Here is a 117,502-nt window from a genome sequence, read left to right as displayed (position 1 = left end):
GTATTACATGTACTAAGCTTTTTGATAATAAATCGGTAGGTCACTTTAGGGATAAAAAGCAAATGATCGTACACGATTTTATAAGCCTCCAATCTGGGTTTTTTTAATGGCTTTGATTTGATAATTAGCTTTCAGTTTTTGCTCAAATAATTGTGGAATTCTCTCGTCTAGAACTGCAATCGTTCAAAAGGGAGTAACTATACTCACATTGGACATTTTAATTTGGATACCCCGGCGCCCTAGATATGGGGTGCGCCTCTGTTCCTTTGACCCAACACGGAGCTGATCTTTGCACCTTTGTGTCATGTCGTCACATGTCCACGTTGTCATGAATGAAGAGTTATTTATATATACCCAATACGATCATGACCAATGTTTTTTCTAACGAACAACACGTATACCAGCTACTTTCTCTGGACTTACGTTGTAATTAAGGGTTTAGAACTTAGAAACACCAAGATTTTTATTTCAAATCCCCAGACAGTCAACTAAGTTTAGCTAGATGCACTATGTTAGGAGCCCATAACATTTGAGAAATTTAATCTCCCCTGGATTGATGTCATCCTGCGAATGTTTGATACATTTTCGCTCCCAATATCTACAACTCATGTCTGTGGGTTTATTTCTCAGTACATTCTGCAACCCGAGTCGCCCTCGTTCCCAGAAGGCCGTGGCAAGTAGTGCATTGAATTTACCGGCCAGACGGATAGCATTATCGCAAACCACTTTCATCTCGGCAACAAATTCTTTGCATGAAAAGGACAACTTCGGAATGTATTTCCATGTTTAGGTTCCTTCATCCACGGTTTCGTACTGTCAGTAAAATGGAGGCTCTAAACTGCAATCGCAGGTGTGTTTTTGTTATTAACTAATAAATGGTCATTAAAAATTAAAGAACTGTGGTAATTATTATATATGGCATTAGCTAAAAACAGATTGGTTGAAATAACCAATCATTGGTTGAAACAGCCACATATTGGTTAATATGTGTCCAACCAATCGGATATGTTGGACACATGTTAACCAATATTGGTTATTTTAACCAATCTGTTTTTAGAATAGTTAATCGACCGACCAAATATTTCTTATGAAAGTCAAACTTATTGAATAACAAGTGCGAGTGCGCAATAAGCTCTGGCGCAAAATGCGACGCCGATGGCACATATGGACCACCATACTTTTGGTAAATTTTGGGGACACTTCCTCCTTCTTTGCAAACTTTTCAAAAACATCTTTCCGAATTGTTACAAACATTTTTTGTTAAAGTATTAAATTTGTTTGTTTGTTTGTTTTTTGTTTTTTTTAGTTTTCATTTGGTAGTTCTATTTTATGTAAAACTTAAGGGGCTTATTTTGGTCAATTTTCGGGGACAGACATAACGCAAAATAAAACGCGCATATAGGCGCATCGATCGAAACAAAGCCCGTGTTCCGAAAACTTTCGTCAAGAGTGCATTTAGTGACGATGGCGTGGCATTTAGTCAATTAGTCAATTGTTTTTGGTCAAATATTTGTGGTTAATTTTTGGGGACAGACAGACCGACCGACCAACCGACCGACCACCAAGTGAGATGTACGTAGAAGTTCCTGCCAGAGCTTAATAATAAAAACAACAGTGGGCAATTATTAGTATATCAAAATTAAAGGGTAGTTCTTCAAGTTATAAACGCTAAGGGCTGCCACGGTATAGAACAAAATGACAGTTCAAGGCGACATGGCCATGCATGGGTCACTCGGTTGCAAAAAAAAGAAGTTAAAATCATAAATCACATGTATCAGGGTTTCGGGTACCAGTCAAGTTATAGGTATATATACATGTTTATCATCGGTATCAGTGCATAATTATAAATACCCACAAGAGGGTGCAACCAAATAAATAGGCCAAACATTCGTCAGCCGAGTCATGAATAATTGTAATGTTAGACATTCAAATTTTTCTATATTACTCAGTTCTGAGAGCCATAGAATTGGAGGATTGAAGACATACTGCACTGCATACTTGGGTCTTCCAATTCCGAGCATTTCGGATGCAATTGGGTCCGAAAGTGGCGCTATTTAGCCATGTTGTGGAGCCACTGGAGGGATCCTTTTTCAAAATGGCTACTTTTCCAGTTTGGGAAATATCATTCGTATTATAGGGGTGGTCTTCTTCGAGTGAGAATTTCTCCAAAAAGGCATGGTCAACCCACCACAAATCGAAAGGAAAATGAAAGACGACATGTTGATCATCATTTTTCTGTGCAGCCTGAACACCTGTGAGAGTTCTGATTATTTTTAAAAGAATTTTGAAGTATGGGGATTTATCACTTGTGTCTATGGGAATGTATTTACTTGTTGCATCTTTTACCCATATAACGCTTTGACTGGATCCCTTTAGCACAGTTTGTGCGATGGATGAGTCTACTGGAATTTTGACTGGCTGTCGGGCAACAGCCGTAGGCGGTAGGGCTATAGTGCAGCTATAGTCTGGTACTCAAACACTCAAAGTTGATGGATTACCGCTGCTAAATATAACTGAATTAAATGGGCTCTATAAACAGGGATGACCAAAATCCCTAAGATTCCAAAATGAGGCCACTGCATTCATACAAACTAAAATAACTAGATTCTTTATAAAAAAAAAACACCCAAGTATATAGGGCGGGGCTAATAAGTGTAAATGTCAATTATGTTCCCGTAAAACTTTGCTGGTGATTTCATTGGATTGGTGATGATGTTGCCCCATTTTGATTGCTCTAAATTTAACTGTTCTTCGTCGATTTTATCACCACCTTTTTAATATTGCGCTTTTGAATGGCTTTGTATTGAAGGCTTTTTAATAATTTATTCATTAAATAATTAGAGAAATACATAGGTTCAAGCTAATGAGACAAACATTAATATGATGTTCCCGTATTATGACTCGATAACAGTTTTACGTTTTAAACTTAACTTTTCATTCCGATCAGTTTGATTATTCTGAAACAAGTTTCAAAGGATATTGAGAATGAGGAACTAGCATACTTAACATGCAATACACGACTACTAGCTCAAAATATTTTTAAAATTGAAATGGCAATCTTCCGATTGCATTTTCAGCATTCACATTCACAGCAGCTGCGACCAGACAAAAATTAAATCCAAACTTCATCAGGTCATCAAAAAAAAAACGGTCAGGGAAAAGTAACAGAATAAGAGGATGGGAGTGCGAAGACGCGACAGCTGACTCGAGCGTATGTGACCCGTCCGTGTAACCGATATGGGTAGCGGGAGAGTCCCGCCCAGCGTGGGCGCATTTTGAACTCTGGTCGGCCAGGAAGACGAGACGCTCTCGCTAATTGATGAAGAAAAATGTATTCACGAGTTTCTTCTCACTGTACACTGACTGAAGCAACAGGATTTGCTTCACGACGTCTTAATTAAAAGACAGCAAGGTCGTGTATGTTTCAATGAAGGTTGAAGAACTATAGTGAACTTAAGCTGGTGAGAGTTTGCGGTAACACCATAAGCAGAATCTCCTTTGAGATGTGTGGTTCTGAAAAGAACCGGTTAGTTGTGTTTTCAGAACCACACATCTTCTCAAACGAAATTCTGCACTAGTTTACACTACCGTCATGCAAAGTTTCAAATCTTACTAGCGAACTTAGTTTTCGATCTTTCAACAAGTTGGTAAGCCTAATAAAGGTAGTCCCAGAGTGCACAAACTTTTATTCAATCGATTCGGAATTGCTATTTTAGTGGAGTCTTTTCGTGTATCTGGTCAGCACAATTCGCCGGCTTTAGCCCATTAATTGCAGGGTAATCCTATACAATAGCACTGCCAGGCTCACATTTGAGTCACGGTGGGTGAGTCAGTCAGTCAGTGAGTCAGGTAAAAAAGAGGACACTATAAGCTGGCCCCGGGGACCAGCAAACACGAACAGCCTTATAGTGTTGTAGGACTCCGTGAAGTTTTGGGTAGTCACAAAGAAAGGGCTGTATCCTTTGCATACATGGATGAATATCAGTGAAATTTGTACTGAATGTGGTCAATACCCAGATCGAATGTTGGCCGAAGAGAAAAAAACCGCTAACCTTTCCCGTTTTTGTGGGAGACAAACACTTATCCAAAGGGACATATATTTTTACTCACCCTGTACAACGTACAGATACCTCGGAGCCAAATATTCTGGCTCCGTTAATTGAAATTGACAGCTCCTGGACGGATGCGGAGGAGGGTCATCAGTTTTATTAAGAATATTTAGGGTTTAAATTTATGAAGTTAGAATTAAGGGTCATCATACCACCGTTCCTTTGGTCTCATGTTCTTTTTCTGACAAAGGACAATTTAGTCTCGTTCTGCATTAATTTCTCACTTATAAGGCAATCTTTGCACTTGATATATTTTGTCAAATTGTATCACCAAAGCCTCGCTTACCCCCCCCAAAAAAAAAAAACAATACGGCAAAATTACCGAATTGAAGTTACGCATCACAAATGTATGAAAAAAGGTGTTCCTTGAATATGATAATCATCGTAAATTGCTGACATAATTTTTTAAAATGCTATGCGCCGGCAGATAACGCCAACATGCCCTACAGTCTTGTTTCATTATAGGCGTCGTGGCTGGAGAAAATCAAATTCCACAGTAGGTCGGGTCGGACCGCAACTAGCGCGAAGGGCTGGGGAGCAACATACCACAAGATGTCCCGGGTTGACACGCCCGGCCCGGCAGACAGACTACGCTGATGATGAGCTCGTCTCGGCCCAAGACTAATGATGAGCTTGCACGATGAGTGTGCTGGGCGAAAGTGTGTGAATATATGGAGGAATGTAAATTCCTCTACTGTGTATATTATGTACCATTAGAAAAAGGGATAATAAGGAATGATGCGTACAGGATAAGTCAGAAAAAAAATTATATCACCATTTTTGTGTGGTTATTTCACCAGACCCACATATCTACATCTCAGAACTTTTTTTGGGTGTGAGATGCACATAGCCCATATAATAGTTTTATTTTCCAAATCGAACACTTGTCCCTGTACGGTTCTTTAAGTGTGTAGGTTGTCCCTGTACGGTTCCTTAAGTGTGTAGGTTGTCCGATGAAAGACGAGGAAGATGCACATACATGGACAAGATTCACTTTCAGTTGCTATCTCGCCGAATCGTTGCAAATATCATCACTATTTCCTTAATCAACGGGCTTGTAGAATCTACTGTTAACCGATCGGTTAACTAATAATTTTGTGAAGTTATGAAATGATCGTGGACCTAACTCAAAAAGAGAAAGAATCAGACATTGAATTAAATAAAGCAGGACATTTCTAATTGAATGAGCTGATCACAGCAGAATATTGTATACATTTCACAACATAGGCCTACAGTTTTCAAATAATCACAAAGACACAAATATAACAGATGAAGCTTGTTCATAAAGCTTTTAATTTCATTAAATACGTGGATGGAATCATAATTATTAAATATCACATGCAATAATTAAAATCAAGTGATGAATACTGCAAAAAGAAAAATCCAAAAAATCAAAAGCCGCTTAAAAATGAAAGGCACAGAGATCAAATAAACGTATTTCTCGGATGAACGTCAGTGCTACAAGATGTATGTTTGGAAACATTCTGTACCAGTTATTTATGAAATTAAATATTAGATGGAAAATGTCAGAAATGTGCTGACACAGAGACACTACACGGCTGTTGTGCATGTCTATAAAAAATGATAACAAAATACCAATAACAAAACATGGACTGTTCAGAAACTGCTTAAAGCTTATCCCTTTTGACGACATCTAATTGACAACAGTTAGTGACTTTTTCCTCACAGACTAAAAAAAGCCAACTTAACTTCAAACCAATAAAAATATCAAAATGACTTCATAAAAAAATGCTGAAGGAAACAAGTTAACTCGGTATCTGCAGTGAAACAAAGCACACACGCTATTCACTTGTCATTACACTGTTTATAGTATATACATTAATAAAACAATGAAACAGTTTTACTGTACAGAAAGTTTGGCAACACTAATTACAAAATGCTTCAAAATATACATCTTTAGTTTTGTTATCAAAATGTGTATTCGATTGGAAGTCATTTCAACGATCTGGTTTGGCGTAAAGCACGGAATCGGCAATCAAAATTGAGGTAAAAAAATCAAGTTGATTTTCAAGCTTACTGTGTGTTGAAATATATGTACACAAAGCCACAGTAAAAAGTTCCTTTCGATGGAAATTTCAGCAAGATAAAACTCAAATACTGAAAGCATGGGGATGCTGGTGGAATTACACAATTTTTCAGGTAACTGTCGTTTTCCCCCCACTTCATTAAATTAAATGTTCACTGTATTAAATCTACATGTAAGCTGTGAATCCTTTTCAAATAAACGTACATCAAGTTTTGTTTTGAATACCAAGAATTCAAAACAAAATCACAGTAAATTACTGTTCCGACTGCTTAACAAATATGAAAGTGAAAGGTTTGCGGAAACACCATGTGTGGATAATTTCTCAACTAAGAGAATGGTTTATACCTCTGGTTCTTTTCAGAACCATTCTCTTGGTTGAGAAATTATTCGCACATGGTATTTCCGCAAACCTTTCATTCATTAGAATCTGCACCATGCAAAGCCTTAAATCTTACTTAAATATGAAAGTTACATATGGCACTGCTATAATGCAAACTGTGGAGGCACTGCTTATTCCATAAGGACGGATCATTTGACAGTTAAAGGAAGATGTAAATATTGAAGAGTGATAAATGGACGGAGGTTGCAAATGTATAAATAACTGTTGAACCCCAACTGAACAGGCACATTGAATTCAATTGCGGACGGATAGTCAGATGTTTCCGAATATTGCAAAATACTCAGGATGGAAGCTGATGTAAAGGAGTTTTAACTTAAACGATGGCGGGAATAAACCTTACAAAAATCCTATGGAAATTGGACAAGTGCATGTGATAAAACACATACAATACATGTCATAAAATATAATTTCATTCAGGAATGCTTGCCGTCGAGCATCATGGGGACTTCAAGAGAAACATTCATAAGATAAACATTCATGGTCAATCGAACCATGGAGCTATGATCGAACAAAATGAATGTGTAGGAAAATGGACGATTAAAACCATGCCTTGGAATAATAAGAATTTTGTACAAAAATCAAGAACGATTTTAGTAAACACTAAATGAAAGCTGTACAATCGTATTTTTCCTATCAGAAGTATTTGCTTTAGATTCATAGTAAGTTTGATTACAAAACATCTTAAGGTTAGAGTCCAATTTCAGACTGCAGCAAAAAAAAATTACAACTCAAAATGACAAGTGGGTAATAATGAGTATAATGAGTATAATGAGTATAACAGTGCACTAATACTCTACAACATCTTTCATTCAAACCGTGCTCTTTTTGTCGATGGAGCATTCATGGTACAAGGCTTGGAATACAGACTGCCATGTTATTTTGTTTCAACTAATCATGTCAAATATTCTACTTAACTAGAACTTAACTCAACTTTGATCGTGACTTCATTCACTACATTAAACTGCACACATTAAACTGCACACAATTAGCACACTGATGTAGCTGGTTACTGAAAACAACTGACCGTTGACAGTTAAAGTTAGAGTACATCATTTGCAGCTATCCAAAAAGTAACTGACAAATTTATTGTTGAAAATTATACTTGGTTTAAAGATGGTAATGGTACCACACTCCCTGTGAAATTATTTTTTTCTGGCATGCTGTCATTTTGAAGTAAACAATAAAAGAAGGCCTTTTCCAATGATGTGTCTAAAGACGCATTTTTGGAAATTTCCGTTAGTAGTTCGAAGCCGTGAATGAGTGCGCGCGCAAGCGTTGACAGGAGGCACATGCACACGCGGTTGCTATTATTCGTCGGATCAGTGCGCGACATCGCGTAGCTGCAATAGACTGAATGAGAACGTGTCTCGGATGCTGATTTCAGGCGCAATTCAAAACATGACTCGCCAACTTTCGAATTGAAATCAAGATCCTAGAATATTGCTTTTACGGAATATACAGCATTCGCTGATATAAAACTTCATCAGGTTAGTTGTTAAGCACCCTTCTTTAGAATTTGAGCACTTTTGTTGCTTCAAAAAAACAAAATGCACAAATGACAAATGATGTACTCTACCTTTAACATAGCATGTGTACTAGAGGTACTTTGGAGTTAATGTAAATTCATTACCACCTGAAAAAATATATCACTGATATGAATAATTTGTGACAGTATCCAAAGACGAAACAGATACAGTGCACGCTTAAAATGAAAGAGTTGTGCACACGTTGCTAGGTATGTACATTGTAGTAGGATTGATCAGTGTTGTAGTCGCATCCATCACAAGTCCTTGCACAAGTCCAGTTACAATTTCTTTCACAAGTCTAGTGACAAGTCCATTCATGGGGGAGTCAGGTTGGCGTAGCGGTACTTTCCTCGCCTTCCACCGCTGTGACCCGGGTTCGAATCCCGCCTGGGCCAATGTGGATTGGATTTTCAGTCCCAACCTGATTCCGTGGGTTTTCCTCAGAATACTCTTCAGGGCTTTTCCTCCTACCTCTAAAACTGTAATTTCTTCACATTGTCTTCTCTTTACTGGGACCCATGGGGAGATCAGTGGATTCCACTGAATGGGCTACCCAGTTAAAATAAGAAATAAATAAGTCTAGTCACAAGTAACAGGATGAACGATGACAAAGGAAAGCCTTTGTTACAGTTCATTTGAATAGCTAGTGACTTGACTTGAGACTGGAAAAAAAAGACTTGTGATGGACTTGTGAAGGACTTGTGATGGACTTGCAGGGACTTGTGATGGACTCAACTACAACACTGGGATAGAGGTATCTTCGAGACACTTAGACATACAAATTCATTAAATAAAAATCTGAAAAAAACAAAAACAACGACTCCAATGTAGGTTTGACTGGTGTCATGCAAAAAGCCCTTAATAACTTAATCATTACTATTTCTTTTTAAATGCTGGAATACTGGAAACTGATACCCTTCAGGCATGGTAATGTACAGAAAAACAAACTGTGTATACATTCCATAGACACATACACACCTATATATAAAATCTGGATGCTCATTTTCAGTCAAGGTGAGTGGGATGTGTGTGGAATGTTTTGCAAACTGAATACACAGGTGTAATTTTCCTACAAAGATGGCCGTCTATGAGAGGGGTCTAGTGGCGCAATGTCACTTCTGGCTACCATGAATTCAAAAGCAAACCAGATTTGACACGGACTGATCCACTTCCACCCATGTATTGATATCCTCTGTAGTTCTGTAGGGCTGTTCCATTATTCGAATATTCGATCATCAACCGAATATTTATATAGCTTTTTGCCGGTTTGAATATTCAAGCAAAAAAAGAAAAAACAAACTACGCACATACACACAGGACGGTGATGTTATTGTAATCGTAGAGTTGCAGTGCTTCATTGTCAGATGCCACTTTTTGTCGACTGTAACTTTTTGGTCAAAAGCGGTTCATTTTTCCTATCCTTATAAAATTGCTAAACACTCCTGCGGCCCATATCGATCGCCGCGCGCAAATTTTAACCAGTGGGCTTTGCATGCAACTTTTGACCAGCACGACACATGTAGCTGGCATGTGTAAAACCTGATCAGAGGTTTCGTATGTTTGAATATTCTTTCAACCGCAGTTTCGAATAATCCAACCCTAAATTATTCGAAAAAGGACAGCCCTACAGTTCTGCAGTGTCGCTGTTACCATCAAATCAACAAACCCCATATTACAATGGATTTACACTACCAAAATCTAGAGGCAAGGGCAATCACATTCCAAGTTCAGCAGAGTGTGCTGTGACAGCTGAACAATAACACTCAATCAGTAAGACACACGACCATGTTAAGGCAGGGGCTGAAAATCTTAAGAAAATCAAAACTGATAAACAGCACTCAAGTGTGCAGTGTCTGTACTTAATTGCCAGACTCACTCCTTAACCAGATAGGAGAGGTCAAAGGACACCAGTCACCTTTGGCAGAATACCAGTCATCTTCTACCACGGACCGTTCCATTCTCATGGGTCAGTGATGCAGGCAAGGAGTGAAACGCAAGGGCTGCTTGAGGTAGCGTTACCTCCACACAGCTACTCCTGTCCAGTCTCGTCTCACCAAAGAGGGCCTCCTGCTAATGGTTGTCCTGCCGGTGATGCGCCCACGGTGCAGTGCGAGTGCTGTCTACTGCTAGTCTTATAGGTCATGGAACTCATCGTTGTCAGCTGAGCACTACCGCGTGGTTCTCGCGCATTTCAAGTTGCTGGAGAAAAATGAAGAAACATTTGAGTTAAGAAAAAAGGGGAATGCTGTGTCCAAAGAAGTACAATGTACACTGTATATATCATTATTTGGAATTAAGGATCTGACATTTAGACATTTATGCAAAGAATATCACAAATCCATTTAACAAATTTACTGTAAAATAGTAGCCAAAATTATTGCAAATTAAATGTATTCTGTGATCTTCATTTTTTTTCATAATTTTTTTTTTCAACATCGAGGAATCTTTCTTTTTATATAAGGTCTCATCCAGTTTTACTGAAACTTCTTTAAACTTGCGAATTTTATAATTTGTTTCACACCCAAAGAAAGGGATTTGTCCTACCTTTAATCTCAGTGTGTTGGACGTACCCCTTAGTCTTTGTGATTTTGTTGACCTGCAATGTTCAACAAAACAATGAAACATTAACATTATTGTAAAAACTAGAAAACAAATTTGTAGTCATTGCAACAAGCCACTCAATACATGACACACCCAAAAAGGTAAAAGTTGCAAATTCAGTATATGCAGTAGATGCGTTTATCTTAGCATCACAAATTGACAATTTTTAGGTTTTGTCTGACATAAGGCTTTTAACCCCAAGATAACTTTCCATTTACTGCTTACTTTTGCAAGCAAATAATTTATTTATCTTAACATGGACACATTTATGTGCGGACAGTAAGCATGTTTAGCCACATTTTCAATCTAATGTCAAGTTTGCTTACATTGAATGTACATAGCAATTGAAAACTGCAGCTGGATGGAAACGCACACTTCTAGTGACTACTTTAGCATTACTCTCCCTTGAATAACTTTTTAACAAGAATTCTGAATATTTTGAATTTTAACATACAATACAATGAATGGATTTATATTTTCCGCAATTTTTTTTTTTTGGTACAGACAATGCTTTCATGGAAGCTTTTTTAGCATTTGCCGCTATATGCAAGCATTGATGAAATCAAATGAGACAGAAACTTCCACCAGGCGTGTACAGGCCATTCACAGCACACACACCCCTAAACATGACGTACTGAATATTGCATTTATGTCTGGTTATCTCAATGCACAGTCTTCTACAGACCATCAGCTTGGCATATTTCATTTCTACATTCCTGAAATGTGTTCCCTCAAATTGAGTAAACAATCACATGGCCAGATGTTCATATTTGTTTTGTTTTTTTAAAGGTGGAATAAGAGAAGCTTCGTAATTCATTCAAGAATTTGGCAAATATGATGACCTGACCTGTAAAGTATTTGAACGGCCACAATGTTTTCAATTCTGAATTTTTTCATATAATTTTGCTGCCAACAAATAAATACAGTTATTACTGTCAAAAGGTTCCTCTGATTCAAATCATGCCAGTTTTTTTCCAGTATTATATACAATAACATTATACTAAAAATAAAGAAGTTAGGTTGATTCCAAAGGTGAAAAGGGCATTGGTACATCCCGTCTATTCTGAAAATATGTTGGTGTCTTCTCTGAAACTATAAACGAATATAAAAATATGCAGGCTGTTTGCAAATAGGCAGATTTAAAGACGAGCTTTTTTTTACGACAAGCTTTCTCAGAAAAAAAAAATATCCATGCAGCTCTAGCAACACGACTGATACCTACACACAAATATCTGCTACACTCAAAAATGTGTCATAAAAAAGCAACAGATGACAAGACATTTGATCTTAGCCAGTTTATGGCCGGCCGACTGCGCGGCACAAGCAGCAATAACAGCCATGCAACGTAAAGCCACACACGCACACAGTGTACCATGCTGGTCAGACCTACACTTTAGGCTGGGCCGTGCCACCCCCGGTATGGGCACGCATAAGGAGGTATAGTTGGGCCTGTGGGACAGTTTCAGGGCCACGATGGGCAGGCCCGGGGGGTTGCGCTTACAACTGCGAGTCCATGGGTGAGGTGTTAAAATGAGGAAAAAGGGTTAGTACAAAAAGGTTAACCATGTGAGATTATGAATGTACATGACGATGTGAGCTCTGTCGGAATTGTTAGCAATCAGTTTGTTAATTACAGCCGAGTATAACAACCCATAGAAACATGACAAGTATGGGGCCAAACGAAAATATGAATAAATATATTTTTGTCTTTATGGAATTGATGCGACAGTTCTGTTGTCTTTTTGGATATTTCATGAACATTGTTTTGTGAACCAGTATTTTATTTGATTTTTTTTTAATATATGTATGAGAAATGGTCATCTTAGAATATTATTAAAACAATACCAATAAGGTAAATAAAAAAAATGTCTTACTCTTTAAATTCAAGATCAGCTGAGACTGAGCTGACTTCCATATCTAAACATATCTGACTACGGATGAGTTTTCTTTTTTGGCTTGATATCAAAGGCTTCATATACCTTACATTTGACAACTAGATAATATGACATAGTGCAGTTAACTGCAAGCCCAATATATCTGCACAATATGAACTTGTGCATGTCCTCTATAATATATGTAGTTTAATCGTGAGTAATGTTAACATGAAAAACGTATGCTCATTTGTGTTCATGAATCAACGCAGACATGTGTGTTTGTTAGATTGACATATCTAATCATGATCAGAAAAATTTCAAGCCTGTGGAAAAATGCAGGAGACGGAATAGGAAGATCAAACATGTACCATAGTAGGGCCTATGTTAATAAATATAGGTGATAATTGTTGTCCGATTTTAATGAAAATGGATGAGTTTATTCAACGTCAGTATATGGGGTTAAAGTGTTCTCTTTTGTTGAAAGGACTCAATATTTACTATGATACAGGAAAACAGAGGCCTTGACAGGCAGCGGTGGTGGTGAAAACGCCCTCTTGTGACAGGCTAGATTACCGTTTGGCACTTCCAACTTTAGTTACATGAATACCAATGTGTTAGTATCAGGGAAATTAGTGGATTATTGTTCCTTGTTGGAAATGAAGGAGTTTTAACATAATGACACCTAAGGCAATGACACCAAAGGTGATTGGAACCCAGAGTGAATAGGACCCAAGATGAATAGCACCCAAGGTGAAAGGCACCCGAGGTGAACCGAACCTGAGGTATATGGCACTTGAGGTGAATGGAGCCTAGGTGTAGGCCCAGAAGTGTATGGCACCAGAAGTGTATGGCACCAGAGGTGCATGGTACCTGAGGTGAATGAAACCCGAGGTGAATGGTACCTAAGGTGAGTGGAGCCCAAGATGTATGGCACCCCAAGTTGAATGGCACTATAAGCTTCCCCAAGGTTAAAAAAGTCGTGTCCCAAATCACTACATTCAGCTACTGTTAAATGAACCCGAAGAACATAACATTTTCCCCTTAACCCATTGGTCACTGTAGCGCCCGAAACCACTCTGTCTACTACTCCCTGTAGCGCCCCAAACCGCCCAAGCACTCTTTGGTTTTATGGATTTTTCTTTGAATAAACACAATGTACTACAATGTAGCAATGGGTTAAATTAGTGTTAGTGGACAAAAATCTGTCCTAAAATCAAATGAACAAAAAAATGAGGGGGGGGGGATATCTCTTCCTCACAAAATTATGAATTTCCCTTTTCATTAATAGTCACAACATTTTTCATGTCTTAGAATACATGTGACTTTTAAGAAGTAAGTGCATGAAGCACAGTTCATACCTCAAATAACCGTCGTTCACGTTGGCACTCCCTAACCGCTCGACTCTCCCAACAGAGTGCTTGCTGCCAGCCGATCCCACCTCGGGCCTGTGCAGGACGGGCGCCGGCCCTGAGACCACAGAGAGGTTGAGCGTGGCGGGCCCGCCAGAGGTCGGGCTCTGGGTGACGCGGATCAGGTTGGGGAAGTTGTGATTGCTGCTGGCCCCGCCGATGTAGATGTTGGGGGGCGTGGCGCACATGGTGACGGTGGTCAGGTTGGTGGTGCTGTTGACGGCGCCGATGCGCTTTGTTGGATTTGTGGCTGATAAGAGGGAAAATTGTCAACTGTAAATATATATCGCTTGTTTTCCTATTTGGGAAAAAAACAAATGTGCTTTAGGCCAAAAAAAAAAAGTCTCCGGTTTCTGGTATGGAGCTTGCACAAAAAGTGGTGCGGCGACGCGGCTTTTTTTTTTTTTTTACCCGATTTTTTTGCTTCAAATGTCGGCTGATGACTGCAAATGGTGCCCGACTAAAGTTAGTGCAAATATATGGGAGTCCAGAGAAGCCACATAAAGCTTATTCTTGACCATAACCCAATCTAAAAACACGTTAAAATTGTGCAGCAGCAGAATTCCAGTCAAACCAGTGAGTTTGGCGGTTTTGAGACATCATCTTTCATTGAAAAAAAAACTTTTTCATTTTGCCGACGCGCATGGCTACGGCGACGCGCGCGCATACCAGAAACCGGAGACTTTTTTTTTTTGGCCTTATGGAAGACTACATAGTATAGTTCTACTATACCAAGTACATGTATATATGCTCACTTCTACAACCATGCCTGATTAACATCTTCATTCAACAAAATAAGGAACTGTATGCAAACAGTGGACAGTCACTTCAGAAAAGTAACTTGAGATTTTTCTAGATACTAACATGGTCCTTTTCCAAGCATAAAATTCTATCTTGTTGAGTACAGAATTAAGTGCCCTTATTGGATGAATTAAATAGTGCTCTGAGGAGCTGATGTGGTGTATCAAAGCTGACTCTAAGGAATTTATAATATGAAGAGCCGACATATGGACCAATTATGTCTTCTTATTAAAGGACATAATAATGTGATCATATCTGAGTGTGGATACTTACAGTAATCCCTCCTTTGATGGGTATTGGCACTCAGTATCCTCCTGTCCTGAGAGTGGTGCTGATGAGACACACCCCCACTCACACAGTCCACACACCTCCAATCATTCTGACCCTGTGTAATCAACCTGCTGCCCCCGGCAGGTGCGCCCCTAGTCTCTGGGTCCAACAGGTGGGCCAGATGTTTCCACTCCACCTCGGGGACCACGGTGTTGGCGAGCCTGGCCTCGCGGCCGGTCGGGTAGCCCTTCCTGGGGACAAAGCGGTGCCTCTGTTGGAGGGTGGTGGGATTGGGGTTCTGGGCGACGGCGTAAGCGGACGGCTGATGTGGGTTGTGGGTGGGCTGGCCGCGGCTGTTTTTGGCCAGCATGGACTGCCACTGGCCACTGGTGACGTGGCCGGGCGGGTGGGGCTGGATGCGCATGGCTGTTGATGAAGGCACTGATATCTATGGGGGAATATTTTACGGTTAGGAAAGATTGTGTTACCTCCGAGTGTCAAGGAATTTGTAACAGAAGTATTCAGTTATCAAACTGACGAAGTTTATTATCACAGTTACTGCTCACTAAGTTAGAAATAGTTAACCATTATCTCAGTGATAGTTTTGTTACAAAAAAATGTGCTGCATGTTTAATGAGAAAATGAACGTCATGAACATGACATATAGAAATTAGTTAACCTTTCTCCCAGAGATGATTGAGTTGTACATGAAGGTGCTGCATGATCAGAAGAAATTATTTTTTACATCTGGTAGTATTTGATGTCTTATGGTTTATTACTGGGGAAAAAAAATATGGGCTTGCTAAAGGGTGGCTACCATGTAACTATAATCCAACAATGAATGGAATTATGTAAACTTTTTTAACCACAACGAGCAAAGCTGATTTCATACACAAATGCACAAATAAAATCTTTCACCCAAATGCAACAATAACAACAGCATGCAGTCAACCAATTACATGCACTCACTTTGATATACAAACATCTTCATGAAAATGACTACGCCATATTGGACATTTTTCTTAATTTTTAGTGACAGGAATTTTTTGAAGACCAATCGTTTTAATTTCCAGACTTTCCACCATTATGCTTTTCTTAAACTAGAGATTTTCATATAGATTTTTATAATTTCCCTTAATTTTTGTGCGAGTTCTTTTCTGAACATTTTAAGCACTTCCAAAAGTTTCCATTTTTTTGTGTGGAGTCTTCATAAACATTTAACAAGACTTTGTAGGCTTTTATTCACCTGATGGGTGTAAGATGAGGGCGGGTTATGGACGGCATATGGAAGGTTATTGGGACGTAGAGCGTTGACGTCCGGTGGCATGGTGATTGCCATGTGATCGCTGAAGGTCAGCCGGCTACTCTTGCCGGACAGGTCTTGGAGCTCATGCTGAAGGGAGGGAGGCGAGACAGATGATGAGGCTAGATGATGAGGTTGCGGGTGAGGGTGAGGGTGGGGGTGGTGATGAGGGTGGGCACATGGGGGCAGTTTTGTAGTTGAGTTCATCACAAGTCCATCACTAGCCCATCGCAAGCCCATCGCAAGCCCATTACAAGCCCATCACAAGTCCCTTAGTCTCATGTCAAGTCATACGTTTACCCAAATGGACTGTGACAAAGGCATTCTATTGTTATTGTTCATCTGCTGTTAATTGTGAGTGGATTTGTGAATGGACTTGTGTTTTAGTTTTGACCGGACTTGTGTTTTAGTTTGGACCGGACCTGCGATGGACCTGTGATGGACTTGGCTACAAAACAGGTTGAGGGATGGATTTAAGGGTTGGGTGCACGAAGCCGGGTAGGATGTGCTCGCCACAATTAAACCACAGCAAGCAGCAACACAGCAAAAGCTAAATATTACTGCAACAGCTCAGGCTAAAACTGATATTCGGAAAGGAAGCAAGTTCGTCCATTTCACTCTGAATTGTGCTGAATTCTAGCAAAGATGGAAGGCAAGGAAGAATGGGTGGGGGTGTACTGGACTCTCAAAATGCTGCTCAGTGTGATATTTTAATCAGTATGTGGCACATCAAAAGCACATGTGATTGTTTTTCCGTGCTTTGTTGACTCACACCTGCGACAATCACCATTTAGACAAATCCAAAAGCTATCTTACAACTAAATTTGCTGAATATGCATACAAAGTTAAGAACACTCGGAATCATCTTTAGGACACAAGTGGGCTTTGCTGATATTTTTATAGCAGATGAAGGTGTTGAATATACTGCAGGCCATTATGGATAACATTGGTTGCAATTGGTTTTTCTTTTGGGGGGGGGGATGAAAGTTCTTAAACAGAACATAAGCGATTTGTTTGATAAGACCTAGATACCTCACTTATTGACTGTAGAGTCTCCACACTATCTTGCTTTTTCAATCTACTCCCAACGACCTCCTCCTCTGTTCGTTCGAGGAACACCTGGGATCCCGAGGGTGGGCGGGGCATCAACCCCTGAGGGGGGTGGGCTACAATCTCCCTAGTCTTCTTATTCTGCCTAACGTGCAGGAAGCGTCTGCTCCTGCCTATACTGTGCACAGTCAGTGGTTCCTGGCAGCCGGCCGGCCAGCATATGACCTTATACTTGGACCTGGCTCGATTGCCCGGCGAGTCCTGGACAACGATTTGGGAGGAACCGGCCGAGTTGTTTTGAGACCGGCTAGCCTGAGCGGCTATGGCTGAGGGATCCTTGACAAATACGTCATTGATCTGAGCCTCATTGCTATCCAAGTTGATGCTGTAGGTATACACCTCGGACCACTGGGCGCTGGGCCGGCCCAGCTTTCTGGACTCGGCGTTGGGAAGGGTAGGGAGGTGTTTAGGGTTGGTGGCCTGGGATCGGAGGGCGGGAGGGGTTTCAAGGTGAAGGAAAGCATTCATCTGATGGGCTACTCTACTAGTGCAAAGACGGCGGGTGCAGACGTGAGAGGGTTTACTGTGGTCTACGAGTGCCTTGCAAGTGCAAAGAGGAAAGAAAAGAGGGCTAGGTGAAACGCATTAGTTCTAGTTAGTAGCTAGACAGAGAGAAAGAAATGCGAGGATAATCACACATCACACATGAATGCTAAATGTTGTCAAACTATCAACACACCATGTATCCCAAATGGACAAGCTGTAATCTATGCAATGACTAAGGTACTGCTAACTAGTAAATCTATTTTTAATCTTAAAGCAAACAACTTAGCAGCATAAAAATCCTACGTTGTTTCTTTAATTTTCATTACAGTAGAATTTCAGGATTTAACCTCAACTTCATTTTTGGAAGGCCACCTTTCTGACTCCTCCGAAATCCTCAACTGGCAGGAAATGGATGCCATATTCTTTGTACTAAAAATGTTTCAAGGGGAATCAAGCCCCATCTAGAGAAACAGTGGCTCGGCTCTACCTTTCTTAAAGCCCGAGTCCATCATTTGCAGCTATCCAAAAAAGTAACTGGCGTAATTATTGTTGAAAAACATACTGGTTGAAAGATAGTAAGGGGACTAAACTCCCTGTGAAATTATCCTTTCTGGCAAGCTCTCATTTGAAGAAATCAACGAAAGAAGGCATTTCCAACGGTGCTTCTTAAGAATCACCGTAGGAAAATTTAAATTAGTTGTTCGTTTTGTTATTTGGCGCAGCGCGCACAAGCATTGGAACGACGCACAGGCGCACGCGGTTGCTATAATTCGTCGGATCAGTGCGCGACATCGCGTAAAGCTGCAATTCAAAACAATTCGAAACATGATTTAGCAACTTTTGATTTTAAATTGAGATCCTAGAATGCTGTTTTTCTCGGAATATGAAGCTGAAGCTGAGCTGAAACTTCATCAAGTAAGTTGTTCAGTATCCTTCATTAGATTTTGAACACTTTTGTTGCTTCAAACGAAAAAAATGAACTAATTACAAATGATGGACTATAGCTTTAATCCTGCAAATCCTTCAAAACCTCCTTGTGGAGTTTGAAGGATCTGAGAGGTTGAGGGTTAAAAAATTATGCCAACAGCTGTCAAAGAAGTTTATATTTCTTGTCACGAAGATTGAAGGGTTTGAAGTTCTTTTGGCATGTTTACATCAAGTAAAAATTTCCTTGTCGATAAAAAGAATACTAAAATACACATTCCTTCCTCTTAAAGTAATCCACATTTTTGACCAAAAAAACCCTTCTGTTATTTTTGGGAATTGCAACCCTCTGAAAAAAACGTTTGTTTTGGATGAATTTTACGTACTTGACAGATCTTCCCTGCAAGTTAACGGTTCCTGGTCTCTACATTTTTCATACTGATAGGTGGCGGGAAAGAGTCTACCCTGTGCAAAATGAACTTTTGCCGGGCCGCAAATAATGCAAAATCTGTGCAGTAATTGTGGGCTGATGTTTTACGCTTGATATTTCATGTTTTCGGCATGAACCTCAAAAATAGCAGGAACAGTGCATCTTAAAGTAAAGAGATCCGTGCAATGATTGTGTTTAGCTGCTTAGGATATTGTCCGTGGCATGCACATGCACACTCAAACGGAAACATAACGCAGACAGACTTACATTAGCTTGTCTCTCAGCATTCTTCATGACCCCAACCGTGCCCGGTGTGCAGTGCAGTAACCTGTAGACGTGTTCGACGACTCCCAACCCCCGGACCAGGTTATCCCGCTGGAGCAGCGAGCTGACTCGCTCCAGTTCCTCCTCCTCAAGGATGTCTGCCGGCTCTTTGGTGTTGATAAACTCTTGGTCTTGCTTGACCTGAATTTAAAACCAAAGGATATGTCGACTATTGCAGTTGGAAATGATTACTGTAAAACGGACTTCTACTTCTCATTGACTTTATGATCTGGGCCAAATTTCATGACACTGCTTAGCACATGATTTCCTGCTAACTGAGCCTCAGTCTACTTCATGGAGACCGTAAGCAGTAAGCACAGCAAAAGCACACTTAACCCAGAGGAAAAAGTTGCTTAAATCAGTCACATAGCAATAGAAATCTCCAAGCGCTTGCAAACGTTAGCACATCTGAGCCATGAAATAGTGCTTAAGGTTAACACAATTTTCTGCTATAGTAAGCACAACTTTTCTGCTAAACTGTTAGGCAGCACCATGAAATTGGGCCCTGGGGTGTATAGACCATCATCATGTTGCAGCCATCTTGATTTTCCCCATTCAAATCAATGTAATCAAAGCAAGGCTGGAAAGAAAAATAATCTAGTTCCTTTTTGCACAAAAAACATCATTCAGTACTGTTATTGGATACAGGGAACATGACTGAAATGGTGGCAGCATTATAAAGGTCTATTTCATAGAAGTGCTTAGTGCAGAAATTTGCTAAGCACATAATATTTTTGCTCAACAATAGGGGTCAATTTCATGATGCTGATTTAACAGTTAGCAGAGAAGTTGCGCTAACTATAGCAGAAAATAGAGCTAACCTTTTCATGGCGTGGATGTGTTAAAACGGTTGCACGCACAGAAGTTACGTCACTAATCTAACTTTTCCCTCTGAGGTAAGCGTGCCTTTTGAGCATCACCTCAGTTCTACTTTGCCAGTTTATTACTACTTACAGTCTCCATGAAGTAGAGGGAGGTTCTGTTAGCAGAAATTGGGCCCAGGTTACCAGCCAAAACGTCATGGGATTCGTATTGTACGCGATTGGTTCCCAGCTACTTTTTGGTAAGCACATAAATCGACTAAGCAATACATTTTTGAAAGATTCTGACCTCTGTTTGTGAGTTGGACTGGTTGAGTCGTTTCCCATAGGCTACCCTGGGTATGTTGACTCTGCTTCGCCGTTTGATCTTCTCCCGGCCGGGGCTTTCTGGTCTCATCCCTTCAGGGTCTCTTCTCTCTGATGGTTTCTTCTTCAGCATCATTTCAAGTTTCTCCTGTTTGAGTCGCAGCTCTTCCCTTTGTTGTCTTTACAAAAAAACAACAAATGCAAATAATGTTTAAAAAACTCGTTGGAGGCAGGTGAGGGTAAATGTGCAATGATGATCTACCATTCAGGCATGCAACTTGGAAGTAACAAAAAAAAGAGGAATCTCCAAGCTTTACAAGACTTTGTACTGTGAAAAACGAGGAAATCAGCTGATCCAAGGAAAAGTTGCACGCCTGAACATTACCATGTCCAAAAATATTAATTTTTCTTCAGGAATTTCATTTGAAATTGGAGGAAATATGACAGAGGAAGACACTTTAAATGGTGGATTTATAAGATTTAGTGAGGACAGTAAAGGGCAAGCCAAAAGAAATAAGAATGACCACTAATATTACGCGTGCTTGGCTCATTTATTGTAAAGACAAGAGAAAAAAATCCATGTTTGTCCTGTTTTACTATAATTCACTTACAACTGGATACTGGTTGATTAAAAGGGAAGAAAATAAGTTTGTAGCAAATTTTTTGTCCAAATTTCAAAAGTGAAAACCTTTTAAATAATACTAATAATGAACATTTATAAGGCGGCGGTATCCTCCAAGCAAGACGCTCATGGCGCACAATACAAAAATTACAAAACAATTAAAAGAAAATATCACGATAACAAATTGGCAAGTATTCAACTTGTTTACTTGAATCTGGATGAATAAAAATGGGGGGGGGGGAATTGGGGAAAAAATCTAAGGCTACGTCTGAATTAGGCCAGGTCCAAATCACTTGGCTTCAGCTTGAAATTACACAAGAGTCTACGGTAGCGGCTGCAGCCACTTCCCATAGACACGTGTGTAATTTAAAGCCATAGCCATATAATTCGGACACGGCTTTACTTGGCCAAGGCTTGCAATTCCCCATAAAGCCACATCCTACAGACAATTATGATATTGCCAGCCACAGCTGAGCAATCATGACGCGGTCTTACCTAGCACATTCTCCCCTGGCTTTGGAGGCAGCCGTTTCCTGGAACAGTGAGCCGCTATGCTGGAAGTATTTGTCGTATTTTTCACTCCCTTCCTTCGGGTAGATCCTAGTGAAGCCGCCGAGGTGCTCGTCTTCATATTTGATCAGAGCGTCCTGAATGGTTGCCAGGGACTCCAGGGACTCCTCTTTCCTGATGAAACAAAAGAAGATCAAAGTATAAGTACAACTGATTTCTTTGAATTGTTGGCATTGTTTTGAATGCCTCACTACCTCACTGTTGTCAAGGTCTTGCTGCCCCCTTCTTATAACTTATCACCGTTCAAGCAAAATATCAACAGATTCCTTCTCCCTCTTGAACTTGCTTTTTTAATTCTTGTTTGCGGTCAGCACCTTCATTGGCTCTTTGCCTTGAATTTGGCATAAAAAGTTTCATGTGCTTGGGAAAAACAGGTACGATTTCACTTTCCAGTAAAATAAACAAGGCATGCTATTTCATCAGGAGATCTGCGAAACGTCATTTTTTAACCCCTTAAGGACGGGGTGTAATGGGGACATTCCTCCACACATAGAGCAAGTGGCCCGCATGACTGCACAGCCTTTGTGTGGTAGCGGGACTGCACAAAAGCAGCAGCTGTGGAACTACCCACTAGCCGTGTGCCGCGGCATACCACAGCTGGCAACTGCATTCCAATGAAAATTAGCGGCCGCGGCCATGACCGCTTCCCGTACGCATGGGGTTAAGAGCGTAAAATTAATTCAGATAAACATTGGTACTGCAATTAGCCTTTGTAAAGCTTGGTGTGAAAAGCATGTATACTACTAAAATATCTTGAAATTTAGCCTGGAAGTCAAATGGGAGGGGTGAATATTGGGCACAAATTGTGGTTTGGGTGCCCTTTAAAATGGCACACTTGAAGATCTCAATAAAATACAAAATTAACCTGTAAAAATTGTTGACGTTACCATTATCTCCATTACTGAATTAACAGTTGCCAACAGTTTTCATACATTTGGCAGATTAAAAAAAATAAGATCTCCAAACTTTGTTGCGGGCTGGTAAACTTTGTTCTGTTGAATCCAGCAGAATTTGTCATTCTGTGAAACTTGGAAATTAAACCATTACACTTATGGGCAACAAACCAAAACTCTGTACATTACGGGACACACTATGTTAGGTGCTATCATCAATACATCCGACTCACTTTGGTTCTTTCTTGCCCCTTTGCATCAGTCGGTCCTTGACTCTCCTCCGCTCCTCCTCAAGACATTTCTTGCGATCAAACGGCGTCAGGTTGATGATGTTCATGGTGTCAAAGAGAAGTCCCTCCTTCACTTCCTTGTCCAGTTTGTGGTCAGTGTGGAAACTGGGAGACAGGTTGACCTAGAAGAGAATCAGAAGTTGAATCTGCTAAACAAGATGTGAAGGTAAGGTTTTTAAATCCAATTGAGGCGCATGTGAATTGACTATGAGTAAGGAAATGGCTTTGTATTGTATGACATTATAAAGTACCACGTGACCATCCGGTTTCCCCGTGATCGGCCACCATTGCAGTAGGCAAGCAGTTGGTTAGCAACTACGTCACACGTAGTAAACTAGACAGAAGGCCTTATTTTCACATAAAATATCTGCGAATCCTACAACAAATTGCATAATGGTCACTATCTGTGCCTTGTACGGTTGTCACAATCACCAGGTGTTGGCTAATGCGCGGCGCTTTACCATTTTTGCCTACTACAATGGCGACACTGATCTCTGGCAACCGGATGAAGGCCGGGTCATATGAGTCTGTTGCCTCAATCAAACAGAATTGAAATAACAGTCCGTGATGTTCAAGTCCGGTATATATCAGCTCACCATCTCCATTGGGAGCTCCTTTGAGTCAGTATATCGGCTCACCATATGCCACGAGGTACCCAGCTAAATCTTTCCCTGCTTTCCTTTCTGTATGTTCTAGTAACACTTATTTATATATGCACAGTAAATGAACATGAAATCAAGTAACTGGTCTTTACAGCAAAGACTGTTTCTGTATAATTTTCTTTCTTACAAAGTCCTGCCTGATTCTTTTTCTAGCTGTCCTCTGAACGTTAACACTATCGATACTGATTGTGGGGCGGGAACCAGCCTATCACGCAAGAACTGAATTACTGTCTGTCAGCCAATAATTCAATAACTAAACATTAGCCAATTTTTCGGTCGATGTCTCACTCAAAGTGATTAACTTTTGTATTGCCAGAAAAATAGCAAAATAAAACAGGAATCTATTTTCGGGATGAAAGTAAAAAAAAAGCACAGGAAACACAACATTAAACCACCGACCTCCAGTATCCAAGCCTTGAGTTTCTTGTCCAGCATGACGTCAAAGCCCAGCACCTCAAAGCAGCTGCTGCCTTTCTGGTTGGTGATGTTGGAGAAGCAGGAGCGGTAGTTGTGCTTGAGGATCGGGTGGGCCGAGATGAGCGTCTTGATGATCACGTCGTACATCTCCTCCCAGATGGCTTCCGAATCGTAGCCGTTCTCATCAAACCACCTCCGCAAGGTGCTCAAACGTCTAGTTGAAATTAAAAACAAAATATATGGAAATGTCGCCTATGTGTTATTGGTTGTGGTAGATAGCTAAAGGCACTTGGGATCATTTGTAGTTATCCCAAAAGTAATTAAAGATCAAACTGTTGCTAAACACCCCATGAAGTTATTCCGTCTGCCTTGTTGTTATTGACCTATTGCCATTTGCAAGTTAGCCACGCCCCTTAGACAACACAATGGAGTTTTTTTCACTAAGTTTTGTTTGTTTCAGATTTTGCGCGTTTCACATCCATTTGTATATCATGTAATTGGACAATATTTCACAAACTGCGTTGACGCGATTCTAACGCGATTGTACTGCTATAGGTCAATTAAGAAGAAATCAAGAGATGTAGGTGATTTCTAACAATCAGTCAATTGACTGAACGTTGGAAAAAACTTGTGGTTTGTTATCTGTACATATTTTCACCTTTTTCTCAAAAAGTGCAATATCCACCGAGCTGAAACTTCAACAGGCTAGGTTTTGAGCATTCTTCTTTGGATTTTGAGTGGTGTAATTATTGGAAACAAACAAAATGCCTGAAAAGCAAATGATCCTTTGTGCCTTTAATTGTTAGAAACAGTACTAGGTACAAAAAGTCATAAGGCTATGGCTTTTCAGAGATATATCAGTTCAATTTTGGTCAGATTGAGTTAGCCCTTGCGAATCTACCATTATTTTAGAAAACTCATTGAGGCCAACTGGTGTGCCTCACGAGGAAGAACTGGTCTGGTTAACCTTGCACCAAAACAGGGCGTTTTTATCTGAATGCTGGGAGAACAACTGAATAACTGGAAATTTTATTCTTAAAATGAAATATTGGTTTGATTAAGGAGCATCTTAAAAACTTTCAAGATTTCATAGATACCATCTGTTTCAACTCAAAACAAATGCTCTTCTCACCTTCTCAATGGAAGCTGTCTGGGAATGTCTGGAGTTCCTGTAATACAAGCAGTGATTTGTGTGTGTGCACTCACAACAGTACGGCCCGTCAGCATGCTGGGGAACATGGCAAGTTCAATCAGGAATGCACACAGTTGCCAAAAGAGTCTATTGAGGACTGCGGGGCTGACTGAATGAATAGTAATGATAATACTTGATGTAATGGCGGACTGAACACATTCTTACCTTTTACTGCCTTTCTCCTCATCTCTGATGAAGTCAGAACTGTGTTTGTTGATGGCGTAATTTGTTAAATGCATATAGACATCATCCTGTAATGAGTAGCAATTAAAAATTGCAAAAATAATACCCAATACACTCTATTAATATTTTGCAAACGGTTTCCAGGTAATTTTGAAGTTAGAAACACAACACCTACCACAAACTTCAAATTTTTTTTTTTCTTTTTTCTTATCTCTCACTGAGAAGATATAGAAGATTTAGTGCATCATGTTACTTCGTGCATCATGTTTATGCATACAGCTTTTTAGGTATTATTTCCAATGAATCACGCCCACTTGTGTGCTTTTTGGGAATAACCCAGATTATCATTCCCTTTCCTATTTTACTGTTGTGCCTGTAAATCCTCTTAACTGTAACACTGTGCATTAACCCGAATAGTACATAAGCAATGGTAGCTTGGCCGTTCACTACTGAATCCCATACATTTCAAAACTAGGAATTGGATTTCAGTGGATTAAGGTTGTACCTATTTTGCTACTTACCAAATTGTTGTTAGTTGGCTCTGTGTATTTGACGGTAGCAAACCTAGCCAGTCCATCCTTGTAAACATACACCCTGAGTGGATCGCATGATGTTACTACCACGTAGACACGGAGATCTACCTTAAAGCCATCAATCAAGAATGGCTGTCAACAAAAAAAAAAAAAAAAAACAGTCAGATCAATTCTAATACTTGCTTATTCTCAAATGATAAAAAAAGCAATTATACTTTGGGATGAATGGATTATTTTGCATCCTTCTAAAACCCTAAACATGATATGGTCACAGCTGTTGCATGCATGTCAGAATTAAGACTTCCTGATTGCAAATATGTAGTATGTAGCATGAAGAGTCCCGAGAAGGGAAAGAAACTTATTACTGCCAAGTTTTTCAAATATCTCCAACTGACACTATTGGCTGCGCGTACATTGCAATGGCCAGCAGTTTTACGTGTGCCCGTGCAGGCAGCTGAATCCATTTTCATAGACATGTGCTATTGCAAGCCGTACATGTTGCTAAGAAATTTGGACAAGGACCAAACTTGAGATAACTGGGAAGATCGTAAAGGGTAAGGACTTGCAAATAATTCAACAAAGAATCTGCGTACTACAGAGTAATGTAACAAACTCAACAGTCAACTTTGTTTTTAATGCAAAATTCATCACCCTGGGGGATGTGTCTGGAAGGGGCAATGCTGTTTACGGCTGCAGCTTTCTCTCTTGCACATCAATGGTAAAAAGCTAAGCCACAGCCACAAAATACCCAATTTGGTTGATCTGATCCCACATTACGGAAGACAGAAATGAAGACCTACCTTTGCTAGATACTGTTGACAGACCATATGCTCCCCTGGCTTGATGTCTTTGGGGTTCCTAGTGATGGCAATCCCCTTGCCCTGGCATCCACTCTCCGGCTTGGTGATGTACGTCTTGTTCTTCTTGGTGCGACAGAAGGCTTGGAAGTCACCATAACTGGAAAAAAGAAAAGAAAAATAAATCACCTATTCAGACAGGATCCTAATGAGAAACTGCATTCAACACTGCTTGAATGATAATGAATTATATTTGATTATTTCATATTCTAAGAAGACATTATTGATATATTTAAAGTGAAATTTAAATGCTTTTGTGTAACGCTTTGAGCTCTAGATGCAATCATTTTTGACTGTCCATTTTTAAAAGTGCCCATCCTTAATCACATTTTAACTGCCCATTATACAGGTGGATGAAGTGCTAGACAAAACACTGCAAGACAGAAAATAGACAAACTAAAAAACCAAAAAACCACAAAAAAAACACCACCTGTCCTAAAATTTCTTATGGAACACAGAAATTACCACTTAAATGCAAGGTCAGAGGAAATGGAAAGTTAACTTTAAAAGCGTTTACTGACTGAAAATAACCAGCTACATACTCTGCGGGAAGCACCCAGGTGCGAGGAAAGATGGCATACTCCTTGGGGAACAACTTGAGCATTCTGGTCAGGTTGCGACCCAGCAAATCCTTCCGACAAATCTCACCCATGCCGGGAAAGTGGTTCACTTTCTGTAAACATTGAAACACAATATTGACAATCTTAGTTTACTAAAAAAAACAAAGAAGAGTTTTCTTTGCCCTGCAAATTCACCCGTAACTTTACCTACCCAACAGGAAGTGAATCATAATACAGTGCTCCCTTAATCATGTCAATTTACACAAACATATATTTGGCAGATTAATTTTGTGAAATATTTTTGTTGCACACCGAGTCTTTCCTTAAACAATTGCTTTGCTCAATAATACAGTACGCTATTACATGAGGCTACCAAAACTTTTTTCCCTACCCAAATGTTTATTTCCCCCAAAAAGTTGGTGCATTACCTGTGAATGTAGGATTTTGAGACATTTTTGTTCAACTTGCTTGCAATCAACTGAAGTTGCCACCTAAAATTATGAGTCTTTATAAAATGTATTCAGTCCCCCATCCAACACTTGGATCCTACCTAAGCAGCATCTCAATTGTTATTATCTCTGGACTGTGACAGAGAAACTTTTTCGAAAGGGTTCATTCTGTCTGATAAAAACTCTGCATTATTACAGGGAATCTTATAGGGGAAACTTCATCAACCAATTGTACTGGGCAGGACTTTTCACACAACATAGTCCCCAGTATTACGGATTACGATGCTGTTAGCCTATTGCGGTTGTTTCCCCAGAATTTTTCCAATATTTCAGATGCCTCAATTATGACTTTTGAAGTCATCAGTCTTACCTGAAATCTCTTCATCTCCATGACCCTCTCCAGAGACACCGAGCAGTCGGTCCATAACAGGGTCCAGTCTTCATCGTCTGTCACTTCCTTCATGCCAAACTTCTTGGACATGCGCTTCACTGTTGACATCAAACAAACTCAACTAATAACTACTAAGGTTTACAAACTGTTCTTGTAAATAAAAACTACAGAGTCATACAATCCTTATCTGCAAATAGAGTTTCATAGATGAAATTTTCAATGCTAGAAATGTTTGTGCTGTATGTTTTATCGGTATATTTTGTCGTTTATTTATTAAAGACTACCGGTACAAACAATAAATGAATTTCTGCACCTACCTGAATCATATTTGCAACCACTCAAATTGATACCAATAAACCTGTACGTAGGGGGAAATTGAGGGGGAAAAGAGGTACATGTTATTTTGCAAGTCTGAAAATAAAGTCTGCAAGTCGGGGGAATAAAGACAGTTTGAAGAAACTCTCACAAAAACCAGTTTCTGATAAAACTCTTGGATTACTTTCAATGGTTCAAACCCTTGCCAGCTCCCACGAAGGAGAGGTTTATGGCCGAATCATACACGAGGACAATTAATATTTTCAATAGAGTAGAGCAGGAGTCAGGGGGTCTATGAATCAAATAAAATTTCAGGCAAAACCATACATACATGTATTTAGTGTCATACATGATACAGTTAAGACCATTTTGTGATGTAACTTTGATTCTGATCACAGTTTTTATTAAAAACTTTTAACAAAATACATTCACAAAACGTTTCGTGCATATCTTATGTCGGGACCCTTTATATGGGCCCACCTGCCTTGGTGGGCACATGTGCTTGATCTACCCTCTAATACTCATTGTGTGTTTAATTATAATTCACAGTTTTGAATTAGAATATTTCATTCTGCATGCCGCGCCTCCAGAGTGATTTACTATCTTGAGGTTGTAACACGTAAATTGTCCAGATTGCAATTAAATTGTTATACTTCAAATTTGTATTATCTTTTGGTATCACCATACCCTCATTTCAGGTAGGCCTTTCGTGTTTATATCTGACTTACTTTTTCTTCTTCTTTTTCTTCTTCCTCCCAGTAGATGACTGGACCCTCTCCTTGACTTCTTTCTCTTCTACCTTCTCCTCTGGCACATCTTCGGCCCCACTGTCTCCATCCTCACCCTCTGCCTCCTCGTCTTCTTCATCCCCATCTTCTTCTATATCCTCATCGTTATCAGGTTCCTCATCCAGATAGCGGGGCTCGTCCTCCAACAGCTCGTCATAGTCCTCAATGCCTTTGTTGTAACGGTTGGGCGGGGGTGTTTGAGAGGAAGCCGGCACTGCTCCTGGGATGGTGGTCTGGCCGTCCGTGCTGTCAGCATGTTTCTCCACCATAGTTGCTGGGGACGGTTCGGTGCAATTAGCGTCCACTAGAACTTGGAAATGTTGTGATTAAGGACTTTCCATGCTTGCTGTAGCCTGGAAAGATACAAAGAAAAATGAAAATATCAGAAAAAGCTGTTCTCAATATTCGGCCTGTCCATTTGTGACATCATTTTGCCTCACATTCTAACCCTTTCGAATACTTAATACAAGGTAAGTCACTTTTAAGTCATTAGATTAGTCATTAAACTACAACCTGTCACAGAAAAATTCACAAAATGTTGTTTCACTTTGTGTTTGGCTTGATGTCCAAAGATTCCTTTAAATGTTGCAGAATGTTGTTTCTTGAAAATGAAGAGTCTTCAGGACAATAATTTCTTGCCAAATTTAATAAGAATTCAACATGAAGGCCAACTTTCTTTTTGTACAGTCTTTGTATCCATAGGCCTACATGATAAAACAGGGGTGTGAGTGACCTCTGACAAAAATAGCTGAAAATAGCTGAAAACAGCTGAAAAAGGTGTAAAAAAAGCTGAACTTTGGAAATCTCCTATACTTTTGTACACAGCAAGTGAGAGAAAAAAGCTGAAATCCAAAACAAAAAAAGCTGAAATCAGCTTTAAAGCTGAGATTTCACACCCCTGATAAAAACTACATACAAAAGTTATACATGTAACTAGATCTTTTGTATTCAAATTGTAGTAGTTATAATTCACGATTAATGATAATCACAGAACTATTGTGTTTCTGGTTCCAAACCCATTTATAGCAGTTTCGAAAGTTAACAATCTATTTCATCAACTGAGCCCAACACTAACATCAATTGACAGCTATTTCTCTCAAGGCAGATACCCTGTACAGATGTGCAAGTGTATACGTATGCCTGCATACCTCTTGTAAACTACAGTATCCAACTGAATGTGTGAACTATTGACATTAGTAACTTGATCATTTCTAGCCAGTTTTGATTTCAAGATCACGGGGTCAGCACGCCATATTGAGTGTCTTGCCCTATGCTTCTATTAACAAGAAATGCTATTGTTCCCTATGATTCCCCAAGAAATTCTCCGCAGAAATGGCAAATGCACATCATGCATATATGAACATTTGGAGTGCGTTGTAGAAAAATCACTCTTTACTCCATGCTGTGTTCAGTTTCATTCTGTCACAATGCCAAATTGTACTGTATTGTTATCAATATCATGATGAATATACTGCAACTACATGTATATATTACTTTGTGCAGTATGAAGCTAAATGATGTGTATTGGCAACATAGAGAGGTGGTGTTTAACACAAAAGATACAACTGTGATTCAAAAACTGAATTAAAGGCAGTACGAGGCATTTGGTTTTGCTGTAATTTTCAGAAATGGCTGGATTTGGGTGTAAGTAGGTTTATAGCAAATACTGTTACACTGACACCGCCAAACACTAAAATTTTCACCTCACCTTGGCCAGATTTCCTGCCCCTTCCCAAAAGGAGAATAAAACTCACTGAGACAAGTCTACTGAATGGCGAGGGGGGGGGGGGCATCACCAAAAGGGGCACTTGCTCAGTAAAAGGCATGCTGCAGCAGCAAAATCTTTTTTGGGTTTTTTGGCACATCCGTGCTGAAATGCCCCCCCCCCCCCCAGCCCTACTTATCATTACTGATCATCATTTTTGCAATGACTGACCTTCATTGAGATGATATATGAAGAAAAAAGAGGCGTCAGGTTGCAACACTTTTTCCGAGAAATTTTCTACGCTGCGATAAAAGAATTGCCGCGATAATACTAAGGGAGTCTGACTAAACTGTATCCTCATGTGACCATTATTCGCGCACTTAGTACTTTGACCAATTTTTTTTCTTGCATAAACTAAACCCTACATAGTTATGGACTATAGTATTGTTAGAATGACTAATAAACTACATGGACAAATAATTTGAACAATATCAAACGTCATCTTCAGTAGATGAGTCGAATTGGCTGCCAGGGAGGTTTCATGTCCATAATTCACGCACAAACGGAAAACATCATTTTACGGAGTCTCCATTGCGTCCTACTTCTGAAAACAATGTGGATCGATGTTTGTTGAATAAAGGATACGTTTACGTGCAGAACTTTGGTCTCTAGCTTGATAAACTCACTTTAATTTGCCATCCGACGTTGTTACTAAATACACGTTTGTTCAATATGAAATAAATTTCTTTCTTTCGATTTTGGTAAACACAACATGCAAAATTTGAGGTAAATAAATTAAATCCACAAAGTTTTTATAACTTACTTATAATATATTTTTGTCGAAAATCTAAGAAGTAAAATCAGACGCATGGAAAGAGTTCCGAGAAATTTTTTTGGGGGGCTGAAAATCAACCATGCTGATTACATAACATTTTACAAATATACACAGATCTATCAAAAAATGCAATAAATGCAATTTTACATAGTATGTCCAGATTATATTTTTGAGTACATGGAAAAAAGTATTTGAAATGACCCTTCCAGTAAAAACATAACAAAATCACCCTTCTGTATGGCATTTGTTACTCATTCTAATACACCTGCGATATCAATCAACTGTGCAATATCGATCAAACCGTGTCGGCCAATCACGCCATCACGACACATGATCATATATATACACCTCATTTCAATTTCTCAAAAATAATTATCAGCCTATTTTTGGTATTTTAAACATTACCACTCTAAGTCTTATTAGTCCGACAGAAATATATTTTAAAGCATATTTATTCCAACAAACAACTCGGTACCGAAATATGTTCTCGGCAAAACAGATTGTAAAATTATAACATGATATGGCACAGGTCGTTTTCCGTGCTCCTTAATTCTGATTACGCCCTCTATTGTTTAGTGAAAGTTGACAGATGTTGTCTTTCACTTTTGGGTTGGACGGCAAGGCAACACTGATTGGAAATTGGAAATTCGTAACGATGTCTTTATCAGTTTTCTGGGCCATTCAATAATGTTAGGTCAGTCGTTACATTTGTACCTTGTCTGTCATGTCTGAAACGGCAATAATTTACTCTCTCTAGGGCTAGGCCTAGGCCCTATTTGATTTCTTTCAACGCAGTGGCTATCGTTACAGCAGCCGTAACGCATTTCCCATTTTCTATCGTTACGGCAGACTGCAACTTTTATAACAACATGAGAAGAAAATTTAAAATTAGAAGGAAAAAAGTGAATTTGAACGTTATGAAATTCGGACTTTATTTCCCTTTTAAAAAAAATCCTCCAAAGCCTCAGGTTAGAAAAGGAAAGAAATTTGAGTGCAAAACTGAGATGCGATCTACTGAGCTGTTGCACTGCTCGCTAAAACGTGGGGAAACAAATAATTATATACCTGCGTGCGTATCAAAAAAGTATCGTAGAGGGCGCTAAACATTAAAACAACAGCTGCCGTAATGATAGCCACTTCGTTCTTTCAAATAACTTCTCGGACATGTCGGAAAAGCTTTTGATTTCCACATAACTGAATTGAGAAGAAAGGCGATGTGACGATGGATCATCGATGGTGATTTGACGTTGGTCCGTGTTGTGTGCAAAAAGATACGATTATACGAGCCGAGAATGTTGGTTGCGCGAATATTGGGTAGCGCGAATTTGGGGCACCGTACGATAGACCACGTAGACCGGGGACCCGAGTGCGAAAAAGAAAGGTCGGCCACTGTTTTGTGGGACCAAAGGGTATTGTGGATTTTAAAGTAATTAATACTTAAGAATATCTCACCTCAGTTACTTTAATTTGCATGGACATATCCTGAGAAATCCCAGACTTTTGTTAGTGGAAAGAAATCACATTTTAAAGTCCATCCACGGGATCCGCTGTGTTGTTGACATCAATCGCCCCCTTCAAAATGGCGTCGAAACGACGAATCCAAAGTTACAGATTAGTCCGCCTAGGAATAAAAGGGTTTATCGCCAAACTTACCACACGTCTTTGAAATATTTCCAGATATATATACATAATAACTTTAATCAAATGAAATGATACCCAAAAATATAATCTTGAAAACCATGTTCACGATTTTGTTGCGCTAGTTGGCTCTATGTTTTATTGCGCACGTGACAATCAACACCCCGAGGTAATACGGTCATAACAAATCGTGCAACAAGGCAACGCAAAAAGCTGTCAATTTGATTGGTCATTGGTTGCTCCGGCAAAGTTTACGGGAACATTTTGTCGTCTGCTCCAAATTGAAGCTATAAATTTTGTCTATAAAGTTGCATTTGCTCGTTTTAATCGGGAAAATTATTACTCTTGTGGATACTTATTGGAATAAAGGTTTAAATTTCGCTTCGATTCTGTTCCTTTCCTTGCCCATTTTCATTTTGCCAAGCCAACAAGGTTAGGCTAGCTACGTCAAAAGCCGGGGTGGGCATCAACTAGCGTACTTACAATGAGGAAAAACAATTATGGAAACAAATTCTGGAGCCTGGGGCTTATGAAGAATATTGACCCACCAAAAAGACAAGCTTGTAGTAAAGCTAGTCTCAGAACGTGACAAGAAGTGAAAAAGTTCGTGGAATAATAATGTGTAGGCCATACTTTCAATGGGGGCGCTGTTCAAATCCGACGAAATATTTAACACTATTTTACAGAATAGTGTACAAATAGCACATAACCAAGCTGGCTCTGTCCGTATTTTGTGCACAGGCGGACATTATTGCCAGTATATTTTTTTGGGGTGTCAGAGCAGGGGGGGGGGGGAGTTTCGGATTATTGTAAAGATATTTCTATGAAAAAAAAACCCATTTTTTTTTACAGAGCTGGGGGGGGGGGGTGCCCCCTGGATCCGCGCCTGACATACCATATTCAGCGGTCCACATTTAACACAGTTACATGATGAACATTAATTTTAATCTCTGTAGACCATAGTATTCTTCAACAACTCAATGAGTCGGTCAATCAATAAGTCATGCAGTCAAAGGATATGAGGCTGACTCTTCCAATCCAGCAAAAACTAAACTTCATTATTAAGGCCAAAAAAAAAAGTCTCCGGTTTCTGGTATGGAGCTTGCCCCAAAAGTGGTGCGGCGACGCGGCTTTTTTTTTTTTTTACCTGTTTTTTTTTTTTTTTGCTTCAAATGTCGGCTGATGACTGCAAATGGTGCCCGACTAAACTTAGTGCAAATATATGGGAGTCCAGAGAGGCCACATAAATCTTATTCTCGATCATAACCCCTTCTAAAAACACGTTAAAATTGTGCAGCAGCAGAATTCCAGTCAAACCAGTGAGTTTGGCGGTTTTGAAACATCATCTTGTATTGAAAAAAAAACTTTTTCATTTTGCCGACGCGCATGGCTACGGCGACGCGCGCGCATACCAGAAACCGGAGACTTTTTTTTTTTGGCCTAAAGTCGTGCACCCGCATTTTATGGTATCTATGAATCCAGTTATTTTTTTGTTGCAATGTTGATCATAACTTCTGATCGACTTACCACAATATCTTCATCGAGTTCTACAGTAATAGTTTCCGTCTCTTCAACTACGCGGTAACAGCCCTACAGCGATTTCTGTACAATTTTGTCGTTTCGTGTTCTATTTTTGGTTTTGATTGTTAGGCCGAGCTTTCGCTCAGCCAGGGAAAAATTGTTTATAGACTCATCAGAATGCTCATCTACACGGAAATCTTTAGTAAAAGGCGAAAGATTTATGCGCAATGCAGATAAGCCTGAGTTGGTGTTAAAGCTGTGGTTTAAAATTAGATGGTATTTCCTTCGGATGCAACATGACAGTCACAGTAACCTGCATGCCAACGTCAACCTGGGGTTTGTACAAGCATCTGCACATGCGCGCCATTTTAGTCACGCCTCGCTGATTCCAGGGCGGGGCTTGGCGGGGCTTGGCGGGGCTTGGCGAGGCGGGGCGGGGATTAGTCTGAGCATCACCCGTATGGCGGAGCCATGGTGGCGGGGATGGGAATGTAATATAAAAGCGTTCAACCTAAAAAGGGCCGGGGGAACGCACCCCCCCTCAACTTTTTCCGCGATGCCCGTACGTCGCAAAAATGTTTTCCCGAAACGAGCTTTCCTAACTTTGAAGCCTCGAGTCTCCTTTTGATACCAAAACCTGAATTCCGACAATGGGTCGGAGCGGCTATCATACGCGCAGGCGTGAAAACTGACTCTTCTGAGTATCTTTTGTGCTGAAAAATCAGCTCCGCCCCCTAATCAGCAAGATTTAAGTTGGGTCCACCGTCCACCTCTTAAAATGATTCTTAGATTATTTTGGCATGCACTGCATGCCAATTTGGGCACAATTTGGGCCAAAATAATGAGCCTATGCCGCACCTCCACTTTTACGCAAAGGCGGGTTTACGTGTATAATTTGTATATAACATAATATGCAAACAAAATCCGTGTGGATAAGTGCTCTGGCCGACAAAAAAAAACGTGTTTAGCACAATTCTAAACACTTCTTGCTATCTTTGTAAACTTGAACATGTTTACATGATGCTAAACATTTTTCGGCGCAGCATGAGATGATATAGCAAGAACATGCCAGAATTGCGTTTCGATACTAGTTTGTTCGCATTTTAAAAATCCTTCTTAATTATATTTATCTGACTCTTTTCTCAATCTTAAGTAGCACTTTTGGTAACAGGGTAAGTCTCAACACTTTAAAATTAAAAAACGGCACTTGTGCGCGACATGTTAAAGAGCAACTACGGCCTCAGACATTCAATCGGCGGCAGCGGATGATGATTGAGCTAGATCAGTGATTGCGGCAAATGACTTGACTTGTTCAAGTCTATATAAAATTAAGGAGTAATGAAAAACAACAAACGAATATCAAACATGTCAGCGCCCATGCACGAACAGCAGTGATGTGCACGTCCGTGCATGAAAATTGTCTAGATTATTACTCTCTGCATTAAGAACATTGAGAAGAAAAATGGCTAGTCGATTATTGTGGAGATCAGTTGCCTTAAAGGTGAGCGTTTTTTTTTTTGCTGCAGTCGGCCTAACTCAGTCACTCTGCACTGCCACGACTGCTGTGCTGGTCACTGCACTCACACTCCCGCGGCCCGGCCCGGCCCGGCCGCCGCGCCGCACCACCACGTCCACGGTACACAATGTCCATGGAGCTATAAAAAGGAGGGAAAAATTCCATAATCGATCGCAACTTTTTTCAATTAATTTTCAAGCGCCAAAAGTTGCATCCTTTATGGTTATTCCCTCCACTTTCCCTCCTCTACTCTCACCCTCTCCTTTCCTTTATTTCTATTTATTAATCAGTCACTTGACTTACTTCATCGAGATTCGAAACCTCAGACTCTTGTCTTGCTTGAAACACGAAACACGATCTATGTCATAGATACTAAGGGCAGGGTTTTGAATTTTTGAGGGAAAATTGGGGGTAAAAGGATGATGACAACGACAAAATGCAATACGAAAATAAAGATGGCGATCACCGTGCAGTGTACCTTGAACGCGCAAGTGCGCTGAATCGCACGGCACCAACCGTTAACTGTTCAAAATAACTATGTTATTCCTGTTCTAATAATGGATAAAGAAAATGAATGAATGAAGAATTTTGGGTATTTATGCAAGCCTAAAATCATATGACACATTGAAAGTGAAATACAGAATTATTTTCATACCTTCAGTGTTGTCAGTGTGGTCGCCCCTTTCAAAGTAGGCATTGGACAGCAAGAGATGCTCCTTTTTTTCTGCTGCGAAACATGAATTCTGTACAGAGAACTTCTATCAGCTTGAATGGTAAGTTGACCAGAACACCTGTTTCTATAGTATAGGAATTTAGGAATCGCCAATTTTTTGGGTAAAATGTCTAATGTACCATATTAAAAAATTACTAGTTACCACTTCCCGTGATCAATAAATTAATGGAATCCTTCTTTGGAGGATTTTGCATTTTCTTGTATTAATTGCCTTAACTGAACATCTTGTTGTAATATCCGAAAACCTACAGTTGTCTGTTATTTTAAATTTTTTGTCTTTTTTGGTGTGTAGCTACCAAGAGTTCTCCTGGCGTGGACATGAGTCGAATCAGAAACATTGGGATCATGGCCCACATTGATGCTGGAAAGACCACTACCACAGAAAGGATGCTGTATTACTCAGGAACAACCAAGCACTTAGGAGGTCAGTCTTACTCATAACTAGTGTTGTACTCAAGTTCATCAAAAGTCCATCACAAGTCCTCCACTTCTCCAGTTTGAAACAACGTCACAAGCTTATCAAATGAACTGACAAAGGCGTTCATCCCCTCTAGAGATGTACTTTTTGTGAAGTACTTGTGACTGGACTGGTAGTGGACACTGCTTTCTTCAATGGTATTCAATAATCCAGTTGGGTATTTCAACTGCGCATGTGCACAACCATATGGGTCACGGGTTAGTTGGGATAATCGAACAATCGAAGGCGCATGAATGCGCAGGCTGACGACGCTTGCGTGTCAATTACAAGCAGAATGAGCGTGGGCGTAACACGGGTGTGAAATCTCAGCTTTAAAGCTGATTTCAGCTTTTTTTGTTTTGGATTTCAGCTTTTTTTCCCTACTTGCTGTGTACAAAAGTATAGGAGATTTATAAAGTTCAGCTTTTTTACACCTTTTTCAGCTGTTTTCAGCTATTTTTAGCAGTGGTCACTCACACCCTTGGTAACATCACGTAACATCACAACAGCGATGTTATCCTGATCGGGTCATTGAAATACTGAACTGGCTTATTGATTAGATTCTAGTAGCTGCATTTTATTAATTCCAACTCCTATGCAACTTTGCTGAGAATCAGCCCTCAATCCTAACCCCATTCCAATCACCATGCACCAAGACTTTGAAGAGTAGTAGACTCGCAGGGCTCAACCTTCCTCAGTCATGTGTGTTTGTCCGTTGTTTGTTTGTAGATGTGGATGATGGCGACACTGTGACAGACTACATGCCTCAAGAGCGAGACCGCGGAATCACCATCACCTCGGCCTCGGTCACCTTCTTCTGGAAGGACCATCGGATCAACCTCATCGACACCCCAGGTATGTGTGCAAAAAACATGTGTCCCTTCATACAGAGGAGGATATTTCCAGATGGTTCCTTAGAATTCAAGCTTTGTCTGCATATTTGCACACAACCAGCCCAGACCAAAGCACAACACACAGCAGACTCAAAAACTCAATTCAGGTCTGGCTCGAGTCACTGCTTTCTGTGATTTGTCTTGACTCGAGTCGTTAAAGGCAAATAACTCTTCTCCGCGCAAAGGACTCAACTTGACTCGAGTCAAAGGCTCAACAACACTTAAGTCCTTAAAAACATAGAAAATAGTTTCAGGGAATATTAAAAGGCTACAACTTCACGTCAAGTCAATAAGCTGACTTGTGCTTGCAAGGTGCATGCAATTACAGGCACGCCAAGGACTCCCTCCTCATTCTATCATTGCAGAAACGTCCATCATTGAACCACAATTTTGTTTTTTAAATAGACCTTAACACAGCCTAACTTTATGATACTTAATAAGACGCCGCCAAATTTAATGTTGTGGCACGAAATTGAGCAAACTAGGATGTGGCTTGACTCGACTGAACCTTGCTAACCTACTGGAGCCACTTGCTGTCTTAGCTCGTCTCGCCTCGAGTCATGCCTTGGAGTGACTTCACTAGATCGGAGTCACAAAATTGAGTGACCCTTTACAACACTGTCACACAGCACTGACATTTGTAGAATACACGTGATTTGGCATGGAATGGCACATTAGATAATACATGTAGCTACCCAGTTATAATGGTCACTTGTTGGTCTTATTTCTGTGTAGGTCTACAATATGCTATGCTATTCGCTTGTCTTTAGTTGATTTTGCTTCCATTTTTTTAGGTCATGTGGATTTCACTGTTGAAGTTGAAAGGTCACTGCGGGTCCTGGATGGTGCCATCGCTGTGTTCGATGCCTCGCAGGGAGTTGAGGTAATGTCAATTCATAGGCAGAGTGTCTGCAGACTCTGAAAAAAATGGGACAAAATGAGAATTCTCAAACAGTTTCATAACAGGAAAAAAATATTTCAGAATCATCCAGGGGAGAAGAGGTGTTTTTATTCAGAAATTTGGCAGGAAAATTGTGAGGTGGTTGTTTAGCCAGTAGTATCTGTTTTTCCGCCAAAGAAAAAAATTGTACTCTAAGATCAATGTCCTCGTTAAATTTAATAAGCATATTCATACTTCTATAACGTCTTTTGTATGTTGAAAGGGGCTGCCTTGCTTTTTAAATAGACTATTTTGAAAGTGTTCAGTTAGTTGGGTTTTTTTGCAACAAATAGCAATTATTGTTGTAAACTACTGAACAAACATTTGCATTTCAGAGATTTTTGAAGGGTCGATCAAACCTACATTTCAAACTGATTTTGTGTAAATTTGGTATTTGATTATGGAGAAACCCCACTCACTCACTCATCTGTAGATAGCGTAAGTCCGTCGAGCCTATCTCCTATGTCCGCATCCCACAGCCTCATTCCACATGCAGTCAATCTGGCTTGGCCGTCCGAGTTGTTCCAACCAAGATTATCTTGGACGGCCATGGGGTCTCTTCCAGCCATGAGTTGGCCATTGACCTCTCCTGGAATTGATGGCGATTTCCAGAATGTTTTTGGCTGGGATATTGTCAGCCAGGCGAGCGACGTGACAGAAGGCGGCAGTGCGGCGACGTTGGATTTGGTGGATGATGGTTGGCAATCTTGTTCCGTGGAAGACCTTGTTATTGCTGAAGAAGTCCGACCACTGGATGCCTAGGATCGATGCCTAGAAACCTCACACATGTTGAGATATGTGAACTGTTCTATTTTAATTTACCATACAGGCACAAACCCTGACTGTATGGAGGCAAGCGAACCGATATGGCATCCCAAGGCTGGCTTTCTTGAACAAGATGGATAAAGTCAATGCAGACTTTGGCTTCTGTCTGGCGTCAATCCAAGACAAACTGCATGCATTGCCAGTGCCGTTACAGGTAGGAATAGCAAAGCTGGAGTCACAGTGTTCAAACTACAGTGTGTCTCCTAAAAAGTGTCCGTCTGACTATTTTTGAAGTAACTACAAAACCGTGAAGTCAATTTTGAAAATTTTTGATTGTGCAGATACTCCTTATCCTTGGCCTAAAGCCCTACACAATTGTAAATTGATGACAACAACATTTTTGGACACTGTGACCAAGTTCCTTGCCTTAATCAATTTCAGTGCTGTTTTATGTATCTGTGTATTTCCTGCATGTTGTGAAAAGGGCTGCAGTTGGGATTGGAATCATTAGCCTGGCTATCAGTCATCATGGCCAGACATCAGTTTAATGCTCAAGGGCAAATGATTCCAATCCTAATCCACATCAGCCTTTTTCTCACAACATGCAGGATTTTACACAGCTTACAGTAAGCACAGAATTTTCAGCTACAGTCAATTTTGTCAATTTCTTTTCCTGTATAGATGCCCATAGGTCACCACCGCAGCTTTTCTGGCGTTATAGACATCATTGCCATGGAAACCGTTACTTGGCAACCAAAAGCAACCGTGGATGCAGGACAGACGTATACAAGAGAAGCAATCACCGAGCAAAACGATGCGAAGTTATGGTTGAGGGCATCAGATGCAAGAATTGGATTGATAGAACAGGTTAGTATTTTCTCGTAAAATTGGATATTTTTGTAGAAAAACGAATTCTGTTCATTTGTCATTTAGAAACCATACCTTTGCCTGGTCCTCATATGTTCTCTGTTGTTGTCTTTCAGCTCATGGACTTGGATGAGGACTTTGCTGAAGCTATTTTGAATCAAGATGAAATTGACTTCAATAAAGTTTCGTCAGAAATGGTAGGCACCGTGGTTCATTTAACTATACAAATTGAATTTGTTCTTATATTCATGACAGGTATTGTTTGGAATGGGGCTGCTATCAATTGTAAACCCCACCCCTATTATCTTCCCAATTCCTTGTAGGCATCACATTTATTGAAATTACAGTGAAATCTTTATAAGTCAAACCTTAAGTAACAGGTTCAAAATTGACTTAAGCAGAGTTTTGAGTTAAGCAGGGTTGTATATCATTGTTATACTACTGGAGGCAATGGATTCTTTGTTTGACTTAACAGTTGTTTTGAATTACCAGAGTTTGAGTTATCAAGATTTCACAGTACTTGATTGCATTTTGGTTATTTGTTTGCATTGGGTTTAATAATTTAAGTAATTAACTTCTTTCACTATTGTTATAAGATGGAAACTTCTTTCACCTCGTATTTTTTAAATAAAAAATGTTATGAAACTATTTTTGTTCATCGGGTGAAGGAGGTGGGAAATTCTTTTTTCTATGATTTTTTTTCTCTACGCTTGTCATTGTCCAAGCCACCATGCATAGAAGCCTGCTTCAGAAATACTTGGCTACAGCTCAAAGCACTTCGTATAGACAAATGTGTTAATGGCAGCCATAGGCAAGTAAATCGACCATCGTCAGTTTTGGTAAAAGGAGGTGTCAGGTTGGCATAGCTGTACTATCCTCGTCTTCCACCGCTGTGACCCGGGTTTGAATCATGCCTGGGCCAACATGTGGATTGGGTTTTCAGTCCCTGCCTGATTCCGTGGGTTTTCCCCAGAATATTCTTCTGGGGTTTTTCTCCCACTAAAACTGTCATTTCTACTCATTGTCTCCTCTCTACAAGTTTCTTCAGGCTTGCAAGCTACAGTGCCTAGGGCGCTTTTGAGGAATCCTTGGTTTCATTACCAGAAATAATAGTAATAATGATAATATTAATAAATGCTTGTTTGCTCAGATAATGAGTGCTGTGAGGAGGCTGACCCTAGATCAGAAGATTGTCCCGGTGCTGTGTGGGAGCTCACTCAAGAACAAAGGGGTCCAACTACTGATGGATGCAGTCAACGACTACCTACCTGCACCTCATGAGAGACAGCAGGAAATTGTGTTAGTACAAAAAAAACCTTCAGATATTCCATTGGGGGGGGGAGGGCTCTCTCAAGTGAAAAATGGCCTTATTTGAGAAAATGGTAGTCACTGCCGGGGGATGGGGAAAGGCGCGCCCTCTGCACCAGATCCGCCACCACTGTGTTAATCATCACAATTGGTTCCTATCAAGTTTGGAGATCATCTCCATTAGCCCTTAGTTGACAAACTTTGGTATGGTCACATGGCTGTTTTGTTGTATTATTTAACCCTAAAAGGGCCGGGTTATTTTGACCATCTCTCAGCCGGGGGAGGGGGGTTCCGCCCCCCTAAGATCTCGGCCATCGAGTGACGAAACATTTTGAAACTCAGTACATGCATAGAGCAACTCATCATGAACATACCCAAGAAATTTCATGACTATAGATCAAAGGGTTTTGGAATTATGGCTAATTAATTATTAATATGTACGAATGGTAATTCTGCTCTATGTACACGACGTGTATAGGAAAATTTAGTTTTTCGGCGCATAGCGCCGGAAAATGTTTTTGGTATCAAAAGATGCGCAAGGCTCGAGACTAAAAAGTCAAAACAGATTGGGTCGCGAAAAAATTTTTTTTAAAGGCTATCGCGGAAAAAGTCGTATGCCCCCCCCCCCCCCCGGCCCTTTTAGGGTTAAATAAAAAGTACGGGAATTTTGTCACCATGATCATTTACCATGACATCTTGTTATCGTGATCATTGTTATCCGGCAGGCACCTTTACGGCAAGGACTTGTGCGCCTACGCCTTCAAGATAGTCCATGACAAGCAGAGAGGGGCGCTGGTGTTTCTACGGGTGTACTCCGGGTCACTCAAGCCCCAATCTGCCATCTATAATGCCAACAGGAACTGCACGTAAGTTTGTAAAAATCAAATCTCACAGAGCCTTCAAGATTTTGTAGGATCAAAGAAGGATCTTAGAAGTAGGATCTTAGAAGTTGATGAAGAATGTGCCTTTGGGTTCACAGTAATGGATTTTTGGAAGATTCAGGAATTTGTTTTTTAGCAAAATGGCTAGGACTTGAGGGTTAGATGTATGAATTCAAATTTACGTCATCGTGATGGCCTGTTTATTCCTCACTAGTACACAAATTCAAATTCCAAGCAAGTTTAACTTCATTTGCCACATTTGAAGTGTGTTCATCTGTTGCTGAACCTGTTGTAAGTTCCCTAATTTGCTTTTGCCGCAAGTATGAGCTGGTCTTAAGGCATCTTTGGGGTTTTTTGTTTTCTTTTTGTGGTCTGCAGTGAGCGTATAAGCCGTTTGCTGTGGGTTCTTGCAGACAATCACAGGGAGGTGCAGAGCATATCTGCTGGTAACATCGCTGTAGCTGTCGGCATGAAACAGGTACAGCAGAAAAAGAAACAAACAGCATTTTCCTTTTTCCAAGCCTGACAAGTACACTGAAGCAGAGCATGGTATAAGTTTTCAATTTAGCTTGCAGAATTTGTTGGGTGTCGTCTAAAAACTGGCTGTTGAGTGTGGTTTATTATAAGGATCTGGAAATACAAAGTTGGAATTGAAGTAGAAAATCGTACTGATGTTTTAGTAAGACATCTGCACTAGAAAGCAGGAGGTCGTGGGTTCGAGTCCCATTCGAGTGATTTTTTCCAACTTTCACTCGGGAGGTATAACACACCGAGTATACAGTGTTTAAAAACGTCGGTGAAGGGCAAAACCTATAGTTTGATTTATATCACCCCGACGCAAAATTCCATCTTATAATAATGCTGTTGCTTTATATTTTTCACTGAGTTCATTCAAAAATGCTTGTGTGCTTAAAAGAAATAAGATGGGTTGTGCTCTCAATGGATCACAGAGCTTCAACAATTAATATGAACATGTAATTAGGAATTGCAAAATCAGATGAAAACCATCTTTAATGTTTACACAAAGGTTCCTTTTTTTGGGTTAATATCTGTTCATGTTTGGATGTTTATGTTGTCGTCAAGGAAGACAGTCACAGGAGATACTTTGGTGTCCTCCAAATCCGCTCTGAATGCCGCTACGAGAGTCTTGAAGAGACAGGGTAAATCCAGCAATGATCCTAGTGACGTGGACAGAGTCCCTGTACTTGGAAGTCTTGACGTACCGGAACCGGTCTTCTTCTGTACGATAGAGCCGGCCTCACAAGCCTACCAAGCAGGTGATAACGTTTAATTATCTGCAACAGAAAAACAAGAAAAGATAGTAGCTTCAAACTTGCTGTGTAATCATTCAACAAGTTAAACTGCACACAATATCAGTCCAAACTGTACAACTCATCTCCTTCTTCCTTAGGACACGAACTTATCAATCACCCCTCGCACAAATAGTGACTATAAGGAATTCCTTATGAGAGGTATTTCTTTACATAGCTTTACTTTAGAGATTGCACAAACTGTAGGAGGACAGAATCATTCAAGCTTTGTTTTATGAGAGTCAAGTCTTAAATGAGTGATGATTCACCTGCTTTGACACGCAGACTTAGAGAAGGCCCTGCAGTGTCTACAGCGAGAAGATCCGAGCCTGAGAGTCAGAACAGACGTCGATACAGGACAGGTAATTAGACCTGGGCCCAATTTCACAGTGCTGGTAAGCACAAACTTTTGCTTAGCACAACAAATCTGGCTTATAAAAGCAGCTTACCAGCCAAAACTCCATGTGATTAACATGCTAAGCAAACAACAGCTGACTGCTAATCACGAGCAATATACATCACATTGAGTTTTGGCTGGTAACCTGCTTTTATAAGTCAGACTTTTTTTCGTGCTAAGTAAGTTTTTGTGCTTAGCAGCGCCATGAAATTGGCCCCTGCACATTAACTGATATTAAGAAACTCTTGAGATACCCAACCAATGTTAGCCACATTTTTAATAGCACTATGTGGCTTACACGTGAGAGGACCAAACTAAACTGTTACGAAAACATACTTGGTTTTTAATAAGAAAATAAACCTATTCAAAGTAATGCTGATGATTATGTAAAGGTGCTTGCCTGCTGAAAATATGTTGCACACAAAGGTATATGATATATTTTATATATATTTTTTTACAATATCCAACGGCACAAAAATGTTATTCTATTATTTATTATCACCATTATTATTCACTTAACTATTAATAAAACCAACAATTCTACAAAAGGCCCCTCAGTGTTTGTTGCTCAGATGCCTGTAGAAACCTAGTGGGGAAACATAATGAAGACCTGTTCAGTTTTAGTGGTGGGCTGACAAAAAAAAATGAAACATTCTGGAGGAAATCAGTGCCATCAGGTAGGGACTGAAAACCCAATCCACATGCGGGCCTTGATGGGATTTGAACCCGGGTAACAGAGGTGGAAGGCGAGGAAAGTAAAAGTTAAAAGTAAAGTCTGTCACAAGCCAATGTCATGAATGTGACCCATCATGCTGACGTTTATCTCCGGTTTCAGTAGCATGAAACAACTGAGAATATTTCTATTCCACCTGGACGGGATGCCAGTCCATCGCAGGTTACTCCCCAGCCAATGCCAGTACCCATTTGTACTCCTTGGTGGAGAAAGGCAAGTGGGGGTGAAGTGGCTTGCCCAAGGACACAACATATGACCAGCAGCTGAATTCGAACCCCTGACCCTCTGACTATGAGTCAAGAACCCTAGCCACTAGTCCACACTCCTCACAAGGAAAGTACCACAGTGCCAACTAGACTCCCCAGCTATACTTGTTTTTGGTGTTTTTTATCAGACGATTTTGTCAGGCATGGGTGAGCTGCATTTGGAGATCATCTTGGATCGGATTCAGAAGGAGTACAAGATTGACGCGGAAGTGGGACCGCTGCAAATCTCTTACAGAGAGAGGATAACACAAGAGGCAACACAGCAAAGTAAGGACAGAGTTTGATCTAGGACCATGATCGATTAGCAGTTTTGACTTGCATGCGCACTCATTTTAAAGTGCGAATGGTACTATAGTACGGCAGATAGGTGATGGGCTATAGCTATAGATGATACAAGCATGGCATTTTGCACACAGTCAGAGTATGTCATGAGAAAGAGATTTGGCAAAAGGGCCATCGCAGATTTGACCTTTGAACAATATATAGGTAGAATAACAAACAATGGCAGCTATTTTGAAAATTTTGTAAATTGCTCTTTATTCACATTATTCTACATATATTTTTTTTTCAAAGGACAAATCTGCGATGGTCCTATAGCCAAATATCTTTCTTAAAGACATACTCTGACATCAAAGGCATGATTCTCCCAAATATTTCCCCTATCTGCCTCAATACCAGTCAAACTTTTACAAATCATCATCACAAAAACTCTTGACTTCCTGCTGTACATTGCAATATGTGAGCCCATTGATAATCAGCAATGGTACTAGCCATGGTAGGTTGCCCCCAAATAGTGATAGCCATTACCAAGGTAGCACCACATTCATGCACATGTTGCATGCGTCCAATATTTGGGGCGCACATATCATTTAAAACCGTATTGGTCAAAAGAAAACTGAATGAAAAATTAACACCTTCGCATGAGTGGTCTGTGATACATGTGTAACTCTGTATTAGTTTAACTACTGTTGACTAGTTTAACCATTGTTCATGGAGGCAAGTCAAAACTTTGGTTAAGCATAGTTCTTGATCAGCTTGTTTGTAGCTAATTGGTTTTTTTTTATGTCTGGCAGCATTTTTTTTTTAGCTAGGCAGGGAATGAGTTGGACTGCCACAATTGTACCAAAGAAGTTTGTGGCAAACATTGTTGGAATGTGATTAATGTAAGCGTATCACTATCAGATAGACTGCTATTAACTCCCAGTGTATCATGGGAAAAGCCTAATATCCGTTTGAGATGCTGTCAAACGACATTCACTTTCCCTTGTCAACCATAAATTAGAATTTTATCATTTATATTACTGGTGCAGTGCAGATCATACATAGAGCTATATTAAATTACTAGAGCGCTAACTCCTCATTCTGCGTGCAGAGACGCTTTGAAGCCGTCCTGGGGGCAGACATTTTGAATTCATGTGCGTGTTTGTAGAACATAATGAAATTAGATGGATTGAATTTTGAAAGTGTACTCTACATGCAATGCGCAAGTAGAACATACGCAAACAACTTAAGCGCGTCATTGACGGTTCAAAAAAACATTACGGAAAAAAGCATCTGCAGTGGATACGCGCACGCGTTGCGCTGTTTGCGTAGAGCAAAATGACATGCTCATTTGCTGATCGTGCGTTTCGGTTTTGGGCGTATTGGCTTCGATAACGCACCGATTTGGAATACAAACACAGATATGCAAATAGCCGTACAAAAGCCGTACACAATTTCTAGGTCTCCATAGGTTTGTGCACAAACATTGATGCGCCCAGAAGACATTACTTTGTACACGAAGTTAGCGCTCTAGTAATTTAATATAGCTCTATGAGATCATATCAATTCATGTACTTTAAAACTTCAGACACTGTTTATCTTGTAGCTTTAATTTTGGCCTTAAAATTCATTCATTCATTAAAAAAACATACATAACTTTCTTTTGTACTTGTTACAAGTTGTGAATTGTAAACCCAATTTTCAAATGCATGCATAGCTTCACATTTGACTTTTACTCTTTCTGGTTACCTACGCAGCAACTCTAGACCGCACTATTGGTACCCAGCATCACCTAGCAACCATTAGATTGTTGGTGCAGCCCAAACATGACTCCAGTGAACCGGTGACCTTTGGCCTGTCAAGTGACCTGAGTGCAGAGCATTGTGGGATTGAGGTGGTGGAGGCCGTCCGTAATGGAGTGATGTCAGCCTGCCAACAAGGTACCAGGAGAGTTACAAAACAGCGATGACTATGCAATTTAAAGTTCAACATTTGTACACTAACGCATAAATTGCAGCAAAAGCATGTACGGCACCGATTTCACGAAGCGCTGCGACGCGTCGCAACCCGAGTTATGAAGTGTAACACGTCACAACGAGCGACGCGTCCTATGATCCATTTCACGAAACTTGCGATGTGTTGAACGCGTCGAAAGTTCCTTGACAACGGCTTAAAACACGTTGCAAGTTACAACGTGTCTAGTGGTCATCGCAAAATAAGAAGGGTCTTTTTCTTAGCCAGTTTTATGCCATAAACATTACATAAATAAGAGTATAATACCGAGACAATGTGTGTAAAGTTGTAAATAGAAAATTTATTGATTACTTAGGAATTAGCGTGGAATATTGCAGTTGAAATTTCAAAGTAGCTATACAGTCCACTGAGAGCTTGTTTTCCTTTAAAATTGCATCACACGTCCGCCATTTTGTTTTACGTTTTAAAAACTTTTCGAGAGGAGATCTGACAACTCTTTGTTGAATATCAGATGACTATTTACTGTACGCTGAATAAATACATAAAACAGTCACCGAGTTGTGCTATAAATATACCTACTACGCGTCCACTTACGACGTGTTTTGTGAAATGGATCGCAGGACGCGTTGCAGCTGCTACGCATCGTAGGGATACAACGCATCGCAGCACTGCAATGCATCGTAAGTTACGATGAGTTTCGTGAAATTGGGTGCAGGTTTGGTTGGGGTCTTCAAAGAAAAATTTGACAAAATAATCCCGGCATGAACTGGTTTTAAAACTTAAAACATCCAAGTTGAAAAGTCTGACACAGCTCAGACTTTCCTCATCATTTGTGACATCTCAGTCGAATGTAATATTCATTAATGTCTTGTTATTTTTGACCTGCTCAACATTTTAGGCTCAGTTGGAATTTGAATTCTGAAGACTAAAGAAACTGATGGTATTGTTGTTACTTATTTTTTTTTTTTTTTATCCAGAATGTGCCTGGGTTTGGGCATAAGTGCATGTCGTCACTTTTAATAGGTGAATTCAAACGTCATTAGCAATGTACACCAACAAAATTCTGTAAAAAATGTGACAAATTTGGCAAATACTTTTAATTAATGACCCGACCCCATTTTTTTTTTGGTGTCCTAAGGTCCAGTCATCGGGTTCCCAGTCATAGACATGCATATCAGGCTTGAGAGTGTAGAGACGAGTCCAGGTACTGCCCCTGCTATGGTCTCAGCATGTGCATCCCAGTGTTTACACAGCGCCCTCCGTGTCACGGCGTGTCAGATTCTGGAACCGATGATGAATTTAGAGGTGAGGAATATTAGAAGAAAAACATGCTGACAGTAGATGTAGCTGTATCTCTAGACACCTTTTTTAGACACGGCCATGTCTTGCACAATGGTTAATTTTTGTCTTATTTTGACCTTTTGACCTTTTGGGCAGATTGTAACCAGTGAGGGCAGGCTGGGCGATGTGCTGGGTGACCTCAACTCCAGGAGGGGTCAGGTCGTTGCCATAGAGACCAGAGATGACAGCCGGGTGTTGGTTGCAAGGACACCGCTCTCTGAAATGATGGTGAGATCAATCTTACATCAAACTGTAGAAAAAACTGCAAATACAGGGTTGTCAAAAAAAATAATGCAACCTCATACTTCCAATATGCAGAAACCTACACTATTGATATACATTGTACACAGAAAGGAAATTTCATTGGAAGGAAAATAATACCAAGAACTCTTTTTCGGTCCAGTAGATTTGATTCCAGTGCCATTTTTGTGAAAAATGATTAAACAAAACCTTTCACTACACCTTCACATGTTCTGCAGGGATATTCCACCTCACTCAGGAGTCTCACGTCTGGCACAGCAACTTTCTCTCTGGAATTCTCCAACTATGAGCCAGTGGACAGAACTGAGCAGGATAAAATCATCAAGAGGTTGACAGGCTTTTGAAGGGCATCTGTGTGTGAGCGTTGCCCGCCAGACGAAAGGAAGAAAGTCAGGACGGAGTGGGACTCTGAATGAGGAGACATTGTGTGCGACACACTGAGAGAGGCCATGCAGTAAGGTGCAACTTTGACATCTTGTGATGTCAAATAATAATAATTATAATTTGGGAGGCTAATTATCCTTACTGCCAGCTGAGAAGCTGAGAGCCGCTGGCATGTAAAGGCACCTATGGCTGCCGGCCACATCAACCCACATACTACCATGGAGCACAGCCTGAGATCGAAAGTGAAACCGGAGGGAAGGGAGAACAACCCTTGTGGCACAGGAGAGAACCAACGCACAACTGTACTCACATGTGGTCCGGCTGGGATTCGAACCAGTGCCACATTGGTGAGAGGCAAGCACTTTGCGCACAAGCCACCCATGCCACACAAATTGGATTGGAGTCTTTGAAATCTCGAATCACTTTCTACAATTCTACTTGCGGATGTATATGGGAAAACATGTGGATTTTCAGCACCCCTTCATGGTAAATGATGTGATAAAATAAAAAAATGAACCCAGTGGGGGTGTCAATTTGGGTCAGGTTAAGCCTCGGTCACTGGACCAGATTGCATCACTGCATACACCCAAAGCGAAGAATCTGTGTGAATTATAGACCAATCCAGGCAAATGCAGTGTTCACTTTACACTCACGAGGCCCCCTTCAATGGCGACAGCATTGTGCACACTTTTGTGCAAAGCAACTGCCCCATTACGGATTATCAGAACAATAGCTAGCACGATGCTTTTGTCATTGGAGGGGGCCTCTATGATAGAAGTGTGTTTTAGGATTGGTCGATAGCACATAAGTCTTTGGTAATAGTAAGAGCATTTCACATGTAAGCAAGGGATTTGGGCTTGTATGCAGGTATGTAGCTCGTAACTTAAGACTCCGTGCTTACAAGGTTAGTGCATAATCCGGACACAGCCTTAAGTTCAGACAGTTAAAAACAATACATTTTTGCCTGGGAGTATTGGTATGCGAATCACCGTAAAAGTTACCAAACTATATACAAAAAATAGTGGGCAATTTGTGATTCAAATTAATAAACCAGAAAATCCCACAATTGCGTGGTGTGCACTTTCTTTTTTACATCCCATTAAGCTGCCCTTAGGTTGACCTTGTGACAACAAAGATCAGTCGGCGACTGACTTTTCACGATCAAGCTGTACCTGAGCCATGACCGTGTGATTGCGACAACATTAAGACGATCGGAATCAGTCGGCGCTAAAAAATCAACAGCCGCAAGAGTAGGAACATTACAACTTCTACAACGTGTTCCCAACAGGCTGGAATCAATCGCAGTCAGCCTGTGTGAATTTACGATGTCATGCGCGCATCAAGATATCATTTTTTATTGCGTAGCCAATCAGCACACTATACTGGCACAATTCGTTCTACACCACATCACGCAGTACGCGCCACGCGCACGCCAATCTCCATAAAAGGAGATTGTTTACTGCTACTCGCGAGAGGCACATACCATACCATAGCTAAAGGGATGTTTTAAGAAAAGATGTAGTAAAAATGTTGAACAAAATCGTTGGAAATTAAAATTTTTTGACTTGTTTCGATTTTGTTGGCTCAAAGGTATTTATGCAGGAATACAAGTACGTTTCAGACCGTATCAGGGTATGGGCGCTGATAACGGCCCGAGCCGAACCAGCCAAGAACGTATGCATGCCCTTATTGTTAAAAAGCCACATGACTGTCTATGCCGTGGAATCGTCGTGTATTTGCAAAACAGAGAAATCAGTGTCATGAACGCAATTTATCTAACATGCCCTTGCAGAAGAACACACGAAAAGTTCTCTTCATACAGACAGACTTGGATGGACATAAGATTCCATTGCCTCTGAAATCATTACAGAAGAATTCTGAAGACAATGATTCCGTATGGCAACCTACTAAAATAGAATCACACGATTTCTCAGTTTTGTGACCCGAGCATTATTTTTCTGCTTGATGCAACGATTCCGTCGCGGGTTGACCTGAGGCCGGATGTTTACATGTCCCAATTACAAATTGCAATCAACAAATGACACAAAGTGTACTTTTATATACTTTTATTTGTAAATATTAATTACATTTATTACACAAGGCAGGAAGGTACATGCATTGTGTGCACATTTTTTTTTTACATTATTTATAATATAATGCAAGTGATGGTTACATGGTTATATTTCAAATTGGACAGCTCACTTCTACCCTGTGAGCCATTTTCGGCAAAAAGCGACTTGACTTGCGATTTGCTTGAGTAGAATTCTGGAACGTTTCAAAAATGGGTGGTGTTTAAAACATCAATTTTGTATATTGTAGGGCCACAAGTTGCTTTTCAAGCAACTGCCCCTTGATTAAAACATTAAACATTCCATTTCGTAATAGTTTTCCTTAATTAGGAACTACACCCAAATGCAGTTTTAAAAATGCATGAGCTTAAAACTAAGTGGGAAATATCCTCAAATATTCTCTAAGAATTATAGGATGAAATACTGAAAAATATGACTCCATGCTATTTTTGAGTTTTATAAAATATGTTTTTTTTTAATGTATTTTGCACGTTTAGTGTTATGTTAAGCGGATTATTTTACAATTGATTTTTGACCAACTCCATTATAGAAATGAAGTTTGAAAACTGCAGGTGTAAAGGGCAGCAAAATTTATGGAAATGAAAGTGAAAATGAAGCAAGATAATGGTTGGACTTGGCAAAGTCCCTGAAGAAGGAACCGGTGCAATTTTGTGACAAACGTGTCACACATTGAGGTCAAATTCAGAAATAAATAATCTTCTAAAGTACGTGGCATAACAAAATAATTATGGCAGTGCATGAAGACAAATATTAAAATGCAAGATAACTATAATCAAATACAGGCATTGTTAACAAGGAATTTTTTAGAAACAATAAACATGGAAGTGTCGAGACTAAAATAACTTCAATCTGATTAAATGATATTATTATGCCTTGAAATTTAAACATAAATATTGGGAAGTCTTGGGTTAAAGAAAAGAAAATTTCCCCTAAACTTGGGTTTAGAAATTTTAGAGAAAAATCAATTCTTTTTCTATGAGTACATTTAATTGGTTAAAGCTTTCATACTTGTACTTTTAAAAGAAGCATAAAATCCCTTAAAAGAAAGCAATAATTAATAATCTGATTATATTTCTCTTTTGGTAAGTTTTCTCTCTTTTAATAAAAGAAAAAAAGGATAACAGTTAAACCTTTGAAATCAAAGACATTCCACCGACAAAGCAACCAAAAACATCTGCTCTAAGGAAATGCAAACTTGAGGGGGGGGGGGGGGGGTCTACCCGATGTTCCTCAATACCTATGTTCCCCAATACCAATGTTCCCCGAAATCCTTAGGATTAGGGTAAGGGTTAGGGTTATAGCGCAAGAATTTCGGGGAACATTGGTATTGGGGAACATAGGTATGCACCCCTTCTTCGGAAGAAGTGTGTGTGCACTACAAATGATTGTGGAAACCACAAGGTATATTTTTGTTTTCAAAAAGAAACATGGAATTCAGCACTGCATTCATATTTTAGGGCAGTAGGGACTTTAGGAATTATTAGCGTGCCACTGATCGGATAAAACAAAAGTCATCTACAAATTCATGGTTGTTGACCTTCGGTATGAATGGATCCTTCCTGCCCGTCACTCAAACAGTGCGCACTGACCAATCGGATCATGGCATGTTGTCAGGTGACTATGGTTGCTAGGTCAAACTGGGTCACAAGCACTGTGAGAAATGTACACAAACTAAAAGTGGGCGGGGCTTATGGCAAGATCCAGAACAGTCCACTGAAAGGTCCTTTGAACCATTCTGGACTAGTAAGAATTGATATAAACGCTGCAACAATCGTCCAACGTCGACAAATACACTGCCTGAAATGAACGGCAGGGAATGGCAATCGCACAGTGCTTGTATGAATAGGAGCATGTAAAATTGAATGACCCGCGCTTTGTTCAGGCTCTGTGCTGCCCATGGGGGCCAATTACGGGCATGTGTGTTTGCGTTCTGTCAGTTGTCCTCGCGTAATCTTTAAATTTGCAAGTTTACAAACTGCATCATTTTTTCATAAACCGTTGTCAATCTGGGATGATTTACAGTCTTTGGTAGCAAACGGGGTATCAAAATGTAGCTATCAACATTCCCCAAAGGTCTATATAAATGAGGTTATCATACGACGATCAGATTCAAAATTATGACCCCTCCAATAACTGTGATTTTTTTTTTGTGGTGTTAAGTTGGGTCAGTTCCGTCTTCAGTATAAGTTGCTGTACTTCCCCTACGAACCTCAATGAATAATGAGTTTATACACGCATCCAACTGGAAAATACTAAAATAATTATAAATTATATTTAAAAAAAAAAAAATGCAATACAGCAATTAAACTTTCGTGCTGTAGCTACTCCCATGGAAAACTCAATTGCTGGTTGCTAAATACATGATGAGACAACAGTCTTTAATTATTGTTACATATTTAAAAGTGTGCATCTTTTTTTTTTTACATGCGAGTGTGCCTTCACATTATTACACATAGCACCATATTACCCAGGCACTTTTACTATTGTCTGTATCCCCCACCCCTCCAGAAAAAAAGGAAAAAAGATTTAACTTTTAAGATGTTGGAGAAATGCACACATCCCAAGCAGTAGACTGAATACTGTTTGACAAGCAATGACTGGCTTTAAAGGAACATTGAGGGCGCTGTGCAGCTAGACTGGAGACGGACTAACTCCACTCAAACGCAGGATGGTTGGGCTACTCTAGTGGACTGTTTTGGAACCAGAGCCATGTTGTAGCAACGCCCATCATAATGCACAGCAGGAAACCAGGACCAAGAAGTTTTGTGGTGGCATTTTGACCATCGTTTGACTTTTAGAGCGCAGGCGTACATTACATGACCAATCAACAGCTAGTCGACTAATGGTCCTCGCCTGAAATTGCTCTTAGATCTCACTGGTTGCCGTGACGATCTTCCTTTACTACATTGAGTCTGTGCATGAGCAGTGTGGCTCTTCATGGCCACTGGTAGCTCCACATGTGGGACACATAATGTGTATGCACTCACAGTCATGAACACACAGTCGTGTTTTACTATACTCTCGAGGACAATGCTTTGTCTTTTCCTTTGTCCCTGTAATATAACACTCTCCCATAGACTAAGCACACAAACGCACGACCGAGGACCGATTTCAACAAAAGATGAACTCTCGAGGACAACAAAGAATCTGTTATTCTCCATTTGTCTGTCTGTCCTCGAGGTGTATATAGTTCACGTACTACATTACCCTCCAAGACAAGGCATTGTGTTTCCCTTTGTCCATGTAATATAACACTTTCCAATAGACTAAGCACACAAACACACAATCGAGGACTGTTTTCAACAAAAGATGAACTCTGGAGGACAACAAAGAATCTGTTGTTCTTCCTTCGTCTGTCGGTCCTCGGGGTGCATGTAGTGCTTGCACACTGATTCATGTGTGAACAACACAAAGTGCACACGACGACCTTCATTCTGGATGCGCACATACAGGGTCTTTGTGTGAGTGCCAGGCTATGTCATCCGGTGTACTTACACCAATGCATGCAAGGCTGATAGATTGTACAGTAGGGCTGCGCATTCACAAATTATTTAGTATACAAAATTGTGTATAACTTGGACTTGATCGAATATTCGAATACATGTATTCAATTTCGAAAACGCACTGATCAAGTTAAACACATGCACCAGCCAAAACTGGCCGCCGATCGAGATTTGTGTGCACCTACACTCGTGTTAACTTGAGGAAGAGCTGGCGCTTGTTAAAACAATATCAACAACAAGAAGCAGAATGGCTGATATTTTGACGAAATTTGAGCTAGTAATCCGCATGGAAGCTCTCAAATTATGCATGAAAGTGGCATTCAACAAAAGTGCCGCATTCGACAAATAATGAAACCACACAACCGACAGGTTTTCATCATCTCCTAGAGACTGCTCAAGTTTCTCAACTATTTTGGATCAAAATAACATTATTCCTATATACGGTTGATGACCATATATTCGAAAATCCGATATTTTCAGCACAGCCCTACTGTACAGTCCCTCAGCTGGACAGGCACAGCGACAGCATGATTCTAGACCACAATTCTTCTGGTGTTCCACTAGAATTTCCAACATCCCTGGTGCCATCTCTCCATCTCTTGATTCATTTCTCACAAAGTTGACCACTGAACGTTGGTCAAAAACACTGGCCAGAGAATAAAAGTGCAATTACAAACCGCAGAGTTTATCACTCGGCGATCCACAGTTACGATTCCTCTAGCTGACAAGAAACACTTGTAGACCCTGTTGAAGATCGACACTTACTGGCGCTCCGATAAACAACATCCTTGGTAGTGTAACTCGGATCAAATCCAATCACTCATTTAACAATCCTTTACAGTCTGATCTGGTCCTCCATGTTTAATGTTTGGATTAAAAAAAAACATATCCGGTCCACGATCAATCACACACGTACTGAATTGTCTGCCGATTTACTTGAAGAATCTCTCCAGCTGTTGCCGGACCTCCAGGTCGATGGATTCCATAAGTTTGGTGAAGGTGGAGGTGCCGTGAACGCGCTCAAACTCGGTGAACTGCAATATGACATAGTCCCTCAGTGACGTGCAGTGCACTGGATCCTTCAGTGATAGCTGTCAAGAACAACAACAATAACAACAACCCAAATGTATAAATTGAGTGGAAGAGAACTCTTGATTAGTTGGACCAAGATGTGAACCCAGTACCTCTGGACTGTACTTCTGGTGCTCGTACCAATGCAATAATTCTATTTTAAACCAAAAACTCTCAAGACATTTTAGCTAGGAATCTTCCTTTAATCATCCAAAGTGAACCACGACGTAGGGAAAGTATTTGCAAGTTAAATGCACATAAACATGAAATCTGTTTTGGTTTTCCATAGAGCCTGGTTTTCATTTTGAAATTTCCCCACAAATGGCATTCAAAACCCTTCTTTTTCACAGTCTGAAAAGTTAATAAGTAATTTGTCAAGTTGGTTACGGCTACCCGATTCCATAATGTGGAACCGGTTCCTGACAACAGCGGTCGGGTACCCGGGTACCTGGTTCCGATGCACACCCCTATTCCCATGGTGTGAAATTGCAGTTGGATATAGAACCAGATATTTTGAAGTCTGAGCAGTTTCGGGGATCTTATTTCAACATCAGCTTACACACCAATCATCTTCAGCCCACAAGTTGCCAGAGACTTTTCAGCCACACTCGAAATTTTGAGAACTCCTTGCTTTCTTTCTGAAGAAACAGGTAAGACTATAAAACTTTACAAGTGAAGTGTTTGTTTCGATTACTCACCCTCCTTTTTCGTTTGTCGTTTTCAGTCTCATATTCATCTTCTAGATCCTCTCTGTCCCCCATTACTAGGTAACTAATCAGCAAATTAAGAAACAAACAAACAAACAGAAAATTAACAAAACAAAACCTTTCAATTGGAATTCTAGGGTTCCTTTCTAGGCACACTGTTTCATCAATCTCACTCTATGCACGGTTATCAAGCCAAATCAGAAGTCCAAGGTTCCAGAAATATCAGAAATGCTTTCCTTAACAATCTACAGCATCTTAACTCCCTTGTTCTGGTCAAATCCTCTCATTTTTGTTAAACCAAAATATAGCAATTTGATGATTCTAACTTGACAAGCAAACTGACACATGAAATCTTTTCCAGCTCACAAAATATTGCAATATGTATATATATCAATTTATCTTTGAGTAAACTTGAATACTCGATCCTGATTGGTTGATCCATGGCAACAAGCCGTGCTACATATAACCATGTAGCATGGCCATGTTCCATACCGAACTTCACGTATTGCTCTATTCTAAGATGTGTGCACCTTTCCATACAACACGCATGTGCAATAGGATAACCGCTGAAAAGTTTGTGTACAGCGTGCGTGTTCCATCTTTACTGTGCGTCAAGTTTACTTGAAGATAAATTCGTTATCACGCTCGCGCTCGTGGAACACGGAAAATGTAGTGCGTCTGTGTCCAACATACCACTCGGCCTGTGGGACACAGACGCACTACATATCTCTGTGTTCCACTCACACTCGCGGGATAACTAATAATAAAGCATACTTAATCTCAATAATGATTAGAATTAACCAAAAGAAATATTTTAAAAAGTTGTAAATGAAGTTTAAAAAGTTCTACTTCAAAATTTGAAAAGAAAACAAATGAAAGAGTTTTCTTACTCTACTTGAGAGCCATTTTCTTCTCTGCACACATCGTGAAGGACTTCCACCACGGCATAGATAACATCGGGAAATTTCTCTGTGACGACCCTGACACCAGAAAAGATGAGAATGATCCATGGTGAGATCTTGGATATAGAGGCTTAACTGCCTTTTGTAACGATGCATCTTATAATGCCTGAATCACCCTTTCTAAAGCCCACATTTTGGCCAGAGCCATTAAATAAAAACAGATAGTGCAACAGGATAATGTATCATCCAAGTTCATTTTTCCCGCATGTGTTGAAAACTTGCAGAAAGATGTAATGTTTATTTAGGCGAGGCATCATAAATAAATTAACCGTTCGCACGCGTGCGCACGCGTTCCTTCCCGTTCTGAACGGCCCCCGTTCCTTCCCGTGCCGAACGGCTTTTAGAACGCGTTCCGTAGATCGTGCTTGGGCAAGCTTCACTGAGGGGGTATTGTTATGTTAATCAACCGTTCCTTTGCGTGCGAGAACGGGAGCAGCACAACAAAGATGCGAAACCAGAAATGAAAACAGACGAAGAAGATAAAGTCGTTTTAAAATAAAAATTGAGAAAACCAGACATACTACACTAGATCGTATCCAACCCAAAAAATAATTGAGACGTTTAAACACTTATTTTATGTAAACCGAAGTGCGAGTATTCTTTCTTTTTTTGGGTACAAGCACGGAAATGTAAATTAGCAGGTACGGTACTGCATATAATGTTCACAAAAACAAGTTTAAACATTGTAAGAAGTTTGCTGACTGATGTTATAAACTGGCCTTGTACACACGATCAGCGAATTATAAATCGAATATTCAAGGTTTTTACATACTGATAGTAAAGTTTGCAAAGGACTGCTTTCCCCGTTCAAGGTGCCCGTATTTTTATACGTCCCCCCTGTACTGTACGGGCTAGCCTGTAGCGACGAGAAAATTTGTCGGATACTTTTTGTGCCGATGAGCTCTTCGTGTGTGCACAGACCGTGACTGGCCTTTTGTTGTATAAGAACGCGTTCGGAACGGGATGCCGTGAGCACGCGTGCGAACGGGAGGTAGATGTAACAAAAGGCCCCGTTCCTAGTGGCGCACGCGTTGGAACGGTTAATTTATTTATGACGCCTCGCCTTAGATGTAAACATTATTTATAATGTTTCTTACATCGACAACTTGCCTGTAACTGCACTGGGCAGGGTTTCTAGACAGAGACCCTGGAGAGTTAGGGTTAATGTCAAAATGTGTTGAACACACAGCTTTGAAGACACTCTCGACTGATACTGACCTTGAGTTTGAGGGTAGTAACGCCATGAGAGCCAGAGCGCTCAGCTTCCGCCGTTCAGCCTGAGTAATCCAGTCCATCTTCTCTGACCAGACCACCAGAAGTTTGCTCAAAATCTCATCCGGCTAGAAAGGTGAGGGGATGAAGATGGGGTAAACAAACACGGCATCCATAATGATTGATTATAGTTGCAACTGCTCAGAAAAGTACTGTTGCTAGATCTTGCCATTTTTCAAAACATTCAGGTTTGAAGAAAAACAGAATTGTAGGCTGACTCTGATAGGACAAACTGTGGTAGTCAACTGAAACCATGTTGAAATAGTTATTTTACAGCATCTAACAAAATTAGACGGCCTAAAATTTTGATCCTAGCAAAATTTTGCCAAAGTGTAACACTAATTTCGCTGTATTCTGTAACTTTTGAAGGTGCTACAGTACTAGTAATGCTGTAACTCGCTTTCACCTTAATCTTGCAAATCCTTCAAAATCCACTCAGATGATTTGCAGGATTTTTAAGGATTGAGACGGGTACGACCCAGCCACTCTTTACTCAACATGTAAAGTCCTCAGAACTAAAGCAGAGAAAGGTTACCTTTAAAGGGAATGTACATCATTGGCTTTTGCTTTCATTTTCAGAAATGAACAATTTGAGGGGTTAATATAATAGATCAAATTATTGTTGCACTGACATGTTTGAAGTTTTGTGTTCGGAAATGCTGGAAAAACCAAGAAAAACAAAAATGTTCAAGTAGTCTGGTTCCCTGACTCCACTGAAAATTAAATGGATCAATTTATAGATGCCAGAAAATTGTACGGTAAGGGAACCAGTCTAGCTGGCCTGCCCCCATTCATGAACATGCAACCAATAGGAAACAAAATTTGGACTGAAGAAAAAATGATAAATTTTGAGCAGTAGTTGAAAAATAGTTAGGTTTCTCCAACGGTGGTCGGCCGACCACCGTTGGAACAATTGTTCCACCGTTGGAAACAACCACCGTTGGAAATGTATACAAAAATACCATTTACTTGAAAATGACTTCACACCAGGTGCCATAATTTTACAGGATGCTTTAGACTGTCATTTACCAACATCCTGTAAGGTATTTCGTAAAAACTTGGTAGTTTTATTTTTCGATGCTTGCAAATGTTGTAATTTCCCTTTAAGTATGGCAGGATAATATGAGGTTAGGTTTCTGGTTTTACTCTGCCTACCTGCTCATTGGTTAAGTGACTATATTGCTGTAGGAAGGAGAAAAAGAAGGACTGATTCTTGAGGATGATTCTAGCGATGACCGACAGGTACATGGACATCACTGTAGGGTACTCCTGACAAGAAACAAAGCAAAGTCACAAGAATCAACTGTGGTAATCATCAGACCAGTTTGGGTTTTGAAGAACATGCTGGATTCAGTCAACCAATTTTGTTTCCTCCTATTACCTGCCATCAGCATTTTCTTTTTCTCTATCAGGGTTATCATGTTTATTTATGTATTTATTAATATGTTTGACTTGTTTGACTTTTCAGCCTGATTGTTTGTACAGAGCTGCTGAGCTACAGATATTGCTTAGAAAATTTGATTGCTTTTTTAATCAGCAGTAAACACATCAAAACATTGAACATTGAATACAATTTTTGTTGGGATTCTGTTCAAGCAAATATTGTCCTGTCAAACATGAGCAAAAAAAGGTTTAAAACAGAAACACTGAACGTGTCATTTCACTTGATTTGAGTGAGGTCCTTGAGATTTGTTGTTACAGTTTCATACTTTTTCCCTTTACTCACAATGCGCTCCTCTTACAGTGCAACATAATGGCTCTCTTTCTACAAAGTAAATTTTCTGAGCTCACTTTCTCTTTTACTTCTTCGTGTAACCCTCCTTTGAGTGGCATTTTTCATTCATAAAGAAAAAGTCAACGTACCTCTTTGTCTAGTATTCTCTGAAACACCTTCTGAAGTACTTGCCTAAATATCTGTGGGCCCTCGACGGGAAACATCTTGAATATTGTCTCCACCAGCTGAGAATCATAATCAGAGAAATAGACATGTATGGACAAATAGAAACCTAAATCAAAAATGCACACAAGGAAATAGAGAATACAGCTTGCTTACAGTCTTAAGGATCGTTCATATTTCATGCGAATAGGAATGCGAACAAAAGATGATATTTATTTTGTAAATATGTAAAGGTAGAGTAGATCATTTGCAGCTATCAAAAAAGTAACTGATGAAATTATTGTTGAAAGACATACTTGGTTTAAAGATGGTAATGGCACTAAACTCCCTGTAAAATGTTTTTTGGCATGCTGTCATTTTGAAGAAAACAATACAAGAAGGCCTTTTCCAACGATGCATCAAGTGACGCATCTTTGGAAATTTCAGTTAGTCGTTCATTTTTAATTTGGCGAAGCCGTGAATGGGTGTGTACAAGCATTGACACGACACACATGCGTGCACGGTTGCTATAATTCGCCAGTTCAGTGCGTGACATCGCATAGCTGCAATCGGCTGAATGAGAACGTGTCCCGAATGCCGATTTCGGGTGCAATTCTAAACATGACACGGCAACTTTTGAATTGAAATTGAGATCCTAGAATATTGTTTTCACGGAATATACAGCATTCGCTGAGCTAAATCTTCATCAGGTTAGTTGTTAAGCACCCGTCTTTAGATTTTGAGCGCTTTTGTTGCTTCAAATGAAAAAAAAAATGCACAAATGACAAATAAGATGCTCTACCTTTAATTCAAGGATTCTAGGCACAGCTCTCAAAGTACATGTGATAATATCTGATTCTTTACCTTCATTACGATGACAATTCCCTCTGGTCTGACGTTGTCTAGGAGGCTGACGCAACCTGCGAAGACAGCCCCCGAGTAACTCTATAGAAAATGCACCAAATCATTCATTCAAATCATAAGATTTGGTACTATTTGGAGCTGTGAGGTAATTACAAAACTAATCTCTCCAGATAACCCTTATAGGATTGGAACCCACGACCTTCTGTCACTGTTTTGTGTTTCTATATTGTTTAAATATAGGTTCTTCCCATTGAAGATGAAGATCCCATTACAATGAAAATCAAATTTGAAAGCAGACTTTTCGTTGCAACTTTTATGCCCATTTAAAGCTTGTGATATTACAAAGGCAAAAACCGAGTATCTGTTTGTTATAATGTAGTCTTGGTGCAAAACGTTCTTAGCGGGGTGGTTCGCGATAGACTGTACAGCCTTTGTACCGTGCGCAGCAGCATGCATATTCCCATTTACGAATCTGACTCGGTCGACGAACCACACACAAAGATCGTCTTGGGAATTTCGCATTGCAAAAGGACGGGACTTAATATGCAAATTAACAGCGCATGCACAATGGTTGAAATAAACGAGCTGTTTTGAGAACCGTTGGTCAGGTGACGTAACGTACATGTACACGTGCATTGGATAGCACTAGGCGCTGACCGGTCAATTCCCAAGACGATTCCCAAGACGTCCTTTGCGGCTTGCTGACGTTTGCATAAAGCGCGCCAGCTTTGGTGAACTGCTGCTAAGCCCAATAACCCAAGCGCGCTGAAACATTGCACCGCTAAGGACGTCTTAAAACCAAGACTAGTTATAAAGGGATGAATTTGTGCATTTCTTGAACAGACAAACCTCTACAAATCATCCAAAATTAGCGTTGGGGGCCAAGTTGTGGTCTGAAACCTTTACAAAATAGACATTCTTAGGATCACAAATTTGCAAAACACTGAAAGTCAGAACGAAAAATGTTGGGTCGACATCTGAAATAGTAACTGAGGCTTCAATTCAGATCTCACCTGCATAAACTCATTCGGTCCTAAAAGTACATATGCTGTAATGATCTGGAAACACGTCTTGAGATTTTCCGATCCCAGTTCTACAGAAAAAAAATCCAACATTTTTCATAATGCTTTTGTTATCCATATTTCTTCACAGAAAATCAAACATTAATTTCGAATGATTTGTTTGACTCAACTGAGTGCTATCTCACAAAGTCTTTAACTTGAATAAATGTAGGGTTTCTTTAATAAACGGTTCCATGGACGAATCTAAACTGTGGCTCAAAGGAAGGGTTTAGCTGTCTGGGAAGGGGCGTTTCGCAGACATATGCTACTTTGTCTGATTTTCCTACTTTTTTTGTGGCGGGGGGGAGGGGGGGGGGAAGGGGTATTAGACAGCCTTAACACCCCCTCCCAACATCCAAAGATCCCCCACTGGGTTCCTCCTGAAATACATTACAAATTAAAGCAAAATCTGTTTCGAAAAAGCCATTTTTTGCATTGTGACAACACTTATTCTTGAAACAAATAACTTTGTCTAGGTTAAAAAAGGACTTCTACAATGGCAGCTGGTTTACCTAGTAGTGCTGGCATGTTGCCAAACAGCTGCAAGAGTTCTTTGGTCATCGTGGGCGCGTTCTGGATGGTTTCGTACCTGTGGCAAAAATAAAAGTCACCACTTCAACTGAAACCCTTCAGAGGTTTGTAAGGCCGTGTCCCAATTACTTTGCAGTAACACACCTGTCTATGGGATTCAGCCACTTCCAATAGTCGCATGTAGACAAAATATATATCTAACGAGGTCTCGTCCGGCTTTGCTGCCTGTCGTCCACATCAACAGCTTTGTGGGCGTGTCGCCCACTTCGTGGGGATCACCCACTTCACAGCCTAACTCGTGAACATAAACGCATACACCGTTTCTGCTTTATAGCGGACGGGAGAGAGTGGTGATGATTTTTTTCAAACCTTTTTACAATTCATGCCTACATATGTTTGGAGAACCTACCAGAGATCGATACCATCATCCAGGAGATAGACATGAGGGGGCTGGGAGACGTCAGTGCTGAACTGAATGATGGGAAGAAGGAAGGGGTAGAGCTGAACGCTCAACGTACCCAGGCCCTGTGGAGAGATAGTCATTGCAGTCAGTGATGGTCTTAAAGTCAGTCCACCCCCGCTCCCCCGAGCCAAGCATATATTTATTCCCTTAGTAAAACTGAGTGTTCCAACAGAAAGAGATGAAAAGTATAAATGTCAATATAGTTTCAGTTTGCGGTAACACCATGTGGTAATAAGTACTGTCGCTTAGTAGATTTAGTTCTGATAAGAACAGTTCTGCTTAGTTCTGAAAAGAACTTGTCTTGTTATCTACTTTCGCTAAGTACATTGGAAGGCGGTGGGACTTCTCGCAATTATCGTCACTAAGGCTGAGGGAGATAAGTTTGGTCTCAACGTTTCGACTAGCCTGCTCTAGTCATCGTCAGGAGACTGTTCTTATCAGAACTAAATCTACTAAGCGACAGTAGTTATTACCACATGGTGTTACCGCAAACTGAAACTATATCGATACTCCACCATGCAAAGCCTAAACTCTTATATAAATGTCAACATCTAACAATGTCAAATTGCACACGTTGAGAAGTCCTTAAAAACTCAAATTGTATCACAACTCACAGTACAATAATATGCATGAAATGGAGAAGAGTATCATTCTCACCAGGGGTGAGATTAGGTGAAGAGGAAAAATCCACAAAATAATTGGCCAAGGGTTCCAGGGTCACTAAAGGCCCCAGAGCAACGTAGGGTCAATTTTAGGAACCCCTAAAATACCAATTTCCTTTGTTTGATATAAACTTTTTGCAGAAAGAAACCTTATAATGGTGATAACTCAGGGAATTCCAGATTTCAAAACGGATTCTATAAAAATCCTGAAATCAGGAAAAATCAGGAAAAATCCTTTAACAGTTAAAAGCACTTTCTTGTTGGAGGAACAGGATTTGGTTTTAGGTCATGCCAAAATAAGTCAGGTTTTTTGTTATACGGCTATGGCTACAGCCCATAGGCTTCCCACTATCACAAGCCACAGCCGTAACCAAAAAAAAAAGAAGCCCAAAACATTGTTTCAATACAATTGATTATGTAATAAATTATAGTTGTTCTCACCTGGACAAGGTGCACCAATGTGGAGAGTATCGCACACCTCAGCATGTTGTGCTCTGATGACTCCTCCCACAACAGGGGCAGGTACTGGGCCAAACTGGATGCATACGGCCTGATCTGGAATTTGTATAAATCATCGTAGTTTTCAGTTTTTCTAAAGGCTGACGTCAGTTCTAGTCATGAGTACCTCAGAAAATTGACCATTTTTATTGTTTGTAAAACCTGTCATGTGCAGGAATTCAGGGAATAAATATGTGACAGCCCAATCTTTCATAAACTCTACACCACTTTTCTTAATTTTGAGAGAAAAATTAAAGGTACGAAGATTCATTTGCTTTTATGCATTTTTTACGTTTGAAGCAACAAAATTGCTCAGAATGCATAACAACCAACTTGTTAAAGTTTGAACTCAGTGGAACAGTTTGGAGAAAACAGAAAAAACATAGATTCCGTTGCTAATGCACATGAAAAATATGTCTGCGGGCACCCACTTTGAAACCATCTTCAATGCTCGTTAATTTTCTTCAAAATAATACCAGTTTCGGTGGAACAATTTCACAGGGTATTTGACACCGGTCCTGTCTTCACTTTGAGCAAGGTTTCTGTTCTCAAATCCTTAGGTAATTCTTCGGGTAATTGAAGATGTTCATACGTGGCTTTAAACATTCCCAATTACAATAGACAAACAAACAGTATAAGAAAGGCAATTTAACTGTTACATCATAAAGTCAGATTTTTAATTTGGATACATGCTACTGATATGAAGTGAATAAAGATCACAGTTGAAGACAAATGACAAGACACTTAAATAGGCTGTTCCCAAATCGGGTATTAGTGACAACATCTGTTTCCCACTAGCACACAACAGTAAATAACCGCAGCCGGAACAATGGCCAATTCAGACGCGACCTTAATGCAACTTAAATATTTGTTTTATATGTCTTATTTTTAAATGATTTGTGGTGACAGAATGTAAACAAAGATTAGGATGAAACTCAAGTCTTACCTGGGCTTCCACTCTTTCAATGATGAAAGACAAGACATGTAAGATGTGCATCTGCAAAAAAGAACATATCAATATGTATGTTACGCTGGCTTTGACAACTTATGAAAAGATAACTTCCTAAGACAGAAAACAGCCGTTTCTATGAGAAGAGCCACTTCAAAAGGTGTATGTGTAATTGTCTGCTCTACATCAAAAAAAGCTCAGATGATTTTTTCAAATTTATTTTTGGACAGTTGGTACACAACTGAACTTATGGTTGATTAGGGCTGTTCATTTTTAAATAATTTAGTATTCGTTTATTTGAAACTGCGTTTGACCAAATATTCGAAACATTTACACATGCCAGTTGCAACTGCATGCTGCACGGGTCAAAAGCATGCAAAGCGCACCGGTTAAAATGTGCATGCGGCGATCGATATTCTGGGCCGCTGATTGACATATTCATGCGCCTGTTGTAGTATCCAGATTACCATGCGTACATCGACATAGTTTTAAAGAAATTGAATGGCTGATGTATATATTCAGTATTAAAATAACATCACAGTCACCTGTTTGTGCGTAGTTTTTATCTTCGAATATTCGAACCGGCAAAAAACTACTTAAACATTCACTTGATGATCGAATATTCAAATATTTGATATTTTCGGGACAGCCCTAAAGCTGATAAAATTAGATACCAACCTTTGTGTCACACTCCGACACCTGTTTTAATAATTGGAAGAGAAGAGCAAAGCTGGACTCCAGATACTGCAAACAGCAAAACAGAAAAAGAAGAAATAGACCGAGTTGGTTTTCAATCCATCCTATGTAATAACATCCATTCTGTGGACATCTTAATTCTTAACACTGGAGTTGAACATTGGGCAAACACAGAAGTTCAACATTGAGGGAAAACATGTGTAAACTCACCGGTAGAAAGTTGTCCTTCTTGAACTCAAAATCATCAACAGGTGGAAAAGAATTAAGGAACAATTGATTCATTATGACTATTATCAACTTTTGATTTGTTTTTTTATTTCAAGGAAAAGTGCACTGACAAATAAGCTTAACAAAACAAAAATTGTTACAAATACGGACAAACTTTTGGATAAGCGGAGACCATTAACTTGACACAGACTCAAGCCCAAAACTTGAAAGACCCCAGTTAGTTGTGACTGTGTACAAGCATTACATTCACTGTGTGGACTTCCGAACAAAAGATGTCCACATAAACCAGGTAGCAGCGACGTTGTGTGGACTTGCCCACGTCCACACAATGTTTCCCCCTCTCTGGAAAACAGGTTTAGAGGCATTTTGGGGTTAAGTTTAACCGTGGCAAAATGAAGAGAAACACTAAAGGGAATCATAGAAAGAGTTTTCACAGTGTGAGTAAAATGATTTTTTTCACAGGTTTTTCTTTAACTACACGAAAACAAAGGAATGCCCACACTACGTATGTAACGTAAACATGGGTGTGCTCTAGGGTGTATCGGCTAAGCAAAAAATTTCAATGCTTAGAAAGTGACTGTATTCAGCAACTTCATGGAATTAAACTCAATTTGTCTAATTATTCATTGTCCCAAATTCTTTTTTTTTTTTTTGATAAGGATATCAATCTTGAGCGTCTGAGCGGCTGTTATCCTGACCACCAGGTCTTCGTCCTCAGCCAGTAGGGGTAAGACAGCCTGGTAGACGGTAGGGTGCAGACTGGGGGCGAGCTTAACCCCCAGCCACTGGCCTATTAGCCAGATGACACGCCTTCTGATGATCTTGTATCTGTCAATGGAAGAGCGCCATGAAGCAGAGTTGCCATTAAAGGTGCATAGAAACATTTCGCATTTTATCATAAAAGTAGCCTACTCAATTATTATCAAAAAGCTAACTTGGATTAAAGATCGTACTGGTACTAAGCACCCCATGAAATTTGTTCCATCCGGCATGCTGTCATTTACAAGAAATCAAGAACTGTAGGAGATTTCCAACGTTCAGTCAATTGACTGATCTCCGGGTGAATGATAAAACAGCTGTGACCACAACTTGCCTGCTTTGTCTGTTGACCCAGTTTGACTAGTCACAGTGCTTGTTTGACATATGATCTGACTGCTGGTGACTGGCCTTTGTTAAAAGTATTGCAGGGGAAGTGGAAGTGAATTTTGACTGTTTGTGACCGCTTAAATAGCAGGAGGGTTAAAGAATTCAATTTTTGAAAACTATCCAATGAAAAAAAAATATCACTGACTCACCTTGGATTTTTATCACCAAGTTCCCCCAGTAGGTGGTTAGTGAACCACTGATCAAAATCAACCTCATCAAATAGCTCAAATGCTGCCAGCCCCATTGCATTGTACACTGGAAACAACACAGATAATAAACGAACAAAAAATCAAAAAGCTTCAGTAAAAGTCTGGAAACTGCCTGTAGAATTCTGCCATTGCTGAGGACTGGCCAGTCTTTTTTCCCTTGAACCAGATTCAGTTGAGATGAAACATCTCTGCTAAATAATTGTCTCTTTTGAAATCTCATTAATAAGTGTGCATAATCTTCATCTACTACAAAATAGTTGAATTTCTCAAAAGTGACTGGTGACTCATTTTGTTGGTTTGGTCACTTAAGTTTTTTGGGGGGTTAAGTTTCAAAGTGTAGTAGGGTCATTCCGTGTCAAATCACCCCATGGGTTAAACCCCATCCCCTTCAAATTGGGACAAATTCAGTGTATGGGGTAATTTTGGCTGAAAAAGCTGACGTTTTAGCGCCCTTGGGCCCAAGTTGTTGATCTTGGTTTCTTTGGAAAGGTAACATCATAAACAAATTAGATTTTGCCCTTCACTGACGTTTAAACACTGTATACTCAGTGCGTTACCTCCCGAGTGAAAGTTGGAAAAAATCACTCGGGTGGGACTCGAACCCACAACCACCTGCTTTAAACGTCGGTGAAGGGCAAACCCTAATTTGATTTATATCACCCCGACGCAAAATTCCATCTTATAACATCATAAGGAATCCAAATTTACCATTATTTTTCATGTCTGAGTAATTTGAAGTATGATGACCTTTACTTTGACCTTCCATTTGACCTTGTGGATCATGTGACCTCGAGAAGAAACCGTTTGTCCGACAGCGCTAAAACTTAAAATTTCAGCGCTTTCAGCCTAAATTACCCCATACACTAAATATGAACCAATATGAAGGGGGTGGGGTTTGGCGTATTCTGCCGACGGATGGCAGTGATATTAGCATGACAAAAGACCCTTTGTTAAACAATGCACATTAGCCTAATAAGCTCAAGGGCTCAGTGATTACTAATCAAATTGTTTTGTCCATAGACTCTCAAGAGCTGGTTTACCTGCTTCTTTCTGCAGCATCATCTCCATGTTGGTTGGCTCCACGATACCTGCAAAGATAATGGATATATTCTACAAGTTGGGTTGTATTCTACTACTGGTTCAGTTGGAGTATAGTCAAGGAAATAAAACTTAACAAAATCTTAATCAACCATTTATAGTTCAGGCATTTAGGGAGAGGTAATTTGCATGTGATTGTATGGGGCACAGCTATATGCTAGATTTATATCTCCCGTACCTTGAACACTTTGTACCATCTGTAGAAGCACACTAGTGAAGACGTCCCGGTACGCGTGGAACATGGCCAGGAATAAGACCTCAGTACACGGCTAGATGGAGGAAAATAACATGCAGAGAGTTGTGATAACAGTTGTGTTCAGGGGCCAATTTCACGGCACTGCTAAGCACAAAAATTTACTAAGCACAAAAAAAGTCTGGCTTATAAATGCAGGTTACCAGCCAAAGTTCCACGTGATGTATATTGCTTGTGATTAGTATCCAGCTGTTGTTTGCTTAGCATGAAAATCACATGGAGTTTTGGCTGGTAACCTGCTTTTATAAGCCAGACTTTTTTTGTGCTAAGCAAATGTTGGTGCTTAGCAGCGCCGTGAAATTGGGCCCAGGTCCTCACACGCCAATCGCACTTGAATAACATCGATTCCTATGCTGTTTTGGCGTCTTAGTGACCTATCTACAATATACTGGCCAGTATTACACTGAAAATAAAGGCCAATGCAGTGTGTATTATTAGCAACAAGATTCAGTTTTTTTGCATTTTTCTCCAGTACGGCCTGTGTCCAGTTCTGTCTCATATCGCCAGAACACCTCACAAATCAACAATTCCATGACTATTCTGCTACTTGACCGAACTGTCTCGCACTTCGACTCACCCTCAATGTGAATTTCCAGGACTCCCCTCCTTCATCAATGGTAAAGCCCTCGGGATCATTCTCCCACATTTCTAAATCCTATCAAGAAATTTGGTACGAAATCATAAGAAAATTACTTAACATTTTAACATTAAGTATTCAACAAAAATTTGGGATTTTTTTTTCAATTTAAAATGAAACCCTATGTCAAGTAAATTTCACCTTAAAAACGTCTTTAAATCATACATCTTGCATGTACATTTCTAACCAGTTTCACTTCCAGAAATCACTATTTCACTTATAAACGCACGTCTGTTATGGCACGATCAGTTTGTAGCCATGTTTAAGTAGTCTGGTGCCTATGAGATGTAATAAACCTCTTATCATGACCACCAGGGACTAGACCAAGATGTCTTACCTCCTGTGTTAATAGGAAGTACTGTGACAGCAGCCTGTGGCACATCTCTCGTAGTGTGCTGTCTGTGAAGAACTCATTCTTTGCCTGAACAAGACAAAAAAAGGTAAAAAACAAAACTAATTTAACAATGGGGCTGCAAAAAAAATTAATCACTTGAATGCTCCCCCCTGCCCCCCTTCTTGGTATCCTGAATAAACATATGACCTTATGAACTTTTGAACTCTGACCTTGTGGGCATCAATGGCCCCCTGCTCCTTGGTCTCCTCAATGACCTTTGACACGCGGTAGTAGTCACACTTGACGATGCTCTTGATGAGGTTCATGTTCTGGACGATGAAGCGCTCAAAGAGCAGCCCCTTGCCGGCCTCGGTGAAGACGTAGGAGACACTCAGCTCCAGGGACTGGGGGATGAATGCGACGTAGGACAGAGGGAAAGTGTCTTGTATGTCTAGCAACTGTAAAGGGTAAAAGCATCAAGAAATTTTTTTAAAAATCTCTTTTGAAAATGCAAATACAATTATGCAATGTATAAAGCCCGGTTCATACTTCACGCGAATGCGAAAGTGAAGCAAATTTGACGTCATCGCACGTTCGCTGCGAAATTCGCCCGAGTTGAAACATGTTCAACTTTTACGAATTCGCAGCGCGAATACTTGCCATGATGTCACAAATTCGCGTTCGCTTTCGCGCCGAGTATGAACCGGGCTTAACAGCAATACTTTTCCTTCTTTTTGGGATGAGGCATCTTAAAAAAAATAATTTTCAAACAGAATTGATATTTTTCAACCAAAAAATGAGCTATGCGCTTACATGTAGTAATGGCTGAGCAGTATTATTATTAGAACAAGCTTGAAATGATCTCAGAAGCTGGGGGCCAATGAGTTTGTGTTCGTACATGTTCATCTTCTGCCCAGTCTGTACGAGATAGATGGTGCTCTTGCATATGGGCAATTCCACGGTTACTCACGTTACATTTTTGATGTACTTTTGAGTTTCCTTGGGCTGTAATTACCTTACTGAAAAGGTTTAATAACTGTTATCCCCATGGTAGATAGAGTAGACCTAGACCTACCTAAGCACCAAAGATGACATCCAGAAAAATGTGTTGTGTATGATAAACAAGATGCACAAAATCGGTTACTCGCGTTACATTTTCATAACGTGAGTAACAACTTGGGGGTCTTGTTTATCATACATAACACATTTTTCTGGATGTCATCTTTGGTGCTTAGGTAGGTCTAGGTCTACTCTATCTACCATGGGGATAACAGTTATTAAACCTTTTCAGTAAGGTAATTACAGCCCAAGGAAACTCCAAAGTACATCAAAAATGTAACGTGAGTAGCCATGGAATTGCCCACATGTACATGTATCTGGCATTGAAATAAAGGACTTCCCATTTGTTGAACATCACAATGCAAACTTGACCTCGATAATGCAAGTCTAGTCTGCCCTCCTTTGAGGGCGATACAACTGCCACAGGGCCTCAAGCAGGAGCTGGCTAAGGTGAGTTATAGTCCACAGGTGCGCATCCCAACGTTTGTTACTAACTAACTAACCTACGGACTCACAGAGAGACATGAGTACTTGTAGAGCTGCTATCCCAAGCTAAAAATCTACGCATGAAATGTGACTCAGTCAATATATACCAATCCATTAAGCCCCGCCCACAATGTGGATGTCACCACCTGCGCCTGTCGAATGCCACAACGCAAGATTAGATCATGCGCATCGTCCGCAAGTGCAAACATTCAAGACTTTTTGTCAGACATTTGGATGCACAATTGGTCACAACACCTTTTGGTAGCGCTTAATGAACAGTCTGTTTCTCCATGGAGGTCAAATAATAATCCAGTTGATATTTTTGGGGTTCATTTTTTTATGCATACCATTTTCATCATAAGGAGGATTTTCTTCTCCATCTTTTCCCTCAGATTGTTTGATGGCGGAGTCTTGCCTCCTGGGGAAAAAAAATCACCAACAACTCCGCTCATAAGGCATTCACACTATTTCTGATGCATCTTAACCCTAAAATCCTCCCAACATCCATTAGGAGGTTTCACAGGAGTTTGCTAAATTGAAGATTTAAAGCATAACATCTATAAGTGGGCCTTGATGGCCTGTGAAATGCTAACGTTGGTCAGAAATATCCAGATATCTACAACTTTGCCTTGTTTTAATGTCTCTTCACATTGTAATGTCTGGAATCTTGTGTTTTGAAATTAACATCCTAGGTTTTTGATACTGTTACATTCCTTGAATATCCAATATAGACATGCATGAATAGTAAAATTTAAATGTTATAAAAAAAAGGAATTTGTGCATGCCAAAATACGAAGTTATTGAGAAATTAACATGACTACTTACTTATTTCTAAAACTGGTCTTATTCTCTGGAACACAAGCTGTATGAGCATCTGTTAAACCAAAAGAATATTAAAAAAAAAATGGTGCTTTTAAATGCAATGATTCTTCTAGAACAGAACAATATTTACAAAAAAGATGTCTTGCAACATTAATTAATTTAACCCTAACCCACCTCACTCCTCCAAAATCCTCCTGGCAGTTTTGGAGGATTCTAGAGGATTGAGGATGAATGGTGATTGAATCAAATGAGGATTCTGGAGGATTGAGGATGAATGGTGATTGAAGCACATGAGGATTCTGGAGGATTGAGGATGAATGGTGATTGAAGCACATGAGGATTTTGGAGGATTGAGGATGAATGGCGATTGAAGCACATGGGGATTTTGGAGGAGTGAGGATGAATGCATTTTGAGGCAGGACTGTCTGATGATTTTGAGGGATTTGGCGTTGGTTATCCTTCATTTAAACACGAGTGCAAAATGTTGGGATGAGGAGGATTTTGGAGGATTGACGATGAATGCATTTTGAGGCAGGACTGTCTGACAATTTTGAAAAATTTAGGCGGAGTTGCAAAATTTTGGAGGATTTTGAAGGATTGAGGATGGTTCTTAGCAAAAAGGGCCTAGGGGTTAGGGTTAGCTGGTGCCATGTTGGCCATGTCATCATGGATTCTTACAAAAGTCTGTGGCCGTACTCACCATTGCATCAGTGTTTTTCTCTGGTTCTGTCATACCATAAATAATCTGTTTACGTAGAACTGCAATCAATAGAAATAAATAACAATTTCATTAAAATTACAAGCTAGAAACTTTAAAATCTGCCACAGTCACTACAACAAGTGCTATGTAATATAGCAACAATAACGGTGTCCTTATACAGCACTTCATACCGTCTGAGAGCGCTTCAAATTATTACCCCAATTTATCAGCCATGAGACCATGGCTTTGCAGCAGTTCGAGATCAGCAAATTCTGGTCTCTACCGTCACAGGTACCAATTTATACAGCCTCGACTCCATGGGCATGTGCGCGTTCCTTCACTAACCCCTGGCCGTGATGTACACGTAAATGATGCTGACTGGCTATTCAAAGCGTACTGCGCGAAGATTGCACGCCAGGCGCGCCCATAATGCGCTCGCGTGCTTTGCGCGTCACGTCACATACAAAAATTATTTGTTATTCAACACTCGCGATGCCTGTACGATATGGATAATGGCAGCCTCGTTTTTTGCTAAAAAAAACCCTGTATCTTCGGTTGTAAAGGGATGAAAGGGGTACGTACATTTAATACAAATCTTTGCTAAATAACGCAACGTCCAAACCTTATGTTTGAAATGATTGATTCTTCAAAATCACAACTTTAAACATTTTAAAGATGGCGTCAACACGTAACACGGATAAACTGCAGCCTAATTATAATGTGCCATATTTTGACACATTTAAATTACACAATTCCAGGGGTTGAGATCGCACAAGCCATGATGGGAAACAACGTGGCGCAGCAAGATCTCGTACCCATGGGAACGAGGTTGCTATTTATACTCCTCGGTGGAGGGATAAGGTTGTAGTAAAGTGTCTTGCCCAAGAACACAAACACAATGTTTTTGTCACGGTTCAAACTCACATACTATTGCACACAAGTTAAACACCAGAGTTCGAAATTAGAGGTTGCCCGCTAGCCAAATGTTAGTCAAAACAGCGTCGGGCTAGTCAAACTATTCTTTAAGTAGCCCAGCTGGTGAGTCAAAAAATTATTGGGATACAGCAAAGATGAAACGACTGGAAGAAATAAATCATTAAATTCAGAAAGCAAACCTGTATTAATTCATGTCTAATTTTATCAACTGTTTTAAAGGGTTAAATTATTAGATCTGTTTCTTAAAAACACTGACAAAATTGCCTCAGAATTGAGCCTGAAAGTACCCCATTTTGTGTTCAAGCTAAAAAAAAAAACAACAACAACATGCGGCTAGTTTATAAAATGCCTGCGGGCTAGTAGTAAGTGTCTGTTTCAGCAGCCCCGTCAAACCCTTCAGACACAGTGGAAAAAAAAATTAACCCTGAACCCTGCAGACACTATGGTGGCATCCCTAAAGCCCGGTTCATACTCCACGCGAAGGCGAATGCGAAGCGAGTTTGACGTCATGAAACATTGTTAAAATGTGCTCAACTTTTACTAATTCGCAGCACAAATACTTGACACGACGTCACAAATTCGCGTTCGCTTTCGCGCCAAGTATGAACCGGGCTTAATTATCCGGGCTGTTTTTTTGGTTTATTGGGGGCTTTTTTGACAGCAGGACTTTTGACCAACCTTTCAGAGCTAGAGTGCTCAGTTCTAGCAGGACCGCCATGTTGTGATGGTCATCTAGACTAGCGTGGTGCAGGAATCCCTCCAAGTGACTGTTCCATAGCTCAAACAGGAAGGCAAACGTGCTGGCCGTAAGCTGGAAATGCATTGAAGAAAAATCAAACCTATTTTTAGTCCAATAATGGATTTGGATGATGTTCCCTTAATAACCCTAATGATCCCCAACCAGCCAAACTCCAACAGCAGGGTTTGGTGCAGTACTGCACTAGTAAACTGACTGTGCTTTGCATGGAATTAGGCATATCACAAATTAACAGAGTCCAGCTGTTTATGTGCACAGCTTACCATATGGTGTTGGGATTTGCAAGGATGAGGAAGGTTCCCCGTAAATCGACCTAGGGAGTTAGGGTTAACAAGGGCCAAGTTCGTGCAAGGACTATAGCTGACCAATGGTTAACTAACGTTTGCCCGAACTCTGTCTAGTCGACGATGGTTGACTAGGCTAGTCGACTATTTGGAACCAGCCTACTGGGGTTGGTTGCTTCGCTGGTAACTAATAGTCGCGTGCATTCATAACGCTAGCAGAGAGCCAGGATCCAGAAGTTTTGCGATGACATTTTGACCAGCATTTGACTAGAGACGTTCGCACTTTGCTACCAGTGCGCAGGCGTAAGGTACGTCACAAATCAACCACTCGTCGACTAATGGTCCTTGCCCGAACTTGGCCAAAGTTACTGGGAAGTCAAGAGGCGGCTGCAGCAAAGATACAATAATGTTCATATTTCATAAACCCTAAAATGCCAAATGGCAAAAGACACACACACACACTTAAGGGACACTGGGTCCTGGAACAGCCTAATTGGGCTGTAAAACGCGCTTTGAACCAAATGATGTTATTTAGAAAGAACGTTTAAAATTAGGATATAAACATCCACACAAGTATCCTTTAAAAACTGGGCGTTTTTGTGTTATTCCTGTAATATGCATGAGACGATGACTTTCGGGGTCCACTTTTGCGACCCCAAAAAGTCGAGCTGTTTGGGTGCCTGTTGTGATTTCATCAGTAAGGTGTTGGCCTTTTGTGGACGCGTAAGAAACCATATTTTGTGCATTGGTGATTGGTCACCCCTATTTGAGAGCCTGGTGATGAAAAGACACAAACAACGTGTATATATTGTACACTGACTGAGAATGACAGGAAAACTTAATCGTACTCCGTCGTGTCCGATGTAAACAACCAGGGTTTTTTCATCTTTTCTCAGGAACGGTACGGCATTCAGTTGGTTTCCTTTCCACCAGATGTTTGAAATTAGATAAGTAAACAATCAAAAACATTAAATTTTCGGGGATTTTAGGACCTAGTGCCCTTTTAACTTGCAAAATACCTTCCCTTCTGGGTCACTGTCAAATTTCCTGAAACTCATTATTGAGGTTTTCCCCGATTTCCAGAGCGGCTGGGAACCCTGTTGCTCATATTGCCGCCAAAGAGTAAGCCTCCGTTAATACCCACCTCTTGAAAGAGCTTCCTGTCCGGGCCCAGCCTCTTCCCAGCTAGCATGTTGATGACATGGTGGTAGGTCAGCAGAGCCCTCTGTTGTTCGAGATGCTCCGGCCTCCGTATGTTGGCCAGTAGCGTGGGGATGAGCTCGGGCCAGTTGCGGGGGCAGTCGGCGCGGGCAATCTTGCTGATTAGGACCGCGAGCTGAGTAGCGATGGGTCCTACGGGCTCTCGGAAGTTCATGATGAGCTGCTCTCGGATTTTGGTTTTCTCTGGCTCTGGGATTGCGCTGGGAATGAGGAACAAATAGGAAGAATCAGGAGAAAAGTCGGAAGAAAGTCCACTCTACTATGTGCGCTTCTGTCAATAAACCAAACTATATTTTTGCTAAACTTAAATTTCAGTTGGTGCATCTCTTAGACTTTCCTTGACCTTGGGTCTTCTGAAATACCGCATAAAAACTGAGATCGGAAAGACAGTTGGGGAAGCATAATTTCATTTCATTTCTTAAGCCCAACCCTGCCTGACACAACACTATGCATCTGCTGTCAAGTCTCTGTGACCTTGCTGCACTTTATATCCATCAATACCAGTGCATACATGTAGATGGTCAATTCTGAAACAATGAGAGGCTTTTGATCACTAGTTCCATTGAACAATGCCACGGTTGTATCCTGCTGCATTCAGTGCCCACAGACTCTGAGGCAGTTTAACCTTAGGATTTTTGACCTGATGGATCTTGCTACACTGAGCAGGCTTGTCATTTTGACAAGGGTTGCATGTTGCTGTGTTAATTTGGCAGGGTTTCTAGCCAGAATACCCTGCAGGGTTAATAGGGTTAACAACCTTTCAATCTTATCCTTAAAAAAATCCCAAGCACTATGTCGGTCTGAAGTTCCCAGGCTTGGGCTAGGGCTCTGTCTATTGTTATCATGTGCCCACACAACTGAAGACCTAGACAAAAGCCCAAGACAAGAGCTATGTCTGCATGAGCAGATGCACTAGGTAGGTCTACAGTGACTTACTTGGATGCGGTTTTCCGCCAGTAGCGATCCAGGCCGTTCTTGAAGTACACCACGGCCAGCCACCTGACGTTGACATCCAGGCTGTGGTTGGAGAAGATGGTCAGCAGCACCGAGTAGAACCCTGGCTGAGTCTCCCACGATTTCAACTGCTGTTCGGCCGGTTTGAGGATGGCTGTGTCCTGACTGGCTGCGCGGGTCAGCGCGTCCAGCACGGTGGCAACCACTGCGGGATCCATGACTAGCTTGTCGGAGGGGCTGCACTGACGAAGGGCTACGTCCCTTGCAGCAGCGGCCTAAAACTTGTTGGTGTTTTGTCCTGAGGGGGTATTCTGCTGATCACAGGGGAAAATTGCAATATAGGTTTGTAATCAAGTCAATCTCAAGGAAGTTGACAAGTCAAAGTAAAACTAAAGGGAAAGAACAATGATGATGATGTAAGAGCAGCACCAGACGACAACAAGGCCGCCACTTGCTGTCTGGTGCCATGCTTACATCATAGTTGTGACTTTGTATTCAGGAGATGGGAATCAGACCTATTACAATTTCAGACTTCAATCGATCACCAGAGAGCTGAAGCTAAATATAAAAAAGGCCTAGAATCTGAGGGAAAATTGTGAACGGTTGCAGTAAAGGCAAAGACTTGTAGATCATCACATTACTGATGTTCAGCAACCAGTACAATTTCTAGAAGTGGGAATCAAATATTTTCCAGTAAGTGAATTTGCTAACATAACATTTAGTGTTTGAGGATGATATGCCGGTCTCATGTTATACTAGTGACAGTTCAAAGTAAATGAGTCATTCAAGAGGAGACTAAAAGCATTCATAACAGAGCCTCAGAGGAATTTGGAGTACCCCTGACATGCCTGAAATAAATACTAAACCTCCTTTCAATCTCTAACACTCCCCCCCCCCCCAAAAAAAAAATCCTAAATAAATAGATACAAATAAATAAGGCCTATAAATAGATCAATTTGGCATAGATGGTGGTTCTATTTGTTTTCAAAAAAACAGTGGCATCAGGTTACATTCTTTCCTGAAAAAGTAATAGCCTGTTGAAATCCTTAGACCAAAACGGTACCCGGGTACAGGTTGGCATGGTTGGGCCAGCTTCAGTCAGGAACCAGCCCTTCATCCTCAATGCAGTTGTTGGGTGGTATCGATTCATGACGCTATAGGCTATCGGTCGATCCCGCTGCATCCAGTCTAGACCCGTGAACGTGGACGTTGTATACAACGCCACGTTGTTGTGTCATTTTGAACCTAGCGAAATCGATCCGACATACATTATTCCGTATGGGTGTTGAGTACTCACCTATAAATCTAAATTTGCCCGTCCGATTGTTTAGGCTGTGTAATTTCGACGAAATTTGCCCATCAGTAAAGACCCATACGAACATGTAGAAATTTCATTTTAACCCGACAAGTGACCCTGACAAATGACCCTGGACGCGTCGCTTGGACAGATTGACGGCTGTTTCATGTCGCAACCCTGAAAAAAAAACCCGCACCCGATTGGCTGCTCGGCTCATCTCGTGTACGTGTGCGCACACGCACGTGGGTGCACGTGCGCCCGCGTGCGGTGCGGTGAGAGAGGAAAGGACTTGAAACTTGTCTAAAACGATGTCTCTTTTAGCTGCGACAGTAAACAGTCGTCGAATTATACGAAGGACGGTACAATAAAACGCAATGCGCATGCGTCACTTGGGAGAAAATGGCAGCTAGCAGGACTTCATAAACCGGGGCCAGAATTTTCCTCAAATTTCGTCAAATGCAAGTTTTGACGTACAAACAGATTTCAAGACAGCTTCATATGTGAGTACTTATTACATTTGCAAAATAACGTCCAGTGTGTCTAATGGAGGGAGTCAGAGGGACAATTTCGCCAGGTTCAGAAATACACAACAGCGTGGCGTAGTTTACAAGCCACGTTCACGGGTCTACATCCAGTCGAACACTACTTCTGAAATCAGAAGGCTTCTCTCCGTCAGAAAAGAGAAGCCTTCTTATTTCAGAAGTTGTCGAACACCTTTTCTTTCTAATTCTAATTCACGGCTCTTTTTTTAAACTTTACTATTATTAGTTTAATTAAAGTAAGTGAAGTCCGAGATATCCTACAAAATCGACCCATCGCGCAACGCGATCGCGCAGATCGACCGATCACGCCCAATACGGATGCCGGACCTGCGGCCGGTTGATCCCGTCAAACATCGCCGTCGGGCTATATTTCCCACAAAGATTTCCCAACGCACACAACCCTGATCTGCACCTGCGTAGACACATCACTTGAGGTACACATAAGCAGTAAAATTAATGATGGAAGGTTGTAAATTGTCGAACAAATAGCCCGGTTTTATTCCATCAATTTTACCTTTCTATTGCGTATTTAGTCATGCATGGTGGTCGCCATCTTCTGAAATAGCGCCATCTGTTGGCAACACACAAATTTTACCAAATGGTGGCGCTCTTCTTGTTGCAGTACGAAAGTAAACATTCCGTCAACGATCGATCATCGACTGCCCACTGTGCCCAGACAAGTTAAAAATCACTCTTTTTAATTTATCAGACAAGTGAAGTTGTACGTCACAACATGGCAGCGGCAGCACAAGACCCACGTATTCGCAACATTAAGATAAAAACCGGCGTCTTAAAAAGGTAAAAGAAAAACACTTCATTTTACATTTACCTGTACGTGCATCTATTTCGTGATAATTTCGTATTTTAGGCGGCGCCGGTGGTTAATTTAAGGTTGTACGCAAAATTGTTTTTAAAAAAATAAATGATAATAATTAATATAAAAACAATTGTATTCTCAACATGACGGGACGTATTCAGAACCTAGTCCAAGTAGGCCTAACTATAGCCCGACTGCGTCTGGCCGTACACTATTTAGTTCATGACCTCGTGTTTGTATGGCCAGCCGCGCCGAGTGTCCGACAAACGTCATAAACTATGATGCATATTCATTATCTTGCCCAAGCGCGCTCGCATAATGCATACATTACAGCACGGCCGCCATTTTGAAATCGCATGGGGGAGCATTTTCGGGACGATATTTGTGGAAGATGATGACTGAAAGTCGTCTTTTGGCCAGATGGATGAAAATATTGAGACCAAAGACCGCGGTAGACCAAAGAACGTTTTTTCGAAAAGGTATGAGTTGCTCTACGACTAAGAACCTTAACTTTGGAAATTTGTGTCCTGGATGAAAAGATAATCTCGATCGAAATCTGTAGCAAAATCGCTACATCAGCGGCCAAAAAAATTCAGTCTCTGTGGAAGCATCGGGCGTCTGGTCGTACTACAGAGCTTGCGATAGTACTGTACGGCCAGACGCAGTCGGGCTAGCTTAACTAGGACTCTACGGATCGCTTTTTTAACATTTGGACATGGTCGGGCGATAGTAGAGTCCTAGGTTTGGGCCGTATATGGTTACCATTAACGTGTTTTGACCATTTTCACTCGTACCCCCAATCAAAATCGTCAGATTTCACCACAAAAACAGTCTTCAAACTGCCTTATGCACCCCTGTAGGCTTCAGTGGGAATTGCGATATGTGCAGGCTGTGCGCAATTTCTAGATCATCACAGCGGGTCTGACACTACAACGGCATGGAAAGCAGACCTATCGGATCCCAGTCAATCCTTAAAAAAAATCTGAAACGCATCGCTCCACCTTTCCAGTTCATCGTAAACAAAAATAAACATGATAAGAATGCAACGAAATGTTCTTAATGTGATCCATCCAACAGTTTCAGGCAAATCAGTAAAATAGTTGGTGAAAATATCGATTGGAAATAGGCCTTCTCAATTTGATCATGAAAAAAAATCAAGAACAATGTGTGCAGAAATGCATGTGGAACTTGAGATGAAAGTTTCCATTGGTTGACTCAGTGAGTGCCACAATCAAAGGACCAATCAGATCAAGCTATAGAAGCAGCACTTGGTAAATGTGGAATGGAATGGGGGAAACCTGATGGGGGAAAAAAAATGTGTAGTGTGCTATGCAGATGGGATTGACAATCGCGAAGTTGGGGTTTGCTGGTCTTGATCCCTAGTGTGGCGTCAAACATGCACGCCATACACCATAGTATGTGGAAATATGCCTTAGTATCTCATTTGTATGCGACTCAATTATGTTTTTTGAAGTCTTTTGTAATTGAGAATAGTATTTTTTGAAGTAATGAAAGATTTGCAAAATAATAAAATGTTCGTGCGGCTGCCGTGGGGAGGTGCGGGCGGTGGACGTGACGCAAATCTAAAACTTTCATGCTTATGATCTAAACCTCAGTTCAGCATGCTCAGCTTTAATGTTCTTCATTCATTTCCCGTGTTCTATTTCTAGACTTGTGAAGGAGAAGACGATGTACGAGAAGGAGGTGACTGATCAGACGGCCAAAGTTGAACGGATGAAAGCAGAGGAGCAAGACGAACACAATATCAGGAAACAGGTAAATATGATATAATAATAATAATTTATTGCTTATGTGACGCTTTATACCAAATTTCTTAAGGCACTTCATAATTAATTAGTACCCCTGTTCATGAGGCCATTGAGACCATTTTTCTGCAGCAGCTCAAGATCAGCGCAATCTGGTCTCTACCTTCACACGTACCCATAGTTCTCCTGGGTGGAGAGAGGTAATTGTAGTAAAGTATCTTACCCAAGAACACAAGCACCATGTTCCCCGTCAGGGTTTGGACCCAAGTACAACGGCACATGAGTCGATCACCATAACCATTGGACCACAGCCCTCCACGTTGCAAGGATATGATAGGAATTGGGGTGGGGTTGTCAATGCAGCTGTCAATTGTAAGATGGACCCCTCATCACCCCCCCCCCCCCACCCCCTCCCTCCCCTACACCCTAAATTGTGCATTGTTGGTACATCACGTCCTTTACAGCTGTGATGGGGTGGGTGGGGTGTCGTGTCATGATTTGGTGTGTCAAACAGTTTGGAAGTTGCATCATAGATGCGTCACTTTTGCTTCAGAAGGTGCTTTACAATCTGTAAAGAAAGCGGGTCAAAATTATGCCAAAAAGTGTCCAAAATATATACATTTGATGCACCACAGCTCTGACTCAGGGGTTGTGTGTAGATTCCACAAACAAATGATCCACTTTTGGGCAATTGTGCACCTTTTCTGGGGTCATGGGTTCCATCTTACAATTGATAGGTGCATAAACTGTTGCATTCAACTTTACCTCACAAGCTTTTTTCGTCTTAAAATACTGAAAGTCTTTTCTCAATTATTGCCTTTCCCGTACAGCAAGAAGTCCTTGAGGAATCCAAGATGATGATCCCAGATTCTAACAGGAGGATAAAGACGGCTTTTGCAGAACTGAAAAATTTACTGGTAAGTATAAATGTTTAAGGAGCTGCTGAGCGTGTAATGTCATGCAAACTCAAGTCCAGTCACAAGCTATTGAAATGAAGTGAAACAGAAAGTCATTTGCCAGTGTTCATCCCTGTTACTTGTGACCTGACTTGAAGAGTTGTAACGGAGTCAATCACAAGTTGATCACAAGTCAGGTCAAAAGTAACAAGAGATGAATTACAAATGAATACCTTTGTCACGGTTGAGATGACTTGTGATGGACTTGCGATGACTTGAGATGACTTGTGATGACTTATGATGACTTGAGATGACTTGAGATGCCTTGTGATGACTTGTGATGACTTAAGATGACTTGTGATGGACTTGTGATGACTTGTGATGGACTTGTGATGACTTGAGATGACTTGTGTTGACTTGTGATGACTTGAGATGACTTGTTATGACTTGTGATGACTTGAGATGACTTGTGATGGACTTGTGATGACTTGCGATGACTTGTGATGGACTTGTGATGACTTGAGATGACTTGTGATTGACGTGATTACAACTCTTCTGACTTGTGATTCACTTGTGATTTGACTGTGATTGGCTGGTGACTAACTCAGAATGCTTAAGTCAAATCCAAAGTTAAATCGCAAGTCCAGTCTCAAGTTGTGATCTTACTTGTGATTTGACTTGTGATTTGACTTATGATTGGCTTGTGATTTGACTTGGTATTGGCTGTGATTGGCTTGTGATTCGTAAGTCAAATCCAAAGTTAACTCACATGTCCAGTTTCATGTTGTTACTGTTCTTATGATTTGACTTGTGATTTGACTTATGATTGGCTTGTGATTGACTTAGTATTGACTGTGGTTGGCTTGTGATTGGCTTGTGATTGACTTGCGATGCACTCATATTTCACATGTCAGATCCAAAGTTAAATCACACGTCCAGTTACATGTTGTGACTGTACTTATGATTTGACTTGTGATTTGACTTATGATTGGCTTGTGATTGACTTGCGATTCACTCATATTTCACATGTCAAATCCAAAATTAATCACAAGTCCAGTCTCAAGTTGTGACCTTACTTGTGATTTGACTTATGAGTTGACTTATGATTGGCTTGTGATTTGACTCGGTATTGGCTGTGATTGGCTTGTGATTCGTAAGTCAAATCCAAAGTTAAATCACACGTCCAGTTACATGTTGTGACTGTACTTATGATATGACTTGTGATTTGACTTGTGATTGACTTGCGATTCGCTCATATTTCACATGTCAAATCCAAAATTAAATCACAAGTCCAGTCTCAAGTTGTGACCCTACTTGTGATTTGACTTATGATTTGACTTATAATTGGCTTGTGATTAATTAAGTATTGGCTGTGATTGACTTGGAATTGACTGTGATTGGCTTGTGATTGGCTTGTGATTGACTTGTAATTCACATGTCAAATCCAAAGTTAAAACACAACTCCAGTTACAAGTTGTGATCTGCCATGTGATTTGACTTATGATTGGCTTGTGATGGACTTATGATTGGCTTGTGATTGATGTGTGATATGACTTATGATTGGCTTGTGATTGACATGCGATTGACTTGTGATTGACTTGTGATTGACTTACCCATCATTTGTTTTATTTTTCCACCAGGAAACTACGGAAGAATTAAAAGAAGACGAGAACTACCAGACGGCCTCCACCCTCATAGAGGAAGTTAGCCCCAACATCTAGGAGGATGCACGATGTGCTCTGTGGTCTACACATCTGCCTCAACAAAATAACCAAGGGATTTTAAGTCAAGTCCTGATAAGAACTACTCAATTCATTCGTCATAAAAGGGTTGTCACTTTCCTGAGATTTATGTGTATAGACCATGTTGACAAACTTTAAATTTGAGGTCATGTGATGGTCATGTGATGGTCATGTGATACCGACTTTCAGCATGTTGTTTTACACCATCAAAGGAACTTCTCTTGATGGCAATTTCTTTAAAAAAATCTTGATTTTTTTTTTTAAATCCTGGAGCCGTTTTTTTAAGAATTTCTATGCCAAATAGTCTGTTTCCTCTGTGTCAAATTTGCATTCCCAATTTTCATTTAAATATTGCTCTTAATTTGCTTGTAACAAAATGTAAGTATTATTCAATTATAACTTTAATTCATACAAGCAGTTGATGGGATTTTTCAAACCAGTAACCGAGACCTTTAAAACAAAACAAAACATTTAAATTTAATTAGTGAAATGGTAGGATCAAAACAACGGTTGAAGCATTGAAATTGGGACCATATTCTCTTCATATTATTGGAATTAAAAAGCAGCTTTTATTATGATAACTTAAGTCAATCTGTGTTTGGTCAGATTAGAAGTGTCAGTGACTGTCTTGTTCGTAAGGGCACTGGAATGTTTTAATTAGGAGACTAACTTTTGCTATGTTAAAGCGAATAGGGATGCTGAGCCTAGTTGAAGGGCGCCATCTTGTGATGAATAGGTGAGGAGATTCTCTGCCCCCAAAAGCACTCGTTTATGAACGTACAGCACTCGGGGTGGCGTGTCTGTACGAGTCCATGTATCTATTTTTGTATTAGGCCAAAAAAAAAATTAATCGGTCTCTGGTCAGACCGAAGTTCCGGAATTGATGCGGCGACGCAGTTTTTTTTTTTTTTTTTTTTTTCAAGCTTGAATTGTACAGACAAGGTGGGTCCTATTTTGCTTTTTGTGTCCTCATTATACATTGGTGTCCTCCATAATTTGCCTTGGTGTCCTTTATCATTTGCCTTGGTGCAATTTCCCCATTCCTTGGTGCTCCTTGGTACAAACATTTGAGGAGGTGCGGCAATCGAGGGCGCTGTTGTAGCTTCCGTGTTAATTTTATGAAGAAGAAAAGGTTGACGCGCATGATTAAAATCGACGCGCTCGCTGACCAGAGACCGAGGTATTTTTTTTTTTGGCCTTATGTTGTGCGAGTGTTATTTTGTTTATTTCAAAAGCATAATTTCTTATCTGTTTTTTTTTCTTGTGCATATGCAATGTATTGCTGTGATGAGAATAAATAACGCAAATACAGTGTGAGTCAAAAAGAAAGTGACCGAGCTAGAATTTTTTTTTAAAGATATGACGGTAGCTCCTCCCTTGAAGAAAACTAACGTAGGAATAAAGAACATGTTGGGTAAATACTGTGAAATTTACATGTAATACCAGAGTTGCTGACTCGAGTCATGTGACTTGGACTCGAGTCAGACTCGAGTCGCTATGTTTGCGACTTGTGACTTGACTTGTAAATACCAGCTTTGACTTGTGACTTGACTTGGACTTGCAAACAATGACTTGTGACTTGACTTGAGATTGCAAAAAATGACTTGTTACCAACCCAAGTCAGACGCTACTTGAGCGACCCAATACACTTTAATTAAGCTATTATACTTTTAATTAGCTTTTTCATTCCAGAAAATAGACCTCAGTGACTGAATCCAGTAAAATGAATAGTTCCCACTAGTTTCAAAAGTTTTCAATAAGACTGTCACAACAAACTACAGTTTTCAATGACCAATTGTCTCTTGCTTAATGTATTGGTTGAAAGGAACCTTTCATAAAAAGAAAGCAGGCCTTTGTCTATTGCATGTAAAATACCGGATAGCCTAACCCATTGGTAGGCGTTTAGTATACATGAAAAATGAACAATAAAGTGTTAGTATACTACATGTAATCGAGTGAGGTAGTCTTTTTCACGGTCATCTCAACATTTATTTTTACAATGTAAAGTAAATTTATTAAAGTATACAAAGGGCTAATATCCGACAGATATGTGATAAACTACAAGAATAGTAATTGCAACACATTGAAAAAGGGAAATTAAGGAGGCATGTTCAAAATAACTCCTAAGTTCACGCCAGGTTCTTTTAGCTTATTACAGCTGGACAAAATAATGTGCAACTTGACGTGTTCTTGGACAAAGATACTTGTTACTTGACTTGTTTTTAGACCAAAATATGACTTGTTACTTGACTTGTGACTGGACCTAATGACTTGTGACTTGACTTGTGACTGGACCTAATGACTTGTGACTTGACTTGTGACTGGACCTAATGACTTGTGACTTGACTTGGACTTGCAAACAATGACTTGTGACTTGACTTGGACTTGCAAAAAATGACTTGCTACCACCTCTGTGTAATACGCATACTCAATTTACAAGTTATTTCTTTTTTAATCGAAGTACCACAGCATTCAGCTGTCCAACACTGATCATGATCGATACGCCTTGATGACCACTCTTTGAGATAGAGTGAACGAAAACTTGCACAGGAAAACCAACAAATATCACCATTCGTACTTCAGAAAAAGAATTGATTTAGTTCTCATATTAATATTCTTGACTCAAACTTGGAACATTGTAATCGCTGGTTCTCATTCCGCTGGATAGCTTCAAAGCAGAGTTGTAACGAGTCACTGATTTTTATGACTCGAGTCGAGTCATTAGGTCAAGAACAATCGAGTCGAGTCAAATATATAGCTCGAGTCAATTTGAGTCACGAATATTTGAACACTATACCAAAACTTACAAAAGGAGGGCATAAATTTAGCCGGCGTTCGAATCCAAGAGCTTTATAAGAAATCGCCCAAAGCCAATTATGAAACTACGAATTGAAAAATGTGTTTAAAGTCCGTAGTATTTTGTGCGTTCTAGAACCATGAGATGGGAGTCCAAGGGCGGATCCAGGGGGGGGGGGGCAAAGGGGGCCATGCCCCCCCCCCCCCAAACGAAACCAATTTTTTTTATTTTTTTTATGTGACATCGCAATAAAGGCAGGCAATGAGTACACCACCATCTTTTCCTCAAAAAAAATTGGTTAAAGTGGTCAGAAATTGCCTCAGATCGCACCACAGAGCATCTAGAATCCAAAAGAATTTCGGGGCCCTTAAGCGGGCCCCGAACCCCACGCCGTAATTTTTTTGACCCACTTTTTTGGGGGACCAAAAATTTTTTTGGGCCCCCTCCAAAATTGTGTTCTGGATCCGCCCTTGTGGGAGTCTTGTATGTTTGTCCATGACATGACAAGCGGCTGCTGTACCGTACTGCATTCGCAAAGTGACGTGAACATAAATGTTGCACCGTAAGTCATTGCAAATACTTTTTGGGGGACTCGAGTCTTACTAGCCTTCGCTCGAATCGAGTCGACTCTTCTGATGAGGGACTCGAGTCGAGTCGAGTCATTTGCTCGCAGTGACTCAAGTCGAGTCGAGTCATTTACCCTTAGGGACTCGAGTCGAGTCGAGATCACCAAAAATTGTGACTCGAGTCGTACTCGAGTCGAGTCATTGACTCGAGTCATTACGACTCTGCTTCAAAGCATTTAGCATTTCATTGACTGATGTAGATTGGGTTGTTAATTAGTAACACACACATATAACTTCCGTTAGCAAGGATCAATTTCAGTAATATTTTTTCAGATGAGTGGAAGAAAATGTTCGTTTAATTAATACGTGCTTCATCGGTGTATCAAATTTAATTGCCTTTTAAGGGTAAAAATCATTAATCCCGGCCACTTTCTTTTTGACTCACACTACATAAGAAAAACGACACAAATACCATCGAAAGTTGTCCCAATCTTTTAACACTTATCTGTTTTCCGATTGTTAGGTTCCACGCTTGATGTACTGTTTTGGTTATAAAAAAAATATAGTTCTAAGACAAACTGAAACTGGAAACAATTCGCAATTCGAATTGAAAACACTCAAGCTCCGTGGTAACTGTGAAAGCTGCGTTTCTATGAGTGACTGGAGATTGTCATAAATCAAAGGCGTACAGGATCATTTGCTTTCCGTACATTATGTTCGTTTCCAATAATAACACCACTCAAAATCCAAAGGGGAATGTTCAAAACCTAACCTTGCGAACACTCAGCCCAGTAGATTATACACTTTTCGAGAAAACAGTGGAAACACCATGCACAACCTTTTGAGCACGAAACGCGATTTCGTCGACAGCACTCTTTATCCAACATAAATCAGTCAATTTACTGCACGTTGGAAATCACCTAACCTTTCTTGGTGTCTTCTGACAGCAAGCCAGACGGAATAATTTCATACCGTCTTTAATCCGATTAAGCTTTTTTTAAATATTAATTTCGGTATCCAGGCGCGGATCCAGGGGAGGAGGGGGTCACCGAAATTCCTTTAAAATAATGTGACCCCTCCCCCCCCCCCCCCCCCCCCCGCTCTGACACCTCAACAATTTTACTGGTAATAATGTTCGCATGTGCACAAACTACGGACAGAGCCAGCTTGGTTAGAGGGTATTTGTACACTATTCTGTAATATAGTGTAATAATCGTCGGATTTGAACAGCCCCCCCCCCCATTGAATATGGTTCGAGCCCCACCCACTACCACCCCCACCATTCGCCACCACCACCACCACCACCTATTGATGTTCGGAGGCCAAGTGTCCGGAAAAAAACTGTCTACATTTCAGAATTTGTGGCTGATGAACAACAACCCCCCGCCCCCACCCCCCCCCCCCCCCCCCGAGAAAATTCCTGGCTCCGCCCCTGTCGTATGTTACTTTTGGGATCCTATATGCCTTTAAGATTGATAGTCATTGTTTAGTCTACGTTTCGATGAGTGAATATGGATATTGTGCTCAACCCAGCCCCTAAAAAAACGAAACAACGGACTGTTTTCCCCATTTATGTGAGAGATCCGTTAAATCCATTACTGAGATCCTCGTTAAAGTACACGAGACGTGTTAACGACACTCGAACGTTACCCAACACGAGCTAATGGATACATTCGGTGAACATGACGACAAATGTTTTTCTAATCAAGACGTCAGGCATTGTTTATATGATTGATTGAAAGATTTCGAGAAAATAAAAGCATTGGAACGGAAGTGGTGTCTACGTCAGCAGTTCTGTTTTGGTTAAGATGTTCCAAATATATGTATAAAAAGGAAATGAGATGGGAAATAATAATGTTTAGTTTTAATGCATTCATTATTTATAATTAAATGACATTTCTCGTGGTTTCAATATGTAATAAAACTTATTTATTAAATGGTATAAAATAGAGCTAAAAAGTAAAAAAAACAAAAAACAAAAAAAACAAAGGGAAAGGAATCATAAATCCTGTTGTTTCCCCTTCAATATTTAAATGTATAAAAGATACTTAAAATTCTACTCGCGATCGATATATTTAAAATAAACTTTGGAAGTTCATGCAAAGAGCTACCCAAACAATATTTTTAAATTAATGTGATATTGGACTTGAATAATTAAGCCGTGAAAAAAGGTGTCTGCTACTATCATAGCCCAAAAATTCCTTGTCTATCAGCTCCTCGATTTCTAATTTCAAAAATTACATTTTTACACTAAAATTTCTGTTACTCGCAATGGAATGTTTTCAATTTTAGTCGTGATACGTGCACCGCGTTTCATCAGCACATTTCAGCGGGCCATCAGGCCCGATTCCCCCGTATGCTGGTTGCGAACACGATCGCTTGCGTGACTGTCGAGAGCGCGCGGCGTTGCCGTGGTCAGGGGAGCGCTTCACCATAGCTCACCCGGCACTTAAGGATCGCTTTATGATGCAAAGACGGCGTTCGGAATCAAAGAGACACGCGATGAGATTTGCGGTGGCTGAAACAAAAGGGTGTAAGTGCCGGGTGATGAGAGAAAAATGTCTTCCTAGATGGAGGAAGTATTCCGCGGGGAGCATTCTGGGAGCAACAGTACTTTTTATGTTTTCTTTTTTTTTTCAGAAATAATGGTTTCTTCAGCCAAGAGCATGTAGCGAACGGACCATGTTGGATGTATTTTGGTTAATGATCCGCGCATTTATGAGAAGTGATGTTGCACTTTGCTTTGTCTCTTGTTTGTCAGTCTGCACGTGTTGCCTGTTTGTTGTCTACCGGTTGAGTTTGTTTGTTGGTCAGTCGGTTGGTTGGTTTATATAGGTCTTGTGTGCATAAGTCGTTCCTCATGATGTTCAGTTCTTTCATGCAGTAATATTATTGTTATTTTGGCCACAATCTGGCTGTAAACGAAAACTTTACACTGTCTTTCATACCAAAAGCACCAAATGCAATAACTGTGACGGTGGCTCCGGGATTCTTTTTAACGGAAATGACTGCACGAGATGTAGAACTCACAGATAGACCAGTTTAAGTCCTTAGCGATGATTTCGGCAATATTGTATACGACCACATGTCAGGAAACTTTAGGAAATTTGGAATTGTTCTCCATTAATAAACATGTATACATAACATTGGTCAAACAGAAGGAGCGATGGTAAGCCATCCCATATTTCATAACCACGCCCTGAAATCCGCCCTTCGAGGGCTTCGTCGAATTTATGATGGCTAAAATAAGATGAAATTGAGAGGAAGTATGTTTCTTTTCATTTAGTTAATTTTTTTTTGCAAAATTTTCTTTACTATTAGGCAATATCACGCTGTTGTGTAACCCTTGCACACAGCCAGCGACTGCCATACCTGAAACCCACTGGATACCGCGCATAACGCGATGTGGCATCCCTAACTGCGCTAACTGATGAAATTTGTTAGCGCTGGTTAGCGCAATTGACGAAAGATTACCCAGTCCGAAGAGGGGAAAAAGGATTGCGCAAATAAATCGCCTTGCAAATTTAATCTAGCCCATCAAACATAATCGGGCGGATGGATAGTTTATGTTTAGCTACAAGCCAAAGCAGGTATGTATACAATACGAGTGGTGCAGTAGTTGTGTATCATGCGATGGTTGGAAGTGGCGTGAGTGCAAGACGTTTGGCTTGGTACAAATAATTCACACCAGTAAAATTCGGTTGGAGATGCTAAGCTTAAAATAGATGTGGATAGGTGATAACAATGCTCATGTCATTTATTTTTGTTACGAATATAGCAGCGACCTTCCAAGGTTTTAATCACAACCTTCATAATTGTGACAAGAAGAACACGTAGGGGAGAAAATGTAGGAGAGGAGTTTGCGTGTCGTGTTCCGGTAAGTGTAACTGTGATATGTATTTGGTAAACTAACTGAATATTCTCTTCTTTTTATAGAAGGATCTTCATGCTCCCACTGGCCCCAGTCACAAACGTTAGAAGTTTAAATTCAGTTTGTGTCGGTATGACTATATAAAGCTTCGTTTAGTTTAACACTTCAAAATCTTCCTTGTAACATGTCGTACCTTCTGACTTTTGGTTCCAAAATTAAACTAAAACATCTTTAAAAAAATAAACCAGGGTCACTCAAACAATGTGTAAATTCAAAGAACACACGTAGAATACTTTGGCACGTCCAGTTTTACAGTGCTTAATGCATAAGAACAACTGTGTACTACAAAGACCGCAGGGTGAACCTACAATCGGCTGGGGCGAAAGAGGACCACTGGTGCCAAGTTTTACATCGATGATTCCATAGGCCCTATAGATACCACTGGCGTTAAATCTAGCACCCCTGGTTTTTTTTCAACGCCAATAAAAAACTGCTTGAATGTCAATAATATTATAAACGGTCACCTATACCGTTCATTTTGTTTTCATACAACCTGTGCACCAACTACTGAGAAAAAAAATATCAAGGTTTATTGATCGCGTAACTTAATTGCAATAATTGCCACTTTAAATCTGTCACCGACAAAAAAAATGAACACGAGATGGCGCCCTTCACGGTCTCAAGATCATGCGATATTTGCACGTGACCTCCACGCCGTTACCTCACGTGACTGCCCCTAAAACCCATTCCAATAAAGCAATGCTGATTTACATCACCATTTCACATTCCTTGCCTCCTCTCAATCATATCATTGAACACTCGTTGTTTTGTTCTTCGGGTTCAAAAATGAAAACGCATAATATGCAGGTATTAAAATGAAAATGTTATATCACATGAGAATCTTTGTTTTCTTTATAGTATTATTGATTGTTGTATCGCGCCCAGTGAGACCGGCTATAATTTGGCGGCCGTTGACAATATTGATTATGTGATCATGACCATTAGCTATGACTTTTCACCGAAACTCATATCCTGCGGCTAGTGTTGTTTGGCACACGACGTCCTATGCTGACCAAAAAAACCGGTACATTACGAACCTTTAAAATTTCAAGTCCATTGTTTGGAATCGTCGTCGTAAATGAGAAATAATAAAGTCTTCATTGATTGCTGTCGACACTCGTTACAGCTGGAAGTGCTCCCGGGAAAGTTGCATTTTCCCCCTTTTCCCTGCTTTTTCGTTCTTTCTCAGTAAAACTGTACATGCATTTGTTATATGCAGGAGTCAATGGCAGTTCGTGTGTTAAATGAAGCCTCGCATTTTTAAATTTGAAGAAAGGAAGATTTATAGTTTTAAAATAAAACAGTCCTATTTGACTTTATTAATCACAAGATGGCCAGAAAATGAGGACATGATCTCGGTATAAATGAAATGTGACATACCAAACAGCATCCAAACATGCCAAAAGCAAGCTATATCACATGTTTCGTTTTCATCCTATACGAACACCCGTATTTTTCCCGGATACAACCAAACGCAATTTTGGGTTTGCATCGAGCTTTCATAAGCTTGTTGCCGATGTCTTGTACACGTTTCGACACCCGACTTTTAGGAAATTCGGTTTTAAAATTCTCGCAAAATGTCAAATTTTCGAGCGCAGGATAGCGTGAAAGACTCTTGTCGTGCACAGTCTTGTCGCGCACAGTAACAGGGTGAGTTCGCCCCTGATGTGCAATGGTAAAAAGAAGTTACTCTTAAACGCTTTAGAGGACAGATCTGTGTCCTCGCTACTTCTAAGGATTGCCTTGGAATAAGAATCGTCCTAACTTCCGGACGTTGCACATCACTCCACCTTTACATTTTATCACAGGAGTCGGAACAAGTATCATTTTCTTTTTACAATCTTGCGGGACTTGTTTTGCGTAGACTGAAGTCATGAGGACTTGTCTTAGTTTACCAGCGTTGGCACCCAACCCTACTTGCCATGTCCCCCTTGCACAGTGTCTCTCGTCTAGCGATTATGAGGCGATACTTCCTGCAATAAGAACACAGCATTTAAGTAAAATGCTGGCTTCACCTTAAACAAAGTTCATTATCAAATTTCAAGCAAAATTTGACGCAAACAGGCTCTTGATGAGGTGTTTTTGTTTTAAATAGCCGGCACCCCTTACCTTGTCCGTGAAATGGACTGTTAAATCGCCACGAAACTGGACCTAATTCTCAACCTGGCTGATTGTGATCAGAAGGAACCCGTGTCTTCGAAATCTTCAAGATGATGCAAGGTCGTGCGTCTTCTTTCATAATTCTAGACCCTCTTAAACTTGCAAAGTTACTCTTTTGCGGTTAGGCTATACACAACCAAAATTGCGTCAGGTTTTCAATTAAAATCCGACGGGTCCATGGAGGACCCCTTTGTACAATAAAACTACGATGGAGAGCGGACCACCGAACGGTTGAAGGGGAAAGGGACTTGTTGATGAAAAAGGATATGAGAAGAACGGTTTAAAAAAAAAGGGATTTTTTTTATCTCCAGTGATACTCATTGCCTCGGGGTACCCAGGGGATCAGAGTGTTTTGCAACTGTTTTCGGCGCTGGAGGCCGCGGATAGTGCGAGAGGTTCCGGTGGCGGGGGGGGGGGGGGGGGGGGGGTGGTTGCTGGACAGAAGGACATAAAACGCGGTAGTGCATGGAATGGAGCTCTTCGAGCGAGTGCGCGAGCGAGGGAATGACGGTCAGAGTCGACCGTGTCGTGTTCGCCCGGGGTGCCGGGCAGATAATGAAAAGGAATCGGCCGGAGAGGCAGACAGAACAGCAATGCATCATGGAGTATAAAAAGAAAAAACCTGTCAACCGCCGGCAAAGCTCATTACAGCACTGCTATAGAATGAAAAAGAAAGAAATTAAAGCCAGAAAAATGTCCAGAGCTGCCGAAAAGTCGAGCTCATTTTGACGGGTAGAAGTTTCATCTTCGCCTGGTCACTTTCCTTTTATTTCAAGTTCTCTTATTTCGAGTTCTCTTCTTTCATGCAAACAAGCGTGTGTAGCAATGGTTGGTTAATTATTTACCTTATTCTCCCATTGCAGTTGGTGTTAATAACTTAAAAAAATATTGAGAACACTAGAGAGTATTGTTTTGACAATCTTTTTTGAAACCTTAAAAATTGGACTTTGTCTTTCTGAATGGTACCACCTCTCTAAAAACAATATGATTAGGAATACACAAGAATTCACAAGTTCCGTGGGTGTTGTCGGGAGCTGTGACATCTTCCCCACCCCCCTTTGTTCCTAGGTAACCCGACTCCGCCCCTCCGCTTGCTCGATCAACCGCTCCACCTCCATGCTCAAACGGACCACCGCAACTCGCTCAATACTCTCTCTCTTGGTAGAAATGTATCTGACTTACATGCGTGCGTGCAACACGCTCACACGCTACTACTCACGAAGACAGCGGAACGGCTGCTTGATGGTCCCTAACCACGCTAACTGATGAAATTTGTTAGCTCACTTTAGCGCCTTTGCTTTACCTCAGTGTGTCACGCTAATAGGCCACTTGCAGGGGGGAAAACCCAACCATGTATGTGCCGATGATTCGTTAGCAAAAGGCAACCCAGGGAATTGGCAAATGTGTGGCAATCGTACTAGATTTAATCCAATTTGAGTCATATTGGGCTGATCAGTGCTCCATTATGGCGGCGAGTGCGTGATAGACTGTGCACAGTGCTTATACGCCTTGGCTGATCGGCGTTACATTGGATTGGAATCAACAGGTATTGGTTGGGCAATGACTTATGTGTCGTTAAGTCTCGTTAAAAGGTGATGGACGCGATTTGCAAAAAAAAAAATTAAACCGAGGAACAACAATACATAAAACTGTAGCATGTTATTAAAAAGAAAACGAAACCTGCCGAAATTTCGGCTCAGTAGATATACTTTTTTAACGGAATACTGTAAAAATTCATCTCCATTTTTACTTCGACGTAAAGCATAGGTTTCCAGAGAAAGCGCGATGGTTGGGTCTCGCGATAAAATAAAGGTAATTTCTCATTTCCTCGAAATGACAGAATACTATAGGCGCAATGGTTTCACAGGTCGCTTGGTCCTATTATTATACAATCAAGTGGGATATTTCATGATATTTAGACAGTTGGTGTCATTACCTTTACACACGAAATGGTTTCTTTCCTTGTCACTAAAATGACGATTTCATGTCTTAGTAACCGTTTTCACTATTTAAATTGTTCAGGTTTGTTACGAAGAAACAATGATAGCGATAACTAGTAAATTCATGGAAATGGCTGATCATAGTAAGTTCACAGATGAATGATGATCTCTGTGTCGTAAAACGTATTCTTATTAGGTTTGTTACGAAGAAGCAATGGTTTATTTCCTTGTCACTAAAATGACGATTACATTTCTCAGTAATTAAACCGTTTTCATTGTTTAAATAGTTAGGTTTGTTACGAAGAAAAGATGCTTACGTTTTGCGACACAAATATTATTATTCATCTGTGAACTTCCAAACTTCAGCCATTTCCATGAATTTCTACCTGCTAGTTATCACTATTATAATCACCATCAATGTCACCACCCTTCTCACCCTCATCATCAATTCCAACCCATTCACCACCATGCTGACCTCTAAGTATCATCACAATGCTAGATACGTCTTTATGCTGAATTGGTTTGACATGAAGATTTTTCAATGGTTATAAAACAAAGACATCCAAGAGAAAAACCAAACATTTAGAAATTTATATTAAGAATTCTCTCGATAGTGTTACACAGACACGCAAAGAAACTATTCCTAATTTTATTCCTAATATATACTCACTCGTAAACAAAAACACATGAAGAGGGCAAAAAACGTCTATGCAGATAAAAAATATATGTTCTTTTTATAGCGCCAATATTTGCGACCTTCGTACTGTGTTTGGTATGACATCAGATGAAAAATACCATCTATATAATGGTAATTGTAGTTTAACGAGTCCAGACTGGGCTTGGAAAACGGGGAACAGTTCTGTATAGATGAATCAAACACGTTGTATTGCGGAAAGGAGGAAGGGGAATTGACAAAAAGAAGGGAATTATCGAGCAGAAAAGTAATGACGGTGTGAACAACGCATGGGAAGAAAGACAAACAGCACGACAGACAGACGGACAATGTTTGAAATTATCGAGGTGAGACGGAGATTGACATTTTATGAAGCATGCGAAAAAAATCAACAAGTAGAGACGTACGAGTAGACATAATACTGTCATCTACAAATTCCTCGTTTAAACTCAAAATTATGACTCTTTCGTGACAGAGGACAAGAATAATGACATCACAGGACAAGACTACCTTTTGATTTTTATAGTTCTATCAACATGCTGAAGACTCCCCAAAATACGAAGACTCCCAAAAATACTGACATGTAAAGGGAGATGTAGACACACACTTATAGACACACACACCATGACAGACACCCACAGGGACTAGTATGGGGAGACGAAAGCTATAAAAGCTATGCTTGCCGATTTGTGGATTTACTTTGGTGTCTCCTAAATCAACACATCTCACCGCATGCAATACCAAGAACATGACAATCGAAATGGGAGCACACAGGGAAAGAAACACTGTGACAGACACCTAGGGGATGAAGCACAGGGAAGGAAGGCGCTGGAGTCAGAGCTCTCTGATCTGCTGACCTGTTGATTTGGTGTCTCCTTCATCAACCCCTCAGTCCATGGTCCCCATAATATGACAGTCGAAGTAGGAGCACACAGGGAAAGAAACACCGTGACAGACACCCAGGGGATCGAGCACTGGGGAGACAGGCGCTGGAGTCAGAGCTCTCCGCTGACCTGTTGATTTGGTGTCTCCTTCATCAACCCCTCAGCCCATAGTCCCAATCATTAACCATCGAAATAACACACAGGGTAAGAAACACTTCGACAAACACACAGGGGATCGAACACAGGGGAGACCGGCGCTGGAGTCAGAGCTCTCTGCTGGTGTCTCCTTCCTCAACCCCTCATCGGCACATAGTCCCAATCATAAACCATCAAAATAACACACTGGGTAAGAAACACTGTGACAGACACCCAGGGGATCGAACACTGGGGAGAAAGACGCTGGAGTCAGAGCTCTCCGCTGACCTGTTGATTTGGTGTCTCCTTCATTAACCCCTCAGCATATAGTCCCAATCATAAACCATCAAAATAACACACTGGGTAAGACACACTGTGACAGACACCCAGGGGGTCGAGCACAGGGGAGAAAGACGCTGGAGTCAGAGCTTTCTGCTGACCTCAGCCCATAGTCCCAATCATAAACCATCAAAATAACACACTGGGTAAGAAACACTGCGACAGACACCCAGGGGATCGAGCACTGGGGAGACAGGCGCTGGAGTCAGAGCTCTCTGCTGACCTGTTGATTTGGTGTCTCCTTTATCAAAACCCCTCAGCCAGTCCCAATCATAAACCATCGAAATGACACACTGGGAAAGAAACACTGTGACAGACACCCAGGGGATCGAGCACAGGGGGAAACAGGCGCTGGAGTCAGAGCTCTCTGCTGACCTGTTGATTTGGTGTCTCCTTCATCAAAACCCCTCAGTCCATAGTCCCCATAATATGACAATCGCGACGGGCCGCGCGGTTATAATTTTCTTCATGCACGATTAGGCCTTCATTGCGCCTGGGGCTAAGAATCAGTAAATCAATATATCGTGAGACACGGGGATGTAATAATAAGAAGCGAGAATAATAAAGGGCTGACTCTGGGGGGAAGAGAGAGAGAAGGGAGGTAGACAAAAAAGACAGGAGTCGAGGAGGATGGATTCATGGGGATAGCGGCGCGTGAGATGAGAGGTTAATATCGGGCTGGAAACACGAATGCATGAATAGGAAATAAGGAGGGAGAAAGAGAAAAAAAGGGTTGCTGGTGAAATCACATCGAAATCTGCTCACTATGAATGGATATAATTATTGTGTGTGTATCATATTTTCTTGTTACTGTAGCACGAGAATAAGTGATGTTTTGTTGCTATAGAACAACCAATTTCGTGTTATCTATACAGATCTGATTTAGACATGCAGTCACTTATTTTGCTGTGCTCATTAAGCTTTAAAATATTGGCAAGAGCTTCACGGTGGTCGGTTTGGGATTTCAAACGATTGACTTTTACTTTCTTGATAATATGTTACATACAATTCCTTATCTGAAGTTTCTGCACTTTTTTTAAAATTTACATTCCAACATATTCTCCCCAACTTTGTTATTACAATATAGTGTAGCTCTGTGTATTTTGGCCAACATCCTTTGCCAATTACTGGCCCACCCTCATATCTCCGGACCCGCTTGCACTCGCGTAGACCACCATAACCATTCGTGACCATCTCCAAACCTGTCCATGCTTCTTCCCTTGACCCATTTTGCTGGTCTCCAAGGGCCAGCTTAATGTCCACTTTGTACCTATTCACTACCTCACTGACTGACTCACTGAATGTCAGACTGTCACTTGTGAGCCGGGCAGTTCTATCGTATAGGATTACCCCCTAACACCAAAGAATTTGCTAAATCCTGCTCATTGTGAAGACCAGCATGAAATGACTGAATAACCGTATCTGAATCAATTGGATTGATTTTGTTTCGCTTTGAAACCAGCATTACTATGCTTTCTATATAGCCCCTTATATTTATTAGTTCGTAATCAACCCATTTCAAAATCCTTAAACTAACAATTATCGAGTTGAAATGTTTGCAGATTCTTTTGTCGCCAAGATCCTGTTTTCTCGTTGCTCGGCCAGTGATCCTGACTCTGTGAAGCGTTCCTTTTAAGGAGGAGGTATCCCAAAGGGAACGCTTCACAAAACCTAACATTTTTCTCGCAAGCCCTTGAACAACACTAGGTATACAGTGTTTATAAAATACGTCGGCGAAGGGCAAAATCCCAATATAAAACTCACACAACCTGTCATGAATCTTTAGGTATACGCCCTCTGGACGAGAATGTCAACATCAGCCAAAAAAAAAAACACATGATAAAAAATCTTAATATTGGCCTTTGTTCTTCACCGACGTAATGTCATGAGCACTGTTCACTGAAGTTGTCACAAGCTTGCTCGGGTGGGGATGGAACCTACGACTTCCTACTTATTAATGCAGACGACTTAACCACTAGACCATACCGAATACCGCAATCAACATCTTGTAAAACGGCAGAAATTCTGTGAGTTCAAGATCGCTTAACCAAGCGGCTATTCTCTTTCGGAAACAACATCATACCAAAGCAAAAACTCGCTCATCAGACTAATCTGTTGCATGATGTGGTGTGTATAAAGACCCCCGGCTTATCGGCAAATTCCGGTCGCCGTAAACGCAGACTGCTAGGAAAAACAACCGAGTTCTCAGTATCACTTACATGCTTTAGGAGCGGAGAACTTAAGGTAAAACGATGCTCTTCCCAGATGGGATACGATCAGCGATCTAATGCGATCCTTCCATTAATACTGGGACCAATAAATTCCACTTAACTCAAACCTTCTTCGCCGTTTTTTGGTGGGGTATTATTTCCCTTCCAACCATCGCGATCGCGCTCTTGCTAGGCTAGACACAGCCGTAAATCATCACACGATTTTATAGCCACTTACGGAGCTCACAACACGGTCGTATCTTATGAAGACCGCAGATCCTGGGCTCCATCGCGTCGAGTCTATGCAGCACGCCAACATAATTTCGTCTTCAAGGAGTCTTCAAGACCAAGTCCCTGGTCTGTTTCGTTCCCCTCTCCTCGTATGGAGTGCCACGACCCGGGTTTTTCGTTTCACGAGAGCCGGGTGCAGTTTTTGACAAGCTTGCGACAAATTGAACATTTTTACGGCACTTGCACAAACCCCTCCCCCGGGATTGAGCGCACGAGCTGCCAGCATCTGCCACGCGATAACAGGGTCTTAAGTGTCAAAGCCACCAGTAGTAGATGGGCGTTTTCCCGGGAGATCTTCTCAAATCTTTTTTTTCCCTTTGCTAAAGGGTTTTTTTTTTGCAAGAAAAACGGCTTTGACAATTTTAAAGTTTTGCCGCATAAATCATGTCAGTTATTGTCTTATCTTTAAAGAGTTAAAATGGTCGGATATTTACAGCTCCTTGTGAAACTTACAACGCAAGCATGTTGGATAGAATTCGGCTCATATTTTGGTTTAAGAAAAAAAGTTGCTGAGTCTTTACAGATATACTAAGAAACCGGCAGGAAGAGGGTTTCAGAACCACAAATCATAATTGAAATGTTTATACAAACTTAATGTGTGCTAGTGATGCGCCATGCATTTTCCGCCATGCAATTTTTCCCGAAAGGGTCCCTGAAATTAAAAACTACCTCAAAAGAATGAAAAGGTTCATATTCAGAAATGCCGGCAAAGTAGAAGTACAGGGTGTTCAAGGCTCAAGAAAGACAAGAAAGAATATCTTTCATAATAAAACGGAGGGGGGGTGTCTATATTGATGTCATCCACATCACACGTAGGAAATCAAATATCTTCTTCGCCCTTTCTGGCTGTCTTTACACAAAGCTCGTTTAGAATAGTAGCGATTGTTGTAGCCCGCGGTAGGGCAGCATATTAAATCGTGCTTACGTCCGCCATCCAACGATTCCCCTCAACCGATAACGTCATAAGACTTCCGGTCCAGGATATATCCTTCCACGGTCCCCCAGTCCTTCCTTTTCATTCTCCCATCGACCGCGTAAACCCCTGGATTTCATTTTTTAATCAAGTTGTTGCGCTCACCATTATAGAGAGCGGTGAAGCTATAGACACCCGATGCATTGTCCGAACTTCCCAAGCTAGGGACCCTGCGCATAGCTGCCTGTGGGTAATAACACAGGTCGACTTCATATGCCTGTTGAGCATGGAGTTTAATAATTCCACCATAAGCAGGGATAGTGTTCGAACCACCACGGTGCACCTCTTCATTTATTGAGTATCGCACGGATCATTAGCCTGGCTATTGTTGTACAGGGCAGCGGACTGATCATAGCACGCACCGACGGTGTGAGATTGAACCTCTTTAATCACAGGTATTGGAAGCTGAGGATGCATTAATACTCTTTAATTGCAAAATCTGACACAATGGGTCTTAATGATAGAGCCCTGCGTGCTCTGTTCTTGGAGAGCATCTATAGAATCTTCGACTCTTTTGGGGGCTGTGCTGTCTTGCGTAATGTCGATTTTCATCCGCGATTATGTTCACTTGATGAAGTCATAATTACCACGAGTCTTTTTTGTTTGTAAAGGGTTGTAATCAATACTGTTTTGGTAACTCATTTTGGAAATTTTGTGGTGAATAGTGGACGGTGATAACAATTTTAGCGAATAATATATACTAAACACACATCACTGAGACATACATCCGCAGTTTAAATGCCATGTTTGTCAATATTTTCAGTCACCAACGTTTCTTTAGAAATTAAAAAAAAAAAAAAATAGCTGAGGTTTTATTTTTGTTTCAATACAAAAAATGGAAAAAATTTGTTGGGGTTTTCTTTAAATATGAACAACTCTGTGTGATAATTTTTGCATATCAACTTCCGTCACCCATGCAGTGATCACAAATTGCCCCTTCGTTGCTCCTCGCAAAATTAAGTTGGAAACCTGTTTCTCACGTTGCACAGCAGACTCCTCAAAAAGATCCCATCAAACGCAAAGCAGCGTCCCATCAAAGTTGCATTAAAAAAAAAAATCATAATTGGTATGCATCTTTCGCACAGTGCACTCGACACGGGTAGCCAATTTTCCCCGTCCAATGACTGCTATGAAGTGTTAATGGGATTTTTTTCCCCCATACAACCCTGGCAATTATATAACTACATCTAAACTTTGTTTATAGAAAACAAACGAAGTTTCGTACAGAAAACACAATCATCCCAGGCTGTATATATATACTCTTATCTCAAGCCAGGGGGCAAATGCAATGAAATCCACGGGATATGACGTGGATTGAATTGTGATTTTTGTCCCCATCCCAGCTGATTACACCACGGTTTAAGGACGAACTGACCACCGCTAGAAAAATGACTTTGGCCGGGAGAGTGGTAATTATGGACAGTCGATTAGACCTGAGGGTAGGGGGTCCTTCGGACAAGCATAGCTACGGATGGCGGCGGACAGGTCCAGCCAGTCATTCTATTAAAATATTCCAAGAAATTTACTGAAAGTACATGTATATCAAACCTATGGTTATTTTTTAAAACTATCTTCTTTTTCTTTCCTTTTTTGTTAAAAATAACATTATAATTATAACTTCTTCATTGTTGAGTCCACAGGTGTAGTTTTGTAATTTCGCAAAGAAAAGATCCAAGAAAAGATCCAGCAAAGCATTACAGACCTTTTGATGCACGTTTTATAACGTCTTTAGCCTCCGCTGATGGTGATGGATATCATTAGTACAGTGCCGATGGTAAACAAAGTGCCAAAATCGTGATTTCTATAAAAAAAAATTATGTAAGACTACAAACGGAACAAAAATCTACATTTAACTGTCTTGAGTTTCTAAATGTCTCCCTTTTTATTTTACACATGACTCAAGAGCCCAAATCCCATTGGATTGTATAAACAAACATTGTTTTACATAATTTATAATGATCACTTCTACATTGATGATTTTAGCGTTTTCGGCTGTTTTCTTTCTTCTTTTCTTTAGTGTGAACAAAGAACAACTAATAAGTCTATATTTCATCATACTTTAATTAGAATACTGTTGTTGTTGTTTTCCCGAGAATATCAATTGGGTCCCAAGTACCCTCCACAAAGAAAACATCAAAAAGTCATAGCAAAAAAGGCAGTGACGTTTGAATGATGTATTGTATATTCGCAGAGCAAGCTCGGCTGCATGCACTTTTCAATTCCCTTCCGCAGCGAGCCATTAACAGGAGCTAAGAGAAACCTACTCCGCAAGACAGAAAATTCATTAAAGCTCTCGACTTGTAATTCCTTCTTGTTCGAATTCCGTTTCCTATATAGTTCCTTATGTCGGAGCGAACTACTCGGCGGAAATGCTTTTAATTTGCAGCAGCTTCCTTTCCGACCGATGGCGATCGTAACTAGACGTCGATTATCTCTGACGGGGGGAGATGGCCCTGCATTAATTAGCTAGTAAAGTAATGCTGTTTGCCCCCCTCGGAATTCTAAATTACATCCTTTTTCTATACATGCAAAGTCGTTCGCCTAATTGAGAGTGGCCACATTAAAACAATAACCATCTAATCCACCATCACTTTATGCTGGCCCGATGTTGCTATATATATATACAGGATGAAGTCATGTCCAAGTTTTATGGCGTCGTTTATTGTTCGTGTATTAAATGCACTGATTGCCTTCAATGTGAACTTTCATTAATGGCCTTCTATGCAGTGCAGCCCCCTCTGCTTTAGGTAGCATCAAACTGAAGAGAAAAAAACACAAAAGCTTATTTCTTAATGTCGTTTTCATCTACATGTGTATACGATTAATGTGAGAATTCACTTATGTTTCATAATGCCAACCAAATGCTGCAAATTAATTGCACGCGTTTGTTAAGATTCAAAATATACGAATGAAGCCAGTCGGAATTGATACAATTATTGCAAGTCATCAAATTTCAATTTCATGGATGTGTTAATTAATACTTAGCAGATTTAGTATAATACAGATCCTTTTTTAACTCCTGAATTATTTACTTAAATTGCCCGTCTTGTTTTGTTGTCTTGAAGTTAAATCCGATTACTCTGGTCAAGCTAATTGTGGCATGGTCCCAGATATTGAATTAGCTTTGAATTTAATATTGAATTAGGACGTACCAGACATATTGCAATAACTGGTATGATTTCGGCGTGAAACCGCATCATTATCGAACGAAAACACATAAATATCTCACAGCAATTTAGGAATATTAATTTCGATAACATAAACAGACAACGCGAATATTGTATTTCTACCGGAGGGTCCGTCCTTTTAGAACCACTAAAAAGTGACACTTTCTCTGGATTTCAGTGTCAGATTAGCTGTAATCCCCCTCGAAAAACGGTCCTTGTTTGACTTCATAACTGGAGGGGGGACTTATTTTGTTACTGTATCCGATCATACGATAAGACCACAGGCGAGTGTGACAATGGGAGCCGGGACTGCATCACACATCACCGCCGCGTCTGATAGCTGAGCTTGGCGGTGGCCAGCGCGCTCTTGCCCGGTATGACTGGAGGAGCCTCGACCGCCAAACAGGAAATATCATGGTTCTCTCGTCGATCGGAAAAGAGGGCTTTTAGCGTCACGCTGGCACTGGATACCAAGCGCCGGAAAACCCGCCTATATCCATATAGAACCACTATACGCCACGTCTAGATATGCCAATATAGACTATATCAATCTCAGAGCATTGCGTCTGCTTTTTTTTCTCCGGAGTATTTTTTTATCCCCCATCCTTCCTCTTTGGTTGGAAATTGCCCCAGGGGGTGGAAATACGGTAGTTTTAGCGTGAGACGACTCAGTGCCCCCACTAATGAAATTCTCCCGGAGTTGGCGCTTGGTGCAGACGGGCGATCCGCGGTTTGCTTCCCCTGAAGATCCCTCTGACTCACGGTCAAAACTAAAAAAAAAAAAACATCAAAAAAAAAAATTTAAAAAAAATAAAAATACCCACTTGTTGTCGTAAAATGAATCTGTAAGTTCCTCGAAGTGGTAAATCCAATGCAACTTTCTTGATTTATGTGACAGGAATTCACAACAATCCACGAAGACTAGAAATGATAAATTACTCGACTCTTGGTGCTCGGTACATGTATCTGCATCAAACGTTGTACACATATTCACAGCGAACCGGTCTAGTCGGAATTTTGGTAACTAAATTACTGGAATCAGAATCATATATACGGCAGAATCATTTACACAATGAATTATAATACAGCAGCTTGAACGCTGATGTTGAAGCAAAACAACAATATTTTACGGGTAACAGCAGTAGCATATCAACATTCAAATAGTCATATAATGACACATTGTCCACCTTCATCGTAATACTACTGTCTTTATACTTCTGATGGCCTATGTTTTTCTAGCTCGCGATCCCTTGTATAATTTACACAGTAAATAGTTAAACCTTTTCTTCTGTGAAGAGGAAAAACCAAACCCAACCAAACATTGTTGACAACAACATTACAGCTAAACGAACAATTTAACCGCCCCACCACCCAAAAAAATGGACACATTTTATTCGTTCTAAATCTTCCAATTCCAAGAAAAATCGCAAGATTATAGAAAACTGCACTTGTCGGAAATGTTATGCATTGCTTTGATATTGGCTTGTGGCCTTCACAGTATCGATGCGCCCACTACCAAAAAGTTTACAAATCTTCATCAAGTTTTGGTATTATGCGAAATCACAAAAGGCTCAATCTGTAACCACATTTCATACGCTTCCCGTTGTCAGGGTAGTCTATGGAATAGACGCTTGCACAGCGAGCGTCTATGATATGCGTGCAGATTTTTCAAAATAACACTGCGTCTTGACCTCCAGATTCTGACCATTCAGCCGGCGCCTTCTAAAGACGTGGCAACAAATCGACCAATCAAAAGCTTTGGTCGAATTCAGGCTGCTGTAGCTCCAAAGGACGTCACAACTTCTAATGGCAGCTCCCATTGGCTGTCGCGCAGGATTGCATACAATTTACATGCGCGGCTATATCAGACGTTCGTAGTGTGGCTCTGCACACGTGAACGTCTGATCCTCAGCCTATATAGTCAGATTTAAAAAAAACAATCTTTCAAAAAGCAACGCTGAAATTCAGTTGTGGAGAAAAAAAAGACAACAGTATACTATTGTTCGTTTACACACCGAGTGATTGTATGTATGCCGCTGATTACCGACACGTTACTACTAGTGTTTAAACCACACCATTACTTCATCCAGTCACTTTGTTTCGTTAAAGTCTGATTAGGGCCTAATGCGACGGTCACATTTCCTACTATTTGCACACTGATTAGCGACAGCGGGGAGCCGTCATTTTGGCTTCAGCCGTCCGGCCCGACACTGCAGGGTTTATGAACCCCGGCATTTCGGGTACTTTCTCCCGTCCCAGAAGATCGATCGATTTCCATTCTTCTTTCGGTGTGTTTCCATTTTATTAGCACCGCGTTCAATCGTGTCGAATGCCGACGATTCCGAATAATCGGAGGAGCCGAATAACCGATTGCAACGGCACATTCGGTCGGCCATTTTGTCAGTGCAGTGCAGTTCGGGCAATGTGCAATGCGCATGCACATTGAAGATGGATTCCCATTGGTCGGAATGATGTCATGTCAACTGATATCCTACTTTAATTTCATCCTGCACTATAATGGACACCGTTTGCAAAAAAAAAAGAAACGTCTTTTTGCCGAATCAAGAAGCAACAAGACAACAAATCTGAAGCAGGTTATTAATAAACTTACTTGTCGAAATTGCAGGTCGATAGATATCACACGTTTTGAGACACTGTGGAAATGCATGCATCCTGAAATTTCTCGACGCAAAGCAAGTAGATGTGTGAAACATTATATTGGATTCAGGACTGTTACAGCTAGGGTTAATACGTTTGACTTGCACCCTCTTGTGGTATGATCACTAGCTTGCCACTCAAGAAAATAATTCTCATTCACGGATATGTATTAAACCTATTGCGAACTAAACTAAATTCGTTCAGTTGGGATCAGTATATAAAAGCAATCCGTTTCTTTCTCGCAGTGGTTTGGTTGTAACCAATAAGCCATTTGCGAGTTAAATTTGAATAAAATCTGGAATGCTGACTTAATCCAATGCTTTGCACGTTTTAACTTTGCATTCTCTCGACCAAAGAGACTGTTACTATATCACGTGATTCGGGGCAATCCTTATGCTAGCAACCCCCAGCTCCGGCATGGTCTGGTGTCTTTGTGCCATTCTCACCCATTGTGAACAATGTATTGGTGCTGAGCGTCTCTTACGTAACTATGCAAGAGCTTGCCCCGAATCATGTGATTAGCAACAGTGTCTTTAGTCTGGAGAATTCAAAGTAAAAATGTGCCAAGCATTCTGAGCAAGTCAGTGTACCAGATGTTTTTTCAAATTTAAATCCCAAAGGGTATAGGTTACTCTCAAATGGCTTATTGCGAGGACATGATGGTTATTCCTCTTTTCTTGAAGATGGCAGCATACTAGGCGCGATGATTTCACAGGATGCTGGATACTGTCATTTACTTTCAATCAAATAATATTTTGGCAGATTCGGATTTTGAATGTTTGCAAATGTTATCCATTGCCAAAAATGAGCTCATAATATATACGAGTCACAAGAGGACATGCACTGCAAAAAGGATTCCAAACATGCAGCCCCCATTCTTGGTCCACGCGAAATGATTTTGGAATATTTTAACACCCTCAGCAGTACAGTGTGTCTATAATAAAAATGAACTCAAAATATCATTTAAATCGGTCACGACTGATGAATGTAGCGTATAATTCGAAATGTCAACGTTCCAGCCGGCCACGTGTGACATTAGAATTACTTCTACCAGGTCCGCGTTATTAACCAATTTTTCATTTCGAGAAGGGTTAATATTCGAAGCGATACACGATGCAAAGATATTCACAAGTCGAAGACAGGTCACCAGGGCAAATGAAACGCGGTGGTTGCGCTTATTGCCGGTACTGGCAATATCATGCATGGGATCTGCAAACTCGTCCCCATGACATCGAGCAGTACGCTACCAATAGCTGCTCTGTCGTTCTGGTATTGGACGATTTGTAGATTAAAACGAATCTGATGATATTATAAGCTATACGGAATATAGTCAGGTACCTTGCAGTGCTGCGAGCTAATGTTTTGTTTGTGAATGTGCTGTCTTGGTATGGGTGCAAATCGTTGTGGCGTGGGATCGGAAAGCAAGTGTTTTTTCACTGTCGACGTTTGATAATCATATCATCTAGTGTGTACCATTGCACTTAAAGATGATAACAAGCAAATTGAACAGGGATATTTACTGGTCATTAAACCTCACAATTATTGAACATTAATACACGTACCGGTAATAGTTACACGTCAAGAGATAAACTCACCTAGTTCACGATAAAAACCGTTACTTGTTATTGCAGGATCGAATCAGAGTAAAAAGAGCCAGTTAACCTCACAGGGTCATATGTTGAGAACGTTATTATTATTGCACTTTTGTAATGTTTATCACATTTGTTTGTCCTTTTCTCTAATTGTTTGTTTGTGCTTCTTTTTTATTCTAAACGTTCGTCTATCGTGTGAGTTGTTATGTATGTGTACAGGCATGTTATATGTTATAAGCTTCGGCTTTTTTAGCATGCCTCCATCAGTATAATTTTTCATTATTTTGTATTATAATCAAATGTTGTGAAAAGATGGAAATAAATATTCTTGAAATTGAAATTGAAATTGAAATTGAAACGTGGTTGAAATCGAAAAATAAAAAAAAACATGTGAACGAAGTACGTTTATCTGCGCCTCGTTTCTATGGGATCGTTTTCCCCACTGGTCAGCGAATTATAAGTAAACAGTCAACATGTTTTGCTCATTGTGATAATTATGAGATATATTGATCAATTGGAATATGTGCCACATCAACCTTCGGGCAAAAAGGTTTCACTCGAAAAATCCAACTCTTTGACTGTAGTCGATCTGCATATAGAGTCAATTCCAGAGTGAAGGTTGGACACGATTAGACTACTTTCGCGGCGACATGTACAATTTGTCTTTTTTCATGTTAAAGATATATTGTCCGTGATCTTTAACAAATTATTCTGACGAATGTTGACGAGTTTTGATTATCTAAAGAAATTATGTCTCAAACGTCTGCAACCCTCCGGGGAAAAAATGGTCTTTGCACACAAACAGATACGGCATGCGATTATACTGGTTTCCAGCCCCACAATATCGATTCTATAAGGGGTTGAGACCTGTCGAGAAGTAACTCGAGAAGTGAATCATTGTCGGGCCGCAAATAGGTCAAACTGTGTAAACATTTTCCTTAACTAAAGGATATCTCATTCAAAAGGATACTGCTATAGAAAAATGGCAAATCCAAACAAACACAACAATTCTGGGTAAAACTCGAAAATAGCAAGGCCGACGGTACATATTTGAAATGCGGTTCTGAGCAGAAACAGTCGATTAAACTGTTGGAGCAATAGTGTCGTTCAACACAAAAAAGTTCTAACAAAGAAAATTCCCACTGAGAGAGAATTTCCATGTAGATCATTCGATGGAAGTGCAAAGAAAGTTATTCTCCAAGCCCAAAGGTTCTCTTTATTTGTCCTATACGCTACAACTTTCCCTGATGACCTAGTTTTTACACACCATCAATCCCTTTACATTGCTCATCGACATGCGTGACCTTGACTTTCGTCCTTTAGAGTTTGTCATGATCAGTAATACTCGACAACAATTCTTAAGAATCCTTTTCTATTTCTCTTTTTTTTAACCTTGTTTTTCTTTTTCTTTTTACAAGACATGTCAGGGGCATTACTTGTCTCTCTTATTGCCGACCTACCCCTACCGACGCCGACGCCGACTCGCCGTCGCCAAGTCTGTGCCAAGTTTTGCCAAATTTCCATTCCCGTAATCACTACCGACGAATTGTCCCTAGTTGCTGCATTTGCCTCGTTTCCTCTCCTCAGTGGCCCGGATTCGCTTCCCATTTCCTCTTCAGATTTACTGGCCAGTTGCTGTATACGAATCACACTTAGTGTTACATCTGAAAACAGTGGCGGCGAAATGGTGGGGGGGGGGCAGACGGCCTCCAAACTCGTTTTTTACCCCCTTACAGTTTGCCCCACGGGGATTTTACAATCATTTCCCTACCCCAAATGGATTCGTTTTAGTAAGGAAAACATCCTGATAAAACAAAGTTTTTTTACCATCATTCCTATTTGGAGATACCAAAAGGAGTAGGGCATGAATTTGTTTGTAATTTGAATTTGAGATGTAACCAATGTTTTTAGTTCTAAGTTATGATGTACCCCGAACCAGGATAAAAGATTGGATCAAAATGCAGTAATAATGTTGCTATTATCAATTAACTGTTCTCACTGATATTGGTCTTCGAACACATTCGCCATTTTAATTTTTTTTTTGTTCAACTCTTTTCTTTATTTGTCCAGTTCTTATTCCAGACATGCAGAAAACTCACGAATTGAAGAAATTGAATGTCGACATTGAACATGTGACGAGTGACGTTAAATTAACAATCATAATTGCGGGATGTATTGGGAGTTGTAGTTTTGTTCATTTTAATTTTTTTGTCTTAATCTTTTGTTCCTTTGTTTCTTTTTGTTTTGTTTTGATTAGAAGAGAGGCCCATATCAGATTTAGATATTTTTATTGTGCAAATTAAAGAATCCAAGGATTTTCGTTTAGAAAGATACCACAAAATGGTTCTATCGGCGGCAGTTCTATCCTCATGTTATCTGTTGTCATCATCCACTCCTCTAAATCTGCATCAAATTGGTTTTGAAATTGACCAGGGTATAATATGACGGGGGAAAAAAGCAAAAAGAGGAACCAAAAGTCAGAACGCTTAATGAAAGCGACCTGTGTAACCCGAGGATAAGAACAGTATCACTGAGTTAGGGGGGAAAATGATAAAAGCATACACACAGAAATTATCGCTCGACCAGTTTGGCGGTGATTTTTGTATTCCCCTGGGGGTTGTTTTGGTGTTGGCTTTTTGTGCCGTCCACGTGCGGTAGTGACTGTTCTGGTAATGTCGGCCTTGGGGTCCGTGTGCTTTTTCCCCCCTCCCATGCTACCGTGCCACGGATGAGCCGTTGCAGGCTCTTGCGTTTCTCGCAGCGCGGAAATGAGCCAGCGGGGTCGGGCCGAGTTGTTGATGGGTTTTTATTCTGTTTTTCCCTTTTGGAGCGGGTTGGATGGTTACGCGATGCTTTGCATGCAAAAGGGAGAGTAGTAGGGGGAGAGATGACGGGGGAGCGACGCACGTAGTGCCGGTAGCTGCCGTACTCTGACTGTCAGGATCACTTTAGTCGGTTGGCGTATCGCCTCGGGGTGCTACGGGCAATATGGTAAGAGCGCAGTCACGGGAAGTCATGTATCTTCCTTGCCTTTCGCGCGGGGCTAGCACAGCGCCAACTTCTCTCTGTGTGTCTCTCTCCTGGAAACCCCGGCCACAAAATAACCAGGAAAAAAACTTTCCCCTTGCCTCCGTCCTCGCAAGAAATTGATTTTAAAATTAGAACACGTTCCCCCGGTGTTGAGGGGGGCAGCGGGGCTTTGGATGGCCGAGCCGTGGCGACTCTGCGGCGACTAATTCAACGATGGATGGCAGGATGGATCAGGGCTGACAGGTGAGCTGTGGCCCCGGTTTAGGAGCTCCGTGGAGAGTTTAATGCGGCGGTGGGGACGGCATTAATGCGAGTCGGGTGATGCATGCAGGCTAGCGATGGAATACACACACTAACACTCGCATTCACTCTTGGCGAACCGACCGAAGGCCCCCCCCCCCCCCCACCAAAAAAAGACTGAAATGTAGACGTTAAAAGGAAATTCAAAACAGGGGAAGGTTTCGATTGCACGATTGGTGGTGTTCGGCAAAAAGCATACGGTACCTTATCTTTCTCATATAGGTATACTAGGGCCGACAACATTTCTATACTGATGAAAGTAAATTGGAGGAAATGGCAAATTATATGATTGATAGATTTAGTATTATTATTCCAATTTGGTTATAAAAGATAAATATCTTTTATTTTTACTGATCACTAATATAATTGTAGCAGCCACTCTCGAAAAAATTAAGATTTTCACATTGTTGCAATTTAAGGATAACCTCCATGTCAACGATAGACAATAGCATTTTGAAATGTTAATGTTCAGTTGGTGTTGTTTGTGTGCTAGATTAACAGCAAGGATTGCAAAAGTACATTTTCAATACCACTTTGTTTTTAACTGTTCTAATTTATCGCTTGAGATGGCACAGTTTTCAGTTTGCGGCCAATGGTGACGTCAATGCAACTTTCAACCAATCCAAACACTCACCCAGAGGGCACGCAATAATCCTTAAGTTTACCCCGTCATCACTGTGCGCACGGACCGGTATCCGATGTGGCAAGCGCCGCTGCCGCACGCAGGCCGGAGGCGTCTCCAAGAATCGGCCCAAGCCTTCAAGGTCGCCCGGCACACGCCAAAGGAAGTGACTCGACTCCCACCGCAAGCCGAGCCTCTGTATCCCCCTCAATTTACTGCCAATAAACCCCGCCATTTTTGAGAGGGAGTAAATGGCCAAATATCCGTCAGAAATTTGTCAGTTATCGTTTTAAGGGATTGGGGGAGGGGGGTTGAGGTTAGTCGGCATACTGCTGGCGTAGGCCTACCGGAGTATAAGCTTCTCCGTGAATGGACCAGAGATGCTCTCGCGGGGATCACATTTAGGCCGGGCAAATCCCGGTTAAGACCCCCTATAGCCGACAGGCGGGCTGGTCCGCGATCGAGTGGCGGGGATTACTCGCCGATAAACGGCGCAACGGCCGCAATTATTCGCTCCGAATCAAAAACATATGAATCCCGTGGCCAGTCTTTTGGAATTGCCGTCAGAGATTAGACTTGTGTTGAATGAGAGGCCATTTTTCGCCCTTTCTTATTTTTGTGCCATTATTTCAACCCGTATTTGTAATGACCGATGTCTTTTATACCTATATCTATGTAATTCACTAACAAGATAACAATTGAATTTTGCTGAATGTTATTATCAAATACACGTATTTGACGATATTTCTTTGTATGAAAGTAACAATGACCTAATGATATGGTACTGTAACTAAATTGCAGAGTGAATTATCAGCATTTACTGAAATTCAGGGCCCAGATTCTTGGAGATCCTAAGTAGAAAATAATGCTTATAATTTGTTGTCGCTTATCGAAATCTAGAGGGGAACCAGTCAACAGCAATATATATCACATGGAATTTTAGCTGACAACATGTGGTTGCCAAGCAAATCTTTACTGTGCTAAGCAGCCCCATAGAATTGGCTCCCTGGTTACGCATGTGATCCTTTGTGTGATGCATGTTTACTTGATTTGATTTTATTAATTATTTATTTATTTATTTCTTTTATGCATAGCTGGGCTTCAGTGCTTACTTCAAAAACAAAACAGCAATCGCAGCTGTGCTCCAATTTTCTGTAAAACCGCGGGATTGTGTCGAAATGTTCTTTGTTAAAAGGACGAACTTGGGCCCAATTCTCCGCAGTCCTTTGTACCAGTTCAACACGCATTTATGACGATTACACAGTCATGTTACTAACAACAATGATCTTACTATTATTGTAACGACCACAAGCTTACTTGGCCATATTTTCGTCTTCATAATTTTCTTTGCTTAACATTGTGAGAAATGCAGCTGCAATTTCTTGTTCTTCCGTAAACAACTTTATTTTCATTGAAATCTGATTGTGGTGGGTTTTTTTTATGCAGTAGGCCTATGAAAAGTTGATTTTTTTTTTTACTGTTTTAGCATTGTGTATTTTGAAGCTTAACAACTGATACTGTATGAGTTTGCTAGATGTTCGGTTTGCTATGTGGATGAACAGTTTGTAGAATTGTTGGTCGGTCACTTGGTCCTTTGGTTTTGTCTGTCCGTCGATCCGTCGATTGGTTGTCTGCCCATTTGATGTCGGTTAGTCAACTTGATTACCGTATAAATGGCAACAAGGATTTATTTGTTTCAAATTCATTACTCTTCACAATACAAACAATCGTTATATTTTTTTTACCGAATAAATCTTGTAAATAAATTCTCCGTCAGATTTGGTTTAACCCATTCCAGTCAATAATGTGCATCATGCGTCTTTAGTTAACGAATACTTGGTCTTGTTAGCCACAAATTTCCCGCCTAATTTGCAAACGCGATTAGAACCCATGCGGTTTATAACTGCAACGGCCCCCAACTTACAATCTGCCTGATCAGCAGTATAAACGACATGATAAACATGCAAATAAATAGCAACACGGAGGGGGAAATCAGCGCAAATAGAACGGGCTCTGTCGCGCCCGTCACACGGCTAGCTAGCAGGAGCGGGGAAGCTTTCCCCCGGATGCGGTCTCCATGACGACAAAGTGACGGCGTGTGGTACGGAACCCGAAGCTTAACTACGTTTGACAGGCGAACTGCATCATCGGGCCAGCTACTCGGGACATGGACAGTGCACACACGGTGCATTTTTGTTTCCTATTTGTTTCTTTCCCGTTTTTTCCCCTCCGAGTTGAAAAAAAATATCATCCGAGGAGCCCCGTCCCCCTGCGCGGCGGCCACGGGTCAAAAATCAAGACGCGCGCGCTAGTCCGTGACTCGACACGGGGTATAAGTCATTTGCGATGAAGTTAGTTTGTAGTAACAATTTCTCTTGATTTCGAAAAATAACACTGGAGACTTCGTAGTTCTTGTCATGGAATCATTTATGAATGTCATACTTGCTTCGACACGAATGTTATTGAAGCTGATTTTTCTCCTGCAAATTAAATGTGATGAAAAATATATTCATTGCTTGGAAGTTGTACACAGTTACGATTGTTTTTCCAGGTGATTTTGAATTCAACACGGATATAACATTAATATTGGATTTAATTATGTCCTCGATTCAATCATTTTCTTTTTTCCCCTGTTATTTGTGGATAATAAGACATTGGACATTTCGCATGTGAATCTTATCCCAAGGTTTGATTAAATAAAACATATGAAAAAAAAACATTTCTCAAGAACAATTCTAATAATTGTTGCGGTCAAAGATTTGTTACAAGTAATTCCATTGCAAAAAAAACCAGAACCTGAATAACTTACCATTTGTAACATAACCATCTTTGTTTCATCGTATATTTCCAACGAAATTTACTGTGAAAATGCATCTATTCTCCATTAACCCAAGGATATACATTCTGGTTATTCCGAATGATATTCAAATGTTATTTGATTTCGTGCTGGCAAGGCCGAAGCGACAGGCGTTACGTAATATTTGCGTTTCTGACTACACATCTCCCACCGCTCACTGCATTAATGAATAGTTTGAGCTTGCTATTACCGTTAATGAAGATACTTTGTGGCTACTAAGTGTATAAATTAGTTAGACAGATCTAATGAATTGTACGAAATTTCCCCGTGTTTCTCCATCATATTAGGGATAATTATTGGTACAAACTCGATCCGATTAGTATATTTCTGCAAATCTATGTAATTCGCGATCGCCTTTTGGTCGTGAAATGCAAAAATTGGAAAGAGTGTGGCGGTGACAGTGTCGGCTGTGACAGCAGTAAAAAGAAATGTCATTGGGGATTTTTACGTTGATTAATGATTGAAGTGATGGACTACACTCTTGAACAACATAAATAAAATGTTGCCAGATTTCTATGGTTCTAAAAAAACTGATCTAC

The 117,502-nt window shown here is 40.5% G+C and overlaps 4 protein-coding genes and 1 non-coding gene across 10 annotated transcripts; 2 read left to right on the top strand and 3 right to left on the bottom strand.

Moving 5' to 3' along the window:
• Positions 1 to 8,634: 8,634 nt before the first annotated feature.
• LOC119745300 (tubulin polyglutamylase ttll6-like) lies at positions 8,635 to 33,610 on the bottom strand. Of its 3 annotated transcripts, XM_038221563.1 has the most exons (19): positions 33,456 to 33,610; positions 29,404 to 29,816; positions 28,678 to 28,718; positions 28,340 to 28,458; positions 27,503 to 27,633; positions 26,904 to 27,060; positions 26,092 to 26,235; positions 25,553 to 25,638; positions 24,178 to 24,409; positions 23,060 to 23,238; positions 21,859 to 22,047; positions 20,725 to 20,920; positions 19,558 to 19,755; positions 17,373 to 17,990; positions 16,284 to 16,430; positions 15,041 to 15,485; positions 13,916 to 14,216; positions 10,627 to 10,678; positions 8,635 to 10,281 (listed from the first exon to the last, which is right to left on the bottom strand). In XM_038221563.1, exons 2-19 carry the CDS (start codon positions 29,730 to 29,732, stop codon positions 10,240 to 10,242), a joined length of 3,606 nt encoding a protein of 1,201 aa, XP_038077491.1. In that variant the 5' UTR covers positions 29,733 to 29,816; positions 33,456 to 33,610; the 3' UTR covers positions 8,635 to 10,239. The 3 variants fall into 3 exon arrangements, with proteins under 3 accessions (XP_038077491.1, XP_038077492.1, XP_038077493.1); XM_038221564.1 differs by lacking the exon at positions 17,373 to 17,990; XM_038221565.1 differs by lacking the exons at positions 16,284 to 16,430; positions 17,373 to 17,990 and having other exon boundaries at positions 33,456 to 33,609.
• A 1,679-nt stretch (positions 33,611 to 35,289) lies between these two features.
• LOC119718936 lies at positions 35,290 to 35,409 on the bottom strand. Its single transcript, XR_005269870.1, has one exon. It is a non-coding gene; the product is annotated as a U5 spliceosomal RNA (small nuclear RNA).
• A 1,082-nt stretch (positions 35,410 to 36,491) lies between these two features.
• On the top strand, positions 36,492 to 51,510 carry LOC119744507 (ribosome-releasing factor 2, mitochondrial-like). 3 transcript variants are annotated; one of them, XM_038220452.1, is made up of 18 exons: positions 36,492 to 36,663; positions 37,340 to 37,451; positions 37,704 to 37,835; positions 38,598 to 38,723; positions 39,556 to 39,644; positions 40,531 to 40,680; positions 41,148 to 41,333; positions 41,450 to 41,530; positions 42,484 to 42,632; positions 43,367 to 43,507; positions 43,901 to 44,000; positions 44,610 to 44,799; positions 45,118 to 45,194; positions 46,357 to 46,495; positions 48,247 to 48,429; positions 49,602 to 49,768; positions 49,901 to 50,032; positions 50,284 to 51,510. In XM_038220452.1, exons 1-18 carry the CDS (start codon positions 36,625 to 36,627, stop codon positions 50,407 to 50,409), a joined length of 2,319 nt encoding a protein of 772 aa, XP_038076380.1. In that variant the 5' UTR covers positions 36,492 to 36,624; the 3' UTR covers positions 50,410 to 51,510. The 3 variants fall into 3 exon arrangements, with proteins under 3 accessions (XP_038076380.1, XP_038076382.1, XP_038076381.1); XM_038220453.1 differs by lacking the exon at positions 36,492 to 36,663 and adding an exon at positions 36,704 to 36,798; XM_038220454.1 differs by lacking the exon at positions 37,340 to 37,451.
• Positions 51,511 to 56,515: 5,005 nt separating this feature from the next.
• LOC119744505 (importin-11-like) lies at positions 56,516 to 81,207 on the bottom strand. 2 transcript variants are annotated; one of them, XM_038220448.1, is made up of 28 exons: positions 81,132 to 81,207; positions 78,761 to 79,089; positions 77,748 to 78,024; positions 76,241 to 76,373; positions 74,627 to 74,685; positions 73,930 to 73,978; positions 73,452 to 73,522; positions 71,790 to 72,017; positions 71,563 to 71,646; positions 71,166 to 71,243; positions 70,514 to 70,604; positions 70,278 to 70,325; positions 69,178 to 69,283; positions 68,547 to 68,710; positions 67,865 to 67,905; positions 67,637 to 67,702; positions 66,956 to 67,006; positions 65,953 to 66,066; positions 64,796 to 64,911; positions 64,368 to 64,444; positions 63,808 to 63,887; positions 62,795 to 62,875; positions 61,918 to 62,013; positions 61,210 to 61,323; positions 60,001 to 60,122; positions 58,711 to 58,800; positions 57,812 to 57,884; positions 56,516 to 57,133 (listed from the first exon to the last, which is right to left on the bottom strand). In XM_038220448.1, exons 2-28 carry the CDS (start codon positions 78,994 to 78,996, stop codon positions 56,975 to 56,977), a joined length of 2,904 nt encoding a protein of 967 aa, XP_038076376.1. In that variant the 5' UTR covers positions 78,997 to 79,089; positions 81,132 to 81,207; the 3' UTR covers positions 56,516 to 56,974. The 2 variants fall into 2 exon arrangements, with proteins under 2 accessions (XP_038076376.1, XP_038076377.1); XM_038220449.1 differs by having other exon boundaries at positions 78,761 to 79,092; positions 81,132 to 81,180.
• An 18-nt stretch (positions 81,208 to 81,225) lies between these two features.
• LOC119744506 (tubulin-specific chaperone A-like) lies at positions 81,226 to 86,424 on the top strand. Its single transcript, XM_038220450.1, has 4 exons — positions 81,226 to 81,415; positions 83,105 to 83,210; positions 84,031 to 84,117; positions 85,737 to 86,424. The coding sequence occupies exons 1-4, from the start codon at positions 81,351 to 81,353 to the stop codon at positions 85,815 to 85,817; spliced, it is 339 nt and encodes a 112-aa protein (XP_038076378.1). The 5' UTR covers positions 81,226 to 81,350; the 3' UTR covers positions 85,818 to 86,424.
• The last annotated feature ends 31,078 nt before the right edge of the window (positions 86,425 to 117,502 follow it).

The sequence above is a fragment of the Patiria miniata genome, unplaced genomic scaffold (assembly GCF_015706575.1).
Source record: "Patiria miniata isolate m_02_andy unplaced genomic scaffold, ASM1570657v1 HiC_scaffold_7, whole genome shotgun sequence".
Classification (NCBI taxonomy): domain Eukaryota; kingdom Metazoa; phylum Echinodermata; class Asteroidea; order Valvatida; family Asterinidae; genus Patiria; species Patiria miniata.
Note: the sequence above shows the minus strand (reverse complement) of the source record. Positions and strands in the feature narration are given on the sequence as shown.

Coding starts and splice junctions, on each gene's coding strand:
- LOC119745300 (XM_038221563.1), bottom strand. CDS start 29,732: ATGGTGGAGAAACATGCTGACAGCACGGACGGCCAGACCACCATCCCA. Junction 28,459..28,677: donor TGGTTGCAAATATGATTCAG/GTAGGTGCAGAA, acceptor TGATGTCAACAG/TGAAGCGCATGTCCAAGAAG. Junction 23,239..24,177: donor TCAAGGCTTGGATACTGGAG/GTCGGTGGTTTA, acceptor ATTCTCTTCTAG/GTCAACCTGTCTCCCAGTTT.
- LOC119744507 (XM_038220452.1), top strand. CDS start 36,625: ATGGCTAGTCGATTATTGTGGAGATCAGTTGCCTTAAAG. Junction 41,531..42,483: donor ATAAAGTTTCGTCAGAAATG/GTAGGCACCGTG, acceptor TTGTTTGCTCAG/ATAATGAGTGCTGTGAGGAG. Junction 49,769..49,900: donor AACCGATGATGAATTTAGAG/GTGAGGAATATT, acceptor CCTTTTGGGCAG/ATTGTAACCAGTGAGGGCAG.
- LOC119744505 (XM_038220448.1), bottom strand. CDS start 78,996: ATGGATCCCGCAGTGGTTGCCACCGTGCTGGACGCGCTGACCCGCGCA. Junction 70,326..70,513: donor GATGGTACAAAGTGTTCAAG/GTACGGGAGATA, acceptor TTATCTTTGCAG/GTATCGTGGAGCCAACCAAC. Junction 62,014..62,794: donor GAATTGTCATCGTAATGAAG/GTAAAGAATCAG, acceptor TATGATTCTCAG/CTGGTGGAGACAATATTCAA.
- LOC119744506 (XM_038220450.1), top strand. CDS start 81,351: ATGGCAGCGGCAGCACAAGACCCACGTATTCGCAACATTAAGATAAAA. Junction 81,416..83,104: donor AAAACCGGCGTCTTAAAAAG/GTAAAAGAAAAA, acceptor TTCTATTTCTAG/ACTTGTGAAGGAGAAGACGA. Junction 83,211..84,030: donor AACACAATATCAGGAAACAG/GTAAATATGATA, acceptor TTTCCCGTACAG/CAAGAAGTCCTTGAGGAATC.